At 38.1% G+C, this 144,179-nt stretch overlaps 7 protein-coding genes, 2 long non-coding RNA genes and 1 pseudogene across 13 annotated transcripts; 4 read left to right on the forward strand and 6 right to left on the reverse strand.

Annotated features, from left to right (window-relative positions):
• Window positions 1–1,016: 1,016 nt before the first annotated feature.
• On the reverse strand, window positions 1,017–2,773 carry LOC109168589 (mavicyanin-like). Its single transcript, XM_019317644.1, has 2 exons — window positions 2,520–2,773; window positions 1,017–1,547 (listed from the first exon to the last, which is right to left on the reverse strand). Exons 1-2 carry the CDS (start codon window positions 2,677–2,679, stop codon window positions 1,111–1,113), a joined length of 597 nt encoding a protein of 198 aa, XP_019173189.1. The 5' UTR covers window positions 2,680–2,773; the 3' UTR covers window positions 1,017–1,110.
• Window positions 2,774–12,281: 9,508 nt separating this feature from the next.
• On the forward strand, window positions 12,282–15,101 carry LOC109168606. 4 transcript variants are annotated; one of them, XR_002052109.1, is made up of 7 exons: window positions 12,282–12,418; window positions 12,558–12,638; window positions 12,757–12,975; window positions 13,221–13,306; window positions 13,378–13,480; window positions 13,677–13,834; window positions 14,619–15,101. It is a non-coding gene; the product is annotated as an uncharacterized LOC109168606 (long non-coding RNA). The 4 variants fall into 4 exon arrangements; XR_002052107.1 differs by having other exon boundaries at window positions 13,704–13,834; XR_002052108.1 differs by having other exon boundaries at window positions 13,221–13,293; window positions 13,704–13,834.
• Window positions 15,102–22,067: 6,966 nt separating this feature from the next.
• Window positions 22,068–25,140, reverse strand: LOC109168611 (plasminogen activator inhibitor 1 RNA-binding protein-like). The gene is made up of 7 exons (XM_019317661.1): window positions 24,691–25,140; window positions 23,732–24,047; window positions 23,534–23,599; window positions 23,305–23,431; window positions 22,882–23,046; window positions 22,681–22,737; window positions 22,068–22,509 (listed from the first exon to the last, which is right to left on the reverse strand). Exons 1-7 carry the CDS (start codon window positions 24,866–24,868, stop codon window positions 22,333–22,335), a joined length of 1,086 nt encoding a protein of 361 aa, XP_019173206.1. The 5' UTR covers window positions 24,869–25,140; the 3' UTR covers window positions 22,068–22,332.
• A 6,747-nt stretch (window positions 25,141–31,887) lies between these two features.
• LOC109168594 lies at window positions 31,888–34,880 on the forward strand (annotated as a pseudogene).
• A 318-nt stretch (window positions 34,881–35,198) lies between these two features.
• LOC109168595 lies at window positions 35,199–35,887 on the reverse strand. Its single transcript, XM_019317646.1, has 2 exons — window positions 35,755–35,887; window positions 35,199–35,662 (listed from the first exon to the last, which is right to left on the reverse strand). The coding sequence occupies exons 1-2, from the start codon at window positions 35,882–35,884 to the stop codon at window positions 35,199–35,201; spliced, it is 594 nt and encodes a 197-aa protein (XP_019173191.1). The 5' UTR covers window positions 35,885–35,887.
• Window positions 35,888–37,653: 1,766 nt separating this feature from the next.
• Window positions 37,654–37,971, reverse strand: LOC109168591. Its single transcript, XR_002052106.1, has 2 exons — window positions 37,917–37,971; window positions 37,654–37,742 (listed from the first exon to the last, which is right to left on the reverse strand). It is a non-coding gene; the product is annotated as an uncharacterized LOC109168591 (long non-coding RNA).
• A 7,472-nt stretch (window positions 37,972–45,443) lies between these two features.
• On the forward strand, window positions 45,444–65,343 carry LOC109168612 (glycine--tRNA ligase, chloroplastic/mitochondrial 2). 2 transcript variants are annotated; one of them, XM_019317662.1, is made up of 36 exons: window positions 45,444–45,800; window positions 46,533–46,583; window positions 47,106–47,173; window positions 47,576–47,657; window positions 47,788–47,851; window positions 48,049–48,104; window positions 48,379–48,456; window positions 48,665–48,739; window positions 48,821–48,891; window positions 49,650–49,766; window positions 50,114–50,215; window positions 50,471–50,597; window positions 53,489–53,572; window positions 53,823–53,909; window positions 54,353–54,454; window positions 54,909–54,972; window positions 55,602–55,657; window positions 56,282–56,353; window positions 56,705–56,787; window positions 57,085–57,133; window positions 57,506–57,568; window positions 57,672–57,761; window positions 57,845–57,931; window positions 58,279–58,350; window positions 58,447–58,505; window positions 58,691–58,784; window positions 59,718–59,936; window positions 60,649–60,743; window positions 61,216–61,306; window positions 61,376–61,480; window positions 62,076–62,114; window positions 62,273–62,362; window positions 62,796–62,897; window positions 63,874–63,955; window positions 64,134–64,219; window positions 64,957–65,343. In XM_019317662.1, exons 1-36 carry the CDS (start codon window positions 45,558–45,560, stop codon window positions 65,053–65,055), a joined length of 3,204 nt encoding a protein of 1,067 aa, XP_019173207.1. In that variant the 5' UTR covers window positions 45,444–45,557; the 3' UTR covers window positions 65,056–65,343. The 2 variants fall into 2 exon arrangements, with proteins under 2 accessions (XP_019173207.1, XP_019173208.1); XM_019317663.1 differs by lacking the exons at window positions 45,444–45,800; window positions 46,533–46,583; window positions 47,106–47,173; window positions 47,576–47,657; window positions 47,788–47,851 and having other exon boundaries at window positions 48,067–48,104; window positions 48,376–48,456.
• A 3,663-nt stretch (window positions 65,344–69,006) lies between these two features.
• Window positions 69,007–70,818, reverse strand: LOC109168596 (zinc finger BED domain-containing protein RICESLEEPER 2-like). Its single transcript, XM_019317647.1, has 2 exons — window positions 69,893–70,818; window positions 69,007–69,835 (listed from the first exon to the last, which is right to left on the reverse strand). Exons 1-2 carry the CDS (start codon window positions 70,816–70,818, stop codon window positions 69,007–69,009), a joined length of 1,755 nt encoding a protein of 584 aa, XP_019173192.1.
• Window positions 70,819–96,491: 25,673 nt separating this feature from the next.
• Window positions 96,492–97,084, reverse strand: LOC109168597. Its single transcript, XM_019317649.1, has 2 exons — window positions 97,028–97,084; window positions 96,492–96,881 (listed from the first exon to the last, which is right to left on the reverse strand). Exons 1-2 carry the CDS (start codon window positions 97,082–97,084, stop codon window positions 96,492–96,494), a joined length of 447 nt encoding a protein of 148 aa, XP_019173194.1.
• A 23,611-nt stretch (window positions 97,085–120,695) lies between these two features.
• LOC109168598 lies at window positions 120,696–124,687 on the forward strand. The gene is made up of 5 exons (XM_019317650.1): window positions 120,696–120,973; window positions 121,064–122,107; window positions 122,182–122,365; window positions 122,428–122,513; window positions 122,845–124,687. Exons 1-5 carry the CDS (start codon window positions 120,696–120,698, stop codon window positions 124,685–124,687), a joined length of 3,435 nt encoding a protein of 1,144 aa, XP_019173195.1.
• The last annotated feature ends 19,492 nt before the right edge of the window (window positions 124,688–144,179 follow it).

Below are 144,179 nucleotides of genomic sequence, written 5' to 3' on the forward strand. Positions count from 1 at the left end.
ACCACTGGCTGCTTCAGAGAAGTTGTTACAAGTACATTCGAGCAGCGCGTCAACTGATGCTACTAAGTTTCGTCGCCTCCTAGTTCTACTGCAATATTTGGTGATCACATGGCCTGATGTGGCGTTTGCAGTTAATCGGCTCTCGCAGTTCATGCATTCACCTACGGAGCATAACTGGCAGGCCACTAAACGGATTCTTCGCTATCTCAAAGGTACAGTTTGTCATGGCCTACTCCTTCGGGCTGGCCAACTGTTATCACTATGTGTGTATATTGATCCTGATTGGGGAGGTTGCACCACTGTCGGTTGTTCTACTACCGCGTACTTGGTATATCTGGGCAATAATCTTATTTCTTGGAAGTCCACACGTCAGAAGTCCGTCTCTCGTTCGTCTATAGAAGCTGAATACCGGGCTTTGGCGAATGCAGCAATGGAGGTTTTCTGGATTAAGAATCTGTTACAAGAACTCAAGTTGAGTCTGGTGAAGCCTCCGGTGATATTCTGTGACAACCTCAATGTCACGTATGTTTATAAAAATCCAGTGCTTCATTCACGCATGAAACATGTGGCGGGGGCGTGTTAAGCCTATATGTGGCTGATATTTTCTATATTTATTTATGTGTTCTAAATGTATTCATGTAGACTAGCTTTGTTGTAACTTCCTGCTACTTCTCCTCACTTGTACACTATTTATAGTCTATTGATCTTTCATTAATAAATACAACATACAGTTTCTCCATAACCTTACAAATGCTAATTATAATGATTTTGCTGCACATCTTGGAATAGTTGGTTTGTGAGTCGTAAAACTAGGCGTAATTAGCATTTTTCTTGTTCAAATTCATCTTACATATTTTGACCTATGAAACGGTATCACATAATACCTAGTAATTTCTCAAAATACAGCACCAATGTTTTTTTTCTTTTAATTTTTTAGAAATCAAAGCACGTCTTTAGTTAGTTTAGTAACATAAATTTACTGCTCATGAAAGTTTTTTTAAAAAAATGAGAGTAAATAAGATAATAAAAACATAACAAAAACAAACAAACACACAAAATATTTGAAGCAAACAAAAATCAGGAAATTACAAATATAGCACTGCCTCCAGCCTAGCCCAGGAAAGCAAACAATACCCCTACAACAATTGAAACCCCAACCACCACTTTGCTCATGCAACCAGAACCACCCGCCGCGGCATTAGGCGGCGACGACGTGGCCGTCGGCGTTGTTCTGTCAGAGGGCGTTGAAGTTGACGGCGGAGATTCGGAACCCGATGACGGAGGAGACGGGGTGGCGGGCGAGGTGCCGCCGGCCGGCGGGGAGCCGGCAGGGGCGGCGGAGCTTCCGGAATCAACATTGATTGCCAGCTTCATCCCTGTTTGGCAGTGGCCAAAGGTTGGGCAGATAAAGTACATTGGCCCAGATTTTGATAGCTTGATGGTGGTTGCGCCGCCGGTGTAGGACTGGATGGCGTTTCCGCCGTTGCAGTTGTCGTAATCGTCTTTGCTCACCACGTCCACGCCGTGGCTTCCTCCGTAGTTGAACACTGATCGCCGTCATCCATGATTAGTTTTCAAAATCAGTTTTTAAAAAAAAAAAAAAATATATATATATATATATATATATATATATATATATATATATATATATATGTGTGTGTGTGTGTGTGTGTGTGTGTGTGTGTGTGTAATTCGAGGAATTTAAATTTTGAATATGCCAATTTTATTTTTCAATTCATTTTATATAGTCTATTGGTTGTTCTAAAGTAGTCCTAAGAAAATAAGTAATGTCCGCTGCCACCACGGATATAATTCATTAGGTCAAGCCCGCATGAGCAGCTCAATTGGTATAAAAAGTATTCAGAGAGAAAAAATAAGAATATTTTTATGACTGGTAGCTAAATGTCCAAACTTACATTTATTATCTTATATTTATTGTATTTTTCGTTTTAAAAAACAACTCTATTGATTAAGTAACATATTTTCAATCAGGGGTTCAATTGGATTTTCGAAACCTGTAAAATGTTTTTCAGAAAATTAAATGATACGGAGTATTTAGAAAATAACACTTGTTTTAGAAATATATTTTAATTTTTTAGTGTTTTGCTACAGGTTAGAAAACTTTTTTTTTTTTTTGATTTGGCTGAAAGTTAAGATATTACATTTAATTTTTTCTATTTTGTTTATTTTTCTTGAAAATGACCATATTATTTGTTATATAATAATAATAATAATAATAATAATAATAATCCAGAAAAATAAATAATGGTTTGAAGAGATATGAGAGAGACTAGAAAATAAAGAATTCCTTTAAGAAGACATTTTCTAGGTCTTTTTTCCGTTAATCATAATGAATATTTTGCTTTTGATTTTATTTTGTTTGAATATTCAAACACCCAAAAAAAAAAATCCAAAAAATTAACTTACCAGAGTCATCTTCTAAATTTTCAATCGGGACTAAAATGTACTACCTCAATTCGTAAAAAGGTTATTATTTCAAATAACATCTAAAAACTCACCAAGATTGTCACCCATGGCGAATTTCTTGCTTGATGCCCAAGTGGTATAATCTCCAGACTGAGTCCACCCGCTGCTGTCTCCGACGAGATGATCGGCAGCGAAAGCTACCGGAGCTGCCAATAAAAGAAAGAGAAGAGCAAAATTAACTGCCACAGCCATCTCAGGCAGGGTTTGAACTAGCCGGCTATATGTTATTTTAGGAAGTGAAGGGGAGAATCAAGAACGTGTAGTTTGGCATTATGGTGCAGAGAAACTCTATATATATAGACATCACAATGTTGTTAATTACGTGTGTAAAGATTTGAGTGAGGGTAAACTATTGCAAACTTTGAATTGGACATTTGGACTTATTTTAGATTTAATCACCTACCATCATAACTAATATAATCACTAGCCAATATATTTGACATTACACAAGTTTAAATTATAAAATTATTTTATTTATTGGTTGACTAGCTATGCATAAATTGACTGAACTACCTAACACATGCAGATATAATAAACTAATAACAGAGGAAGTATAATATAAGATCTCATATCGACTCCATAATGAGTTATAACCCAAAATGGTCCTCAATTAGATTTTTCTCAATTTCGTTCTAAATGATTTTGGTGACCTAATGTAGTCCCAGATTTTTGTATTTTTGCTTAATTTAGTCTTTCGTTTGTTATTCCATCCATTTGATGTTAAATAGAGGGACAATTCAATAATTTTAATATTGGCAAATCTTTACTCCTAGACCTACGAAGTGTGAAATCCTTCTTTCTTTTACGAATTACTGCCATAATTACTCCCAAACCCGCGAATATAAAATTTGATTCGCAAGTCTGGGAGTAATTCGTAAAAGAAAGATGGGTTTCGCACTTCGCAGGGCGGAGAGTAAAGAGAAACCAATATTGAGATTACTGAATTGTCCATTTATTTAACACCAATTTGACAGAATAACAAACGGATGACTAAATTGAGCAAAAATACAAAAGTCTGAGACTACATTAGGTTACCAAAGTCGTTTAGGACGAAATTGAGAAAAATCACTATAGTCGAAGACCTTTTTTTGTATTAACTCACTCCATAATATATCCACAAAAGATTGTGGTGTGATACTTAAGCTGCTTGAGATCAAACATACACTTTTGAGCTCACTTCTGTGGTAGAATTAGGATTATTTGGTGCTCTCATTGAGAAGTTCGTGCATGGTAGAAAATGGTGTGCTTAAATGCTTAATAAGGTTCAATGTGAGTTGTCTAGAGTACGCTTCCATAAATATCTTCTCCCAAAAGGTTGAATCCCCAACCCCAAGGGTCCCCACACCCCGGCCCGACAGAACATTTAGGAGGATGTAAATCACGGTGACTCAATGACTCAACAGATCGGATCAAATGCCAACAAATATCAACTTCTCAATAGGTAGACAATAATGATATTATCCTACAATATAGAGTTAATGCCATATGAGGTCCTCTGAGTATAGCAGTTTTGCCACGTTTAGTCCTAAACTTTCAAATTGACCACCCGTGATCCTTCGACTTTCAAATTATTTCCATCTGTGGTCATAGTAACCACCCATTGTCCTTCAACTTTGAAATTTTAACCAACCCCGGTCCTCCTAGAAGGACCGCTGCTGGTTAAATTTGATAGTTGAAGGACCATAAATGGTTAACTTGGACCACAAATAGTAACAATTTGAAATTCGAAGGATCACGAGTAGTCAATTTGAAAGTTTAGGACTAAACATGACAAAATCATTATATTTGGAGGATCCTAGATGGTATTAACTTTACAATATAATATCAAAGTAACTTTAGAAAGGAAATGTATCAAGACTCTTTCCAAATGCGCGCCTAGCACCAAGAGGTCTATTCATAATCGCTATGTATGTCTTATTTTACTTGTTCTATTTATCATCTATTTGTAAAATTAATTATTCTTTCTTCGCTTATTATTTTCTTTAAATTACTTATATTTTATAATTCATTTTTGTTTTTAATAAGACTTTTGATATAATTTTTACATATATAAATTTGTAAACTGATGTCAAATTAAATATTACAAAAATTACTTTATAAATTATGAATTATTTGAATCAAGTCTTATTAATCGAATTATAGTGAAATTGAATTTAAATCATTTTAAGTAAAGTGAATCATGTACTAACTTAATCAATCTGTTCTTATATTATTAATTTATTATATAGTACTAACTAATACGCGCACCAATTACTTTAATTTACAAAAGAAAAGTCTGGTGTTAGCCCAATAATTTTCTTTCAAAGAGCAATTTTTTAAGGGGCAGTTTGTTTTCCATTTCCCTGGTACACCAAATACTATAAGACTTTTTTCGAACATTCTAACGCAAGTGCCACCTAATGGATGTTTGGGTGAAGATTAAGATAATTTGGGTAGGTTGACATGATGATGATGATGATATTTTGGCATTATATTATTTGATGGATGGTTTAATTTTATGATGTCAATCAATATCAATGCTGATAGTACACAATTATATGTGTGTGTGTATATATATATATATATATATATATATATATATATATATATATATATATATAGGGAAGGTTCAACTGGAGAACATGCTCTTATGTAAAAAGTGATGACTGATATGATTCATCTATACGTGTCGATCAACAGTTTAAAAATAAAAGAAAACAAGCAAGTGTGGGTGTACTCCTTATTATAAATATTGAAATTTTAAAAGTTTTCAATAATTATAAAATTGACTTCGTGTTTTTATTACTAAAACCTTCAACCATCGATGAATCCTGATGGACGACTGAGATTATCAGTCCTCACTTTTTATAGGAGGACCATTTTCTCATTTTGTATGTCCATCTTGGGAGATCTAATAGCAGAAAAATAAAGAAAAAATGTTTTGGTAATTTTGTAATTATTTCAAATTTTGGCCATGTACTTAAAAACTTGATAGTGTATCTATGGATAATTTACTGATTTTGAGTGCACTCCTAGTTGTCCGCAAATGCACTATTAAAATTTTTCGAGTATGTCGTTAAATTTTGTAATAATTACAAAATTGTTACCATGTTTATTCCTCTTCATGAAAAGTCATGTTCTCATGGCTAACATTTGTCCACACTATTCACGGGGAATCCTTCTCATAAGAGTTAGACCCTATACAGAATCAGGTTCAAATGAGAAGTGTAATCAAGTTGGTTAGGTTGTTAGTTTGGTAACCACAAACTAGGTTCCAATTTTCAAGTTTGACTTCTAATTGAAGAGGTTTATTAGTTTTTTTAGTTTGAGCCGATTAACTATGGACAAAGCTAGGTAGGTTTACCTAATACACATCCTCAAGTAGTGGCTGTGAATCTTGCGATATCCCTTGTCACCCATAATATATATATATATATATATATATATATATATATATATATATATATAGAAGAGCGCTCATATGCGGCGGGGTCTTACGGTGAGGCGGTGCGGTCAAATTCCAGAATACACCAACAGTGTTAACAATATGCACCAACAGTGTAATAAAAACACACCCCAATGAAATGTAATAAAACATCACAAAATACACCACAGACTCAAAAAAACACACCATATAACTCACCACCCCCAATGGTGTATTTCCGAACAGTGTATGGTGTTTTTACTCACACCTAATGGTGTGTGTTTGGTGATGCAGGGCTCTGTTTACTCTGTTTTGTGTGGTGTATTTCCTAACGTTGATGGTGCATATTTGGTGAACTATTGGTGTTGCCGCACCGTAAAAAATAACCGCACCGTAAGACACTGCCGCACCTGAACCCGCCTCTATATATATATATATATATATATATATATATATATATATATATATATATATATATATATCAATGGTAATGGTTGATAATTTCATTGAAAATGATTGTCACATTTTGACTTGGTATTGATTTCTGCTGGGGTTTGGTTGAGTTGTTAGAGCATGCATATCTTATTTCATAACAGGTACTACAATCAATTGACAAATTCTGAATTTTGAGTTAAAAAAATGATTCCATTATTGAATATATGACAACGAAACTTATGTATGTCTATATCTGCACGAATAATAAGTAGGCCTAGTCAAAGTTATTGAACCCGGTTACCCGGACGTACTGGAGCAGCTAGATAATTGATTCAACGCTTCTTTGTTTTTTTTTTTTATTTGTTTATTTGTTTTTTTTTTGTTTTTTTTTTTTTTGTTTTGTTTTTTGGACATACAGCATAGCATTTGGTATTTCCATCAAACTAATTCGGATTTTATTTGAATTGCATCCATAAAATTTAATTCTTATTGAGGGAAAGTTTACAGAAAAATTAAACTCTTTGACATGATGCATTTTTATTATATTATTTCAAAAACTTATTTTTAAAATAATTTGTACTTTACGCCTTGTCATAATGTCATCCATATAGTAACATGACTTTTGGTTCACCGTATGAAAATAGAGGTCAACGAAATATAATTCGAAAGAAATGGAATTGGGAAAAAAAATGATATATAAATGTTAATGTATTATTTGGTTAAATTATGAAATTACATTTAAAAAAAAAAAATTGTATTCAAATGTTTGATTGATTAACGAATAAGAAATGAGTAGTAGTCTATAAAAGGAATGAGAACTCACACTATACATTGTTGAGATCAGAGAGGTTACTGATTGTTGCAAAAATACACGTTAAATATGTCATTCCGCTGAGAACTGTAGACTTGTGCGTACTTGTTTAGTTATTTCAATTCTCTACTAGGCACTAAAATAATGAATTCTTAAAGAATCCAAACAACACCTCAATCAATATAGATAATCATCCAAAAGACACAATGTAAACTTACTTTAATTCAAAACAAAAGATTAGAAGGAATGATAAAGGCAAAGCGGTAAAATTAGGGCTATTGCCTTCTAAATGCTAGTTCAATTCTAAGAAATTGGGGAGGAATCTTCATCAAAGGGTTCACAACAATGCACACAAGAATCCTTAATCTTTTGATTAAGGATTAGAGCAAGAATTGTCCCACTTTCGTGACGTATCAACTCTCAACTCTTTAAGCACAAAAGCATTGAAAATCCTCAATCTTCGTTTGCAGAGAGAAATTGGGTCGCAAAGGGAGGAGGCTTGAGTTCATTTCCCAACTTTCGTTGCGAGATGAACTCTCCAATGCCATGTTAATCTCTATTGCGCACCAAAAATCAACAAGATAAATTCAAAGCTCCTTCACAAGGGTGAACCCTAGATTGGGATTCTTCCCTTTATGCAATAATTACACACATAGCGTTTAGAAAGGTAAATAGACCCTAACCTACACCCCAAGAAGGGATAATTACTCGCACTTAGAAACCATTTGCAGAAAATAATCACAAAGAAAACTCAAAATCATAGCTCAATAAATTAAAGAGAGAAAGGGAAAAGAAATCTTCTTTATTGAAGGTAATCAAAATGTAGATCAATCCTACTTCAATAGCGTTACAAGCTTGTCTAAGATGATTTCTAAGATCTAAGCTATCTAATCTACCCTAAAATTACCGAGAGAGAGAGAGAGAGAGAGAGAGAGAGAGAGGGAGAGGGAGAGGTATATTCTATGCTATATGGATATGTTTTTTTTTCAAAAATACATGAAACAAGACTTAATTTCTTCACTAGTATGCGGCACGGGCATGTGAGTACCCGTGCATGGAGACGGGTAAACTCACACCCATGAAGTAGGTCGTGAATGGACATGCATGCCTTCACGTGCGTGAAGTTGCCCGTGCATTACCTGTCTCCTTAGAGAATTCCTTGCTCTGGTTTCTTCCGAAGTACTTCTCCTTTCGGGTCATTCCGTGCTACTCTCGGTTCTCTCCTGAAAATCAACTAGAATTGCTTCTTTTTCTTCCATTCCCTTGTCAAAGACATTGAATGTGCCTAATGACACAAATAATACAAATAAACCTCATATATGTATTCTCTTTTTTTTTTGGGAGGGTGGGGGTGGGGGTGGGGGGGGGGAACTAAACATAAAGTGAGTTAAGATATGGGGTAAAACATATACAATTAGGCAAATGCTCAACAAGGAAGAGACAAAAATAATGGGAAGTCCATTCAATCATACTTTCTCAATTCCCAAAGTCCTTTCTATTGTGAACAAGATTGTGACACAAGCCTCTCATTTCACACTAATTGCAAGGCTTTTTGCACTCTTAACTTTTTTTGCAACTTCTCGAGTTTTGCCTAAAAGAAATAAATACCCCATCAAAGATTTAATTATAGTTTTGGAAGTAATTCATGACTCTGCTCATACGGAGTGGTCTCACCCACTCCACTTTTACCTAAAAAACAATTAAGGGATTGCAAAGACTCTTTTAGCTTTTTAGAATTGTCTCTTTCACATCCTTACAAACCCACAATTGCCTCTTTCATAACGGGGATGGATTAAAGTAAACCTCACAATCTCTCCTTTTTCCTTATGTCACACTTTTTCACTTTGGACTCTCAACCATACAAACCAACAATACCAAGGACTTGTGCATATTTGGGTCAGGACAAGTGAAAACTATTAAGGAAATAAAAGATCTAACCACTAGGATGAGGATTCAAAGAACAAGGCTAAGCTCCACATGGTTGCACCGAAATGAATAGGTGTAGGGTGAATTGTGGATATGGTGGAGGTGCAACTAATGCCTTTATCATCCCAAGCCTCATGTGTGGTGTGTAAATAAAAGTGTGGCACTATGCTCGCGAATTACCGAGTATTAATATCTAGGAGCTTTTAAAGGAAAAAAAGAGAGAGAGAGAGAGAGAGAGAGAGAGAGAGAGAGAGAGAGAAAGAGAAAAACTTAACATAAACTCAACAAAAATTATGTTGTTCACAAAACGCGGTTCTCTCTCTAGGTTTACGCTTAGAGAGTTTCTCCCTGGATTTCTAAGGTTTTGTCATTTTCCATTTTGTCCGATGCTTTTTGGTTAACTTTGCTTCCCTACTTTTGATTCTTCAGAGAGTTTTGTGATTTTTGTCTTCTCGGCGACGGATATTTAGGATCTGGAGAAATGTTGTGCGATACTAACGTTGGATGAAGAGGAGACGGGTGGTCTTGACGTGCCTGAAATGAGGAAGGAAGTAGCAGTGTCACGTGCTCGGAATTGGTTGGCTGCTTTCTAACAGATAAACCAGTCAAGTTCTAGCATATGTAACAGGCCTTGGCATCGGTTTGGTGTCCTATCATGTGTATGAGAGTGCTTCCCATTAATGATAATCTATTTATTTTTCAATTTCCCCCATCCTAAAGTTTTACTGTGCGTCCTTGATGATGGCCCGTGGTCGTTTGAAAATAAAGTGCTGGAGTGTAAGCAAATGCCACCAGGTTCTCGACTAGAAAACTATAAGATAAGCTAAGCATGAACTAAAAGAAAGATTTGAAAACTTAATTCTATTTTAAAACAACCAACGGGTGTTATCGCCTCAATCACCACTCGAGGTGACTGCACAGGCTAAAAAGGGAAAATAACTAAACAGTCAACTTCATTAATTTAACCTTAAACTGGAGGTGTGCAACCCCGGTGTTCAACACCAACAAAAGAGTAACTAAGCATCCAACAGTCAACCAAAGTCTAACATCAATAACGGTAATAGTCAATAACAACAAAACCAAAAACAACCGTGCACACCCCCAGTTTCTAAAAGCTCATCTACGCACTAACTAAACTCGTGCGCGCTCAACAACTGGGCCCACCTGAAAGGGGTTACAAAACAGTCTGAAAATAAACTCGTTAGCACAAATCTAAGTATAAAATCTCTCAACCCTGTAAAGTACTATAGAATATAGATTTTGAAAATCATTTGGCAAGTACACATAATCTCATCACTCTTAACACTTAAACAACAAACTCAACAAACCCATATTCGATTCTATATGCTTGCAACCTAATCAACAAATAGACAACACAAAGTCATGCTCTCTCAAGTACTCAACTTAACACAAATCTCATGCTTCAACAATAAATAAAGAGATATTAAATAACATAGCAACAACCTCATGCTTTCATGCTATACAACAATCAATAACAAACTGAACATCCCAACATACTCTAAATGCAACACATGCAATCAAGCATTCAAGTGTAAGGAAAACGATGATGCTATAAGTATAGGTATATACTCTCACACTCAAAAATGTATAATTTTCTTTGGAGGTTTCTGTTGAGTCTCAAAGACCCGTTTTTCTCTTCTTTCTCTCAGAGTCACACAGACTCACTTTCTCTTCTTTACTCATGGACGAGGCAGGAACTTTACCACGTGTGAATTAACCTGTCCGGGCTCGGCATCTAGCCGGCCTAATCTCAATCTCGTCCGCGGAACCTTTTCTATAGGTTCTAAACTTAATCTCTGTGGAATCAGGTATCGTACTTGTCAGTATGCACACCCCCTAACCGGAATTCCAAACCCGGCGGGTAGTATCCAACCTAGTAATGTGGGAATACGCCTCGCTACTTCATCTCGGACCGCAATGTCCATAACTTTCTCAAACTTTCTTTCTTTCTCTTCTCTTCCGAAAGGACATAGTCCTAACAGGCCTCCGAAAAATCTATTGATCTCACAACATATATATATATATATATATATATATATATATATATATATATATATATATATATATATATATATATATATATATATATATATATATATATATATATATATATATATATATGCCTCATGCAACATCTTTCTCATACCATAAACTCTTCTTATGCAAACTCATGCACAAATAATCTCAACCAACTTCTCTTTCTCACAACTTTGGAAATCAAATATCATGCAACTCTCAATGCAAAATGAAAATGATTTTCCAAAATAGATATAGGTTTTTGAAATAGAACTTAGGCTTACTTAGAGCCAATGATGCACTTAAACAATGAAATGCACAAACACAATCTCTCTACTGTAAAACCAACTCAATCTCATTCACTGAATTCTCATAAAGCATGTACTACTTGATCAACAATTCTCAAAACTTAGCAAAACTTCTCAATAAATACTAACAAGTATTTATGCATGCTTCTCAATCAAAAACAAGTATTGATCATGCTTCTCAACTCATAAAATATAATCATATGCTTTAACATACTCACTTGAATGATTCAAAGGCAATAGCCACAACAACACTACAAAAAAACGCGAAAATAACGACGGATTTAGCGACGGACGATTTCCGTTGCTAATTTAGCGACGGAAAAGCGACAAATTAGTGGCAGATTTTAATTTTTTTGTTAAATGAACATTTAGCGACGGATTTGCGATGGATATTGCGACGAACTATTTCCGTCGTTAAATACATAGCTAGTTTTAGCGGTAAATTTTAGCACAAAAATTAAAGACAAATTTGCGACGGATTTGCAACGAATTTTTCATGGGTTTATTCCAAAATTTTAATTGCTACAATTTAGCGACGGATATAAAAATCCGTCGCTATGTAGCAACGAATTTTCAAATCTATAGTTATTTAGCAACGGATTTTCAAATCCATATCTATTTCGCAAAATCCGTCGCTACATTTATAAAGGTGAATTTTTTAAAACATTTTAACGACAGAGTTTAAATTCCGTCACTAACCTTACAAAGTGGTTTTTAACAATTTAACGACGGATTTACATCTCCGTCGCTAAATATGCATGGTTAATTTTTTTTTTTTTTTTTTTTCATTTTAGCGATGGGTTCATTGATCCGTCGCTAGTTTTTTAACTTTAACCCTAAAGTTAGTTTCCAAATCCTTGCTCTCTCTCCCATTTCCGCCTCTCCCTACTCTGTCCATCGCTTCTCCCTGCTCTATACCACCGCCGCCGTCGCAACCCCGCCCCGCCGACCGATGACACTCCCCAAGGCGCCGACACAGTGACACAACGACCGCCACCACCGCCGAATCAGGTTCGTCTTCTCGCTCCTTTAATCACTTTTTAGTTTCCGAAGGTACAAATCTACCTCTTAGCTAAGTTATACACCTTCAGGTCTTGCACAGTATTAGTGTGTCTCTCTTTTAGGGCTTTTAATGTTGATACAATGACAGAACAAATAACTCATAAACCACGGTTTCCACTGTCTGCTCGAAGAGTCCCTCCCCCTGCGACACAGTTTCCTCTACTCCCAGGTACTGTGCACCATCATTATTCATATGCTCGATGAACAAGTTACGGATAAATTGCTATTAAATTTTTTGTTTTAAAATTGTTTGATTTTGTGTTGTGTTGTTCCGCTTGTATTTGTAGGGATAGTGGTGACAAGTGTAAATCCTTGATTAAGATGCTTTAGAGGAATCTCCCCTTCTCCACTCGTAGGATGCTATTAGAGAGTTTCTTTATGTACTCAATTTATCACCCTTCAAGGTATTTGTGAGGTTCGCACCTTTTGGCAAAGAGCATCCTGCATCTGACAATGTGATAGAAGTGTGCCATAATTTTTTAAAACCAAAGAAACAGATCAAAATGGTATGAGCCTCTAACTACTAGCAGTATTCTATCGACTAACTAGTTAATGAATGATTTCTTTAGGAACCTTTTTGATCTTCTATGTTCTTTGTCTATCTTTCAGCGTTAGTTTCGTACTCAAATTTCTTACATGAGTTATCAAAATTCTTAATTCTCATGAATCCTTCAACATTAGTTTATTCAATTTTCTTACATGATTTATCGAGTTCTTGATTCTCAAGATGTATGTCCTTTTGATTTTGCAGAGTCAAAGAAGTTAAAAAAAAAACAAGGGTGGATACTAAAGTGATTGATATCATATGAACTTGCCCTATGGCGGTAACAAAATGAGGTCCTGTTCTTTGCGGTTTTTAAAACTTCTATTTGTCTTCACTCCTTTATATGGCACACTTGTTTTTGCAGTCCTGATGAAGAAGATGAAGTAATATTGAACGTGGATTGACATTATGCTCAAGCTAATGTTCTTAGCTTTATTTTGAATATTGGAGATTGTGTGTATGTAAAGGTATCATTATTTTATTCTTATGTATTTTAATATTGTTATTCCCCACCCCCACCAAAAAAAAAAAAAAAAATCTTGGTTTTTTACAACACATTAGCCTTTTTTTGTTTTCTGGTTCTTTAATGAATGACAATTTACTTGACTGCAATAGTCACTTAAAGTTTTTCAAATTTTAAAAGTTTCTTTTTCATGGAAGAAGGTGAAGATGATTCTAATTCTCTGGCAGATTCTGATGATTCAGATGTAGAATATGAAATTCTACACCTGGTAGATATCTGTTTTGGAGATCTAAAATCCTTATGGAAAAGAAACACAGAGAGACCTTGAAGATACATGGGAGCCAATTGATGGGCTGAAGTATGTACTAGCTGTCCATTACTTTCTAAGTATTCCACTTTGTTATGTTCCTGATTTTTCCTAAAGTTTGAAATTTGAAACCACTCCATTTTCAAACTAAATTCCTTGCTCCTCTTGAATCTAATGTTAAAGAACAATTCTGACTATGCTAAATCTAATAGTTCAAACAACTTGCTAAGTAATTTTGAAAATGGTAAGCATGTGGTATTGATAAAAAAGTTAAGTCTCTAAAGAAACCCAGTAGCATATAAGTGGTATTGCTAATTGAAGATGAGTAATAATAAGCATTCTCTATCCTACTTGGCTAGTTTATCCTTCCATTTTAAAGGTGAACAATAAAGTTCACGCAGTAACCAATTAGGCTGACTATGCATTATGATAGAGAATGTTGAGCTGTGAACAAATAAATTGTCTATACAATATGATGCTTCATGGTTGTAATTGATGAGAATACTAAGATGGATGTTTAGTAATGAGTAAACATCATATGAAAAATGACTTGATTTGAAGTGAGGCACAAACTCCTTTAACGACTGCTTGAGAAAAAAAAAATTCAATTAAGGTTGTTTGGAAATGCTTTTGCAGTTCAATATGTGCACTGGTTAGAAAGAGTGGTAATATAAAAGAATGTAAGAATGCTTGCTACATATTGGTTTTATATTCATGAACTGGAAGGTAAGTCTAATATAATTTTGACACACACACACAACATAGGGTAAACGATCCAATTGCCAATTCCTATTTTGATTATCTGAAATTAAATTTCAAGCTTTTATTGATGCAGAAGTTGGAAGAATCGTCAAGGATGGTTTACCATCTTAGTGTTCACAGATATCATGCTTTGGTGATTGGAATCATTTGTGGCATACTGTGGTAATTGGTAATGCTGATCTGAGACATGGAAGGATGATGGAAAGAAGTTTGGAAGAAGAAGAGTTTCTCATATTTACTAAAGGCCTTGGAAGCGTGTGGTTTATTTAAGCAAAAATCAGCATTCAAAACGGTAGTGTACATTCTAGTAGTAAGTACAGGCTAATTGGGGGGGTCTATTCTATTATTATTGTGAAGAATATATTGTATAGTTTATTGTGTTATTGTGAAAAATATATTGTATAGTTTATTATGTTGGGTTTTGCAAAATTTTGTATAGGATTTTAAGTAAAAAAAAAAATTATGGGGTCTTTGGTCTCGTTTCTAACGATGTAATAACTTTACAATGCTATATTTTTATTATTGTTATTGAAATTGAATTTTTTAATATAATATATTTTGCAATTATATTATTGAAGTATTATATTATAGGTTTAATATATGGATGCGATATTAATTAATTGCTAGATTTTTAAAAAAAAATTATAAAAATTTAGCGACGGACAACAATCGTAGTAAATCTGTAGTAAATCTGTAGCTAAATATTTAAGAAATAACGACGTTAACTTTAGCGACGGATATGCTCTTCTCTAAGTTATAGTTAAATGGCACCGACAGAAACAAAATAGCGACGGAATGTCCGTAGCTATATATAGCGACGGAATTTTTCGTCGCTATTCCTTACAAATTTTGTCATTCAGGTCGTCGCTGGGAGGAAATTAGCGAAGGATATTTTTAAGTTTAGTGACGGAAAATCCGTCGCTAAAATTAGCGACGGAAAAAAATTGAGTCGCAAAATTCTAGCGACGCCACTTTTTGTGACGGACCCGTTCCGTCGCTAATCCGTCGCGAAATGCAATAGCGACGGAATTTTCCCTTTCTAGCGACGGAACTTTCCATCGCTATTTTCGCGTTTTTTTGTAGTGAACAGCATACTCAAATTAAACTTGGCGAATTCAACTATAAATCATATTTCACGACTCCAAATTCAACGAAACGAGCTTCTACTAGCGCGTTGTAACGAGCCCGAGTGTCCGAGCCTCAAGGGCCCACGAGTCCCGGTCCGAACAACACGTAGCTGAGCCACAAAGGGCCCGGCCAGAACTGAGAATGGTCTGGCGGAGTTTGGTGACGGGGCTTGAGAATTACTTTTTTTTAACGGTGCATTGTAACACCCCCGTTTTCTAACACCAGAGCCTATATAAATTATGAGCTTACACAGCGGAAATAACATTAAACGGGGAATGCTACCGCCGCAGCCATCCACTCTTGGATGACTACAAGGCTAAACTACTAGATCTCAACTTATACAATACATCAAACAACAAGGATTAGGTAGGCCCAAACATCTATTCATTTATATAATCCACATCTCAAAACAAAGACTAACTCGAAAATCCATATATGTTCTACGGAGTATTATACAAGCAAGCTAAGGGTTAACAAAAACGACATACTAGGAACTAGAGATAACATATACTATCTATCTAATTCCTCAAGGCGCTCTCTCTACAAATATTACTCCAAACCTGAAAGGGGTTATCAAGAAAAACATACGAAAGAACCCGTTAGCATAAATGCTAAGTATAAATAACTCAACCCTGTAAAATATATATAGATATAGGTTTGAAAAATAATTTGACATCAACATTCAGCATATATCACATAGGAGTACGGATATAGATAGGTCCATATATATATATATATATATATATATATATATATATATATATATATATAAATATATAATCACTGTATATATAGACATAACTCACACACATGCTCTATCATGCAAGTGTGTAAGGTAATATATGTAAATGTAAGGTAATGAGAATGAGTGAGTAGTGGTAGTTTATCCTTAAATGCAAGTAAGGGAATAAGTATAGAATACTAGCTTTATACCACCATTGTAAATAAACCAAAAAGGTTAAGTAATAACCGCATTTAAACCGTAGTCATGAGTAATCTAATGCTTGTGTACATTAAACTTTGTTTTTATGAATATATAGAATGGACATTATAAACCTATTATTATAGATGGAAATACATATGATGCACATTTAGGGTGTGTTTGGTTGGGGACTTTTGCACCCTACTATAGGTCTTGATACTCATTACCATGTTTGTTTGTCTACTTTTGTTATCCTACTATTGGAATCAAATCCTTTTGTAATTACAAAACTCATTACCATTTTACTCTTCTACTTTTAAACAATGGAATAAAAAATAAGGGATAAAAAATGAAAATAAAAATTAAAAAAAAAAAAAAAAAAAAAAAAAAAAAGATCATTATCCATGTATTAAATATGGAATTTTAACACACACACACACACACACACACACACACACACACACACACACACACACACACACACACACACACACACACATATATATATATATATATATATATATATATATATATATATATATATATATATATATATATATATATATAGTTGCGTTCTGTGCGAAAATGCGAATGAATCAGCGCGCGACACGTGTCCAGATCTAAGTGCACATATAGTTATAACTAGGTCCACCTAAGTGAAAGTAGGCACATTTGTAGGTGAAAGTAGGTGCACTTGTAGGTGAAAGTAGGTGCACCCGATCAATGAATGTTAACAAAGTAAAATTACATGCACTTGTAGGCGAAAGTAGGTTCCGATCAATGATTGTTATCAAGGCAAAATTACATGCACTTGTAGGTGAAAGTAGGTGCACTTGTAAGTAATTTTACATGTACTTTTTACTTGCATAGGTGCACCAACTACTTGCACATATAACACATTTACATGCACCGAGGACACGTGTCGCGCACTGATTCATTCGCAATTTCGCACCTGGGCACCTACTCGTACAAACTATATATATATATATATATATATATATATATATATATATATATATATATATATATATATATATATATATATATATATATATATATATATATATATATATATATAAGGCTCATATGCGGCTTTTAGGTGCGGCGGTGCGGCCATATCAGCGTCGTCCATTTTGCTTAATCTAACGGCAGCGGCTAATTTCTGAAGATTTAAAGATTTAAGCGCGTCCTGGTAAATGGGGGGTGTTATGGTAATTGTAGTGGTTATTTATATCGGTTGCTTGTCAATATACACCAACAGTGTTAACAAAAGACACCAATAGTGTTAGGAAAAAGCACCACAATGAAATGCACAAATACACCAAAAAACACACAACACACCCAAAAAATACACCATATAACTCACCACCCCAATGGCGTATTCTGAACAATGTGTGATGCTTTTAGTCATACCTAGTGGTGCGTTCTGGTGATGCGTTTCGAATTTGTGCATGTTTTTTTGTGTGCATTTTCTAACATGGATGGTGTATATTTGTATAACTATTAGTGCGGTCGCACTGACCGCTCGGGAAGGCACCAACACGAATTCTCAAATACACCACAGTAAGGTTAATAATGCACCAATAATGAACATAAAACACACAACACTATGATTTGATATATTCTGGTGCCCAATTACGACTTTAACCTTGCAGTTCGCGTACTGTGAGAACGCGCGCGAAAATATCGGAAAAGCCTTGATAAATGTGACTCGTTGGATTTATCTAATCTAATGGCCTACAATTAACCGCACCGCCGCACCTAAGTGCACTGCCGCACTTGAACCTTCCTCTATATATATATATATATATATATGGCCGATCAAGTGCAGCCATGTTGTTAGTGTGGTCATATGGTCAATTACAGGCCATTAGATTAGATAGATCCAATGAATCACATTAATCAAGATTCTTCCAGTATTTTCGCGCACATTCTCCTACCCAGCGAACAGCAAGGGTAAACTCGCCATAGGGCACCGGAATAAGGGAAATCACATTGTTGCTTGTTTTATTTGTGTAATTGGTGCATTATTAGCTTTACTCTGGTATATTTGTAGATTCTCATTGGTGCCAAGTTCAGGTGCGGCAACGCCTTCCCGTGTGGTCAGTGCGACCACACCAATTGTTATACAAATATACATCATCCATGTTATGAAATGCACAGCAAACAACATATACAAATTAGGTACCCATCACCAAAAACGCGTCATTAGATATGAATAAATACACCATACAGTTTTCAGGAATACATTATTGGTGTGTTTCACTATGGTGTGTTTTATTACACTATTAGTGCATGTTGTCAACACTGTTGGTGTACTCTGGAACTTGGCCGCTATAAATGACCACTGTAATTACCATAACACTCCCATTGACCAAAATGCGCGAAAATCATCAAATCCTCATAATTAGCCACTGCTGTTAGATTAAACCGATTCAATGACACAGATACGACCACGCCGCCACGCCTAATGACATGACCACATATGAGCGCTCTTCTATATATAGAGGGGCAATCAAGTGCAGCCATGTTGTTAGGTGTGGTCATATGGTCAATTACAGGCCATTAGATTAGATAAATCCAATGAATCACATTAATCAAGATTCTTCTAGTATTTTCGCGCACGTTCTCCTACCCAGCGAACTGCAATGGTAAACTCGTCATAGGGCCTCGGAATAAGGAAAATCACATTGTCGTGTGTTTTATTTGTGTAATTGATGCATTATTAGCCTTACTCTTGTGTATTTGTATATTCCCATTGGTGCCAAGTTCAGGTGCGGCAACGCCTTCCCGTGTGGTCAGTGCGGCCGCACCAATTGTTATACAAATATACACCATCTGTGTTATAAAATACACAGCAAAAAAATACACAAATTAGGTACGCATCACCAAAAACATTAGATATGAATAAATACACCATACGGTGTTCGGGAATACACTATTGGTGTGTGTTTCACTATGGTGTGTTTTATTACACTATTGGTGCATGTTGTCAACACTGTTGGTGTATTCTGGAACCTGGCCGCTATAAATAGCCACTGTAATTACCATAACACCCCCACTTACCAAAACGCGCGAAAATCCTCAAATTCTCATAATTAGCCGCTGCTGTTAGATTAAACTGATTCAACGACACAGATACGACCACACCGCCACACCTAATGACATGACCACATATGAGCGCTCTTATATATATATATATATATATATATATATATATATATATTCAAATACAAACCCCCCTTAAAATACAAACTGTGTGCATGTAAGTATGTTAATGTGTGCACGAGCTAATCCCAGATGTTGTTGGTAGTGTGCCCAGTGTGCATGTAAGTATGTTAATGTGTGCACGAGCTTTAATGGATGGTTGTGATTTTTTCCTCCTACGCGCTATGTGCATGTAAGTATGTTAATATGTGCACGAGTTTTGATGGATGGTTGTGATTTTTCTTCCTACATGTTGTGTGCATGTAAGTATGCTAATGTGTGCACGAGCTCATGTTTGTATTTTAAGGGGGTTTGTATTTGAATGCAAATATATATATATATATATATATATATATATATATATATATATATATATATATATATATATATATATATATATATATATATATATATATATATATATATAGGAAGGGATCAGGTGCATTTGTGGCTTCCCTGCGGTTGTGCGGTGGATTAAGGTGTGTGAGGTTTATACTTAATGTGCGTGAGTGTTGTGCTTAATGTACCTGAGATTTGTACTTAATGTGCATGAGATTTGTACTTAATGTGCGTAATGTTAATATGCGTGAGTTTTGTACTTAATGTGTCTGAGTATATTGTTTAATATGCGTGAGATTTGTGTTTAATGTACGTAAGTAGTTCAGAATTACGAGCTCAGAAGGAAGTAGAACAGAAAACTCACGCACATTAACGCCCAAGCTTCTTGTTACTTCTTCCTTCAATTTGGCCAAGGATTATGGATTATCAGCTACCTTCAGTGCAGTTGAATGTTTATATAGATGACGCACGCACAGCAAAATTTGCACACCAGCTAAGTGTGGATTTCTGTTGTATTATTCCCATAATTCTTAACCACCATAGCCCGCCTCCGCATCATCATCATCAGGGAGGGGGCAATGGCTACTGGGGATAGGGAAGAAGCTGACATCCATATTTTCTGCTGCATTTACACATTCACACACATTAAGTACAAATCTCAGGCACATTAAGCACAACACTCACGCCCATTGAGTACAAATCTCACGCACATTAATCAACCGTACAACCGCACGGGAAGCATTCAACCGCACATTTATTTATTTACTTATTTATTTTGATTCACACTCCTATTTACTACCAAACAAAGTAACTCCTTATACTTAAACACATTACTATTTCAAGTATTTGATTCCCATTATCATTTCGATTTCAATGTTTGAACCAAACAAACCCCTAGTTTAGTGTTTATAGATATTAAGGTTTAAGTTTATGGACATATAAAACAAATATTATAAACATAGTAAAGAATGATGTTATTAAATATGATACACTAGTTGACATTTGACACTTCATATAAAATGACGTCGCATTGAACCAGGATCCACCATGCAAGATGGACCCTAGTCAACAATATAAATTGCCATCAAACAGACCTGTTTTTTCCTCTCTTTGACAAAAACCCTATTTTAAAAGAAAAATTCCTTCATTCTCTCTCCCTGAACATGGGCATGTTATCTTTCTTTCATGTCAACCTAAAACCACCCAAAAAAAAAAAAAAAAAAAAAAAAAAAAAAAACAAACAAACAAACAAACAAACAAACAAAAACAAAAATTTGTGTAGACCGTCTCACAAATCATTATCTGTGAGACGGGTCAGGTCGGGTTAAGATAAAAATGTATATTACTTATATTGGAAAATGTAATACTAATTAGGAATAAAGTGTTTGTTACTTGTAAGGGAAAGTGTAGTACTATATTCCTAATTAGTACTCATATTACATTTTTCAATATAAGTAATACATTTCCATCTTGACCCGACTCGTCTTACGGACAATAATTTGTAAGACGGTCTCACAGGAGAGTCACTTAAAAAACAAAACCCTTCATTGGAGGTGCTCTTAGCCAACTCAATTCAGATCTATTGATTGTCTCAGTTCTATATAAAATGCAATCTGCATGACTTGTCCTTTTTGCCTGCTAATGCTTGGATGAGTTTTTCCATAAATTTTTGCTCAACATCTTTCTAATACAACAAGTTTAAAGCACTCCTACCAAATTGAAAGACTGAAATGAGAAATGCCAAAATTAGCAGCCTGCATGTTGGTCTTCCCCAACTTGATTCATTTTGTCTCAAATTTCTGTTCTGAAATGCAGGATGGCATGCCAACCAACTGAGAAGGAACATAGCAGTAACATTGACTAATGGCATAAATTGCAAGCATTAGAGCATGTCGAATTCTATATCTCAAAACAAAAGTGAAAAGGAACATGAGATCATCAAGCAGTTATAAGTTAAAACTGTTTCATATGCCCCGATTCTCATAGAATTGTAACAGAGGTAACATCACATTACACAAAAAGCTACATGGAGATCACATGAAATGGCACAAGAAATTTACATTTAAAACAAACTTCAGGGAGCTTTTGTTACTTCCACTCCATTATTCCAAGTGAACAAATATTCAGAGAAGAGCGGGAAGCCCAAACACCAACACACTATAGATCGGTCATCAACTGCGGGGGCCATATCTCACTTGCCACCTAACGTTGGGAATTGTCCGGGATCTTCTATGGAAGGGGCATCCATATCAATGTTGTTCATTGCATCACCTCCTCTATATCCTCTACCACGCCCACGACCCCTACCACGACCACCATAGTACCTCTCACCCTCAGCAGGCTTCAAAAACTCATTAATGCTGACAGACTAAAACCAAAAAGAAAATTGGTAGAAAATGATTAAATTGTTTTCTTAAAACAGATAATACGCATAACAATCAACTTCACTGCTAGATACTGAAATTAGAGAAGGATATTACAATATAGAACTGGATAATCATACACACTAATATAAGGGAGAAATATGCAAAATAATTACCTTTTTGGCCTTCTCTTCCTTCTCCAAAGACTCTTTTCTCTTATCCTTCTCAGAACCCTAAAGCAAAAAAGCATGTGATTAATGCAGTTCATGGCACCAAGGTATGCTTAACAGAATTGTAAAAACGGCCACACAATAGGGAAGAAGTGACAAGGCTAAGAACAGAGATGCAAAGAACAAACTGGGGTCCAACAATCTTACCAATTTTATGAAGATATCATCAGCGTTTTTCTTCTTGGAAATCTGTTGCATAGAATCAAACTCACTGGCATCGACCTTCCTTCCGGACCTTTCCTCAGTTTTAAGTGCCTGCAGTGCCTTCCTCTTTTCCTCCAACACCTTCTCATATTCTTCTAGAGTCATCTCCTGCAGATTCGAAGGATTATAAACTTTCCCATAATGATAATTATTTGGCCAAAGATCTCGTGGTAAAGTGGTATAACTCTGTGAACCAACAATTTCAATCCCCATCCCTTTAGATGCACCAAGAAACAACAAAGTAATTATTTGAGAAGTTACCTATAACAGGACAGCCAAATCTCGACACAAATCTCAATAAGAAAATAGCCTTACAAGAACCTGGGTGCACAAAGCACATGCATGCATCTATATAAGTATATTTACCTTATCTTCAGGTTCCTTCTCCTCAGCTTCAGTACTAGGAGGTTCCTTGTTTGCTTCCGTTTCTCCCTCTTCTCTTGTAGGCTTCTCCACATTTTGAGTTTTCTCAACTTCATTAACTTCTGTCATGCTGCATAAAAAATATGGGAGGGGGACAAATTAAGACGGGAATCACAGATACATTACTATTCTCAGAAACCAGAAACAAAAAGTAGCACAATGTATTACTCACACAGCAAGCTCATCTGTTTCAGTCCCCCAATTTCCTCGTCCAGATCCTTCCCGTTTTAAGTCAGAGCTGTGTAAAGAAAGATATTAAACAGCAGAAACATATTCTGAATTAATGCTTTATTGAATACTAAACAAGAAATACTAAACAGTAGAAACAAATACTGAATTAATGTATTATTGAGTACAAAACAAGAAATACCCGCGACCAGTTCCGCTTCTGCGATCAAAGACTCTACGAGGCCGGTCACCATCAGCTGTATCACCATCACCAAACCCACCTCGGCGACCACCACGGAAACCTCCACGAGGTCCACCATAGCCGCCACCACGTCTTTCTGAAGGTTTTCCAGAATCTGCCTCTTCAGGTGGAGCACTACCTCCAGAAAATTCCCTGCTACCAAATGTACTCCAATTGTTGGTATTTTCCTTGTCAAACCCTGCACCACCACCACGACCACGGCCACGACCTCGCCCACCACGGCCCCCACGTCCAGGTTCAGTTTTTGCCTCTCTTACTACTCAAGGAAAAAAAAAATGTAAACATAATTTAGACAGAGGTTTATAAAATGCCATATGAAATACGTTTCGCATTGAATGCAAGTGCACTGTTTACTGAGGAAAGCATAATTTTGTTACTTTTTATATCCCTATGTTTTGCATACTTGAGATTCCCTTATGGTAAGAATCAGAGAGACTTTGTTTATCTTATGTAAAAGCAGTGTTATCCATAAACACAGATTATACCTCATTTACAGCTACAAAGAAATAACATTTCCCTTCCTGGTTGAATAGCCAAATCAGCAAGTATGTAATGATGCTTTAGAAATCAAAAGTCATTCTGGTTATATTATGTGGCTGGCACAAGCAGTATTTCCTAAGAAAGAACATTTTCCTTCCTAATTCAATGGTCAAAATATCTAGTGTGTATTTTCTTTACTTCAAAGAAAAAATATATAGAGACCAGAACAAAGATTTGTCCTTTTTTTAATGTCTTCTTTTTCACTTGTTACCCCGGATTAATCTGAAAACGCAAACAAACGAACTTGCATTACTTCAGATAAAGATAAATTCACATGTAAAAATGAAGAAAGTGTAAAAAAACAAAATTAAAAATAAAAGTAAAAAGGGGGAAATTATGAGACATGAAAAAGAGCTAACCAGCTTCAGCCGGGGAAAGAGGCTTGGAGGGGAGCTTAGCCGGCGGCTTAGCCTGTTGCTGCGGCTTCTGAGCGGTGGAAGGTTGCGCTTTCTTTGCCGGCGCGACCTTAGCCACCAGCTGCGTCGGGTCCTCGGCATCATCATCGCCCAACAAATCAAAAGGGTTCAAATCCGCCATTTCTAAACGACAGACCGCTTTCAGGCTTTCAGATAATGAAATGAACCCCTAACACCCACCCCAGTAGAAAACCTTAGAACGACAGTATACCCATAATCGGATCTATGTACTCCACACTAGGATAAAAAGTGTAGAAAGGTTTGGCGAGAGAAAATAAAAGGGTCTGGTGAAACCCTAGCCGCAACGCAGGGAGGGGATATAGAACTAGATAAGTGTGTACTGTGTAGAGTGAACAGGGAAGGAACCTAATCTGAAAAATCTCGAATTTATAGTTGTTACTAGTTGAAGGTCGTGCCCAACAATCCTTATTATGTTTTATAATTTTTTATTTTTTATTTTTAAAAGGAGTATGTTCTAATTTTTAAATAATAATATATATAATTTTAATAATTGTTATATGATAAAATAAATAAGAATACATAAATAAATTATTTAGATACCAACATGATATATAAGAATTGAATTAGGATCATGGGGGAGGACATTAGATTTGGTTTTGAGAGAGAGAATGGAGATGTTAGCTAGAATAATGTAGTGATTTTTTTTTTAAAAAAAAAAAAAGATGGAGTGTTGGAATGATGAAAAAAAAAAGGAAGACAAAGATCACATTAAGGCAAAGAGAAAGAAGACAAAAAAGTAATGGTAAAGTTGTTATTTCTTTAAAAATTGAGAGCAATTAAAATGAAAAAATAAATCAAAAATTAGATCAAAAAATTCCATCCATTAGGTTTGAAATCAATGGTAAGCAAGGGGTGCCATTTTTGAGGGGTAAATGGCAACTCCCAAATATAAGTATAGGGGAGATATGGAATTCGTGAACAATGATCACCCCCACCCCACCTCACAAAAGAGAAAAAATTAAGCCCGAACTTCGATGGATTGCAAGGTGGTTTGTGTGGGGTGTGTGTGGGTATGTGTTTGGTGGATTATGGTGTGTGTGTGACTACAGTTGGGCGGTTGCATATCAGTGGAAATTAGGAGAATGTAACATTTCTTCGTGGTGTAGCTTATATTTATGATTTTATTTGTTTGGTACTGGTTGGTGAATACGCTTATGTGGTTTGTTGTGTGCAAAAGCTAAGAATGTTTTGACGGAAGGTGAGATGTTGTCGGTGGGGTGTGAATGGGTATGTATTGTTGTGTGTCGGTTTGTGCATTTCTTGGGTTGGGCGTGTGCATAACTCTGAGAATCATGTAACCACTGCAACACTTACATCACGTTTGGTTCACTAAATGAATTTTAGGGTAATAGGAATGCTATTCCATAAGGAATGGAATAGGCAAGGAATAGAATATGAATTGTATTCTATTGTTTAGTTCGCGGAAGGAATAGACTTTAGGAATTATATTACAGTGTTTGGTTAGTTTAAGGAATAGAAATGAAATATGTTTTAAAAGACATAAATACCCTTATAAAAATATGTGGTGGTGGTGGTGCTGGTAGCGGCAATGACAGTAGTGGTGGGGTCGTGGTGGCGATGGTGGCGGCGGCGGTGGCAGTGGTGGTGGCGGTGGTGGCAGTGGGGTGATGGTGGCGGTGAAATAGGAAATAAATTTAATTAAGGGTAAAATAAGAAATATATAAATGTGTGTATGTGTGTGTGTGTGTGTGTGTGTGTCCGGCGACCGTTGCTCAGAACGCTAAGCGCGCACGTCCGGCAACCTCGTCGGCTACTGTTCCACGTCAGTTTTCACCTTTTTTTTGAATTTCGGATTCGTATGGGTTTTGTGTGTGTGTTCTTTTTTATATATGATTTGTGTATTTGTTTGATTTTGTTGTATTTGTTTAGCTGTGTTTTTGGTGTAGCTTGGTGTTTGAGAATGGAATTCGGTGTTGGGTCTGTGATATTGCGTTAAATTTTTGTTATACTATCTATAGTTTACAAACAATCTGTTTGTATAAGATAGTGAAATTGAAGAGTAGCAGAAGATATAGAGAACATTGTGGGCTTGAGGAGAGAATATTGTGAATGCATAAAATGCTCTAACAATTTGTAGATGAAGTTATGAATAAATAGTTTCATGCTCGAGAAGTGTTCCACGTCACAAATAGCTACTCGTAAGTTTTTACCTAGGTCGTATTTCATATTTGGTCCATGTGTCTAATCAATTTATCTAATGATGGAGTATGTTTGAGAGTGTGTATCTTTCCTGTCTTTCTAAGAGTGAGAGATCTGATATTCTGGGAGCAGTTCTGCTAGTCTGTTAATTAGTGTGGGTATGAAGCTCTGGGAATGAACTCCCATGTGCACTGTACACTATCGGTGTGTGCACACAGTCACAGATGTTTGTGCCTGTCTGTGCACTACAACATCGTAGAGGGTGCTATTGTGGTTGAAATATTCTGGTTCTGCCCGATTTGGCACACTCTTTCCGTTGGAAGGGCACACTGCCTAGTACAAAATCCTTTTCGCAAAAGTAACTTGCGAAACATGTTTGTTTCCCAGGTCGGTCTGTGCACTTCAGCATTGTAAGGGGTGCCATTGTGGGCAAAATGGGATGGGAACGTCTAATGTGGCACATTCTGTGTGGTACAGGTGCACACTGGCCAGTACAAATTATTTGATTGGAAGACAATTTCTGAAACGGTTTTGTTTTAATGAATTCATGCCAACAGTTATATGACTACACTAAAACAAGTTGGTGGACAATGTTTCGTACACAAATTGACTAGTAAAGAATGAGAATGAAATTGTAGTGGAGATCTCAGAATGACACACACTATTGGACTCATGTGCTCTTTCGTTGTTTGGGTTCCGGTGGCTATGGTACTCCACTTTTTTTATTCTCAAACCTTATTATTGCATTCGTGAGTTGGCACTCTCTGATTTCACACCCTTTTGGTCTCAGGTGCAATTCTGTTTTTTTTGTTTTTTGTTGTTACTTTACTCAAGATCTTAGGGCTCACGTGGATTCGCATTGCGCTGTACTCTATCGGTCGATGCACACAGAAACTGATGGTTGTGCCTGTTTGTGCGCTACTACATCGTAGGGGGTGCCATTGTGGCCGAAATGTTATGGTTTTGCCCGATTTGGCACACTTTGTCGTTAGAAGTGCACACTGCCTAATAGAAGCTGTTTCGGAGTTTAGTCTGTGTACTTCAGCATTGTAAGGGGTGCCATTGTGGGTAAAATTGTGTGGGAACGTCCAATGTGGCACATTCTACGTAGTACAAGTGCACACTGCCCAGTACAGATTATTTGGTTGGAAAAAAACTTCCGAAATAGTTTTCTTTTAACGAATTCATGCCAACAGCTATATGACTACGGTAGCCAGTTCGAAGCCAGCATGTGAACACAGCACATATTTCCATGTGATTTGCCCTTGCCTATCCCTTTTCTCAGAAGCGCACCGCACATCAAACCCAGTAGCAGTGGCGTAAGTTTTGTAGAACTCAATTCCTCCTTCCAATGTAGTGATCACCTGTTCGGCGAAAGGCTTTTTGGCTTCTTTGCACTCTGGGTCCAGTACTTCGTTGATCCAGGTGAGATATTCATCAAACATCCGGTTGACCCCATTGTTAAGCCCGCTTCACCTATCGTGGATTGCAAAATTATTAGTACAATATGCATTAAACTTGTGTGGCACATAATGTATAACCAACGTGCACGCTCACTGTGTTTCATCAGCCTGTTTGGCACATTAATTGCACAGCAGGTGCACATGCACACTACCAAGCTATGGTTAATACGGTATTCTAAAGGTACCAGTAATGCTCCGTCCTTGTGAGTAGGTATGTGCACTTATGGTCAGTGGGCTGCGCACATAAGGGTACACGTGCTTAGTATGTGCACTGCGCCCTAACTCTGGGTGCACACAGCCACATATGCCCAGGTCTGTATGTGCACGGCAGCATATCAGGGTGTGCCATTTTGGCGTGGTGAACCTAGTTGGGGAGGCCATGGACATTACTGTGTCCGCTTGCGATTCCTCACCGTGCTGTTGGATGTAATGCAATCTCTGGGTGCATGCTTACACACTCCATTACTAGTCCCAAACAATTTCAATTACAAGCACAACCATTATAACATATTCGTATATAGAACTTACTGTCTTGGTATTGTGTTGCCATCATCCTCAACGGCGAAGAACTCTTGGTCCACGGCTTCGAATGCTTTGGGATGTATGAATCCGGTAGAACTGCAGACGTTGGTGGGAGATCTTTCAGCAGTGGTGTTGTCGTTCGCGGAATTGTAGATAGATTACAGAGTCCAAAATCATCTTCTTCCCCTATAATCTTGGAGTAATTTCAAATATAATATTAATTATTAATTCTTGGGTGGTGGAAATTACCCTAGTGTCCCTTGTAATTAATTATATTAATCGTCTTCTTATCACTATTAATTAATATAGACCATTGATCGGATGGGGTTCAAAGGCTTAGATTAGTTCTTACGTTCCTACCTAAATATGGGTTCTTACTTGAAGGCCACCCTATATATATATCTGTGTGTGTGTGTGTGTGTGTGTGTGTGTGTGTATATATATATATATATATATATATATATATATATATATATATATATATATATATATATATAACCATGTATGTAAGGGTATTTTTGGTATTTGTAATATAAAAGTTATTCCCATAAACATGGGAATAGCTAATACCAAGGTCCTCCTTAGGAATGGCTATTCCCCTTGCAAAGGGAATAGGTCATTCCTAAGAATAGTATTTCCATGACAAAGTGACGAACCAAACAATGGAATAGGTCTATTCTAAGGAATGTCATTCCATTTCTGACCTATTTCATGAACCAAACATGCCATTAATGTAAAAATTTTATTCTTTTGGCGGGTGATATTTTAATGCAATTATTTACCCAATAATATGAAAATGATTTTTGTGTAGGCGTTTGTAACTTCATACCAATTGAGGTGTTTGCGAACAAGCAGACGGGTGATTGCATAGTACTAACTATGCGAGTACAGGAAAGCGGTATGTATTTGGCGTATGTAGGGCGTGTGCATTCATGGTGGCGAGTATGTGCGTTGTACTGACAACACACTGGAGAAGAGATATACTTTTGCAACGGCAAAAGTTGGTTATGGACATTAATAGAAATGTGTGTGCATGTGACAAACCAAATAAAATATAAAATCTGGATAAATATTAAAAGAAAATGAGATAAAACCAGAAGCTAAAAAACACGCATCCACCATTACAAGCACGCATCCACCATATGGAAATTTGTTGCATAATGAAACTGTATAATTCAGCGTGTGTGCATATTAGTAAGCTTGGAGTTATTTGATAAGTTGGACATAAGTCAAATCTCAACGGATCGTGCGCCCCCGACAATATGTGTTGCATCTTGATAACAAGTGTGTGCACGAGTTGGTAACGATGTGTGCATGCACGGTTTGAGGTTAGTGCATAAAACTGAAATAGCGAAAGAGCAATTTAAAATAACTGAAGAGTACGGCTTGAAGTGAAAAACATGTACTATCTGGTATTTTTTTTAAAGGATTCAAAAATTACAAAAATGAATAGAATATGTCGTAAGCAACTGTTTAAAAGTGTAGACGCAAATTTCAAATATTTGCAACAACGTTCGGTCTTCCGGGAGCAGTAACTCCAAACCCCACCACACAGTTGACATTCGATAGCCGATGAAAGTTGTTATGAAACATTAGTACTTCACACCGATTGAGGTGTATGCGATCAAGCAGACGAGTGATTGCATATTACTAACTATGCGAGTACAGGAAAGCAGTATGTGTTTGGCGTATATAGGGCCTGTCATCGGTCGATGGGATAGCTACCTCAACATCTGGATTCTCTTCAGCATTGTTCCATGCTAATACCCAAGCTCAATGCACAATCACACAAAAAAGGTCCAAACACCTAAACATATCAAGAGAACAAAAAATGCAACTAAATGTTAAAGTAATATGCAACATATTCTAGTGCGCACTCACCCCATAACTATCATGCACACATCAAAACACGGTCATGACAATGACATGCACATAGAAAAATGTGGCAATGTACACCCACTACTACATAATTCACATGTAACGCCGGGCCTTTAACGTCAGCTATATACATAATCAATGTTAAAACATATAATGTCAGCTATTTACAAATAGCAGACGTTATAAATAAAAAGTAAAAAAAAAAAAAGTAAATACAATACGATGTCGACTATCTATATAGCCGACGTCGTAAGGTATTTTAGTTTTTTTTTTTAATATTTAATATACGACGTTATTATTTAAAAAAAAAAAAAAACTATTAACCTACGACGTCGGCTTTCTAAATAGCCGACGTCGTAGGGTTTTTAAATTACCCCAAAAGATATCTCCCACGGACGACGAGGTTTTTTAAATTACCCCAGAAGAGATCTCCCGCATACGACGACTCATTCGCAAGCTATTTCGCTCAGACGACTCACCACTCGCACAGCCATTTCGCACGTCGTTCAGCCACTGGTCCGCTCACCGCCACCGTTTTGCTCAGCCACCGCCCACTGGCACGCCGCCCTGCACAGCCACCGTTCCCCTTCGACGCCTTCTTCTTCCTCCGCTGCCCAGCTTCCGCCGCACCGCCGACTACATTGTGAGTTTGTTTTTTTTTTTAATTATTATTTCAATTTCTAGAATTATTATATATTCTGAATTATTTATTAATGTATTTCAAATTTTAGGAATTATTAGGTATATATTTTGAATTTTATAAGTTATTGGATATAAATTTGGAATTATTAAGTTGATATATTTGTATTTTAGGATTTATTGATATTATATTTCGAATTTTAGTAAATAATGTTGATATATTTGTATTTTAGGATTTATTGATATTATATTATGAATTATTATTAATTAATTTCAAATTTTAGTAAATAATATGTTTCCTTTTATTATTCAGTTGCATTAGAAACTATCGCACCCTGTTCTTGCAGATTATGGTTTTGACTATGTGAATGTTGGATGTAGGTAAGTAGGAAGATAGACTTGGTCTATGGTGGTGGAAGTATTGGTTTGATGGGTTTGATTTCCAAAAGTGTCTATGATGGAGGATGTCATGTTCTTGGGTAACTATCTATCTAACACCTTTTTGGAATTTTTACTCTTTGATTGTGCAGTGTTGGTAGAATTTCACTCAACTTTTACAGGGCATGAATTAAAATGTTACCACTTTCTATGGAAGAAAAAGAAAGGAATCAACTTGCATTTTTCGGTTGGTCTCCCTCACATCAATTTGGCCTTAGGAAATGATTTCATTGACAAAATATGCTCCAATTTCAGTTTCAGTACCTTGGTGAACATATCTAGTTACTTTTTATTACACCAGTTTTGTTGTCCTTTCTGCTCTTCCTTTATATTTATTTCTGGTCTTTGATATATTTAATTATGTATTTATTTATGGTATTGGCAGCTGAATCAGAAGTGATAGTAAGGCTGATATTTCCTTGCAGGTATAAATGGAACTCAACACAACAAAGATGTCTCAACCGGTGGTGTTCAAGCTGTGAAAGTTCAGCCTATTGCAGTCCTTGCATTACCAATTGATGACCTTAGGGAGATCTCAGATAATTTTGGGACTACTTCTTTAATAGGGGATGGTTCATATGGAAGAGTATATTATGGGGACCTCAAAAATGGGAGGGCTGCTGCAATTAAGAAGTTGGTGCATACAACCAGAAGATGAATTCTTGGCACAGGTGCTACTGAATAACTGGACCAATTTTTTACCTCATCGGATAATACAGCTAAGCACTTGATGTTTATAGGTGTTTATGGTTTCAAGGTTAAAACATGAAAATTTTATTGAACTACTTGGTTATTGTGTTGATGGAAATCGACGTGTATTTGCTTATGAATTTGCGTCAAATGGATCACTTCACGATATTCTTCATAGTATGACATAGCATTTCTGAATTGTTTTTCAGCATAGTTAATCTTGTCATTCTTCTCCTTGTGCTATTTTTTTGCCTTATGGACTTCCATGCAACACTATTGTTGAATTACTCTAGAGGAAATTCCCAACATTAAAGTTGTTCATATGATGCATGTCCAATTTAGTTTATTACATTTCCAACGTGTGGGTTTTTATTTTTTATTTTTAAAGCTTGAGCATACTTTTCTAGATTGGTTTTGTTGAATATCTACTAGAATGATATTCAACAGTGAAATTATGCCATTCATTTTGGGTTTTATTATTACGGAGTATTATTTTTTGGGTAGTTTAATTGTAAAAGAAACTATTAGCAAAATAGTACGTATAATTTACCCTTTATCATTTTCTATCATATTCACACTGTCTGAATATGTGAAGGAGTAGATTTTAATGTTTTTACTTGTATGTTTTAGGGAGGAAGGGAGTAAAAGGAGCTCAGCCTGGCCATCTGCTTTCCTAGGCCCAGCGAGTTAAAATTGCTGTAGGAGCAGCTAAGGGCCTTGAATATCTGCATGAAAAAAACTGAACTTGAACTTGTGCATCGAGATATCAAATCCAGCAATGTACTAATTTTTTATGAATATGTAGTTAAAATTGCTGACTTTGATTTATCCAATCAGTCTCCTAATATGGCAGCTCGTCTTCACTCAACTCGTGTCCTTGGGACATTTGGTTAACATGCTCCTGAGTAAGTTAATATGGTTCTCATACCTACTTTATGCATATTGCTTGTATTCTTCTCTCCCCTATGTACGCCAATGTTACAGTATGTAGGAAATATCAAACTATTAATCTTTGTGTCCTCTCCTGTTTTGAACTGATTACATCATTGGTATATGTTGAAGCATCATTAATTCTTATTTTTGTGAATTGGTAGATATGCAATGACTGGGCAGCTAAATTAAAAAAGTGACGTATATAATTTTGGTGTTGTCTTTCTTGAGCTGCTCACAGGACATAAACATGTTGATCATACCTTATCACGAGGCCAACAAAGTCTTGTTACATGCGTATTGTGCTCAACTCCAAAATATCTAAGTTTTTCTATTCATTTGGTTTTTCTAATTCTTTGCGACATTCTTTAGGCTACCCCAAAACTCAGTGAAGACAGGTTTACTAATGTGTTGATGCAAGATTGGGAGGAGAGTATCCCCCAAAGGCAGTTGTAAAGGTAAATGATGGAATTCATCATCCCATTTATGTATTTTTCATAAATATGAGTTGCAATGTGAAAAAAAAAAAAAAAAAAAAAAAAAAAAAAGGAAAGAAAGAGAGATCCTACTAGGCCATATTTAGATATCTGCTTATAGTTGCTTAGAATTGTGAATATTTTGGCAAAAATAAGTTGCATTTTGCTTGAAAATGTGTACAACAAGCGCTTTGTTTTCCTTAGATATCACTGCCCTATCCAGATTGAGAATGTATATTTAAAAAAATTCCATCTTAATCTTGAGCCAATGGGGAACTTGTTATTGGTTCACTCTCAGTGATTCTGGCACTAGGCAGGTGGATAGTTGGATTTTGATTGTATAAATTTTCAGTGGATTATAGTTTCAACACAAAAAGACAATGGGGAGAGGAGAAAACTAGGATGAAAATGTAACTGTTGAAGGTTTACCTTGCTTCTTCTATTGATTAGATTTTGATGTTCTTTCCTTGAAAGGTGGAGATAATTTCCATTTTTAGAATTTGAGTTCTATTGATCTATTGATCCGATTTATTTTACATTACTGTTTTTTGATATCCAAAATAATGAGTATGTAAAAGAGCTCCATGGCATGCATGTATTTTATTTTATGTTTGTGTTTAAGTTAGTGTCTAAAGTGGTACTAACTCTTGCTCACTTTAGTTCCTCAGTTTCTTTATATTCTAGTTGATTTTTATCTTTAAATATTCATTGCTATGCTCTGGAATCATTGGTGTACTTAGTGTATCTTTAAAAAGATTCTTTGTGCATGTAATTTCATGAGTATTTTAATTGCTACATTTTCTATTTGATTAAGTGAGATGAAGCTACTGAACTGGCTCATCTTTTTGACACTTTTGGCCAGATAATTCAAGGCCCCAAGGTAGCAAGGTGTAATGTGTATAGGAAAATCCTTTAGACAGAGATTATGGGCCCGTTTACTAACAGAAAATTATTCTCTGTTTTCAATTCTCTGTTTTCTATTCTCTGATTTCAATTCTCTGTTTTCAATTCTCTGTTTTCGAAAACTGAAATTGAAAACTTGTTTACCTGTACTTATTTTCGAAATGCATTCTCCATTTACTAAATTAAAAATGTACTACATACATATATTTATAAGTTATTTCGTGACAAATTAAAATGTCAATACAAAACATATTAATTGCAATAATTTAAAATAAGTTGTTTAGTGACGAAATGTGATTACAAAACATTGCAAATAAAATTGAGTACACCATCAATGATTATAATTTGCCCAGAGTGCATTTGCGATGTCCTCACGCAATTGTAGCATTTGGTCTTGTTGACTCATATCTAATTGTATGGTATCATTTCCACAACCACTACTACTTCTACCTTCATCGAAAACCATGTCTTGCGTTCCGTACATCATACTCAATTGATCATTCTTATCTTCCAACCGAATGAAATTATGTAATGCACAACATGCAAGAGGAATTTGTCTTTGCCTAATCAATGTGTAACCATTAATGGACTTTAGAATTGGGAATCTTGCCTTTAAAAGTCCAAAACACCGCTCAATCACATTCCGCAATGATGAGTGTCGATAATTAAATAGGGCTTGCTTATTTCGTATTCGTCCTTGCCCACGAAAGTCATTCAAGTGATAGCGCTCCCCGCGGTATGGTGCCAAAAAACAGGGTGCATTTGGGTAACCAGCATCAACAACGTAGTAATAACCTATACAATTGAGAAAAAAGAATATACTTAAAGAAGTACTAAATTACACTAAGTTAAATAATTGAAATTAATAGCTATTTGAATACTCTTACCTTCGGGTGGCATAGGAAAATCACTTCCAGGCTTTGAAATTGCATCTAAGAATATGCGAGAATCATTTGCACTTCCTTCCCAACCTGCATGTACGAATGTAAACATCATGTCATGCGAGCAAACTGCCATGACATTTTGGGTCAACATTCCTCCTTTTCTACCTCGGAATGTGCTTTGCTTTGATGCAGGTACCCAAGCTGCGACATGTGTTCCATCTATAGCACCTATACATTTCTATCACCAAGATTGTAAAATATTCGTATTAGATATTTTACATAAATAATTATATTAATTTTATTAAAGTTATGTACAACTACCAACCATACCTCAAAATAAGGATACCATTTGGGATTTGCTAAAATTTCTGGTTGCACCGGTCCTCTATTCACGTGCTTGATGATTTCATTTCCCAATCGTACAAGTGCACGTATGACACGCTTCACACATTTATGTACAGTTCTAGTGGAGTGTTGAAACCGCTCAGCAATTATACGTTGTGAACTTCTATGCGTTAGAGCTAGGAGACCCATTGCTAATTGCTCCTCCAGTGATATATGTCTTGTATCTTTTAACGCATCCAACCCCTTCAATCTATCACATAACTTTTCGTACACAAGGGGCACCATCCTAAAAAATTCATAACACCTAGTAGGATTTCCATGCAAGAGTTCATTTATGTAATCTTTACCTGAAAGGATTGAGGTCCTACATGGAGTCCTTTCTACATCGTCCATCAATAAGCATGCAGCAATAATGATAAGTACTAGTGCATAATCTTCTTCATCACTGTCACTAGAGCTATTAGAACTATAACCTTGTTCTGACAGTATCCCTGCAATATGAAGTGTAATACACGTGTGAAAACAAAAATAGTCTTGACATTTAAAACTTAAATAAGTGTTATTACAGACATAGTCATCAATTAGCAAATTAAGGAGGTCACAAAGTCCTAAGCAGTAACAAGAACAACAACAACATATAAGATCAACATATTCAAATGAAAGATAACACCCAGTCACGTTGCCATTCAGGTCGTCGCATTTCTAGGAACGCTTCACGAATGTCAGGATTTGCCCACTGCTGGATACATGCATTAACGGCTTTAGAGGGAATGTCACCCATGTTGTTCAATATCTCCATACACGCTTTCATACTGTATGGGTTACCCACTGCCGCCGTACTCATCATACTTGCATCTTCTCTAGCTTTTCGACGGATTTGTTTTGAAGAAATACTCATACTAATAGTATCCAATGCATTGCCAAACTGTTCCTGCAATTTCTTGGCACTGCTCTTCTTGGTGCTACCACCAATATTCAACAAATCATCCAGACTCCTTTTCCCTTTAGAACTGGTACCACCTTCAGTAAAAAATGATGATGGCTTAGCACTATGCAAGAACTCATCTTCATCATCGCGTTCCTCATCAGAGTTTGGTGGCCTTTGTGCGGAAGATTTGGCAAGACCTCCAGTAGCAACAGATCGGGCAAACACCTCAGCCATTAGCTCATAGTGTTTGCAACCATTTCGCTTAAAAGCCTTGAATTTAGAAGGATTCTTCTGTTTCAACCATAAATACATATATTATTAAAGTATACAATTGAATGAAATAATTCGGTATCATTATAAACTAATAGAACAAGAAGTTTCTTTTTCATACCGCGTAGAATTTATTCCATGTATCCTCACATGCGTGCACAGTGTTTGTAGATGGGTTGTATGTTACCCCGGTATGAGCAATCAACTCAGAAAACTGATTGTACAACATTTTCAGCCTATTCATCTTTCCTTTAAGTTTGAAGGGCCCGTAACATAACCCAGTGGCTTTTATCATCTCACGATCAATTTCTTGCCATTCTGAAGGCTTGAATGGAAGCTTTCCATCCACAGTTTTTTTGACTCTTTCATTTAAAATACTCAAAAATTGTACAACGGCCGTATCGGGCCATTTAGCCTCATCATCATTGGTTTCTGTGATGTTATTCATCTAAGCAAATGCAAATTCATTCAATTCATAACCAACAATTCTAGCTACCATATGTTATAATCATGAGATAAGCCAGTTGATCAAAAAAGGATAATAGCTCTATTTCTCAAATAAACAAACTCAAGTACAGTAAAAAAAGAAGAAAAAAAAAAACAGATTTAGAAAGGACATTACCCTGGAACGTGGTGATGGGCACGATCCAACCGATGATTTTGGTGACTCCGTCTTTTGGGGTGAATAAGCTATGTTATAATCATGAGATAAGCCACCTGATCAAATCCAAGTTAGCAAAATCATGTAAATTTAAACCTAAATTCATGTAGAAACATTACTACTGTGTATTTTTATTAGTGATCTTATGCATTTTTGTCAATTGTGGTGTTAGGGTCAAACATTACTAACATGTAATACTGAACATCACATATAAGTTCACAGACAACGCTTGGCTATAATCTAGAATATGTGCTATACCTTATGAATATCATGTACATATATCACAACACACTCATGTAAATGTAAAATCTTTAATCCTTCTGCTAAATACAATCAATATATATCATAATATATAACTGTGTAAACTCGCACTACACTCACTGCTCATTGTTTTTAATACTTAGAACTATAATACATTACTCATTATTTGCCAAACTGTAGTTCTATGTCATGCTATATGCTACTTAATTCTATATCCACCATATTATATATATGAGAAGCTTACTAATTGCATTTATGATACTAAATTGTCATGTATAACAATGCAATTACATTCAAACTGCAAGTATATATGAATCCTCTGCATAGTCATGATATGCTACTGTATGCAATATAGATGCTCTCTGTTGCTGTTCATTTTATGTCTTGCGTGCTTCATTGTCAAACAATAAAATATTTGTATCGTTAATTCATGCATTTGTATCGTTAATTCATGCAGAAGACACACATGAAATAAAGATGTAGACGCACGCAGTGAATCATATCATGGACAATAATGATGTTACGTTTACATTTCACTCTATTCACACATTTCTCTCTACCATCCACTAGATGAACTACTGCTGGTGTATGTTTGGCAAATAATGTTAATCCCAATCACAATCCCAATCACAACCACCATCACCAACCATGCTAACACCAAAATTAGAATCACAATCGTTGTTGCCAAAAACAAAGTCAGGATCCCAACAATCTTTGCCTATATCAAAGCTAGCATCACAACCAACAATAAATGAAAGAAAGTGATATGGAATTGTAATAATAATTATACTGATTATAGTCCAACTTTACTAGGTATACACATTCTTGATAACTGTTATAAGTTTTTCTTAATAGTAAAAAAAATCATAATAACTCAATATTATTATTTTTTTTTTTAAAAAAGAGTGGTCCATCCCTCTCTTCCATTTCTCTCTGCACCATCAGATTCCTCTCTGCAAACACTTAAACTAAGCTAAAGCTCAAGCTACCCCTCCCTCATCATGCATTCTTCTTCTTCCTCGTTTTGCTCATAACTATTTTGACATTACTTTCTCCAGAATCCATTTGTTCCAACTTTACAGCCATGGATAAACAAAACTCTACCTACCTATCAACTCCGATCCTCTGGTTTGCACATTATTATATTATGCTAAATCTGAACCATCATATCCCATTAACATCTATTTAGTACTGGAGTATCTATCTATCAACTGTTCGATCTCACACACACATATATACCCACAAAAACATTATGTTTAAAGTTTCAGATCGCTGGCAAGATTCGATGTACATTCAGGAGCAAAAATTTTCAAGATCTGAAAATCTAACAACTATGGTAACCAAGCTAAAATTATCAAAATAAACATCAATAAATAGATTTCGAAAAAGAAAAAAAAAAAAAAAAAAAACAACAACAACAAAATTTACCTGGTAGCTCGGTCAGCAACACTTCGCTAACGGTCAGATGCACGGTGACATGAGGATTGGTCGGTGGGTGTGAGTCGCCGGTGGGTGTGAGTCGCAATAGACAGAAGCGCAGCTTGGCCGGTGGGTGTGAGTCGCAATAGACAGAAGAGCTGGTGGGTGTGAATCGCAATAGACAGAAGCGCAGTTGGAGAAGAAAGTAAAGTAGAGAGAAAGAGGGTAGGTGTGAAGGAGAAGACAAAAGTAATGAAGGAAAATGGAAGGTGGTTGGCTGACAAAGTAGAGAAGAAAGGAGAAAAGAGAGAATAAAAAGATCGCTGGCAGGATTCGATGTCCAATCTACTGTTCACGCGCATGTTTCCTATTTTGAAAACAAGTTTTTTTTTTTTTTGTTTTCTGATTCCTAGCAAAACACGGAAGATTGTTTTCAAATTTGGAAATGAGAAAAAACTATAGTAAACACATTGGGCTGTTTTCAATTTTCAATTCTTGGAAATTCTAGAAAATTTCCTGTTAGTAAACGCCCCCTATATGTTTTGTAATAGATTAGTTTTTGTCAAAGAAGGATTCATCATCGCCTTTGATTTCTTCCACATCAAACACATCATATGCAAGAGGCAACATGATTTTGGCATCCCTATAGTTTCTTGGCTGTCGGCACAATTTTTTTTTTAATAACATAACACGTTAGTTTTTTTTAACAAAAAACCGACGTGTTATGTTAATTTTTTTTAAAAATTAAATACATAAAACGTCAGTTATTTCGTAATAATCGACGTTGTAAGTTGTATTAATTAAATAAAAAATATATACGATGTCCGTTTTTATTTAACCGACGTGGCATGTTTACTATACAACGTCGCTTTTTAGCCGACGTTAAAGGCCCTAAATAGCCGACGTTAAATGCCTTCTGTGTAGTAGTGACCAAAGGTATTCCTGACTGCTCATTATCAGCTAGGAGTGTTCTTAAAGAAAGACTCAGGTGAGCAGCATTTTTTTTTAAAAACAACCCCCAAATGCCAATAAAAACCACCAAACAATATGCTATGCACACACCACTGATTATGTTCGCACACATCACCAACCAATAAACAAAATCATACTGTAATAGTAATAAACAATCCAACAACAAGCTGAATTCATACAAACGAAACCAACAAGAGCAAAACATTAAAAAAAAAAAAAGACAAGCAGCATCAATCTCTAGCATTAAAAAACTCAACCGAATGGATCATTAACCCAACTAATAAGTACAACACAAGACAACAAAGCCAACACACATTCACACGCACGTGTATACATTATGTTAACCAAGAACCACAAAAACAACCATTGAAAATAAAACACACACGCACACTAAACAGAAGAAACAACAAAAGAAAAAAACCATAAAAACCCATTAAAGACTAAAACCCCAAACAACCCAGACAATCTGAGACACCCTTTAATTAACCCATCCTAAAAACCCAAAAACCACCAAGATCACCACAGGCCGCCGGAAAACGCCACCCCTTCCCAAAGTAACGAAACAAAAAACAAAAAATTCAAGCACAACACTCCACTACTGCCGCCACCCTCATAAACCCGAAAAACACTCCCTGTCGCAGCGACATGCACACAGCTGGACCGGATACTCCATGATACCACGCCCACCCAACCACTCGGGCACGCCACGAAAAACGCACCCCCCCCCCAAATAACGACACACAAACTAAATACAGAAAACGTAACCCCCCCCCCCAACCAGCCACCACCGTTGCACAAACTAAATACAAAAAAATACTGCCTACCGTAGCCACCACACCCAAACCCAAACAGCTACCCATTGTCGCCCAGCCTTGCACCCGTCCAAAACCCCCATCGAAACCCTCCCTCAACCCTAAATACAGAAAATGAATCCCCCCCCCCCTAAACGAACCCGACAGTCGCCCAATCTCGCACCCGTCCAAAACCCCACATGAACCTTCCCCAACCCTAAGTACATGAAACGCCCAACGAACTCGAAAACATAATTACAAACAACCAAAAACACGAGAAACAAAAATTACATTGCACATCAGCGGGAGTCGACCCCCTTAGCCTCTTTTAATACCTAAGAGAAGAGCCTTTCTTGAAGCTACAAGCGTCTGCACGGCCGTAGGGGAGAGATACGGACGACATGGTGGGGTTGCGTGAAGTGGAAGAGTAAAAGTTTAGATGGAAAGGCTATTATGATCCGGCTACAACACTATTAAACGTACAAGGAAAATCAGAGAGAATCACGCAATTCAAAAAAATAAAGAATAAGGGTCAAATAGGCCACTCAACTGCACACAAAATTGCAATTAGGCCATTGAACTAAAAAAAAATGCAATTGAGCCATTGAACAACACAAAAACATGCAATTTAGTCCAAAAAGACATGTTTACATGATGTAGGAAGTTACCGATTTTAAAAATAATTATTTAAAATAATTTTTAATAATTAATTAATTAAAAAAAAAAACAAGAACTGCCTTCATTTCCATGGCCGGAGACGAAGGTCTCTTCGTCTCCATAGTCGGAGACGAAGGTCTTTGTCTCCATGGCTGGAGACGGAGTTCGTCTCCAGCCATGGAGACGAAGCCGGTCAGAGATGATTTTTTTCCGGCCGGCAGTTTCTATTTTTATTTTTTTATTATTTATATTGTAATTATTTATTTATTAAAAATTATTTTAAAAAATTATTTTTAAAATCGGTAACTTGCTACATCAGGTAAACATATCATTTTGGGCTAAATTGCATGTTTTTGTGTTGTTCAATGACTCAATTGCATTTTTTTTTTTGAGTTCATTGGCCTAATTGTAATTTGGTGTGCAGTTGAGTGACCTATTTGACCCTTATTCCAAAAAGTAATGATGCAACATGTAACAAATTACTAAACAATCCCTCTAATATCAAATGCAACACCAAAAACCAAAACAAATCAAAATAAATCAGAGCCCTTAAATGAAAATAATGAATGATTCAGATTAAATCTGGTGCGGTTAGGGTGTCCAGGTGCGGTTTAATCTGGGTCATTCATCTCGCTTAAATCAACGTCCAGGATTATCAAAATTAAAAAAAAAAAAAAAACGCGGTGGCAATTTTGTAATTTTTGCATCTAGGTTAAAATTAAGGTGAGCGGATCTGTGATTAATGTGCGTGAGTTTTGTATAAGATGCATGAGTTTTGTGCGTAAGGTGCATGAGGTTTGTGCTTAATGTGCGTGGGGTTGTGCTTAACGTGAGTAGTTGTTAAAACTTAAAGTCTGTGAGTTAATACTTAAAGTGCGTGGATTTTGTGCTTAATGTGCGTGAGGTTATGCTTAATGTGCGTGAGTTTTGTACTTAATGTGCGTGAGGTTGTGCTTAATGTGCGTGAGTTTTGTACTTAATGTGCGTGAGTTTGTGCTTAATGTCAGTAGTTGTTGAAACTTAAAGTCTGTGAGTTAATATTTAAAGTGCGTGTGTTTTGTGCTTAATGTGCGTGAGGTTGTGCTTAATGTGTGCGGGTTTTGTTCTTAATATATGTGAGTTTGTGCTTAAGATCTAACACTTAAGGTGCGTGTTTCTATCACTTAAGGTGCGCCATTTTTAGCTTATGCTTCTTTCTTCCAGATTAGGGGTGTAAACGAGCCGAGCCGAGCCCGAGCCTGGATAGGCTCATGCTCGTGCTCGTTAATGATAGCACTGCTCGAGCTCGAGCTCGAGCTCGTTCGAGCTTGTGAACTGATGCTCGAGCTCGAGCTCGGCAATTGTCGAGGTGCTCGAGCTCGAGCTCGAGTTTAGGTTTCAATTTGAGCTCAATTTTAATCTCAAATTTGACCTGTTTGATTTAAAATTTAAACTACTTTGTTTTATTATTTTTATCCATACATAATTATTAAAGTATTTTAATTTCCCTCCCCTAATTATTATTTTTTATATACTAAATATAACATAATTATATTATATATTATATATTATATATTATATAATATATTATAAGGCTCGTGAACGGCTCGTCGAGCCGCGAGCCTACAATACCTAAGCTCGGCTCGTGCTCGTTTAATCCACGAGCTGCTCGAGCTCGAGCCAAGCTCGATTTTGACCGAGTTCGAGCCGAGCGTTGACCGAGCCGCTCACGAGCGACTCGCAAGCAGCTTGGCTCATTTACACCCCTATTCCAGATACGCGTTTTTTTTTTTTTTTAAATTTTTATTGATTTGAGCCGCTGATCTAAATTTGATCAACGGCTCAGATCTAACCGCACAACCGCACGGGAAGCTATACCCGCACCTGAACCTTTCCCTACATATATATATATATATATATATATATATATATATATATATATATATATATATATATATATATATATATATATATATATATACATATATACATATATATATATATGTATATATATATACATATATGTATGTATATATATATATATATATATATATATATACATATATACATATATATATATGTATATATATATATACATATATGTATGTATAGTATATATATACATATATGTATGTATAGTATATATATACATATATATATATATATACATATATGTATATATATATATATACATATACATATATGTATATATATATATACATATACATACATGTATACATATATATACATGTATGTATATATATACATGTATGTATATGTATATATATATATATACATGTATGTATATATATATATATATATACATGTATATATATGTATACATGTATGTATATGTTATACATACATATATATATATATATATATACATGTATATATATATATATATATATATATATATATATATATATATATATATATATATACATACATGTATGTACATATAATGCTGTGTTTTTGGTGATGCATACCTAATTTGTGTGTATTTTTGTAATGTATTTTCTTAACGTTGATGGTATATATTTGTTGAATTATTGGTAATGCCGCACCGCCGCACTTGAACTTTCCTCTCTCTCAAGTCTATTGCTTTCGTGAACCAAATAATGAAATTCATATCTTATTATAGAGTTAATACCAAAATGGTCCTTCGACTATGCCATAATTACCAATTTGGCCCTCAACTATCATTCTTACCCAATTAAGTCCTCAACTATGTAAAATTTACTCAATTAAGTCCTCAACTATACAATTCTTACCCAATTTAGTCCTCAACTATACAATTCTTACCCAATTTAGTCCTCTGTATTAATTTGACTGTTTGTTGACTGTCAAAAGTCGGGATAAAATTATAATTTTACAAGATTTCTCCTTCCTCTCCATTTAGCAACGCCAAACCATGCAGCAATACACTCCGATCAGATTTCGATCGTCAAAAAATCGTTGGAAATCAAATTTATGGGCTATCCGATGCATAACCACTACTTCGATACTGACAGGTTTAGAACCCAACCGGAGCTTATTGCTACATGGTTTGGCGCTGCTAAATGATGAGGAAGGAGAAAACTTGTAAAATTACAACTTTATTTCCACATTTGACAGTCAACAAACAGTCAAATTGACAAATGACTAAATTGGATAAAAATTGTATAGTTGAGGACTTAATTGGGTAAGAATGATAGTCGAGGACCAAATTGGTAATTACGACATAGTCGATGGACTATTTTGGGTATTAACTCCTTATTATATTCAATGTCTATTCCATTTATCATAAAAAAACATTTATATTCTTTTAAAATTTATTTCTATGAACTAAACGCGATGTAAATGTAATCCCTATTGTAAATTGTTATTTCCTCACAAAAAAAGGTTTACTGTATTCGGTGTAGTAGTTGCAATTGAGAATTAAAATTTGAGCCTTTTCTTTTCTATCGCCTGGAAAGAAAAAGATAAACCCCTAACACAGTTTAAGCTAAGGTTTTTCTTGGCTTTGCTTCATCTCATCTCCATGGCGGGTCTTGCATTTCCCTTGGTGACTTCAATTCTCAAGACTCATAATACTCGTTTCTCTTTCCTCCTCACCGCCGGGCCTCCCGCCCCTGTCCTCCTTCGCCGGCGTTTTTTCTCCCGGACTGCCATCTCCGCCGTGAACACTCATTCAGTCTCCCACAACTGCTCCGCGGGCCACAATTCTGAGAATCAAAAGAAGTCCTCAGCCCCCACTTTCCAACAAGCCATCCAGCGCCTCCAGGTTCAAAATGCCGCGCTTATTCTCTTCTATTTTGCTTTGTTGTTCCTTTTATTGGATTTTTAATGATGGTGTGGTTGGGGGAAGGGAGGGGGGGAGGTAATTATTTGCTTTTCTAGCAAATTTATATGTCCGTTTGGAATAATGGAAACGAATATCAAGAAAGCAAAGTCTGGGAAGATTATACTGTAATAATATAGGGAAAAACAATGTCTACCGAGATATTATGAGCTTCATTTGTTATAATTGAAAATTGTAGTTGTAAATTATAGTAACCGCATGCAAAGGTGAAAGCTTTTTTCTGGAAAGGGCTAATAAAGAAGTAATTCAAGTGGTGGTGATGTATATAATTACTGTTGGACCGGTATAATGTATTATTACAACATTAAAAGCTTCAAATGATATCTAAAATATGTAGTTCTTTAGTTGAATTGATATATTAAGGCTTCACTTTATGCAAGATTGAACCTTTTTTTTTTTTTTTTTTTTCTTCTTTTTTTTCATTAGGTTCATGACTGAAATAAGTTTAAGTAAAAAGGACAACTGGTACTGTCATTGTGTTCTACTCTTTGCAATCCTTTTTCATTTTTGTTTCATGATATCTTAGAGTTCAGGTATCTATTATCTTTCCTAACAGATATATATATATATATATATATATATATATATATATATATATATATATATATATATATATATATGTAAATAAATAAATAATTCTATTTATATTTCTAGGAGTATTGGGCTTCTGTAGGATGCGCTGTGATGCAATGCAGCAATACTGAGGTAATCACAGATTAACAATATTTGCTTCCTTTATTCCCTATGAGTTTATTCTTCTCTGTGCAACCATTGCTAAGGATAAAGCTAGAATCATTACATGCACAAGCATCATTTTCTGTCAGAAGCACTTGTTATGAGGATGGTATAATGGGATCCTTAACGTTCAGGCTTCATTTTCACTTAGATTCTCAAATAGCACTTTTATCTTCCTTTCTCTTCCACCTCTCTTGATTGAACATCATCACCCACAGAATCTTAAGTAGTACTTGTAGAGTCATTAAATCATCATTCACCCATTCATTCATTCTTTCGTTCAGGGTTATTTATTTATTTATTTTTATTTTTTATTTTTACATAAATCAGTAAATTAGTATCTGTAGTGCAAAGTTTACTATTATTCTGATATTTCCCCTTTCCCACTTATATCTAACTTAGAATTGTAAAAGATGTGATTTTCAAGATCAAAATGGCAAGCTTCTTATTGATAACTGTTCTGACTTGTGAGGATTCTAATTGGTTAAATAGGTTGGAGCAGGGACAATGAATCCTCTGACATTTTTAAGAGTACTAGGTCCAGAGCCATGGAATGTTGCGTAAGTTTACAGGAATATGTCTAAACTCATTCTTAAAGTTGCTGACGATATTATTGTGCTAGTTATGACTTGCAGAAAGATGGAAGATACAATTGTGTTGTTCATGTCAAAAGACTTGACAAGTGGAGTATTTGAACTGCCACAAATCTTAAAATCGTTGAAAATTTAAATAGTTTTTTTTTTTTTTTTTTTTTTTTTTTTTCTTCTTAGGAAAGAGTCATTTTTTTTATACATATTCAACTAAGTTTATATTTCCACTACTAGGCCAATCAGAAAAGATGAAATACAAAACCTTTTGGACTGTGTTATGAGCAGTTTGAATCTATAACAAATTAACAACCATGGTTGCTTCTAGTCCTTTGACACAATATGAGGTAGTAATCCAGTTGTTTCTGATGACAGCTATGTGGAACCTAGTATTCGACCAGATGATAGCCGTTATGGTGAAAATCCTAATAGGCTTCAACGGCATACTCAATTTCAGGTTATTACCAGAGTTTATTGAGTATATATGTTGTAACTGTCACCGGTTGGTGGCAGCATCTAAGCTCATTAAGGATTTCAGTGTATTATTTCTAACCCTTTGTTTTATACCTTATTTGAATTCCAACTAGGTTATATTGAAGCCTGACCCTGGGAATTCACAGGACCTTTTCATCCGGAGTTTGTCAGCCCTAGGTTATGATGCCACCTATTACCATATTGATGTTATTGGGTTTTAAAGTTTTAATCCTTTTTTTTTTTTTTTTTTTTTTTTTTTTTTGTGAGTTTTTGTTGGAAGTCATATGTTTAACATTTGAAATTTAACCTTTGTTTTTGACATTGTATTCTACTTACCGGCATAGCTTTAATTTCTTGCAATGTTCTATTAACAGGAATTGATGTTAATGAGCATGACATTCGCTTTGTTGAGGACAACTGGGAAAGCCCAGTAAGATAATATTTTCCTTCATCCATGTGTGGTGACATATGCGTGCATGAATGGGAATGTATAAGTAAATTTCATCATTTTTTTATGAAAGTAAAAGTGCATCCAGGTTTTGTTTTTGTATATGCTTTACAACCTGCAGCCTTGTTCTTACTTCAGATTCATCAATTTTTGTTGGTGATATATGAATTGTTAGAATGCTATTGGTTTGTCTGTATAGCACAGACTGTTAACTATAATGCATGGTTGTCTCCTATGTGACTTGGTCTACTAGTAGGTGCTTGGTGCTTGGGGTTTGGGTTGGGAAGTCTGGATGGATGGCATGGAAATTACTCAATTCACTTACTTCCAACAGGTACGTCTACTTGTTCTACTTTGAATAGATGGCTGGGTATTATATTCACTAGTTAGGAGTTTTTGATCAACGACTATAACACTTTGCTTTGCAAGATAGTTCCTTCATCTTTTCAGATAACTTGTTTCCTATGTTTTCGGAAGTCTCTTGCAGCATAAGGGTTAAATATAGCTAATTAATTTTCTGATTATTTACCTATAAATTCCAGGCTGGAAGTATCCAGTTGATGCCAATATCTGTTGAGATCACTTATGGCCTTGAGCGTATCCTTATGTCACTTCAGGTTTGCTAATTGTTTCTATTCTTTCTTCAGTTTGGGGTTCTCTTAATGGCATTTTACCTAAATTGTCCGGATCTATTGCAGGGAGTTGATCATTTCAAAAATATTCAATATGCCAATGGGATAACATATGGAGAACTTTTCCTGGAAAATGAGTAAATAGTCTGCTTGGCTGCTTGCTTTGCTTATTTTATGGTGTCTATTGTGCCCAGATTGAAAACTAATTTTTGTTGGTGATACAGATTGACACATAGTTGTTTCAAAAGTGAATTGCAGTTTATCACATCGTTGTCTAGACTCTGTGTTTCTTCAAGAGCACTATATGTGCTCATTCTGAAGCCAAATAATTACCATGGAGATAAAATCTACTATTGTTTTGCTTCTATGTGAAATAAAATGTTCTACTCTTGTGGCATAGTCTAGCTCATAAAGATGGTAGATAATATCTTTAATCCATCCATCTCCCACGGACCCTTCTTGGCTAATATTAACAACACCATTGGATTACATCAGACTAATTCATCTGTTCCATAATATGATTTTCATTTTTCTTTGATTTATAATAGATGTATGCAGTATTCCTATTTCCTAGCTTGTTTTTGAACAGCCCCCTAAAGTGTCAGAAACATTTTTTATAGCAAATTGAGGACAAATAAGTGATTGTAGTTTGCTATTTAACAGGACATTGAATCATTAAATATTTCCCATTTATTATATTATAATTATAATTGAAAATAAAATGGTGGTTAGTGGAAGCTTATACTCCTCTTTCCATGCACCATGCATAAGCTTGCAACTTCCAAAGAAAAATTTGATTACTTATTTGTTCTAATAACTTTATATCTTGAATAGCTTGTTTATGTGATACACTCCAAGATAACTGTTTCTTGCGCTTCTCTTTCTTTGAATTCAGGAAGGAAATGAGTGCATATTATCTGGAACATGCTACTGTCGATCATATTCAAAAGCATTTTGATTTGTTTGAAGCAGAAGCTCGGCGTTTGCTTGATTTAGGCCTTCCGATACCTGCGTATGTGTTTACACTGTTAATGTTTTTTTTTTTTTTTTTTTTTTGATGAGGGAAACCTCACAACCCTTTCGAGTGTGAGTAAACCCCGCCTTGTGACCCTATCCGGCAAAGGACCACAAGGAAGTAAACCAGCCTAGGTTACCCATAGCTGACTGGCTCAAACCAAGGGGGCAAAGGATTTGAACTCGTGACCTTGCAGTTACAAGCGTGGATCTCTTGCCATCTTGGTTGGGGTTACCCCTTAATGTTTTTCTTCTTTTAAGGGGTGAGGGCATACAGTACTGCGGACCACAAAATATTTATAAAATATCTATTTGGTTAACATTTATCTGTACTGTCTTTGCTAGGTATGATCAGGTTTTGAAGACATCCCATGCTTTTAATGTATTAGACTCTAGAGGGTTTGTTGGGGTAACAGAACGTGCTCGCTATTTTGGTCGGATGCGCAGGTAAGAATATTGGTGGAGCTTTTCTGATACTTAAAATGAATTTGCTTGTAGAAATTTTATATTCTACTATTCTCATATTGCCCTTGTATTTCTTGATGTAAATAATAAATATTCTCATAATCTTTATGGTGAGCTACTGAGCTGGAGGGCAAAAGGGGTGGGGGGGAGGATAAAAAGGATCATAAGTTGAAAAGCATCATAATAATTTATTTACAACTTTTTACCTTTATGTGCACATTGTCTTTTCCTCTCCAGTTTAGCTCGTAACTGTGCACAACTTTGGTTAAAGACAAGGGAGACTCTTAGCTACCCACTTGGGGTGATATCTCAGCCAGACCGTCTTGTTATTCCAAGGGAAGACCTGAAATCCACGGCAGGACAGGTTTGCTTTCGACTTCTTTGTGGTGTCTTTTCTTTTTTTTGCTATTTTCTTGGCTAACCTGGTGTTTCCCAATACGGATGATCTGTCATATTTCATAGATCTATATTTATTGCAATATTAACAAATTGAAGATACATAATCTTTTAAGTGATGGCAGCCCACCAAAAATAGTGACAGAAAATGAAAAATAAGAAAACCATTTGTCCATCCTTTATATAATAAAGCTATATGGTTTGGGAAATAATTAATGTTACAATTAATGCCACAACATCCTTTATTATATAAAAAAAAAAGCACAACATTTAAAAAATAAAATAGCTATTTATTATATAATCATATAAAAAATATACTTTTGAAAAATAAAATAGCTATATATTATATAATCATATAAAAAATGTGTTCAATTAGAGTTTAAATTTACACATACAAAATTTGAAATTTGCTTTCCAAATGTAATTATCTTAGTTATTATTCATATTGTGAAAATTATAATATAGATTAAATACAATTAAGAATAAATCAATGTAATTATGTAAATTCTCTCTATAAGTTTATTTGATATGCACATAATTAGAGATTATATTAACCATACAAAATTATAATTATAATTATAATTTTAATTGTAATTTTGTATTCTATAAAAATAATAAATACTTGACCAATGGAAGCTCAAAAATATTATTATATTAAATAATTTAAAATATTTTAGTTTTTCTATTTTTTATTTATATTTATAATAACATAATTTTTTCCCGTGCATCGCGCGGGTGAATTACTAGTTAGAGTAAAGGAGCAATTGCAATGAGACGAGAACAATCGTGTTTTCTTTAGGTCCATTTGGGAAGCAGGAAAATGACTTCTGGAAAATGTTTTTTGAAAAATGAGTCATTTTCCAGAAAACATTTTCTTTTCCCGTGTTTGGCTACACAGCAGAAAACTGTCTTTGTGTGTTTGGTTCATTTTCTAGAAAATGAATGGAATTGTATAATTAAACATTTTAAATATTTTATTTAGAATATAAAATATTTATAATAATATTAAAAATAAGATTATTTATCAAAAATTAAAAAAAAGAACTGGTTTTCGGCAGAAACTAGAGATGCTTTGGTTTCCGGCAGAAACCAGAGCTGTTCTGGTTTCTCATGGATACTAGAACAGCCGAAAACCACAGCTGTTCTGGTTTACGGCGGAAACCAGACTTACGGTTTCTGGTGGAAACCTTGTTCTGAGTGTGGCGGAATTTGGCGGAAGTCATTTTCAGCCAAAATGACTAGATTTTCCCTAGTCAACGGAAAATGTTTTCCGTTGACGGAATAAATGACTCCATTTTGTTAACACCCAAAGGATTAAAAGAAAAGAAAAACATGAAATTGATGTTTAACCTTTGTAAGATTTGAGCTAAGAAGTCTTATATATGCCAACACAATCCAAAACTATGCACTTAGAAATATAAATTATTAAAGAATTATTTTTATCAAAGAAGCACTACAACAAGGAAATGGGAATAATAAAATTAATAAAATGCGAATAAGCAAAGAATTTATATATGGAAAAAAGACATGAAAGGAAAGGTTTGTAACCAACCCTTAGGATTGAATTATGTGCCATATGTTTGGTTAGTTTAACAGCATGGAGGCAAAATCGAAAATAGGATAGTAAAATTGAAAAGTATTTGTAAGATTACAAGAAAGAAAACACAAGGTATAAGTCATCAATTCAACCTATTACACCAACACAAATTTTATTCCCTTTATGACAACAATTAGATTTAACGGGTTGAAGGAAAAACCATAAGGAGTAAGTGTAAAATTGTAAAGTATTTGTAAGACTATAATAAAGATGTTGAATTTGAAAGATCCAAAGGCCTGGCGGGTGGAGAATAACAACCACCCGCCAGTTAGGCAGAAGCAAAGATGAAGAATCAAGGAATGAGAAAATGTATATAATACTAAAGGTTACAATATAATTCTACAATTCTATGTTTCTAATGAAGAAACATAGTACATATATATACAAAGACATAACTGCTAATTTAAGCACCTATTCATAAACATACACAACCCCATAGACAGGCATAACCCTTTGTTTTTCAACAAAAGAAAGTACAAGGTTTAAGCCATGAATGAAACCTATTACATGAACACAATTTTTATTCTATTTATGACTTAACGATATTGACTCTTATTAGATTTGTTAGAAAAGAAATGAATTTCTTAAAAAAAGGAAAATAATACAAGAAGGATTTCTTCATTATTTGGCACCTTGATAAGATATGTAAGAATCATGAAGTCTTATCTAAAATATAATACAACAGATTATACACTGAGGAGATCTCATCAGGTACATGGAATAGAATACAGTTAGAGCCAAAGCTCATAATTTTTTAGGGATATTAGCATGAACTATTGCCTGTAAAAAGACGTATTCCTTTAAAACAAATTTGAAATTGAAATGCAAGTCTATCCTTTTAGTGATCTATGGCTGTATATTTTGTTGATATACCATACAATACTTTCAACTAAAAAATAACATAAGATTGCTAAAGGAGTACATCTTCAACCCTTTTATCTTCTTTAATATGACAATCTTTGATTTTTAGTGATTAAGAACTCATTTAAGTGGAGATATATACATGGTTCACCATGATAACAAAACTGGCTCCTGGGAAAAATATAATGCTCACAAAAACAGTGTAAAGAAATAGTGAGATGGTAGTTATTCCTTTTTATGCACATATTGGCTCACTTTATAAAATGTCATTGTTATCCAGTCTACTTGTAGGAACTAGGTAGTAGATGTAGATCAACTTATTTTACTTGTGTGGCTTATGGATTTCATCTAAACTGGACTTTCAACTTCTGTTATGTTTTTGTTCTTTTGGTGTCATGTAGGTGTCTGAAGAGAAACGTCTCTTTGTTCTTGAGATTGGGACAGAAGAGTTGCCTCCTATTGATGTAGTGAATGCATGCAAGCAAGTATATATCATTCCTTTTGTAGTGGATTCTTTCCATATGCAAGCATAAGTTCTCTAGCCTGTTCCCTTTCTATATCTTTTCTTGCTGTTTCTTCAACTTTCTTTTGTGCCAGAGGCATCAGACTATGGATTACTGTATTATATGAACTTTTGTTTTCTAACATTTCATTTCATTTCTTATTTCTCTCTTCTTTTGTCTGTATGGCTACTTTTTAAGATATTATACTTATGCTATGTGGTTGTCATTGCAGCTCAAAGATCTAATTTTTCAGTTACTAGACAAACATAGATTGGCTCATGGAGAAGTCCAAACATATGGCACACCACGTAGACTTGTGGTATATCCCCCTTGGTGGTTATAGAGTATTCTCACTTTCTTTATCTATATTGAGGAAAAAAAATTATTTTATTTAAAAAAAAACAAAAGGAATATTCTCACATTGTGTTCTCATGCCAAAAATTGGGACAATTGGCATTCACATAAAGTTGAAAAATGTGTTTTGTTGTTATCTATCCTAAATTTCAACTTAGAGACTTGTGGGACTAAAAAGTTGCATTTTGGTGTATATTTTGACTCAACAACTAATCAAGAGTACAAATGCTTCATGAACAAAACTTTTCAGACTTCTAAGTATAAAATGAAAGATATTAAAGAATGACATTATGTAGCACTCTTAGGATTCCACACCTGTTCATCCACTCTAAAATGAGTGTTTTTCTTTTTATGTACTATGCTCATGGAGACTGTTTTAGATTGAAATTGATGTGTTGCCTTTTATAGGTTCATGTTCAAAACTTAAGTTCTAAGCAGGAGGAGGTTGAGATTGAGGTCCGAGGGCCTCCAGTTTCCAAAGCATTTGATAACCAAGGAAATCCTACAAAGGTGAAGCCGCTCTAAAGTTTATTACCTAGTTTTTATGCTTGGTTTCTCTTGGTGAAACTGGGATGGTTTACTCGCTGTCCACTTTAATTTATTTGCCTTATTCATGTGGGAATTTGACATCCATAATATGAACGGTGAGATTATTTTACTGAGCATGATTGTAAAGGCTGCCTCTCCTAGACTATGATATCTCTGTGTTTTGCATTTACTCATTTAGTCAATTCCCATTATTACACGGCTAACTGGTTTCTGTTGATACATATACTTACAATGAAGCATATTTACCGATTTTAACACCAATATATATTTGTTACCTGCTTTTTACTGTCAATGTACTGTGCTTTTCAAGTTGCAAAGGATTTAATATGGTCTCTAAATTGATTTGTTAAATGAATGAATGTGGCTCAGTACTTATCTTAATTGTAATGTTTGTTAACGTTAAGGTTCTTGATAGGCTGCAGAAGGTTTTTGCCGCAAGAATAATGTCCCCATACACTCCATGTACAAACGAGCTGAAGGTATATTTAGCAGCTTCATACATTTTTTCCTTGTCTCCCTTCTTTTTAATTTAATTTTCTTTTCATCTTTTAGTGATAAAAAATTACCATGTAGATGTTACATGAATACGGCATTTATGATGTCTAGGATGTGTTTCTGTGGCTGTATGGGGGATATGCAAAGTAGGGACTGAAAAGTCTAAGAACATGATTTTCTCCCTGTCAACAAATTTCTCCCTTGTTGTTTTATTGGAGGAAAGAGAGTGGGGTAGACTTTATCTATAGGGATTTACAAGTTCTTTCCCTTTCTATTGAAGGTTGCAAATAATTTCACTCTTATTGAATTTTTGTTCAGTGTTTGTGCTCCTCTATTATCTAACTCCCAACCATACACATCCCTAGTTTGTACAAAGAAAGCAAGATGAACAGAATGTTTAATATTCATTTACATTTATCTGCTGTATCTGACCTATTTGCTAATATTGGCATATCTTTAAATTATCTTACTATTGGAGTTATAAATGTTACAATGGATTTTTCATTTCCATTTCTCTAAGTCGGTAGGTCTTCTGCAGTGTTTACTGTCCTCAGTACTCATCTTTACTCCACCTTGATGAGGTGGCTTAATTCATTTTTTCTCATCATTGCAGGTAAAACAGAGTATGTCTATGTTCGTATAGTGGAGCCTGCTCGGCTTGCTCTAGAGGTACATTCTACTATAGTTCCTTTTGTGAATGTTATGATGGAGAAAAGGATCCCTCTTAATGACAATCCTGGGCCCAAGGCCCCAAGCATGTGTTAAATTGTGCACATCAAAGTTTTTGCTAAAGTTCATTTCAAAATATGTTGTATGAATGTCTATTTTCCACTGTCCCCTAATACCTTAAATTGATCATAACACTGTAAATAGTTCTGTACAGACAGGTGGGATTATACAACTGATCTTCACTTGTAATCTTTGTAGCAAAACATGTTCTTTCTACTGATCCAGCTGTAGTATGCTTTTTATTTCAAGTTTCTCATTTTAATTTTGACACTACAACCGTAAGTATACTGGAAAATTATGCTTAAACACATCACTATTTTTGCAACTGAAACCAATATATATCCTCTATATAATATAATGCTAATTATTTAAGGTTGAGTGGGACAGATTACTATACTAGTATAATTTGTGGGGTACAAAAATTTTGCAACAACAAAATTTAATTTTTCAATGTTGAGTGGGGACACTAAGAACCAAATAGATCCCTTATATATGTGTAAATATTTATTTTTATTTCTTCTTGTGTCCAATTGACACTTTAATACTTTACGTTATTTTGAACAGGTTTTATCTGAAGAGCTACCTGGGGCAATAGCCAAGATATCATTTCCCAAATCGATGCGTTGGAACTCTGATGTACGAACCACCATGCTTGCATAGACTTCTTGTACTCAGTTTTCTGTTTCTCAGAATTGGGTCTTTGTACTGAAACTTTTCTTTTAAAATAGTGGCGGGATTGGGTGAACCTCTAAACAATATCAAGAGATTTTACTTTGGCTTTCTTTTTTCTTTTTAAATAAATATTCGTGCCTGACACTAACGATTATTATTATTATTATTATTATTATTATTATTTTATTACTTTTGTAAATCTATTAGTTGGTATTTTTCACAGCCACTTTTAAATTGTTGACTTGAATCAGTTTGGCCCATTTCTTCTTACACAAAACTTCACTTTCTGAATTTTTCCAAATTTCTGTTCTATAGGTTCTGTTCAGCCGACCTGTTCGTTGGATTTTGGCCCTTCATGGAGGTGTTCTAGTTCCCTTTACGTTTGCTGGCGTTGTGAGGCAAGTAAAACAAATACTCTTCTACATTTTTGGTGAAAACATAGGAAATTGATTCAGAAGAATTTTCAGTGAAAGAGACTGATGGGAATTTTGTTAATCTATCTATTTCATAAAAGCTAATTTGCTTCATATCTCTAGTTATCATACAATGCTACACTCCTAGTTTTCTAAAGTTGTTGGCAAAAGGTGTAGGTAACCTTGTTGGTGTTCTATTACATGCAAATTAAGACAGCACTGTGGTTCTGGTGCTTTTTTACTGTGTGTTAATTTCTTTACCTTTTCTTTTATTTGTCATAGTGGAAATGTGTCTCATGGTCTGCGTAATACTGCATCAGCTACTGTAGAGGTATGGTAAAAAATTACAGATATATCATTTATACCATTACAGTTTTTCATAGATATTATTTTTCACCATATTTTCATCTTCTAGTTAGACATAGATACAATACATGCATAAACTGCCTTAATATGAGGACTTCTTATTGTTGTTAGAACTATTTTCTTCTCTTCTCTCTCGCACATGCACAAGTACATTTTTGGCTTCCTGAATACACTAAATGTAGTTATCTCTTCTGTTATTAAAAAAAACATGTAATTTCTATGTTTATGGTGCTATCTAGAATTATTTGTTATACTAAGGTTGCAATTTGTTTTATTTTTTATTTTTAATTTCCCCAAAATAATACATAGGATTTATGTTTTTTAAAACATACTACAGGTAGTAGATGCAGAATCTTATGGTGGTGTGATGCAATCTGCTGGAATATTTGTTGATGATGAGGTAATAGAAATTTGTAATGGCCTTTTTACCAAGTAATTTTGCATCATGTGGACGAAAAACTGGAACAATGTGGAAATGTGGTACTCACTGTACCATTTTGCAGCACCGCAAAAAGACAATACTGGAGCAGTCTAATGCTCTTGCAAGGAGTGTAAATGGTTGTACTATTATGCAGAATGATTTGCTTGAAGAGGTAATTTATAGGTCCTTCAATCTTCATTTCATTTGTTTCAATCTTCAGTCGGGATTATAAAAAGCATCTTCCTCTCTGATTAGGTTGTAAATCTTGTTGAGGCACCTGTGCCAGTACTTGGCAAATTTAAGGACTCCTTCTTAGAGCTACCTAAAGAACTATTGATAATGGTAAAGTTTCATTCAATCCAAGAACTTATTTCTCCATTTTGTCTTGTAAGGTGATCAACTTTTACAAAAAATGAATTTGCTTTATGATGATTTGTTTGGTGTTGTAAAAGAAACCATTCATCTTTTCTCATCACAGTGTTTGCATTTATAACTTGAAACTTTTCTTTGCATTCCGAGTGGATTTTTTCAGTCTATCGGTTGCCATGGAATTGCATAGAACTTGCTAATTTCAAAGTGTACATCTCAGTTTATCTCTTTCCATGGAACTAAGCAATTATTGTCTGACTCTCTTTAGTGTATGACATCTTTGGTGTATAGTAATGACTGAACATCCATGACTAGTACAGGTCATGCAGAAGCACCAGAAATACTTTGCAGTGACTAATGAGAATGGGGATCTGTTGCCTTACTTCATTTCTGTAAGACATTATTTCTATCCACTCTTGATTCTGACCTATTAATCTTGAAGGATACTGGTTGTGATTTTAGGTAGCCATTATTGTTATTATTTTAAGGTTGCAAATGGAGGAATTAATGAAACGGTGGTGAGGAAAGGAAATGAAGCTGTACTAAGGTTATTGCTTTTCTTTTTTACTTTTTGCTTTGAGTTATCTTGCAAAGGCTTTGCATCTACATGCATATTTGCTATATTCGACTTGGAAAATATGAACTGTATTTTGCACTATGACTTTTTAGTTTGAAATTTCCTACTCTTTATAATTCCTTTTTTTTGGTCTAATTTTTTTTGCATATGTTTAGAGCTCGATTTGAAGATGCAAAGTTTTTCTATGAATTGGACAGAAGTAAAAGGTTTTCTGAATTTCGAACTCAACTGAAAGGGATTCTTTTCCATGTAAGTATTGTGTTTTTGACTTTTCATGCTTTTAAGAACTATATAAATAAAGTTTTATGGTAAAAGTATTTACCTATAGAGGTATGTAAATATGATGTTATTGCCTTTTAACTCCAGGAACTAAATTCCAGTCTCTAATTTCCATTTTCCACAAATTTTCTAGTTTTCATTTTTCAACAGAAAATCAAAGAACATGTTCAACTGCATCCATTTTCTACCTTTCCAGTTCAGAAAATAGAAAACATGTTTATTAACACTTTTTTCCAAAACGAACATTTTAGTAAAATATAAAATATTTGTATTTAATCTATTTGTATATCCATATTAAAAAGCATGTAACAGTAATTTTCATGAAATATTTTCAATATAGTGAAGTTGGTTTTCACTTATGGTGTAATATGTTGACATTATATACTAATAGCACTATAGCAGTTAATTAAAAGGGTACAGACTTAAATACAATAGTTCTTGTGGTTGATTTCAGATAAAATTACAATATGAATGAAAGCACTATTGAGCGGAAAAGCACCATAGGTGAAGTAGTAATTGGTAGTTTGGTGTTTGGAGTAATGAAAAGCATTGTTTTTTTTTTTTTTTTTTTTTTTTTTTTTTTTTTTTTAAGCAAAACAGTAAAAAGAACTGTAGAGGTATGTTTTTCCATCTTGGAGTGTAAAGGTGTTTTCCTGTTCTAATTTTAAAAATAATCACATTCGAGCACAATGTTCTGTTTTCCATTTTCCCAGGAAATTGGAAAATTCTGCAACTACTAAACATAATCATCTTTCTGGGAACTTGTCACATAACATGTGCATTTCCAATTGAAATGTATTTAACTTGTTTTTGTCATATTGACATTGAAGTATTAATATATGTTCAATTTTTCCACCCTCTAATATCATGAGCTTGGATAACATTTTGATTTTGGGAAAACAGGAGAAGCTGGGAACAATGTTGGATAAGATGACTCGGGTCCAACACATGGTTAGTAAAGTTAGCTTGTCTCTGGGTATAATTGAAGAAACACTGAAAATTATCCAAGAGGCAGCATCACTGGCCATGTCAGATCTTGCTACAGCAGTTGTTACTGAGTTTACTTCCCTCTCTGGGATAATGGCACGCCACTATGCTCTGAAAGATGGTTATTCAGAGCCGGTAAGTGGATTTTTTTTTTTATTTTCTTTTTAGAAGTTTCTAATTAGTGTTGTGATTATTATTATTATTATTATTATTATTATTATTATTATTATTATTATTATTATTATTATTATTATTATTATTATATTTTTTTTTTTCTCTCTGTTTTGGATCCAACTTCTGTTGCTACTGTCATGTTTATTCTCAGAGTTTTTATATTTCCTTACCTGATGAAGGGTTTACCCATTGGACACTGTTTCATAGTTGCAAATCTGCCTTGTAGGCAATTTATGGACCTCAGTGCACAATGCTTTGTGACATCCAACAAAACTGGTCATCACAATTGTGAATGTTGAATAATGGAAACTCTAGACCTATTCAGATTTCAGAGTAGGAATGAGTTTATCTTAATATTTGTATAAATATAGGATCTCTTTATAGTACAATACACACAAATACAATAAACCTTTATTCTTTCAGTGAATAATGTTTATCACTTTAATGTTTATTGCTTTTGAAACTAATGTTTATCAAGTTTGTAAAAATCTTCATAAATGCAATTGCCTCATAGTATGCACATCTTGCACGGAAGGTGATGCAATTGAAAATTCTGAGCTGGAAAGTTTGCTTTTTGATAGGAACCATGGTTCTAGACTCAGAAACCTAATTCCCATGTGCTTTTCATTTTCATTTAACCAGGGCTTCCAATATTATTTTCATGTCTTTACAGGTTGCAGAGGCATTATATGAGATCTCACTTCCACGATTTTCAGGGGATGTATCCCCAAAAAGTGACGCTGGGACAGTATTAGCAATTGCTGACAGGTGAGGCCACATACAGCAAGCATTTCAGTAATGATTTTGACATCCATTTCCTTTTACTTCTTTCATTCAATACATAGAATTTGGCTTGTTTACTCGAGCGAAAAGATTTGTCTGCTTGTGCCTTCTTCACCTTCTTTAACTGTCCTCTTTTTTTTTTTTTTTTCTTTTTTCTTTTTTCTAATGCATATAGAAGTAGCTGCTTGTTAACCCATATTACATGCCATGCAACCAAGATCTTTTTACAATGACCCAATTCATATGTTAATGATTGTTGTTGTAAGTATCTATCAATGCGATGATTGTAACACTTGGTGAAACTAGTTATATTATCTTGCATGAATAAGCTAGGAAGTTGTTAAAAGTCATCCTCATGAAAGTGCATGTCAATGTATGGTAAATTATTACTTTTCTGCTCTTCTGTTGTTCATTATGTACGAGTTCAATGTTTTTCTCATATAAAGCCTAACTGCAGATTGGATAGCCTTGTTGGCTTGTTTGCTGCTGGTTGTCAACCAAGCTCCACTAACGATCCATTTGGACTGCGGAGGATTGCTTATGGTCTTGTATGTCTTGTAATTTGAAACGCATTGGTCACTTTTGGAAATTCGTCAATAATATTTTGTCTGCTGTAGGTGCAACTTCTGGTTGAGACCAACAAAAATGTGGATTTAAGACGAGCTTTGCTACTTGCTGCTGCTGTTCAGCCCATAAAAGTAGATACCAAGACAATTGATGATGTAAGAATTTTGCTTTATATTTGTCTATGGAGTTTTCAGATTCAGAAAGAGAATACTTGAGAACTAGCTTGGTTGGCGTGAGTGGCCGTGCACTCTCATCTCTTAAGAGAGTTCGGGAGTTCGAATCCCCTCTCGTATGGAAAAACCAATCTGGCCAGAACTTTGCCCCTTAATTGGGCCGGCCTGGTGCGAATGGGGATTAGTCTGAGTATGGTACGAGCTTAACGGTGCCTCCTACAGTTAGGGCTTGCTCAAGACACCTCATGGCCTGACCCAAAAAAGAAAAGAGAATACTTGAGCTCTAAGTCAACTTATTGTGGCCATATGTTGAGTAAGCATGACATTTTATATACTCCAATTCCAAAATCTCGACTACATTTTTTAAACTTAAGAAAAATACAAGTTTATTCCCTCGTGCCTCATTCTACAGCAGAACATGTTTTGTCGGGATCTTTTAAATGGTTTGAATAATCTATTTTCACCTATTTCCCAGTCTGTTGTGCCCTGTTTTGTGCTAATATATGTATTGTCCTTTAACTATGCACATCTTAGTTCTCACCCCTTCTAATGTTTATGATTTTGCTCCTTGTTGTAGGTACATCAATTTGTGACCCGAAGGCTAGAACAATTCCTGGTATGTGGGTCATTCACCGGATACTACTATTAATTGATTGTGCTGAATGTATTTGATTAATAGTGGGCATTGCTGCAATTGTTGCGATTTATATAATCATAGTGCAAGCATCTCGGGATGCCCTAGGTTTCAGACATATAATCTATATTTAATTGCAGATGGATAAAGGTATAGGTCCTGAAGTTGTTCGATCTGTTCTTGTGGAGCGTGCAAATTGGCCTCGTTTGGCAACCAAGTCGGCTCTTAAAGTAAGTATCATTTGTATACATAATAGTACAAATATCATTCTGCCTTCCATGGAAATTGATTTAGGCCCTGTTTGGTAGCATAGTTAGCTTATAAGCTAATTTTGGCTTATTTGACTACTATTAGCTGTTTGACTTGGTTAAACAATCAATATAAGTGTTAGATTAATTAGTTTTTTTGTAACAGCTTATTGTTTCAAAACACTAAAATTCAAAAAGCTGCTCAAAGCAGTTTTTTGAGAAAGTCATTTTGCATGTAATCAGCTATCAGTTAACAGCTAATTTAACCAAACATCTTTCTACAATCAAATAATGTTATCAACTAGTCAAACCCACTAATCCAATCAACTAACAACTATTTACCAAACACCCCCTTAGTGAATTCCATATCTGTTTGTTTTTGTACTTATTTACTCTTGTTTGAAATGAACCGCAGATGGAATCCTTGTCGAAAGGTGACCTTCTGCCTAAGGTTGTGGAAGCATATTCTCGTCCAACAAGAATCGTACGTGGAAAGGATATGAATGCTGATGTGGAGGTGCTTTTCATACCTATACCTTGTTTATTTGCTCAACGAATATGATTTTTATTGCATTTCCACTTTCCAAAGGTGACTTCTGTAGTGTATTTCTCTCGAGATATTGGATTCTCCTGAAGAGCTCTTCAATGCTAAATAATTCCTTGGCATGTAAAAATTTCATCAACGTTATTTCATGTGTCTTCCTTTTTCCAGCATGTGAACTTTTCTTCTCTTTCTTTCCACTTAGACCTGTGTTAAGATTCCCACATTGAAAAAATAAGAGAGAACATATAGGGTGTGTTTGGTTCGCACATAGGAATCGGAATCGGAATGGGTATCAAATACTTGGTAATGATAATGGGTTTTGGTGAAAGTATTTAACATGTTTGGTAGTAGGGTGGAATAAGAATGGTTACTAATAGTAGTGCTTGAGAATGAATAAGGGAATGAAACCCTTATTTTATTTGGGTATGAGTTTTCCAATTGATGGGGTATTCGAAACCCATAGTAGTGTTCTAAAAACCTATCAACCAAACAACAACAATCACTTTCATACCCATTCCTATGAGCAAAACCCACCAACCAAACACACCCATAGTTTATAATGGGTTAGACTAGATAATCGCCTAATTAATTGATTGGATTAAGTCCTTTTAGTGTGGTTTGGCCCATGTGCATTATAGCCCAATTGAGTGACATCGTTAGTTAAAGATGGTGAGTGTCCATAGAATCTTTAAGTGATTCTCCCCGCCCTCCCCATCCCCTCCTCCCTTTTAGGCTTTTAGCTCTTTGCCACCCCTCCCCCCCCCCCCCCCCCAACCCCCCCCCCCTCACCCCCTCACACACACACAGAGGGATGCGTACATTCTCTTTAAGTACGGACTTGACAAAATCTGCACTAGTAACTTTGTTTCGCTGTGCATACTTGGATATTATATGATTTTCGCTGCTATGTTCCATTCTCATTGTGTTTTGGTGCTCAATCTATTCCTAGGTGGACGAATCAGCTTTTGAAGCAAATGAGGAGCGTGCTCTTTGGAGCACTTTTGTATCATTAAGAAGCAAAATTCATCCCGGTATCCTACAAGATACTAGTTAATGTTTTAGTTTAATGCATCTGCTTTTCACTATTGCTGCACGAGCTTGCACCATAATGATCTTTTCACGTTATCACCGCATTAGTTAGTAGCATTTTCAGTTTTGCAACATGTGCTAGTGGTTGAGTTTACATGTTTATATTTGTTCTTTGTGCAGAAATGGAAGTGGATGATTTTGTCAAAGCATCTCTTGAACTCGTAGATCCATTGGAGAATTTCTTCAATCACGTGTTTGTAATGGTGGTAAGTATTTATTTATTCAATGTTGCAAAGGCGCTAGGCGCTAGTCGCTAGTCGGGCGCCTAGCGACTGGGCAGTGCCTAGGCGCCGCCTAGGCGGTCGAGTAATACGAGTATATCGTCTCTACTTTTCCCACTTAGGGCTGGGAGTTGTTAGATTGTTATAATCTCCCAAACTAGTTAACTGCAAAACAAACCACTCGACCGAGTTGAGCGCCAACTTGGTCGAGTTAGGCGCCCAACTCGGTACCTAGGGCGCCTAGTTGGTCGGTTAGTCGATTGGCCGATTAAAAGCCGCCTAGGGCTGGAATCGCCTCGGCGTAGGGGCGCTTTGGCCGATTTTTACAACACTGATTTTATTTACTTTTTTGCTTTAGTTTATTTTATACACATTATTTTATATTCTTATTTATCCTCATCTTGTTCCTTACATGTTAACGGAAGATGTTTTGATGGGTTAAACACATGAAAATATTTTAATGATGGGTAGTAAACTTAAGAATTTTTGTATGGTGTGATACCATTTTGAAGTTTGTGATTAGACTTTAGCTAAAATGTCTCTAGTTCAATCCTTAATGCCTCTAAATGGTATACCATAAAAATATAAATAAAATGATCGATGTTTTTACCTCGAAGTCTCCAATATATGTGGGTCTTTTTTCCCTAGATCATGCCTTGATGAATCTTAAAAACCGATTCTATTGGTGTTAGATGTACTAGTGTTGAATATGCATATTGCAGGACGATGAAAGAATCCGAAACAACAGGCTTGCCCTGCTCAAGAAAATTGCGGACCTCCCGGTTGGAATTGCAGACCTCTCGGTCTTGCCAGGATTCTGAATTAAGTTAGTATGTTTGTTTTCCCTTTCTCTTTGTCGATAAGCATTGTTTTTACATGATTTCGTTCAAAACGATTTTTATGAACATTTTGTCAGTCCCTAAGAAGAGAAAATGAGCAGTTGTATCATCAATTTTGTTTGCAAAGACTTCAAAATTTGTTAAGAGGTAGAGGGGGACTGAAATTTAAATACTCATCATATCATATACAAGTTTGCAAAACCTTCAACTTTTGTTTAGCTTGATTTCAAGATTTTGTTAATAATAGTTATTTTATGGGGTTTGAATACAGTTAGTTGTGTGTCATGCATAACAAGTTAAATTGATGGCAATGTTATATAACCTTATTTAGTTCAAGTTACATGATTATCTCGGTTATCTTATATTACGGTCACGTAGAATTTAGAGATAATGTAATTACCTATTTACCTCCATCTTAGGTATTCTTACATTATTTTTCAATATTTGAATTTTGTCAATATCAACTAACCTTTATATATACTATAATAAGTAAATAAAATAATAATAATAACAATAATATATTTATACATATATAAAATAATAATATACGTTAATGTATATATGTAATATTTATTTATGTATATATTTGTATCGAAGACAAGTAAATTATATAACATGACTTGAAATCTAACTCCAACTAAACATATTAAATTTTACATTCCTATCATTTTAACTAAACACACAATGTAATCTCACATTCTCGTTATTTCACATTATAATCATATTACCTTACATTAAAGTCTAGAGGGGGGTGATGATGGATAGACTTGTTGTCTTGGTTAAAAGTGGAAAATCCTCCTTGATTAATGTACCTAGGTATACTAGAACCTTGCCATATTCTCTTGATAACCATGTACTTGGAATACTTCACTCACTTTACTGACATTGTGATTGTGCGGATTGTAGTTTGACTTTGATTAGGTCACTTTCTCGGATCTTTGAACTCTATTGGGTTTTCTAAATTGAATACAATCCACATTTTGGAAAACCTTACTAATTGGGTGTTTGACAAAAAAAAAAAAAAAAAAAAAAAAAAAAAAAAAAAAAAAAGAACTCAACCAGATGACCATTTGCCTTATATCAACTACTCAATTGATATTACCTTCCATGAACCTTTATTCTACAGAACCTTTGAACCATTCGCTTCTTAAGCAATTTGACCCTTCCATTATTTAGCCTTTGCATCTTTTAGATCTTCAACTCTTCAGTCTTAGACTATTTTGCTTTGCACTCTTAGATTACTAACCATTTGGCTTTGTGACTTCTTTGATCTTTGACCACTCGGAGTACTTGATTTTATGAATTATCTGGTTAGTCTACTTTGCGAATTGAATTACTATCTAGTTATTTTACTTTCTAAGTGGTATAATTTGCTCTTAAGTAATTAAGATTTTGTTGATGATACAACGAATAAAATCTTATACGACTTGTACTTGTACTAGCTTCATATGGGTTGAAATTAGAAAAACTATTGTAACACCCTCCAAACACGACCTATATAAAAGGCTTTAACACCTGCAGATCATACAACAAAACTAGCACAGCGGAAGAAGATAAAGCGAAAACTGGATAAAAGAAATCCAAACGGGGTGTTATGCCACGTCTACCAAACACGGTAAACGCTACGGCGATCAATCTGCAAGTGTTCTATCCCAAAGACATCAGTCTAAAACTACATTGGCGCACAGGCCACAAAACAAGGATAAAGGTACTAAGCTACCAGGCACTAGACATTGCGCTCGTCTAAACATCACCTGAAAGATACAAAGATAAACATTGAACATCACCTGAAAGATACAAAGATAAACATTGGGACGACGCCCGGTCAGCGATAATGCTGGTAACCCACCAATATATGTGAAATATCATACATAGATAGATGTAAGTTGTAAAACCATTTTCGAAACGGAATACATAAGTATATAAGTCAAAAGCCAAGATCAACAGTCAACACAAGACTCATCACTCTCAAAGATAACACGGGAACACATCCCAAACCACAAAGGTTAACCACAACGCAAAGGATAAAGACAAGACCGACGGCAACACATGCCAAAGCAACACATGCCTCCGTGACTACACACGTCACGAGAGAAGAACACACAACACCGGCTACACAAGCCCTCGTAACATCACCCATCACGAGTTGATATGCCTTTCTTATGCCCTGTTCCAACCTTATGACTACTAGGGCTGTGCAGTCGGACGGATCGGATTGCGGACTGAGCCCCCCCTTCGGATTTCGGATTTCAATTTTGACCACCCTAACCGTTTTTTTTTTTTTGTTGACTAATCCGATCGGTTATTTTTATTTTCGGATTGGATCGGATCGGTCGGATATCCGTGTGGTAATTCGGTTTGATCAGAATGTAAAAATCAAATATTCAATTCATGGATGAAGGAACACCTAACTAATGAACTACTTAAGTAAAAATAACATAAGTAAACTTATAAAAGTGTAAACATATAATCAGCAAAATACAAATTAGCTTACATATACAAAATACAAATTAGCTTACAAATTAACTTGTAATGAGAATTTTAATTGTTCATAGCGAATTAGCAAAAATATAACAATCTTCTCCAAACTTCCAAGGAAAGCAGGCAACTAGGCAAGCATGCAACAACATCAGTCTCCAATCAGCACATCAGCATTCAGCTTTCATGTTTCAGCCATTGAGTAAAAGAAAGCCAGATATCCAAAACTCCAAAAGTAATATATGAATATATGATTAATATAATATAGAGTACTCTATGTCTCTATTAGTCTATTCTTCTTCCTGATAAGTGAACACATAAAAACACAATAAGTTCAAAACATTTGAAGTTAGGATTGACACAATCACACAAACTGAAACTGTAAAAGACTAAAAGAGTGCTCAGATAGCTTTTTTTTTTCTATATCAAGTTAGGATTGGGGGCACACTATTCAATGAGTATGGCATAAACACCACACTTCATAGGCAACATACCAAACCTAATTCTATATATTCAGAGAACATGGTGGAAGCATCATCATAGCAGAATAATACTTATACTGGAACAACTAATGAATTATATTTAAATAGCAAAGACTCAAAGAGTGCTCAGATAGTTTTTTTTTTTCCATATCAATTTAGGATTGGGGGAACACTACTCAATGAGTATGACATACACCACACTTCATAGGCAACATACCAAACCCAATTCTATATATTCAGAGAACATGGTGGAAGCATCATCATAGCACAATAATGAACAGTTATACAGTTATAAGTATAGTGAGTCAGAAGTCAGAAGTCACATTTACACATCTAGTCAGTACTTATACTGATACCTGAGCTCAATGGCAGCAACATTTAAAATGTTACCTAGCCATGAGCATTTTCCAGTTCCAGTTCCAACTTCCCAGCCTCATGAGGGACATTGATTTGAATCATTGATACACATACATGATACACTGATACAGAGGCATAAATTTATCATGAAATCAAATAAGTAATCACAAATTCAGATTTCAAAATAAATTAATGGAAACTGTAAACATACAACAATTGTAGGCATTCCAGTTCCAGTGCTGGATGTGCTACACAACTCTGCAGTACAAAAACAAAATGGAAATTAAAACTTAAACAATTAAACATTTAAACAGATCATTGCTGGAAGTTAGAAGTATATACCTTTCTCAATCCTTTCAACATCTTCAATATTTTCTTCAATTGAGATTGGTTGATTGCTTAACCTTAGCCAATCCTGTGCACACACCAATGCCTCAACAATTCTAGGAGTTAGGGAACTCCTAAAGGCATCAAGTACCCTTCCACTTGTACTGAATGCTGATTCTGAAGCAACAGTTGATATTGGGACAGCTAGAATATCCCTTGCCATTTTAGATAAGATAGGGAACCTTTCAAATTGTTGCTTCCACCATCTTAGAAGGTCAAATGAATCATCCTAATCCACAATAACCTTAGAGAGATACACTTCCAACTCAGTTTTTTTCCTAGACAAATCCCCACTCACCAATTTTTGCTTCTTAATCTGAGATTTCAGTAATGATTGAGGTCTCCCAACAGAAACAGAATCAGATATTGTTATTGAGGGAGAAAATTTTTCAGATTGTTCAACAGACTGGACAGGGAAGCATGCAACATAATCTTCAAACAACTCCTTAAGGCCAACAATCACCTTATCAAACATTGTTTTACCCTTCTCCTCACCATATAACTGGTTAAACTGAATGTGCATATACTCAATTTTGTCCCTGGGGTCTAAGATATTTGCATAGAATATCAAAAAATTCATTTTTTCAGGCTCACCCCAATACTTATCAAATTTTGCCCTCATGTTTTTACCCATCAGTTTAACACTATCTTCTGTAGCTTCCTCCATATTTTTCAACAAGCAAGACAAATCAGAAATCTCAGAGAAGAAGGTATTAGAAGTCAGATACAATGATCCAGAAATCCTAACAGTCATTTCATAAAAAGATTTCAGAATCATAACCAAAGATTGAATGGATTCCCAATCTAAGAAATCAGGTACACTTCCACCCAAATCAGATTTAAATGAACTGTCATGATCATCATAGGCTTCAAATACCTTCTGAAACAGTAATGCAGTATTAAGCATCATATATGTGGAATTCCACCTTGTAGGGACATCTAGACACAGAGAATTCTTAGCTTCCACCCCAATTAGACCAGCTAGTGATTTAAACTTCTGCAACCTAGCAGGTGAGCTCCTCACATACCTAACAGCATCCCTGACTTTCTTAACAGAACTGTCACATTCTTTCAACCCATCCTATACCACCAAGTTAAGAATGTGAGCAATGCACCTCATGTGCAAATACTTACACCTAATAGCAGTACAACCCCAAGAGCCCAACTTCTTCTTCAAGAATCCTAGGGCAGTATCATTGCTGGAAGCATTATCTACTGTCACACTAAACACTGATTTTAGACCCCAGTCCAAAAGGCAACTCTCTAAAGCCTTTGCAATACTTTCCCCCTTGTGGGAATATATAGGAACAAATGAAATAATCTTCTTTTGCAGCTTCCACTCACTATCAATGAAATGTGCAGTTATGCACATGTAGTTTATCCTCTGGACTGAGGTCCAAGTATCAGTTGTGATACTTACCCTCTGACTGCTAGTCCTAAAAAACTTCTTCAAGTTGACCCTCTCATCAGAAAATATCTTGAAAATGTCCCTACTGATAGTCCATCTTGAAGGGATTTTAAATCTAGGACAGCAAACTAAAACAAACTTTCTAAAACCCTGTCCCTCAACAATCCTAAAAGGAAGTTCATCTAAAATAATCATCTCAGCTAAGGCTCTCCTTATCAAGTCTTGATCAAACACCCAAGTACCCAACACCCCTTCAGTTCCTTCACTACTTTGAGTTCCAGCAGAAGAAGGTGCAGGTTGGAATGTGAGTAGGGACTGCCTTGTCTCCTTAGAGTGAGGATTTTTAAGGCAGTTTACCACATGAAGTCTGAGAGAAGAAGTCCCATGTTTCTTGGTCTCACAGCAATACACTTTTGCACAGTATATACATTTTCCTTTGATGACAATGCCCTCACTGTCTTTGATCTTTTCAAAGTGATCCCAACATGGAGCCTTGGATTCAACCTCTTTCCTTTTCTTTGGAACAGGTGGAGGCAAAGGCTGCTGAGACTGAGGAGTAACAGTCTCTACAGCAGGTGCTTCCAACTCAGGTTGGGTTCCAGATACACCAGTAACACCACTAACACTTTCCATCTAAAAAGGGGAAAGTATCAGTGACACAGAATGGGAAATCACTCATTGAAAATCATCAACAGAGAATGGGCTTTGTATCAATTAATTAAAGTGTTAAACAGACAGAATTCAGTGAATTGAACATTTCATCATGTATGCAGAATTGCACATAAATGATTTAAGGGTCACATATCCATAAACTTACAATTTCACATTTTCACAGTTACAACTTACAACTAAGTAACTAACAACTTACAAATTACAATTTACAATGAAATCCATAATCAGGCATTCAAGCTAAGTAGATGTATGCTACTTTATATGCTCATCATTTATATGGATTTCAGTCACACATGAGTACAAGACACACTCCCACATTTATATGGCTTCCACAAGAATACCATCAAGCTTAACATTTATATGGATTTCAGTATTTAACACACAGTGGCAACTGGCAAGGGGCTAGGGCAGTATGGCTTCCACCACAGATTAGGTTACAAATTAGAAACCCTAATCAAACAATTCACAAATTCACACTCAAAGAACTACTGACATGCAATCCCGAACTTCTCAACGGATTTACAAGTATCATAGTCCAGTGAGTCCACAGATTAGGTTACAAATTAGAAACCCTAATCAAACAATTCACAAATTCACACTCAAAGAACTACTGACATGCAATCTGGAACTTATCAACGGATTTACAAGTATCATAGTCCAGAGTCCACATATTAGGTTACAAATTAGAAACCCTAATCACACAATTCACAAATTCAAACTCAAAGGACTAGTGACATGCAATCCGGAACTTCTCAACGGATTTACAAGTATCACAGTCCACATAATCATAAAAATTAGAAACCCTAATCAAGAAGACAAATACACAATAATCTATAACGAAAATGTAAATAGGGTTTAGTAATTACTTCGTTTCTCAAATTTAATCCCTCGAAAACAAAGGGCTTCGAATCCACTATTCCACCGTTCCACAGTTCCACCGGACTCCGGTGACCGGACTAGGGTCTAGGGCTTCCACCGTTCCACCACTCCGCCAGTCGCTACTCCGAGTCTCCGAATAGGGCTTCCACCAGACTACAACTGCGACTCTGCGAGTGTCTAACACTCTAACAAACAGAGACTCAGACTCTCAGAGTCTTAGAGAGTAAGACTCAAAGTCTCAAAGACCAGAGCGAAAGAGAGAATGAGAGATGAAAGATTGAGAGAAGTCTAGAAGAGTGAAATGGGAGCTCGGCTGCGCTCAATGGAATGAGTAATATATATATATATATATATATATATATATATATATATATATATATATATATATATATATATATATATATATATATATATATATAAACCAAACGACATCGTATTACATAGGGTAAAAAAACCCTAGGATTTTATCGGATGTTCGGACGGGTTCGGGTGGCGTTTACTACCTCCCACCCGAACCCCTTGCATCCGTCTTGTAGCGTAGCGTCGGATCGGGTAGGGGTTTCGGATACGGTTCGCTCCACGGACTAGCCGGTCGGGTTTCGGGTCGGGCGGGTGGGTCAGTTTCCTCGGGTTTTGCACACCCCTAATGGCTACCCCCAACCTTATATCTTCTTCCAACCATTACCTCCAGGACCCCTGTACAGCCAAGTCCAACCTTATTCCCCCAGGACCGTTGTCCCCCACCAATGACCACCAACGAGACCACCAATTTATTGTACACAAGGTACCGTACACGGCAACACATGCCCGGATAACACATGTTATCCCCCAAAAACGTGAACCTTACACAAAGGCCACAACTCCATAATCACGTCACGGTCACCACGAGGACCGCTGCAATACCTTGGTGACTAGTGTCCCATACCACTAATCGTGCAATCCAGGTAAAGCCATACACGTACCACAACTCAACAAGAGTCAAACAACGGATCACAACGAATGTATGAAAAATACTCAATCAAGGAACGGGTCACAGCCCAACAACATCAACGATGAATAACACAAGTTATCATCAACCAAACGGAAGGTACAAACCACACACACGCTAGCATTAAGACAATAAACTAGCATGCTTATCAACGGGGAAACTCAAGATAGTTCCGAGGAACACACAAGACACCTCTTGGTCCAACGAAACACAATGTTGAACACTTAGCACGATTCAAGACACCAAAGTCCTACATGGATACCTACCATATAGTTCTAGACATACGAAACATCAAGAAGACACTCAAATAGTTCCACAAAAGAACATCGGGAAGTCAAAAGACCAAATACCGAGTCAAAAGAATCACGGGGAACAAATCCCATCTCAACACCACTGTGTTTCCCGCGGGTGGACCCACGGGTAGGCCCCTACCCGTGGTTCCGCCCGCGGGTACACCACCCACAAACCTATGTACCTGCGGGTGGCCCGCCGTTCCGCCTGCGGGTACATACTCCTGTGCAAAAAGATCCCTTCGGGGATTTTCTTCTCCAAACACAAATTCAAGTCCAAAACATACCAAATCTCACCCAACACAACAAAATGACTTGAATCATGGAAAATGCCAAGCAATGGCACAAAGGAACCCTAAACACAAGCTCTAGATATGCAATATCACAAGACAAATGCATAAACCCTCACATTTCATAGCAAAACACATGTAGACTCCAAGAAATCACATATAGTTAAGCAAAATAGATTTTGTAGAGCAAGGGTTACCTCTTGTAGACCAAAATACTTCACTTTACACCACAACAAGCTCCCCACAAGGCTTACTTTCCAAACCCACTTCAAGATTAAATCAAAAGATCATAAAGATCCTACCTTTAAGAAAAAGACATCTAAGATGGAACCAAAAACACAAGATGGACTTAGATCTTACCCTCCTAGATGCCCAAATAGGTGAAAGGTTGAATCTTGGAAGCAAATCTTGGAATCTTGACAAGGGTTTCAACTTAGCTTGGAGAATAAGCTACTCACCTTTCTAGAGAGAAGGTAGAGCTAATTTTTAGGAAATGTAAGGAATGAAATGAAGAAGTCTTCTAGGTTAGGTTACAATACTAATTCTTGGTGAAAAGTCAATACTAACCTTTAGAAAGTGTAAGGAACAAGGGAACTCCCCTCAAAGCTTAAGGTACAACACAACTTTAAGGTTGACTAGTCAAATACTAGTCCTTGAGTATTAAAAAATCAGAATTTTAGGAATTAATTCCTCGAAATAGGATTAATTACTCAATTAGTCCATTAATTGAATTTGGATTTTTGGGGTGTCACAACTATGGAGTGGGACAAATTATTGGTCCACACATTGTTATGTGAACCATAACAAAATGTACATTTTTAATATACTAAATGTACATTATTTTTGTACTAAATGTACATTATTTTTGTACTGAATGTACATTATACAATATAATGTACATTCAGTACAAAAATAATATACATTCCCTGAATACAATGTACATTATTTTTGTATTGAATGTACATTATTTTACAATATACAAAATATGGTCTACACAACTTGTGTGGACCAGATTAAGTGGTGCAACGAGTTTCACATACACCAAAATGGGTCTAAAACTTGACATTGTTCAAACAAAGTACTACCACGATTAGTTGTCGTGTTATAGGAAATGATTATTTATTCTTTCAAAAAACTCCAATCCTAAAGGCCTCCCACACCCCGACTCGACAGAACATTTGGGAGGATATAAAAATCATGGTAACTCAATTGAACATGAATTATTTATGTCCTTGCATTAGGTTGCTTTCTTGCAATTTTTCTCATAAAATCAATTGACAATTTTGAGATTAATTATACAAATGCACTATGAATTTCATTAAGAACTACTTGGTAATAATACTATCGCAAAACAAACATATCCCATTGTGGTAGTGGGTACTAGATTAAAATTTATACCCATGTCGATAGAGTATTACGTGTGACAACACAAAAGGCCACATTACAACTTGATCATCTTTGTGCTTATGATTAATGAATTAGCCTTTTATTTTCAAAAAAAAAAAAAAAAACAACTTGATCATCTTTACAAACGAAAAAAAAAAAACAATTAATATATATACAATGGATGGATTATGAAACAAGAAGTTTGAATTTGTTTGTAAATACCCAAGCACCTACTTGTCGTGATATTCTAGCAATGAAGAGATAAGTAGTTGGGTTGACTCAAATGTGTTCAATGTGAGGTGTTTTGTGTTGTTAATGCTAGGTGTTCAGTGGACCAAATTAATGTTTAATTTTTGTGGTCCTTATTTTCTTTGATTTTTTCATGGCCTGGGTCCTTATTATAATGTTGCTGACATGATCGAGTGATTCAACTCTTGTGGTTTTTATTCACCCTATATGACTATACAATATTTATGCTGTGCATGGTGCACACGGTTGCAAAACGACGTCATTTTGATTCAAAATGCGCGTTCCATTTTTTTTTTTTTTTAAATTCAGTTTCGATTCTCTTCAACAACATTATTGTTGATATATAGCTATGAATTTGTGGATATATAGTTATGAATTTGTGGATAGTTAGTTCATTCATTGTGGATATTTGGTTCATTCATTGTGGATATTTGGTTCATTCATTGTGAATATTTATTCATTGTGAATATTTAGTTCATTCATTCTGGATTTTGTGTTATTCATTCACTGTGGATATATAGTTATGAATTTGTGGATATATAGTTATGAACTTGTGGATATATAATTCAAATTATGCACAAAAAAATGCTATTGCCGAGAATCGAACCTGAATTTTTTTTTTTTTTTTTTTTAATAGGATCCCTACTTGCCATTTCTAGATCATAAACAAAAAGGCTTTCGTTCTTCTCTTCGTTTCCTCTTCTATATATTTTATATCTAAGCAATGTTTAGTGCATTCTAACTATAGTTAATGAGTGTACATTACTACAGAATAATTGTGTAACCTTGGAAAACAACGCCGTTCTTTATGCCTTGCACCTAGATATCGGCGAAATTGTTCTAAAAGGTAATTATAGATAGTTCTTTTGGGATCGGAATGAATATGAACTTGTATTGATTTGCATTATATCAATGTTATATATAAACTATGAATTTCCTCAAGTGTGCCCGTATGGGCAGTTCAGTTGGTCATATGGGTGAAGTTTGGGAAGTATGAATTTCTTCAAGTGAAAGAAAAATGGTAAAGTTGAAAAAACTTTAAATGTTAAAGTTATTACATGTTGAACTCACATTGTCGAAACTTATGTAAATAAATTATTCTCTAATAAATGTCACTTTGAATATATTCTTTGGATATGAGATTTATTTCTCACAAGAATATTATGTGAAATTTGTAATTATGGTGTTCAACTTGAAGTAGCATGCAAACAACAATATTTCTTTGGCTTACTGTCAATGAGCATTTATATTATTCAAAATATTGATTGAGTCATCTCGGAAGACCTATAATTCCTGTTTAAAGGGTAGTTATATATGGTGCAAAGGTAACAAACATATATCAAATGCTTTAATCCTTTTTTTTTTTTTTTTTTTTTTTTTTTTTTTTTTTTTTGAAAATAATAAGTGGTATATTCATTAGAAATAAGCCACAATAATGTCAGGTGGGAATAGATCCCAATACATAACAGTAGACTGCTGAGAAGCAGTAGATGCTAAAGCATGCGCTAAATAATTGTTTGATCTAGGAATAAATTTAAATGAACATAAATCAAACAAAGACGTAATATCTCTGCACCTATCAATAACATAGCCAATGTAGGAACGAACTGTAGATGATGGTGAAGTAAGATAACGCTGTAATGAGAGGCAATCTGTGTATAGCTCTACTGACCACTCACCTCGATCTTTTAACCATGATAAGGCTTCCTTGCATGCGAATGCTTCGACCATAAGTGGTGAAAAAACAATTCGGGAGAGGGGCACTGAATGCTGCAATATATCCCCCATTCACATCGAGGAGCACAACCCCTACCGTTGCCTTGCCCGTGTCGTGGAAGAACCCGACATCGACTAGGCAAACTCTCGACAGTGGGATGACATTTGTAGCAGCAGTGACAGCCGGCAATCCGTGTGGCGGTGGTGGTTCTCCTGTTGCACTCGGGTGATCGGCCACCATTCTGGTGTAACACCCCGTGTTACGATCCCTAAAACCAATTAATCATTTAACCAATTACCCAAAAGAAAGAATTAAATCACAATAATTAAATTAAGAAAGGCCCACCATAGTCCATGGGCCCTTATCCCTAAACCCAATCCTTAGTCCCAAAAGGAATAGAATTAGCAAGCCTATAATATTAGTTCCTAATTAGGACTCCTGAATATATAAATAGGGGACTTAAGAGGCACCTAGAACCCCCCCCCACCACAATAATCCCTCACCACACAAGAAGTTCCAAGAATTCCCCTAGGAGAAATCAAGAAAGAAGAAAGCTTCAAGAAAGACCCTTCATAGCCAAGGAATTAATTAAGGCTAAAAGGTAACCCATGTCTCAACAAAACCTATTTTCATAGCTATGATTCCCCTCTTAGGATTTCCCCATATTATTGTGTATTGATGATTTGTGATATTATTATTGATGATTGATGGGATGATTCCATGGGTGATCTTGATGATGAAAGGTTCTTGATAATTATGGTGTTCTTGATGATTATATGGCATTCTTGATGATTATATGATGTTCTTGATGATTGTAGGATGTTCTTGATGTTTATGTGATATTCTTACCGAATCTTGATATTAGAAGATGAATTGTGTCCTTGTTGATTAAAAAAACGATTAGAACCCTAGGTTGTATCGTATGGAATTATTCTTGGTATATTGGGTGGGAATTCGCATGATTGGGTGTTGATTATGTTTAGAAAAGCATGATAGGTTATGTGCCATATGTTTCTCGATCTTTGGCCCGTTAATTGTCTACGTGTGTTATCAATTGCGTTTGAAAGTGTCTAAGCATGGTTTCGGGTTCCACAAAGGTTCCCGGGGCGTTTTTGGTGAAAAAGAGTCAGTGGGGGGTAGGGGACCCGCCACCTACCCGCGGCCTTCTTGGGTAACGCCGGCAGCAGGCAGCCGGCGGGCGGGCAGCTGCCCGCCGGGCACCCGCTGCCCGGAATAGCTGCCGCCGGCGGGTGAACCCTCACCCACCGGCTACCCGCTGGTTTGCACCCCAATTTGGGATTTTGGCTTCCCCGTTTGATGTTCCCCCGACCCCCGTGGTGTCCCAACGGACTCCGTCTATCGTGCCTATGTCTAGTTTGATATTTCGGGTACCGTTCGTAGGTTGTATGAGTCTTATATATTGCATGCTAGTTGAATTGGTATCCCGTTGACCTAGGTGAAAGAAGTATTAACCCCTTAGGATTATTCTTAGTATGTGAAGGATCACGCATAGGTTTTGTTATACACTTTCTCCCCCTTCCCAATGTGTTAATGTGGGTTGCATGTGCTTGCTATGTGTTATGTGTGCATGATACCCTAATTCGGTTGCGATCGGATTGGTTATTCCTGAGCTGCGGTTCAAAAGCTGGCTGCGGTCAGATTTACACTCCCGGGCTGCGGTCCACCGTTTGGTTGCGATCAAACTTTTCTACATGAGCTGCGGTTCATATTTCCTGGCTGCGGTCAGATGACATACTCTTGGGCTGCGGTCCACTGTTTGGTTGCGATCAAAATATAATGAGCTGCGGTTCATCGGTCGGTTGCGATCGACCCCTCCGTGTTGCGATACGGGGCAGGGTGCTGCGGGGCCGTGTCAGAGCTATATGCGCTGACCCTCATGTATGGGCATGCGATTGGTCCTGTGGCGCCAACAAAGTGTGCTATGTGATGAGATAAGGATGAGTTGTTGTTATGAGTATCTTGGGGATGTGACTATGGGGTTTATACTGGGAATCATATATGTTGGGTTATGATTATTAATTATGCTTATCTTTACCTGTCTTGCCTATTTGTAACTATATATGTTTGGTATAACTGTTGTTTGTGCTTAGCTCTATCTGTCGAGTCTACCCCTGATTTAAAAGCTAGAGTTCGTAAGATATAATCTTCATGTTCAAAATGGTTTTTGTATATCTATATATATCTCTATATGTATTGTATTTCAACGCGTTGGAGTGGGTTACCAGCATCTCTCGCTGAACAGATATATTTGGCTTTCAGGCACAGACGAGTAGATCACTGGAGCGCGCTAGAAGCTTGGGGCGTAGCTTAGATAGTTTTCCCTTTCGGCCTGCGTGCCATGATTTAGTATTGATACTGATTGAGGTTTTAGAATTTAGCCTGTGCACCCGAGTTCTCTAGCTCGGGTGTGGCATAGCACCCCGTACTCTTTGTATCGTATTTTGGGATTTAATAAGATTCTATCTTTATTATATAAGTTTTAAAAGTCTTGAAAATCTGGGGTGTTACATCTGGCGTCGGCGGTGGGTTGTGTTTGGTGCCATGCATTCATGGTTGTGGTGGCCACCACAAGCAATTTCCTCGGTCGCGGAAGGAACGCATCCCAAACTGCTCCGTTCCGTGCTCTCCAAAGATGCTATAGAATTGCTGCTGCATATGTTATCCCATTAGAGTCTAGAACTTTTAGAAGTTCACTAAACCAAATATGAAAAATATTTGTCACAATATTAGAGATTGGAAGGTTGGATTGCTCCCATATGGCCTTTGCAAAATCACACTGTGACACCCCGTAAATCCAAAATCTATTTAAGGATTAATTGGATAATTAATCCTAGCTTAATTGGTAATTTATTCCTAAAATCCTGAAAATTTAATAGTCGGAGGACTAGAAATTGATTAGTCAATCCAAGTCAAAGATTTGTACTCTATGCCTTATGAATTGTTCCCTTGTCTCCTTACACTTCCCACTTTAGTAAGGGCAAAGAAATCTTTTCACCTTATGTTTGTGTCCCAAGCTAACCTAGAGTTATCCGTCATTTCATTTCCCTAACACCCTAAACACAAAAACTCCACCTTCTCTCTAGAAAATTGTTAGCTTCTTCTTCAAGCCAAGTTTTGGGCAATCCTAGATTCTTCAAGTTGGTCTCCAAGATTCAAACTTTCTTAACCTTGAGCATAAGGGAGGGTAAGATCCTTGGTCCCTTAGTGTTTTTAGTATCTTTTTAGCTGTCTTTTCTAAAAGATAGAGTCTTTGTTGTCTTTTGGTGTGTTCTTGAAGTTGAAGTTGAAGGAGAGCTTTAGGAGAAGCTTTTAAGGGTGTGAAAAGTGAAGGTTTAGGCTACAAGAGGTAACCCATGCTTTACAAAATCTATTTTCTTACCTATATGATGATTTCTTGACTTCTATTTGTGATTTTTGCTATGAAATGTGAGTTTTGATGCATTATCTTGTGAGAATGCATATCTAGAGCTTGTTATTAGGATTCTTGTATGCCATTGCTTGGCTATTTCTTGGGTTCAAGTCACATTGTTGTATTTTGTGAGATTTTGGGTGTTTTGGACTTGAATTTGGACTTGGTGTTGAAAATCCCCGAAGGGATTATTTTTGGTACAGGTTGGTACCCGCGGGCGGAATGGCGGGCAGGGAACCACCCGTCGCCCCACCCGCGGGGTACACCACTCGTGGGTATGGTACCCGCAGGTGGAACCACAGGTGGAGGTCCACCCGTGGCCCCACCCGCGGGGTACATATTTGGTGATGTTCGGGGATTTGTTCCCCGTGATTCTTTTGACTCGGTAATTGATGTTTTGACTTCCCGATGTTGTTTTGTTGGGCGATTTGAGTGTCTTCTTGATGTTTCGTATGTCTAGAACGGTATGTTAGGAATCCATGTAGGATTTGGTGTCTTGAATTGTGCTAAGTGTTCAACTTTGTGATTCGTTGAACCATGATGAGTCTTGTATGTTCTTCGGAACTATGTTTGGTTTACCCGTTTGATAAGCATGTTAGTTTGATGTTGAAATGCTAGTGTGTGCGGTTTGTTCTTTCCTTTTGAGAATGACAACTTGTGTTGATCATCGTTTGGAGTCGGATTGTAATCCTTCCTTGTTGAGTATGGTTTCATATCTTTGTTGTGATCCATTGATTGATTCCTGTGATGAAAACGTGTGTATTGGCTGTACCTTGATTGCACGGTTAATGGTATGGGACATTAATCACCAAGGTATAGATGTGGTCCTTGTGGTGGCCATGAAATGATATTGGAGTTGTGAACTGGGCTTCAGGCTCATAATCTGGGCTTCAGGCTCATGAGTTGGCGGTTGTGTGATTGAAATGATCGGTACCCTCGAGTACTGCGAGATCGGTGGAAATGATGTTGGTGGTTGTTGGAGGGGGAACGACGGTTCCCGGAGGCATAAGGTTGGACTTGGAAGTACAGGGTGGCACTCGGAGGTAAAGGTTGGAACCGTAATAAGGCCGGGGGTAGCCATAAGGTTGGAACAGGGCATAAGGTTGGAACATGTGACATGTAGTGTCACGGTGGCTTGTAGTGCCAATGTGTGAATGTCTATCCTTTTCTGATGAGCATGTCGAGTGGTATTCTACTTTGTGTTCAGTAGAATACACCTTGATTTGTACTTGTTTATTGTTGTTGTCTTTGCCTTGATGTTCTCCTACTTTGTGATCAGTAGATTACATCTTGAGCTGTGTTGAGTTGTACTGTTGTTGTTCTTGTTTTGATGTCGTCTTGGGATGTTGATTTCCCTTGTTCTTTGAGAGTGAAATAGAGTCTTTGCAGTTGACTTCTCTCCCTGACTTTGAACTGATATATACTGTATTCCATTTCGAAAATGATTTTGTATTATACTGTCTATATATGCTATTTAACGCGTATTGATGGGTTACCAGCAATATTCGCTGACCGGGCGTCGTCCCCTTTCTTTATGTACTTTACAGGTCCTGAGTAGATATGGCGAGTGCGCTAGCTGTTGGTAGTAGTGTAGCTCCCTTGAACATCGTAGATAGTGTTTTGGGCCTGTGTGCCATGGTTATGTTAAACAAGATAGATTGTTGGTTTTAGACTCGCCTGTGCATCCACATTGAGGTGGATGTGGCATAGCACTCCCTGGTTTTCCCCATTTTAATCTAAGACTTCCGTTGTTGCTTACGTTTTATGATATTTGTTAGTTGCTTTGCCTTACGTATTTAAGTTTTTAAAATGTCATGAAAATCGGGCGTGTTACAGTTGGTATCAGAGCCTAGGTTTGAGCCTAGGATGTTAGAGTCTGGACTTTTAATAAGTTAAGTGTGGTTTGAGACCCTAAGGTGATCTTAAGTATCTAAGTGCTTAGGACTTAGGACTTTTAGGACGCGTGGTGAGCTGTTTGTTGCTTATAGTTTGTTCTGCTTGCTTGTTGTTTCTGTTTAGTTTTGTGTTCCTTTAGTTAGCGCCGGGTAAGGGTGCGATGTTGTTTGTGCCTATCGTAACCGTGTTGTTGTTGTAGAAATATCGCAATGGCTCCGCTTCGCCAACGTGCGGTAACGCTTGGCGATGCTAGCAATGTGGCTAAGAAACCCAGGATGGCGGGAGTTCACAACACTCCCAGTGTCGTCGAGCAATGGATCAGGAGTGGTACGTCCACGTGAGTAAGCCCCAGTGATGCTACGGTACCGCCGCCTCGCGAACGAAGATCGATTGGAAGCTTGGGAGTTTAGGACTCATCTAAAGAGTCGTTATGAGAGAAGACTCTTGTCTTAAGCGAAGCTCAGGCTGGAGACGGCGACATGGTGACAGGGACCTTTATGGTGCAATCGCTTCCAACCGTGATCCTGTTCGACTCTGGAGCATCTAACTCATTCGTATCACCAGGGCTCGTGAAGAAGCTGGGTTTGACCAATGGCGTTGAAGTGAAGCCGAATGTGAAGGTAGCTTCCAGAGAAATCAAGTCGTGCGACCGTCTCTTCAAAGATGTTAAGATAGTCATCAGCGGAGAGGAGTTTCCCAGTAATCTGATCCAGTTCGGCTTGGACGGTGTAGATGTAGTTTTAGGCATGGATTGGCTGGGACAGTTCAAAGCTTAGATTCTTTGTGGTGAGCAGAAGGTAGTATTTAGAGGACCAAGCGGGAAGAGGGTGTCTTATCGAGGGACAATAGGGGAGTCCGGAGTCAAGTTGGTATCGATGTTAAGGATGAAGAAGTACATTGAGAAAGGTCACGAAGTCTTTCTGTGTTCCGTCGAGAATTTGAAGGCAAAAGGAGACGCGGCTCAATCCATACCTGTGGTGTGCGAGTTCCTTGACGTTTTTCCCGAGGAAATCCCGGGCATGCCTCCTCCTAGGGAAGTTGAGTTCTCGGTAGACCTTATACCTGGAATGGCACCTATATCGAAGGCTCCTTACCGTTTAGCGCCCAAGGAGATGCAAGAGTTGACGGTTCAGTTGCAAGAGTTGTTGGACAAGGGGTATATTCGACCTAGTACATCGTCGTGGGGAGCGCCTGTGCTCATCGTAAAGAAGAAGGATGGAAGCATGAGATTGTGCATTGATTACCGCGAGTTAAACCAAGTAACTATCAAGAACAAATATCCACTACCGAGGATCGATGACTTGTTTGACCAACTCAGAGGCGCAGGGGTATTTTCTAAGATTGACCTAAGATCGGGCTACCATCAACTGAAGGTGGCAGATAAAGACGTATCTAAGACTGCGTTCAGGACTCGCTAAGGACACTATGAGTTCACGGTGATGCTGTTTGGATTGACTAATGCACCAGCAGTGTTCATGGATATGATGAATCGGGAATTCAAGCCTCACCTTGACAACTTTGTGATTGTGTTTATTGATGACATACTCGTCTACTCTCGGAATAGAGAAGAACACGAAGGACATCTTCGGACAGTACCTCAGACCTTAAGGGAAAAACAACTGTACGCCAAGCTCTCGAAATGCAAATTTTAGAAGGATAGTGTGGCGTTCTTGGGTCATGTAATCGACAACAACGGTATCTCGGTAGATCCGGATAAAATTCGGGCGGTGAAAGAGTGGATCGTGCCGACAACAATGGCAGAAGTAAGGAGTTTTCTGGGGTTAGCCGGTTACTACCGAAGATTTGTGTTGGATTTTGCCAAAGTGGCCCAACCTTTAACTATGTTGTTAAAGAAGGATGTGCCTTTTCAATGGAACCAAGCTTGTGAGTCAGCTTTCTGAGAATTAAAGGAAAGGCTCAATACCGGGCTTGTGTTAATCTTGCCATCTAGGACAGAGGGATTCGAGGTGTACAGTGATGCGTCCAAGAAAGGTCTGGGTTGCGTGTTGATGCAGAATGGGAGAGTTATTGCCTATGCTTCTAGACAACTCAAGGTGCACGAAGAGAATTACCCGCCTCACGATCTGGAGTTAGCGGTAGTAGTCTTCGCTTTAAAGATCTGGAGGCACTACTTATATGGAGTACGCTGCAAGATCTTCACAGACCACAAAAGTCTCAAGTATATTTTCACGCAGAAGGACCTTAACATGCGCCAAAGACGGTGGTTGGAACTTATTAAAGATTATGAGCTGGACATTCAGTATCATGAAGGGAAAGCAAATGTGGTGGCTAACGCTTTAAGCAGGAAGTCCAAGCATGCTGTCAGTTCTATTTGGGTGGTGGCTGATGAGCTTTGTAAAGAATTTTAAAGAATGAACTTGGAAGTAGTGGAGCAAGGCGAAGTAGAGACGGAGATTTGTCTTTTCAACCTGAGAATTGTGCCTACTATGTTGTGTTATGAATAAAGTGTAATGGTTTTGATATGCCAAATATGTATTTGTAGATCCCCCAATTTTATTTCTTAGGTCTAATAGAGTCTTAGACCATGATCGGGAAATTATTTAAATTGGAAAAGAGAAAAATAGAGAAAGATGCATGAAAATAGAAGAAGATATAAAGCCTAAAATCAAGAATTTGTCTGGAGAAAATGACAAATTGAAGAAGAAGATGAATGATACAACATTCACTTCGCTACTACTCAAAGAAATATCCCAGAAGAAATTTCGTGAAGAAAATTAAGATTGGAAGAATGCATGAAATTGACTTGGAGATCAAGCATCTATGGAAAGAAAGGAGTACATCAAAGAAGATTGGAAATTTAATTAATAGTTGTATGGATAAAGTGGAAGATGCTTGATATGTTATATGAAATGGCTCAAGTTAGAACTTCACCATCAACAATTTTACAAGGTAAAATTTGAGAAGCCAAATTTAATTAAATCTGATGGAGTTGGGCGCTAGTTTAATTTTACAAGGTAAAATTTGAGAAGCCAAATTTAATTAAATCTGATGGAGTTGGGCGCTAGTTTGGCTTTGGGCGTCAATTACAAGTGGAAATTTGGGCGTTAATTGCACTTGGGATTGGGAGCCAATTCAAAGGAATTGGGAGCCGATTTCATTAGAATTGAAATTGGGAGCTAGTTCGAAGCAATTGAAATTGGGAGCAAGTTTCACATGGGAATCAATTCAAGATGGGAGCCGTAGAATTGAAATTGGGAGTCAATTGAAGTTGTAGTATGGGATGCAAATTCAAATTGGGCTCAATTGGGAGCAAGTTTCACATGGGAATCAATTCAAGATGGGAGCCGTAGAATTGAAATTGGGAGCCAATTGAAGTTGTAGTATGGGATGCAAATTCAAATTGGGGACCAATTCAAAGAAGACATGGAGATCAAATTGAATTGAGATGAAATTCAATACCAGGAGAAGTCTGGGAGCTAATTCAAATTGGGCACCAGGAGAAGTTTGGGAGCCAATTGCAAGTCAAAGTCAATTGGGAGCCAATTACAATGGAGAAATTCAAATTGGGTGCCAATTACAAGCCAATTGAAAGAGAGAAAACACTCAGAGCTATCAAGAGAAATCATTCCAGAGTGTTTATCTTCATCAAAGAGACATGCGCATCATTTAAGATCATCTACAGAGTCTCAGAAGTTGGAAGCAAGACAACACTTGTTTTGGAGCAAAACAAGAGAAGGGAGGAAAGTAGCACGGAGCTGTTAAATCCTGGATTGTCACACGGAGCTGTGAGATCCAAAGCAGCAGTGTCGGAGGCACTGGGCGTGATTAGTGCGGGCTTTGTGATCAAAGCACTAGATCACGGGATACGTTTCTACCGGAGTGTGGAAGACGGGGGGAAAGTAACGCGGAGTTGTGAAATCCTGGGATAGTAGCGCGGTGACGTGAAACCCGAAGCAGCAGTGTGGTGTCACTTGGCGTGATTAGTGCGGGCTTTGTGATCAAAGCACTAGTGGAACCAAGGAGTGGTAGATATAGTGAATTGCTCTTGGAGATAAGAGCAAGTGGAGTAGGAGGATTACACCACCTCGCGAACCACTATAATTGTCTTGTGTTCTTTACTGCTTTCTTTACTTACTTCTCTTTACATATTCGCTCTACACGAGATATACTGCTCACACAATCTCACACACACTTTATGTTTATTTATTTCCGCTGTGCACCATACTCTAACAATCTAGTTAAGAGTTTTGGTTTATCTCTGGCTTAGCAATTGTTGTGCTGTGCGAAAAAGTTTGAAAGTCTATTCACCCCCCCCCCCCCTCTAGACTTTCACCTTACCTCTTTTGGGACCAACATGTTGGAAGAAATTAAGGAAGAACAACTGAAAGACACCAGTTTGATGAAGACAAGGAATGATCTAGCTAAAGGAACAGTAGGATCTTTTGAGTTATCTCCTGACGGAGGATTGAGATACAAGGGTCGTTTGTGTATACCCGCGTCGTGTGATCGGTTGAAGCGTCAGATTCTAGAAGAAGGGCATAACACACCCTATTCGGTACACCCCGGGGGTGATAAGTTATACAAGGATGTGAAGAATCTCTTTTGGTGGCCCAATATGAAGAAAAATGTAGCGGAATTCGTGGGTCGATGTCTAAACTGTCAAAAGGTCAAGGCGGAACGTTGTAGAGTTAAGGGTTTGGTACAACCATTGGAAGTACCGCAAGGAAAGTGGGATTCTATCTCCATGGATTTTGTGGGAGGTTTACCGGTGACCCGCACCGGCAAAGACAAGATTTGGGTAGTGGTGGATCGGTTAACCAAAACTGCTCGACTTATTGTAATGAAGGAAACGTGGACAATGACTCAGTTAGCTCGAGCCTATGTTAACCAAGTGGTGGAGTACCATGGCGTACCACGGGATATCGTCTCCGACCGGGATCCGAGGTTCCTATCTCAGTTTTGGAAGTCTTTACAAGCGGCTATGGGGACAAAATTGAACCTTAGTACCGCTTTCCATCCTGCCACGGACGGGAAAACAGAGAGGACCATTCAGACAATTGAAGACATGCTAAGGGCATGTATGCTGGATTTTCAAGGGTCGTGGGAAGATCACCTGGATCTAATAGAATTCTCTTATAACAACAGTTACCACTCAAGTATACGTATGGCACCGTACGAGGCACTGTATGGTCAAAAGTGTTGCAGCTCGTTGTGTTGGGAAAATTTAGTCAATCCAGTGGTGTTAGGTCCACAGTACTTGCACGACACAGTGGAGAAAGTTAAACTCATCCAAAGAAGGATGAAAGTAGCACAGGATCGCCAGAAATCGTATGTCGATTTAGGAAGGAAATAGGTGGAGTTTGCGATTGGGGACAAGGTATGGTTAAAGGTCTCTCCCACCCGGGGAGTTATGCGATTCAGCGAGAAGGGTAAGCTCAGTCATTGGTTCATTGGACCTTATGAGATTCTTGAAAGAGTAGGAAGTTTGGCTTATCGGCTAGCATTACCTATGGAGTTGGAGCGGGTGCACAATGTTTTCCATGTGTCTCAGCTTAAGAAGTATGTGCATGACCCGACACATGTAATACCACCGGAGGTGATCCCTCTAGATGATGACATGTCTTACGAAGAAAGACCGCTTCAGATTCTTGATTTCAAGACCCGGGAGACCCGCAGGAAATTGGTGTAGATGGTAAAAGTATGGTGGTCACATCATGGTGTAGAAGAAGCTACGTGGGAGTTGGAGTCGGCTATGAGAGAGCGTTACCCGAAGTTGTTCACCTCAGGTACCTCGTGTTACCTCTCTTGTTGTTCAGTTTTGGGGTAGGGATAGGCTTGTGTTTGTGTCTTGGTTATAGTGTTTGTTTTGTTGAAGGAATTTTGTTGGTAACTTCTTGCAATGCTATGGCTTCTTGATAATTTTATACCTTTTGGAATTCTTGAAGTTTGGTCAAAAGATGTTCTTGCTCCTCTTGTCACATTGTTGTTTCATGTTGCCGTTTTGTTCGGATTTGTCGTACCCAAGCTTCGGGGACAAAGCTTCTTTTTAAGGGGGAGAGGATGTGACACCCCGTAAATCCAAAATCTATTTAAGGATTAATTGGATAATTAATCCTAGCTTAATTGGTAATTTATTCCTAAAATCCTGAAAATTTAATAGTCGGAGGACTAGAAATTGATTAGTCAATCCAAGTCAAAGATTTGTACTCTATGCCTTATGAATTGTTCCCTTGTCTCCTTACACTTCCCACTTTAGTAAGGGCAAAGAAATCTTTTCACCTTATGTTTGTGTCCCAAGCTAACCTAGAGTTATCCGTCATTTCATTTCCCTAACACCCTAAACACAAAAACTCCACCTTCTCTCTAGAAAATTGTTAGCTTCTTCTTCAAGCCAAGTTTTGGGCAATCCTAGATTCTTCAAGTTGGTCTCCAAGATTCAAACTTTCTTAACCTTGAGCATAAGGGAGGGTAAGATCCTTGGTCCCTTAGTGTTTTTAGTATCTTTTTAGCTGTCTTTTCTAAAAGATAGAGTCTTTGTTGTCTTTTGGTGTGTTCTTGAAGTTGAAGTTGAAGGAGAGCTTTAGGAGAAGCTTTTAAGGGTGTGAAAAGTGAAGGTTTAGGCTACCCTGAGATAACCCTAAGTCTATATTTCCTCCTCGCATAATCCCCATGTTACCACTCCTATCTTCCCTAAATAATTAGAAACTTTAGCCTCATCATCAGGTCATCAATTGATTAAGGAATTAGCAATCAAGGGTCTTCAAATCTAAGTTGCTTAGGAATTCTGGCCTTCTAGAGGTAAGATTTATGCCTACCTAAAATTTATTTACCCCAAAATAAAACCGATCTTCCTAAATGCTTGTGTGATCAAATTCTGTCAAGATTTCTCAAAAATAAATCTTTTGGTATTTATGAACCTAGGTTATTTTACTCATAATTATTAAAGAACATCTGTATGCGAATTGCATGCTCAAATTGTAGGTTGAGATTTATATTTTCATGGTGTGTACATTGTGTGTCAAATCAGATAGTTAGTATGTTTGTGTTGAAATACATACTCACACACATTCATGTATATATAAAGTATGCATATTATAAGGCACCCCACTATGCATATATACAATATTATTAATTGAAAGCAATCTGCATATACATACTAATACTTGTATACTTAGTGTGCTATGAACAATCCCGTATAACAACTCGTAAGGACCGCCAAGCCATTTCGCAACAAGAATCAATAACCGACTGCATTCCAAGGAGGAAGGAAGCATGCTAAGAACTTTCGCTACTAGAAGCATCACCAAAAGTGCGCAAAAAGCTAAATTTCGGGAAGGACGTGAAGTCGTGCTAAGGATCTCACCTACCAAGGAAGTGATGAAATTCAATAAAACGAGGAAACCAACCCAAAGTCCCTTGATCCTTAAGAAACCCCAACAACAATCGGGAGTTGAGACCTAAGGATTGGCTTTGCTAACAGACTAGGTCAAGACTTTTGGGCATTTTAGGAGAGTATGCACGGGGTTCATCACGAGAATCCCTTCAAAATTGGTAAGGATGGATAAGACTTTAGCTTGGGAAGAAAAGATCAACGGAAATCTTAGAGTCGAGCAGAGCCAAAGCTAAAGAAAGAGGAACATCAATTCGTCATTGCGTCGGAATCGGGGCTTCAATTAAGAATGACCACTCAAAGTTGAGAATCCTTAACCCTATTCTAGCCAAATTCTTCCCCTCCCTTGTCAAACAAATGCCACTTTGTCAAAGAAAACCCTTTCTACCCTTCCAAACTCATACTTGATTCCTTATTTCAAATGATTCCATACAAGGTAGCAACCTTATTACCTAAATTGAAACTTTGAAAACTTTGGTCCTATTCTTAATTAACCTTGCCGTCGAGTTTGAAACCTAAATTCTTCGCTCTCTTTATCCTTTTAAACCCAATCCTTCCCAAGACCTAGTATACGTAGATGTATATTTACGTACTTTTCCCGAAAAATGTGTCCTCATGAACTACCATACTAATTTTGACTCGTTATTCCCAAAATGATTTCTGAAGCTTCGGGGACAAAGCTTCCTGTAAGGGGGGGGGGGGGGGTGGAGGGTGTAACACCCCGTATTACGGCGTTCAATCCCGAATTAATTATTTAATTAATTCCGTTAATAATAATTAAAAAGGATTTAATTTGGTTAGGATTCCCTTTAATTAATTAATATGGTCCACCATGGATCGTGGACCCTTTCCTAAACTAGAGTCTTAAGCCTACTAGGAATAAAGAAAGTGGACCTTCCACTATTCAGATTCTAATTAGGAATCCCAGACCTATTAGGAATAAAGATAGTAGGCCTTTACTACTCAGATTTTAATTAGGGATCCTAGGGCTATAGACCTGTTAGAGTATGATTCTGTGCTTGAGTCTTAATAGAGCTTTGCCTAGGGTTTATTTTGTGTTTATGTGTTAATCTTGATGCTTATGTGATAATCTTGATGTTCTTGATACTATGATAAATTATATGGATGATCTGGTATTTTGATTGTGTCTAGAGCCCTAGGGTAATAACATGGATTTCGTATTATGTTATTCTTGGTATGTTCGGGTAGGATTTTGCATGATCGGGTGTTGAGTCTTGGCATGTTTAGGAATCGTGTTAGGGTGTATTTGGTGTGATTCTTGGTTTAATTTCGTTACTTGAATACGTGGTATTGTCATTTGTGTTTGAATGTGTCTGGACAAGGTTTCGGGTTCCACGAAGGATCCCGGGACCAAAATATTACATGTGAGTCAGTGGGGGGTAGGTGGGGGCAGGGGTGCCCGCCACCTACCCGCTGCCCTTGCCCAACTCCCAGCGGGCAGCTGGCGGGCAAGCGACTGCCCGGTGGGCACCCGCTGGTTTGTAGTCCGTCGTCGGCGGGTGGTCCTGCACTGCCGCCCACCCGCTGGAAAGATGGTGTTGGACGTGATGTTTTCCCCCGTTTGATGTTTCCCCGTGTCCCGTTATGCTCCGTTGTACCCCGTTTGTCGTGTGTGAGTCTAGTTTGATGTATCGGATACCGTTCTTAGGACAAAAGAGTCTTGTGTATTGCATTCTAGATGAATTGGTATCCCGTTGGCCTAGGAGGAAGATGTATGATCTCGTAGGAGTGTCATGGTGGGTTAATGTAGTTTATTACATATGAGTTAAGATGGGTTACGTGTTCCCCGAGGGTTCCCCCTCGTTATGTGTCAATGTGGGTTGCATGTTGTTTGGCTTCTACGTTTTTGTGCATGATAACCGAATTGGTTGCAATCAATTGGCTATAATGACTATCTGGTGGGTTGAGAACCACCAGGTATTAACCCGACCGGTTGCGATCGGTCGGCTATACAGGCAGTTGGATTGGTTGAGAACAATTGGCTGTTACACACATATATATATATATATATATATATATATATATATATATATATATATATATATATATATATATATATATATATATATATATATAGAATCGCACTCAGGTGCGAATGCTTCGCCCAGGCGCGAAATAGGAATGAATTCTGTTCGTCCACGTGTCCAGATCTAATGGATGAGAAACACTGATTTTTAAAAAAACGCGGTGGCATTTTCGTAAATAATTGAACATCGAAGTGCAAGTAAAATGTATTACAAGTGCATGTAAAATGTATTACAAGTGCATGTAAAATGTATTACAAGTGCATGTAAAATGTATTATAGGTGCAAGTAAAAATTTACACTGAGCATCAATACTTAGTTGCACCTATAGTTCTAAGTAGTTGCACCTATATTTCTAAGTAGTTGCACAAATAGTTATAAGTAGTTGCACCTAGGTGTATGAATGTTTACGAGTGGTTTTCAGGGGTATTACTACCCGCTGAACTCAGATCAATGAATGTTAACAAGGCAAAATTACATGCACTTATAGGTGAAAGTAGGTGCACCTATAGTTATAAGTAGTTGCACCTATAGTTATAAATAGTTGCACAGATAGTTATACGCACACCGAGGTGCATGGATGTTTGCGGAAAGTGAATGCTAACAAGGAAAAATTACATGCACTTATAGGTGAAAGTAGGTGCACCTATAGTTATAAGTAGTTGTACCTATAGTTATAAATAGTTGCACATATCGTTATAAGCACACCCAAGTGCATGAATGTTTGCGGAAAGTGAATGCTAACAAGGCAAAATTACATGCACTTATAGGTGAAAGTAGGTGCACTTGTAAGTGATTTTACTTGCACTTTGATGTTCAATTATTTACGAAAATGCCACCACGTTTTTTTTAAGTTATTAGATCTGGACACGTGTCGCGCGCTGATTCGTTCGCATTTCCCTCCTGAGCACTTATTCGCACCTGAGTGCATCCCTATATATATATATATATATATATATATATATATATATATATATATATATATATATATATATATACATACATATATATATATACATACATACATATATATATATATACATACATATATATACATACATACATACATACATACATACATACATACATACATACATACATATATATATATATATATATATATATATATATATATATATATATATATATATATATATATATATATATATATATATAGGGCTGTGGTCCACCGTTTGGTTGCGATCAAACGTTTATGATACAAATGAGCTGCGGTTCATTGATTGGTTGCAATCAATCTCCTTGTGCTGCAGGGCCGTGTCAGAGCTATATGCGCTGACCCTCATGTATGGGCATGTGATTGGTCCTGCGGCACCACCATATGTGTGCACACCATTACGTGTCTTGTTGTTGATTGTGTGATGATGACTGAATATTGATATGGTTGGTATTGTGTATTCTTGTGACCTTAGGATGCATCCTAGAATCTTTTCATTTAACTGTATTGAATATATTTGCTATTGCTTGATTGAGTCTGTCCTTGGATTTAAATTAGAGTTTCGTAAGTATATATGTATTCCAGTTTCAAAGTGAGTTTCTTATATCTACCTATATTGTACTTAACGCGTTGGAGTGGGTTACCAACATTATTCGCTGAACAGATATTATTTGGCTTTCAGGTATAGACAAATAGCTTCGAAGCGCGCTAGTCGGATTCATGGACTTAGTTTAGGTAGTTCTAGCATGGACGAGATGGCCTGCGTGCCTTGATTTGTATTTCGGTATTAGTTATGGCTTATGCTTTGTTAGTTCGTTTAGCCTGTGCATCTGAGTTCTCCAGCTCAGATGTAGCACCCCGACTACTATGTCTAGTTTATGCTCTATTTGGGAATTAATAAAAGAATTTCCTTTATTCCATAAGCTTTGATAGTTTTAAAAATTAGGGGTGTTACAACAGGTAACAAAAAAAAAAAAAAACACTCATTAAAAAGGTAGGCATAGATTGTGCTACACTTTTCAACAAGACTTTCTTACCCGCCTGCGATAATAACTTCTTATTCCAGGATCCGATTCTTTGTCTGATTTTATCTTCAATAAATGAGAAATATGCCTTCTTATTTCTTCCAACAAAAGATGGAAGTCCCAAATATTTTCCAAAATTAGGAGCCTGAACTACTCCCAAGATCTATGCCACCTCTTCCCTGTCAGTCTCACATGTATTCTTGCTGTAGCATATGCTAGACTTGTGATAATTAACCACCTGCCCAGACAGATTCTCATACACAGACAATCAATCTTTTATTTCACTGGCCTCTTGAATATTGGCTTTGAAAAATAGTAGACTATCATCAGCAAAAAATAAATGAGAGATGGGGGGGGGGGACTCCTCTAGCAACCATGCTGTAACACCCCGTGTTACGACCCCCAAAACCAATTAATTAATCAATCAACGGCCCAAGAGAAAAGATAAATTATAATGATTAATCAGGGAAAAGGCCCACCATAGTCCGTGGGCCCTCATCTCTAAACCCAACCCCTAATCCCAAAGGGATTAGACCCCAAAATAAGACCCCTAGGTATATAAATAGGGAACTTAGGAGAGACCTAGAATTCCCACCACAAGAGTAACGCCCCACCACCCCAAAAGAGCTCCAAGAATCCCCTTAGAAGGAATCAAGAAAGCAAGACAGGTGGCCCCCCACCCACCGGCTACCCGCTGGAAATTCCCATTCGGGACCCCGGCTTCCCCGTTTGATGTTTCCCCGACCCCCGTGGTGTCCCAACGGACTCCGTCTATCGTGCCTATGTCTAGTTGGATATTTCGGGTACCGTTCGTAGGTTGTATGAGTCATATATATTGCATGCTAGTTGAATTGGTATCCCGTCGACCTAGGTGGAAGAAGCATGAACCCCTTAGGATTATTCTTAGTATGTGAAGGATCACGCATAGGTTTTGTTATACGTTTTCTCCCCCTTCCCAATGTGTTAATGTGGGTTGCATGTGCTTGCTATGTGTTATGTGTGCATGATACCCCAATTCGGTTGCGATCGGATTGGTTATTCCTGAGCTGCGGTTCAGAAGCTGGCTGCGGTCAGATTTACACTCTTGGGCTGCGGTCCACCGTTTGGTTGCGATCAAACATTTCCACATGAGCTGCGGTTCATACTTCCTGGCTGAGGTGAGATGACATTCTCTTGGGCTGCGGTTTCACTGTTTGGTTGCGATCAAACATTATGATGAGCTGCGGTTCATCGGTCGGTTGCGATCGACCCCTCCGTGTTGCGATACGGGGCAGGGTGCTGCGGGGCCGTGTCAGAGCTATATGCGCTGACCCTCATGTATGGGCATGCGATTGGTCCTGTGACGCCAACAAAGTGTGCTATGTGTTGAGATATGGATGAGTTGTGACTATGAGTATCTTGGGGGATGTGACTATGGGATTTATGCTGGGGATTGTTTATATTGGGTTATGATTATTAATTGTGCTCAGCTTTACCTGTCTTGCCTGTTGCGGATTGTATACGCTTGTTATAACTGTTGCTTGTGTCTAGCCTTATCTGTCGAGTCATTCCCGGTTTTAAAAGCTAAAGTTCGTAGGATATATCTTCATGCTCAAAATGGTTTTCGTATATCTATATATATCTATATGTATTGTATTTCAACGCGTTGGAGTGGGTTACCAGCATCTCTCGCTGAACAGATATATTTGGCTTTCAGGCACAGAGGAATAAGTCACTGGAGCGCGCTAGAAATTGGAGCGTAGAAGTAGATAGTTTCCCTTTCGGCCTGCGTGCCATGCTTATGCATTTACATTATCAAGGATATTAGTTAGTTAGCCTGTGCACCTGAGTTCTCTAGCTCAGGTGTGGCATAGCACCCCGTACTCTTGTATTACGTTTTGGGATTTAACGAGATTTCACCTTTATTTTATAAGTTTTAAATGTCTTGAAATTTCGGGGTGTTACACCTACAACCATGAATGCAACCCTTATTTTGTGCTTGATGTAGCAACAAAGAGAGTCCTTCTGCACAAATAATGAAAAGATAAAGGGGACAGAGGATCCCCTTGTCTTAACCCACGAGTGGGTGTGACCAGGTTACTGCGTGAGCCATTCACTAAAAAATTGTAAAATACTGTGGTTACACATAACATAATTAGTTCCACCCATCTAGTATCAAAACCCAAAGCCAGAAGCATGTTACGTAGGAAAGACCACTCCATTTGGTCATAGGCCTTAGCCATATCCAACTTGAGAGCACTCCAACCTACAGTCCTACACTGTTTTCTGTTCAAATAGTAACCCACTTCTGCAGCTATTAAGATATTATCCGTAATAAGCTTATCTGGTATAAAGACACTCTGTGAAGCTGATATGGTTTCCTCCATTAATGGCTTCATTCTATTGGTTATCACCTTAGCCATGATCCTATAAACCACATTACTGAGGGCTATAGGTCTAAGATCAGACACCAACTCTGGAGTAACTTTCTTTGGGATCAAAACAACATCTGTATTATTTAGAGCAGCAGGGAAACTGCGAGATTCTAGACACCCAATCACAAAGCTCGAGACATCCCCCCCACCGTATCTTAAAAGTGTTGATAGAAACTCGGATTCATTCCATTAGGACCAGGTGCCTTATCAGGGAACATTGCAAATAGCGCAGTTTTAATTTCCTCATATTCAAATGGGCGTAGTAAAGACTGATTTTGTGCCTGTGTAACCCGTGGGGCAATCCCTTCAAAAAAAATTTCGCCATTCCCTGGGTGCCCAGAGCAGAAAATATGATCAAAATAATCCATAATAACACTTTTCATAGCTTCCCCTTCCACCCAATCCCCATTATCATTCACAAGCCTAGATATAGCATTCTTCTTTTTACGGTGAGAAACATACATGTGGAAGAACTTTGTATTGGCATCAACATCCTTTAACCAGTGTTGTTTGGCTCTCTGCCTCTAGTATGCATCCTCTTGGGATTCAACACGGGCTAGGAGCCCCTCCAGTTGCTGGAATTCGGCTAGCGAGGTTGGGTCAGTGCATCCCCTCAAACGTTGCTGCTCCTTTCGTAGGGTCATAATCTGCTCTACATATTTATGATACCGATCACCACCACATGGTGACAAACGGGCAACACAGTATTCAATACAATCCTACAACCCCCTACTCCTTCCTTCTTCCCATGACTGTTCCACCACACCTCTACACCCTTCATCATGTAACCATGCCATCTCAAAACGAAATCCCCTCTTACTAGTTCCAGCCCTCCCTAAGGAGTCATGGATTCCTAGAAAGAGGGCAGAGTGATCCGACACCCGGGTTGTCAAATTCGTCACCCTAGCTCCCAACACAATATTACGCCAACTTTCTGTTGTGAACACTTTATCTAGTCTCTCCTCAATCCAGTTCATAGTCCCCTGTCCCCTTTCCCAATTAAACTGATATCCGTCCAAAGGCATTTGTGACAGCCCACAATCCTCAATAGCCTCCCCAAAACCGCGAAGAAGACCATTCGGATGCGGGTTTCCTCCTCTTTTCTCATGCTGAAAAAGTAGGTCATTAAAGTCCCCCACAACAATCCACGGGAGATCAGACTTGTCTGCTAGGGATCTCAGTAGTTCCTATGACTCATTATGCCTGTTGCGTTCCGGAAAGCCATAAAAACATGTCATTCACCAGTTAGGGAAACCAGATATAGTAACTTCCACATCAACGTGATTCTTCGAAAATTCAAAAGCCTCGCCATATTATTTCTTCTCCACAGCAAAGCTAGTCCACCACTCAATCAACTATTATCAACATAGAATAAACCATCAAAGCCAAGTTTGACACGAATACGTTCAGCATGTATCCATCCCACCTTGGTTTCTAGTAGAAAAATAAAATCGGCCTTCTTACGAGACACAAAGTCCACAATTTCACGAATTGTCCGTGGATTACCCAAGCCACGACAAATCCAACTCAGCGTACTCATTGGGTCGGGCGGGTTTGAGAACCAAAACCCGCCATCTGCAAGTTTTTTGAATCACCATTTACCGGGTGTCCACCTGCCGGCGAGCCACCCCTGCCGGTACTGACCGTCGCCGCCCGACGTCGTTTGGATGAAGCCAGCACCCCCTCATCAGAATCATGTTGCGGGTGTACCATGCGGACGTCGTCCTTGTAACACCCCCGATTTAACCATATTTTTAAAACTTAATTGCAAGAGAAAAACAATTTAATAAACCATTAAACAAAAGCGGAAGCATGTCTATACGGGGGCATTATACCACATCTTAAATACTAAAAGATGCACAGGCTGGAAACTAAAGCATTCAACAAAGTCTACAGAGTCAAGGCATACAGGCCGCTCAAAACACAACGTCTAGATAAAAGGTAAAACTATCTAACTCCATTCTAGCGTTCTCGGTCTCTACTCAAAACCCGTAGAACAAGGAAAACATAACATGGGGATAACACCCGGTCAGCGAACATTGCTGGTAACTCATCAATACGCGTTAAATAGCATATATAGATAAGTATAAGTCAAAAACCATTTTCGAAACGGAATACAGTATATATCATTTCAAAAGCCAAAGAGAGAGAAGTCAACTTCAAGGACTCAATCACACTCTCAAAAGGAAAAAGGAAGTTAACATCCTTACAACAACAACAAGACAAGAATCATGAAAGACAATACAACTCGAGATGCATTCTACTGATCACAAAGTATAATACATCAAGACATGCTCATTAGCAAAGAATACACATTCACACATTGGCAACTACATGCCACAGTGACAACTACATGTCACATGTATCATGGTTTCAAGTTCCAAGTTCCAAAACACCCAAAATCTCACACAAAAAAACAATATGACTTGAACACAAGAAATAGCCAAGCAATGACATACAGGAACCCTAAGAGCAAGCTCTAAACATGCATCACCACAAGACAATGCATCAAATCTCACATTTCAACACAAGAATCACAAGTAGAAGCCAAGAATTCATCATATAAGTAAGAAAATAGGTTTTGTAAAGCATGAGTTACCTTTGTAGCCTAAAACTTCTCTTTCTCACCCTTAGAAAGCTTCTCCTAAAGCTCTTCTTCCACACCTACTTCATAAACAAACCAAAAGACAACAAAGATTCTATTTTTAGAAAAAGACATCTAAAAGGATGCTAAAAACACCAAAGGATCAAAGATCTTACCCTCCCTTATGCTCAAGATATGGAAAGTAGGAATCTTGGAAGACACCTTTTAAGATTTAGGATGCCCAAATTTTTGCTTGGAGAAAAAGCTACCACTTCTTAGAGAGAAGTTAGAGATTTTGTATTTAGATTGTTGGTGGATGAAATGAAGAGATGTTGTGTAACACCCCGAAATTTTAAAACTTTTAAAGACTTATATAATAAAGGTATTCTCTTATTAAATCCCAAACAGAGCATTGTTAAACATAAAGGTACGGGGTGCTATGCCACACCTGAGCTGGAGAACTCAGATGCATAGGCTAACTAACTAAATTCCGTAATAATGTAAATGGCACGCAGGCTGAAAGGGAAACTATCTACACTACGCCTCGAATCTCTAGCGCGCTCCGGTGTCTACTCATCAGTGCCTGAAAGCCAAATATATCTGTTCAGCGAGAGATGCTGGTAACCCACTCCAACGCGTTGAAATACATTACATATATATATATATATATATATATATATATATATATATATAGATAGATATACGAAAACCATTTTGAAGCATGAAGATATATCCTACGAGACTCTAGCTTTTAAAACGGGGATAGACTCGACAGATAGAGCTAAGCACAGACAACAGTTATACCAAGCATATACAGTTTGCAACAGGCAAGACAGGTAGAGATAAGCACAATTAATAATCATAACCCAACATATACGATTCCCAGTAAAAATCCCATAGTCACATCCCCAAGATACTCATAACAGCAACTCATCCATATATCATCACATAGCACACTTTGTTGGCGCCACAGGACCAATCGCATGCCCATACATGAGGGTCAGCGCATATAGCTCTGACACGGCCCCGCAGCACCCTGCCCCGTCTCACACTACGGAGGGGTCGATCGCAACCGACCGATGAGCCGCAGCTCTATATAATATTTATATACCTGACCGGTCTTTACCAGCCTGCTAAACAGTTGGGATGGTTCTCAACCCATTCAACTGCCCGTATAGTGGACCTTTGTCCTATATAATATTTATATACCTGACCGGTCTCTAACAGCCTGGTTAACAGTTGGGATGGTTCTCAACCCATTCAACTGCCCGTATAGTGGACCTTAGTCCTATATAATATTTATATACCTGGCCGGTCTCTACCAGCCTGGTTAACAGCCGGTATGGTTCTCAGACCACCCGACTGCCCGTATAGTGGACCTTAGTCCTATATAATATTTATATACCTGACCGGTCTCTACCAGCCTGGTTAACAGCCGGTATGGTTCTCAGCCCACCCGACTGCCCGTATAGCCCGATTGATCTCAACCAAATCGGGGTAACATGCACACATAACACATAGCAATCACATACAACCCACATTAACACATTGGGAAGGGGGAGGAAACGTATAACAAAACCTATGTGTGATCCTTCACATTCTAAGAATAGTCCTAAGGGGTTCATACTTCTTTCACCTAGGTCAGCGGGATACCAATTAAACTAGCATGCAATATATAAGACTCATACGACCTACGAACGGTACCCGAAAAACCAAACTAGACATAGGCACGATAGACGGAGTCCGTTGGGACACCACGGGGATCGGGGAAACATCAAACGGGGAAGCCAAAATCCCCAATTGGGGTGCAAACCAGCGGGTAGCTGGTGGGTGAGGGTTCACCCGCCAGCGGCAGCTATTCCGGGCAGCTGCCCGCTGCCGGCGTTGCCCAAGAAGGCCGCGGGTAGGTGGCGGGTCCCCTACCCCCACCTACCCCCCACTGACTCTTTATCATCAAAAATGCCCCGGGAACCTTTGTGGAACCCAAAACCATGCTTAGACACTTCCAAACGCAATCGATAACACACGTACACAATTAACGGATCAAAATCAGGAAACAAACGACACATAACCTATCATGTTTTTCTAAACATAATAAACACCCAATCATGCGAATTCCCACCCAATATACCAAGAATAATTCCATACGATACAACCTAGGGTTCTAATCATTTTTAAATCAACAAGGACACAATTCATCTTCTAATATCAAGATTCGGTAAGAATATCACATAAACATCAAGAATATCCTACAATCATCAAGAACATCATATAATCATCAAGAACGTCATATAATCATCAAGAACACCATGATTATCAAGAACCTTTCATCATCAAGATCACCCATGGAATCATCCCATCAATCATTAATAATAATATCACAAATCATCAATACACAATAATATGGGGAAATCCTAAGAGGGGAATCATAGCTATGAAAATAGGTTTTGTTGAGACATGGGTTACCTCTTAGCCTTAATTAATTCCTTGGCTATGAAGGGTCTTTCTTTAAGCCTTCTTCTTTCTTGATTTCTCCTAAGGGGATTCTTGGAACTTCTTGTGTGGTGAGAGATTATGGTGGTGAAAGATCTAGGTGCCTCATATATCCCTATTTATATATTTAAGACTCCTAATTAGGGTCTAAATGGTATGGGTTTACTAATTCTATTCCTTATAGGACTAAGGGCTTATTTTAGGGATAAGGGTCCATGGTCCATAGTGGACCATATTAATTAATTAAAGGGAATCCTAATCGTAGTCTGAATAGTGAAAGGCCTACTTCCTTTATTCCTAATAGATAACTAGGTCTAGGATTGCTAATTAGAATCTGAATAGTAAAGGGTTTACTTTCTTTATTCCTAATAGGCTTAGGACTCTAATTTAGGCAAGGGTCCACGGTTCAGGGTGGACCTTATTAATTAATTAAAGGAAACCTAACCGAATTAAATCGTATTTAATTATTATTAACGGGATTAATTAAATAATTAATCCGGGATTGAAGGCCGTAACACGGGGTGTTACATGTTGCTAGGTTAGCTTGAAGCACAAACCTTAGGTAGAAAGACACCTTTGCCTTTACTAAAGTTGGAAGAATAAGGAAACAAGGGAACAACCCAATAAGCATAAGGTACAACCCTTTGACCTTGAATGACTAGTCAAATTCTAGTCCTTCGACTATTGAATTTTCAGGATTTTTAGGAATAAATTAACAAGGAGACTAGGATTAATTCTCTAATTAATCCTTGATTAGAGTTTGGATTTACGGGGTGTCACAGTCCTAGGCATCATTTGAGGAAGCCGAGCCCTCCTCCATCATACTCGGCTGCACCGGCTACTGCCGTGCAGACTCCTCCGGCGGTAATAGCCACGACGCACTGACTGGCCTCGGTCCCCTTGATTGCCCCGCTCTCATCCACGGCCTGTACGAGTAACAGCTTTTGTTCGGCGGTTAACAGCTTCTTAATTGGCCTTGTGGCCGAAGTGAAACCGCCTTCCCTTCCCAACAGATAACCGAGATAGTCCTTGTACCCTGTGTCTCGGGTGCTAACCCAAGCCTTTCGGTCATAGTCTGACACACCCGTGGTGGTCAATTTCAGGAGTTTAGTCAGGCGGCCCTAGGTGAGCATTATATCCTTGCCCCGGACTTTGGAGGTGATCTCCAACTTGTCCCCTCGTTTGGTAGCTACGAAATGGCAATAGAAATCCTTGACCAATTCGGGGTACGTGTCCCCTTTTAGCCCGACGTACGTATCTAGCAAGCCTTGGAAATTAAGCATGTCAACCAACTCCGGAGAGAATTGGTCGGGTTCGAGTGCTTTACCTCCAATCACTGTGTAGTCAGCGTTGTTCCACTCCGAGACTCGAGCGTTGGAGGACTTTTTCGACATTGTAAGATCATTAAGAGGTGGTTACGATGCGGGGTCGATTTTCGGCGAGCTTTCTGGCGAGGTCTCCGGTGGGATTTCTCGGTGGGTGCGGCGGATTGCGGTCGGCGGTCGTTGCGGTGGGGGTTCTCGAGTAGGGTACTGCCGAGGTGGTGGTGCGGTGGTCACGTCGGCTAGGGTGTCATGGTCGGGTGGGTGCGAGATGGATGGTCGCGGCGGTGGTGCAGCAGCTGCGGCGGTGTCGCGTCAGCTGCGGTCGTTCGGCGGGTGGTGGGCGGGCGACGGACGGGCGTTGGGTGGTTTATGGACGAGAGGTCGATGTTGATTCGCGGGTGACGTCCGGTATTTGGGCGGGGTTTGGGTGGTCGGCCGGCGTGGAGAGAGAGAGAGGAAGAGAGAGAGGGAAAGAGTGGGAGGAAGAAGAAGAAGAAGAAGAAGGGTTTTTGATTTGGAGATTTTGTGGGTTTTAGGGATTTGGAGGGGGTTAAGAAGATTGTGTTCCCTTAGGGTTTTAAGAAATAATTGTAGTTTAATGGTTAAGGCATTGGTTTAGGAATGAGTGGTCCAAGGGTTAATTCTTATTAACTACATTAGGTTTCTTAGTGCACTTTTTTATGCTGAGCTGTTTGGGTTCATAGTTTGTCTATCCTAGACAGAATTCTTCATCTAGATTCTCTTCCAGTTGGTTTGTGGGGTCCTCACCTCCTAGAGCTACGTTTTCTGCATCGATCCCGGCTTCAGCTTCGAGGTCGGCTTGGGTGCGGCTAATGACGAATTCTTTTCCGGGTGCCCCGTAATTCCCCCGATTGTTTGCATTCCCTTGTTGGGCCATAACCGTAGGCTTCGTACTTGGGGGTTGAGTGCATTGGAAGGCCTTATGTCCTTCTCCCTCGCAGTTGAAGCATCGTAAAGCGTTTCCGAGGCAGTCTTTGCCCCTATAGTCCTTATTACATTTTCTGCAAAGGAATTGCCTCGCGTTGGTTTCGTGGTACCTCATGGATGATACTTGATTAGGTGGGTTAACCATCCTTTTGTTAGAGTCGTTCCTTGCTCTTTTCACAATCGGTCCCCCACTTCTGGTATTCCTCTTGCGGATTTGTTCTTGAACTCCTCGTTGTAGAAGTTGGATTTGGTAAATGTCGGCGGCGCTGGTGTAAGCTTCGTTAAGGGTCTTGGGCTTACTTACAATTAGAGCCTTTCGAGCTTCGAAGTTGAGGCCCGTCACAAACTTCTCTATTTTGGTCGTCTCTGTAGGCACCAATTTAGGTGCGAAACGAGCTAGCTCAAGAAATCGTTTGTGGTTGTAACACCCCGTGTTACGACCCTTAAAACCATTTAACTAATTAATCAATAGCCCAAGAGAAAGAATAAATTATAATGATTAATTAGGGAAAAAGGCCCACCATAGTCCATGGGCCCTCATACATAAACCCAACCCCTAAGCCCAATCCTTAGTTCCAAAAGGAATAGAATTAGCAAACCTATAATATTAGTTCCTAATTAGGACTCCTAAATATATAAATAGGGGACTTAAGAGGCACCTAGAACTCCCCACAAGATTAACGCCCCACCACCCCAAAAGAGCTCCAAGAATCCCCTTAGGAGAAATCAAGAAAGCAAGGAAGCTTAAAGAAAGATCCTTCATAGCCAAGGAATTAATTAAGGCTAAGAGGTAACCCATGTCTCAACAAAACCTATTTTCATAGCTATGATTCCCCCTTAGGGTTTCCCCCATATTATTGTGATTGGCGAGATATGATGATGATTATTGATGTTTGATGTGATGATCCCATGAGGGATCTTGATAATCTTGATATTGGGATATTCTTGATGATTATATGGAGTTCTTGATGATTATGTGCTGTTCTTGATAATTTTGTGATGCTCTTGATGTTTATGTGTTATTCTTACCGAATCCTGCAATTAGAAGACGAACCGTATTCTTGTTGATATAAAAGTGATTAGAACCCTAGGTTGTATCGTATGATCTTATTCTTGGATTATCGGGTGGGGAAATCGCATGTTTGGGTGTTGATTATATTTAGAAAAGCATGATAGGTTATGTGCCGTTCGTTTCTTGTATTCGATTCGTTAATTGTCTACGTGTTGTCGTTAATTGCGTTGTAAAGTGTCTAAGCATGGTTTCGGGTTCCACAACGGTTCCCGGGGTGTAAAGTGTGTGAAAAGAGTCAGTGGGGGATAGGGGACCCGCCACCTACCCACGGCCGTGAAACACCGCCCGGCAGCGGGTGGCCGGCGGGCGGGCAGCTGCCCGCCGGCGACCCGCTGCCCGGAACAGTAAAGTCCGGCAGGCAGCCGGCGGGTGGCCCCCCACCCACCGGCTACCCGCTGGAAATTCCCCCATCTCGGGATCCCGGCTTCCCCGTTCCCCGTGGTGTCCCAACGGACTTCGTTTGTCGTGCCTATGTCTAGTTTGATGTTTCGGGTACCGTTCGTAGGTTTATGAGTCTATTATATTGCATGCTAGTTGAATTGGTATCCCGTTGACCTAGGTGGAAGGAGTATGAACCCCTTAGGACTATTCTTAGTATGTGATGGATCACGCATAGGTTTTGTTATACGTTTTCTCCCCCTTCCTAATGTGTAATGTGGGTTGCATGTGCTTGCTATGTGTTATGTGTGTGTGTTACCCCAATTCGGTTGCGATCGGATTGGTTATCCTGAGCTGCGGTTCAGAAGCTGGCTGCGGTCAGATTGATACTCTTGGGCTACGGTCCACCGTTTGGTTGCGATCAAACGTTTCTATACGAGCTGCGGTTCGTCCTTTTTCCTGGCTGCGGTCAGATGACATTCTCTTGGGCTGCGGTCCACTGTTTGGTTGCGATCAAACACTATGATGAGCTGCGGTTCATCGGTCGGTTGCGATCGACCCCTCCGTGTTGCGATACGGGGCAGGGTGCTGCGGGGCCGTGTCAGAGCTATATGCGCTGACCCTCATGTATGGGCATGCGATTGGTCCTGTGGCGCCAACAAAGTGTGTTATGTGTTGTGACATGGATGAGTTGTGATTACGAGTGTCTTGGGGGATGTGACTATGGGATTTATATTGGGGATTGTTCATGTTGGGTTATGATCATTGTTTATGCTTTGCCTTATCTGCCTTATCTGTTGTGAACTGCATATGCTCGTTATAACTATTGCTTGTGTCTGGCCTTATCTGTCGAGTCATTGCCAGTTTTAAAGCTAGAGTTCGTAGGATATATCTTCATGCTCAAAATGGTTTTCGTATATCTATATATATCTCTATATGTATTGTATTTCAACGCGTTGGAGTGGGTTACCAGCATCTCTCGCTGAACAGATATATTTGGCTTTCAGGCACAGAGGACCAGAGCACTGGAGCGCGTTAGAACTGGAACGTAGAAGTAGATTAGTTTCCCTTTTCGGCCTGCGCGCCATATTATGCATTGTGTTTCAATGGATACTAGTTAGACAGCCTGTGCACCTGGGTTCTCTAGCCCAGGTGTGGCATAGCACCCCGTACACTTATGATATACTTTGGGATGTAATGAGATATTACCTCTATTATATAAGCTTAAAATGTCTTAAAAATCTGGGGTGTTACAGTGGTATTCCATGACCGTGGCCATCCCCTATTTCAGGTGGAGGAATTCTTCGTACATGGCTGCCCTTATGTGTGCGGGGTAGAACCGTCCCCGTAGTCGTGCCTTTAGGGATTCCCAATTGAATCCCGGTTCTTGCCTACAAGCAGGTCCTTCGTGAACCCACCAAAGATCGGCTTCATGTCTGAAGTAGAATGAGGCTAATTCTACACGGCGTTCAGCTGTTCCTCCAAGCATTCTACTACCTTGAAGATCTTGTCGAATCTCTGGATCTATTCTTTGAGGGTTGTAGGGTCTTCTTCCCCTGAGAAGATAGGTGGGCGATGGCTCGAGACTTGGCGGGCTATATTTGAGTTTCCGTTTGGCGGTGGTGGTCGGTTGTTGTTATGGAGGATGGCGTTGCTCAGCGTCTGGGCGACCTGAGTCAGTTGTTGTAGGTTCTGAGTTAACGAATCATGGACAGAAGGCTCGGGGGTTCTCGACTGACTCCTTGTCGGTGCCATTTCGGTGTCTACAGGGTTAACACTGATTACAACGGTAAGTTAGGGACTTGTATCCTTACCTTGACGTCATAGGTTTATGGGGGCCTTTAAGCTAAGTACAGAATAGATTAAGGGAGAGGTTAAGCAGATAATGTTAGATAAACTCACAACCTTACCATGTGTCCTAGACTTCCTAGATCCTAAGTATTTAAGCACCTAGAATTCAAGTCTAATATCCTAAAGTTCTTTCCTAAGTATCTCATACACTTAGAATTCAAGCCTAACGTCTTAAAGTCTTATCCTAAGGGCATTGTCCTAGGGTCGAACTTAGGCTCTGATACCAACTGTAACACCCCTTAATTTTAAGATATTTAAAACTTATAAAATAAAGGCCAATCTAATATTTAAATCTCAAACAGAGCATAAGCTATCCATAAGAGTCGGGGTGCTATGCCACACCTAGGTTTGAGATCCTAGATGCACAGGCTAAACTAACCAAGCATAGTTAATCCATAAATCGATATTCAATTACAATCCAAGGCACGCAGGCCATCTACTATACTAGAACTAATTAAGCTAAGTCCAAGGTTCTGACTAGCGCGCTCCATAGCTAATGCTCATCACCTGAAAAACATTCGGTGTAACAACCGTCAGCGAATAATGCTGGTAACCCATTCCAACGCATTAAGTACAGTATAGGTATATATAAGAAACTCATTTTGAAACTGGAATACATATATACTTACGAGACTCTAGTTTAAATCCAAGATCAAGACTCAAGATACATTAACAGACTCAACAGTATAGAATAATCATAAAGACTAACATGCGTCCTAAGAACACGTTGCGAGACATAACAGACAAATAGGCATATAAATAGAAAATAGAGACAACAAAGGCATTCAAGACAGTCAGCAAGTAATCAACAAAGCACACAATCCATCTTCCAACCTTATACCAAGTTCCAACCTTGTAGCTCCCCTCCGTCCTTATATCAGTTTCCAACCTATACCTCCAGGCCACCCTTATATCACCTCCCCTTATTCCTCTGGGCAACTACATGCCCCACTGACAAACCACCTATCAACCACCGACATATCAAGATGGTGCCGCAGTGCCATTCGCATGATCCGCACCTCTAGTGCCAATATCAAGGGGTCAGCGCATATAGCCCTAACATGACACCGCATGATTTATAACCTGACCCATGCTCAATGGCAAGCTAGTCGAAGGTGGGTTTGTGCCTTTAGCACAGTAACCGCTTTGACTATGTGTCCTTTTTGTACTCTCGGATCCTGTTGCTAATGTCTTGAGATCGTCCATTGTGGTATTCTTTCCTTGTTATTAAGCTATTGAGCTAACGCTTCAAGATTTTCTCTCTTTTACATCTTCCTTTGGATTTCACTAGTGTTGATCTATTGCTTGAAATTAACTCCTTATTGCATCTTTATTTGGAATCCGTTAGTATTGAGTTATTTCATTGAGATTATTCTTTGTTGTATCCTTTTCTTGGAATTCGGTCCACAGCTTTTGTTTCACCAGACTTTGTTTAATCTTGGAACAATCGTGACTTTGATAATCATGACTTTGGTTGTAACCAATAGTACGTACTCTCGAGTTTCAAGATTTGAAACCCCTTACTTTCTTCTTCTGTGGAGTTAATTTCCTTCAAATCAAGTGTACACTTATCTGGTGAATTCAAGTTTGTTAGTTCAGCAGTTGCATCATTTAGCCTTGTTATAATCCTTGAAAAGTGAAAGTTAAAAAGTTGAAAGTTGAGAGTCAAGTGAAAGTTGTTAATGTGATAAGTATAAGAGTTATACCTGTATCTTGTTTGTGTGCCTTTGTTGTGAGTGAAGAGATAGTTCATGTCAAGCGTTAGTGATTAAGTGTAGTTCCTGTAACATCGCAATGGCACCAAGAAGCAACGTTTGGATCCGGAACATTCATGGAGTGGATCTTCCCGTCGTCGAGGCACATCAGATCCAAAGAAGCACGCAAAGCCAAAGTAAGAGAAAAGCTAGCGAAGGCGTGACGCAAGTAGAGAAGAAGTCAAGACTTAGACTTTATGATCAAGTCAAGAGCTTTCAAAGGAACCATGGCACGGGGGATAGCAAGGATTGAAGGGAGGCCCAAGTGTAACAAGGAAGAACAAGACTGAAGGGAGGCCCTATCATTGCAAGAAGTGCGAGAAGGATCACCCAAGAACCAACTGTAGTGGGAACTCGATAAGGTGCTTCAAATGTGGAAAGGTTAGACATCGAGCCTATGAGTGCTACGCCTATCAGAAAGGGAATGCCTTGGGTCAAGGACCTGATGAGAGTGGACGTCAGCTGAAAAGAAAAGATCTTATAGTAACCAGTCTGTGACAAGAATGACAAGGGTGGACAAAGGGGCAACCACGACAGTATCAAGAACAAGAGAAGTAGGAAGGAAAATCAAGGCCAAGATGGTGGTCGCAGTAATCAGCCGATGAAGAGGGCTCAAGTGAAGATTGCTGGCGTGGAGTCAGGTACACTCCTAATGAACGCCATACCTATTTAAGTAACATAGTTGATTTTGGAATTCCAACCTTTTGTGACTGTTATGCTTTTGGATTGATAGTGAAGAGACATTTAAAGGTTAGACTCAAAGCTAAAAGTTGAATTAGAAACATAGAGAATTGAATCTTAAGATTGGGTTATTCATAAGTAAGATAGTTCCTTCTATCTTTAAGAAGTTAAGGAAGTGATGAACTAGGGGTTGTGAATTCCGAAAGAAATGAAGTTTAAGATGATAGAAAATGACTTTGGACTTGTAAGGTGTATGAAGGTGAAGAGAAAAGTTGTAAGTAAGTAGTGTGTTTTATGAAGTGTGAGGAATATAAGAATTGAATAAGATAGGAAGGGACAAGTAAAAGAATGTTGATGTATGGAAGATAAGATGTGTGAGAACTCAAAGAAGACCTTAGTGTTGAGATTGAAGAAGTGGTAAGAGCGATAATAATAAGAGAAGTAACAAAGAAACTTTGGGTTAGTGAGTTCTAGTAGTTAGATTGAGCTTAGCGCCTTAGTTATTTGGGTGCTTGTTTGGAAATCAGAGATCTCATTTCTTTCTAGCATTCCAAGAAAACTTCTAAGCCAATTCTTGAAATTCTTGCCATATTTTTGAAAGCTTCCATTCTAAGAAAACCGATCCGTTCCTTCTAAGTTTCGGGATGAAACTTCCTATAAGGGGGATAGAGTGTAACAACCCAAAACTTTATTTCAAAAATCCAATTGTAAGAAATTCCAAAATCAATTATTTTCATTCCATTAAAAATTTTTGCGATTGATTGGTGTTTGAATAAATTATTTTGAACACATTTTAAATTAATTCAACACCAAAACTTATTTTTAATCCAAAATCATTAAATTTTTAGGTACTTCGCGTACCAATTTTTAAATTGAGAAACCAATCTGAGTGAGACCGGGAGAAATCTGAACCAAGTGTTTGTTTAGAAATCATCTTTGGAAAAATCCATTTTGACCCCTAAACTATTTAAAACCACCTTTCTAGACATTGGTCCATGAAGCTTGGTAGACCACAACCCTCCAACCCCTTTGTCTGATCTTTGCTAGAAACAAGCAAATTTACCCTTTTTCCCTCCTCCAATCATGAGCACTTCTCCTAGGGTTTTGGACCCAATAAAATGCCTCTTTAGCTTCATTGTGTTCTCCTAATCTCTTCCTTGTTTCCCCTCAAGCTCTTGGCTGCCAAAATAGTAAGTATTAGCATTCATCTCCTCCATTCATTTTCCATACTAAGGTTCCATTATCTCTTAGCTTTCAATCTCTGAGGTTTGTTTAGGCTTGGCTTGTGATGTTGTTTGAGGTGTCTAGGTGATGATGGAGTGGTGTATGAGAAGAGTGGATGCTGAGATTCACACAAGGAAGAAGAACAAGAAGAAGAGGCAACAAAGGTATAACCCCATGGACTCTCTCTTCATTTTTGGCTATGTGAAGCCTAGATTTTGAATAGAAAAGAGTAGAAATGTTTTTTGTTGTGTTTGATCTAAGAAATGACCTATTTCTTGTTTATGATGTGTTGTTAATGTTTGGAATGTTTTGGACTTGCTTGAAAGTGTTTTTGCAGATGAAGTGAATCATCTGGTGCACACAGATGAAAGTAGCGGCCCTAGCTGCGACCCATCCAGGGGGCTGCCGGCTAGAGCAAGGGCTAACCGGGCCTAGGGCACGGCCCTAGGAGAGGGCCGTTTCCTAGGCCCGGCTATGTTACGGCCTTCAAGGGGCGGCTCATGAAGAGCCCCGCCCCTGGTCCATGAGTATGTTCTCTGCAGTGGCCGGGCCCTTGTGGCTCAGCTACGTGTCGTTTCGGGCCAGGTGTCCTTGGCCCTTGTGGCTCGGTACCTCGGGGTTGACTCGACACACGTTTTGGCTTTGATTTCATTGAATTTGGACTAGAAATGAGCATGTTATGAAGGATTTATTGATGTTTTTGCTCCACAGTATGTATGTTGAAGTTCACTGTAATGAGAAAATGCCTTGCTTTGTTGCCCTGATGATTATTTATGTGTAGTAGAGAAGCATGATCACTTAGAGAGTAATATTTATTAGAAGAGCATGATTAGAATGTGTTGCTTGATCAATGGGATTTGGAGTATAATGTGATGTTAGAAATATATAGAATTTGACATGTTGCAAACCGAGCATGATATTGTATTCTTGAGACCTTTATGACCTATTTATATGAATTGGAAGCATGTGGTTTAGTATTTGGCATTCCATGTATATCATGTTTCAAAAATGCATAAGTGACCAACGTGAGCCTAAGTATTATTTTCCAAAGAAAATCTCATTCCACGTAGAGCATCTTTATCTTATCTTTGAGAATAAATTGAGAAGTATGTGTATGTCTTTTGCATAAGTTAAGTATTACATTTATGAAATGCATGAGCAATATATCTATATATATCTATGGTGAGGAAACCTTGTTTTGGAGGACCCGTTTGGACTATGTCCTCTCGGATGAATTATTATGGACATTGCGGTCCCAGTACTTGTAATGCGGTGTATTCCCACGTTGCGAGGTTGGAAACTGCCCGTCAGGCTTGAAATCCTGGTCAGGGGGTGTGCACGCTAAAAGTTCGATACCTGATTCCACAGAGTTTGAGCATAGAACCAAGCAAGTGGTTTTGTGGGCAAGTTGAGTATGTGGCCGGCTAGATTGCCGAGCCGGTTAGGTCCATTCACGATTCGTGAAGACCTACCTCCCCACGAGTTAGAGGTTCCGTTGTTACGGATGTGGCGGATGCATGAGATTGCACCGTACGCTAGGGCTTCGCTGCGGCGGAGTACCTGCCTTGCACAAGAAGAGAAATGAGAAGTATGAGAAAGTTTGAGCAAGAAAGAAATCGAATCAAGAGACTCAAGAGAAAGAAAGCGAGTCATTGCGACTCTAAGAAACCTCCACAGAAATGTATTCTCTTTTATAAACGATTGTATGATTATAAGTATAGTATTACACGAGATTGCATTCGAATACAGTATTGCACGTTATTGCCATTGAGTATAGTACTTCCACGAGTTCGCATATGAGCACAGTATTGCATGAGTTTGCATAATGAGAATGGTTAGCCGGGTTTGTTTATGAGTATGATTGCTTAGTGCATTTTGAAGCCTTATATATATCCAGTTTGCATGATGAGAATTTGAAAGCATGAAGTTAGTTTTCGTATTGATTAATAGTATGAAATTGCTTGTAAGCATGAGTTCGTTATGATGAGTTCGTTGTGATATTTATGTGTTGGAATTTTCATGATGTTAAGTCATTTGTATTGAAGCATGCCTGTCGACATTATAGGTTGTAAGCATATAGAAAGTTTGTAATGTATATAAATTGCTTGTGTGATGACATTTTTGATTATGTATGTGGTCAAATGTTTTTCCAAAGTATATTCTATAGTACTTTACAGGGTTGAGTGTGGTTATACTTAGCTCTGTGCTAACGGGTGTTTTCCTATTTGTCTATGTGTTGTTTGTAAAACCCCTTTCAGGTGGGCCCAGCGTTGAGAGGTGATCGAGTTAGACTAGTTTAGTATCTCTAGTAGTCTGAAATCATTGTCTTTTATCATAATGTTACATGTTGGATTTATAGACTTATGTTGTATTGATGATGATTGATGATGTAGACATCGGGGTGTCTTTTTCCCCCTTATGACTTTTAAATCAAGTTTAATGGATGTTAGTTAGTTATCTTTATTTCTAGTTCCATCCTTAGCCTGTGCAATCACCACGGAGTGGTGGTTGTGGTGGTGACATTCCCACTAGTTTACTTATTAAGTTGTTTATCCGCTACTTAGTTTATGTTAATTGTGGTTTAGAATTGTAATTAAGATTTAGAAAAGTGGGGTGTTACAAATTGGTATCAGAGCGGTACGAACCGCGGGAGACTTAGGAAGTTTGACTCTTAGGGTTGAGTATAGAAATTCTAAGTGAAAGCCTAGGAAGGACCGAATACGAAATGGCCTCTAAGTTGAAATCCTAAGTAGGATAAGTTAAGAAGATGAACTTAAAGGAAATCCTAGGAAGGATAAGATTAAGGGAAAAAGCCCTAAGATATGAAAGTTGAGATAAGAAAGCCTCGAGTTCAGTGGTTAAGTGTGAGATACGGTGTTAAGAGAAACTCTAAGTATCAGTTAGGAACGCGGTGAGGTTGTGAGTTCCCTTGCGTTTGTGTTACGTACTGAAATTTAGTACGCAACGGAAGAAACCTTTCGAGCAGGCTTCCTGGCTCCAATCCGTATTCAAGTTACGGTAACTCCAAAAGAAAAACAATATAACAAAAGAAAATGATGAAGAACTCTTCAATATAATTGACTAGAATAACAATATATTTCTCTCCTCTTTCATCTTCATATACAATAACCTATTTATACTAATTTACTAATACCTATAATAATTAACCTACCAAAGTTATACTAACTATACAAGGTAATGAATTATATACACAATTTCCCAATGCTAATTTAGGCACAATATTAACTCTCCCACTAATTAAGTTGTACCATCCTAATTAGCCTACAAATTCTAGAAACTTATATAATTACATTTAAGGGCGTATCACTCTCCAACCCTTCAAAAAACACCTTGTCCTCAAGGTGTATGTATGGAAATGGGCATATCCATGCCTTGATACTGGTTGATTGATTTGACAAACGTGGACATCATAGAAAACATGTTGACTGGATCGCATTGTAACAAAATTCCTTGTTCGAGTTATGATTTGGACCAATTTTGGAATCATTTCTACAGCAAAGTGATGAAAATTTCCTCCAAAGGCATTGATGTGAAAATTGATTCTTGAAACAATTGGGGAGACTTAATATGCACAATTGTAGTTGTTGTTTTATCTTTAATTGGTGCTTCAATTTGGGCTGAATCCATGCAGAACGTGATGTGTTCTCCCATAGCATTTGGTGCAAGATCTACTTCCTCCTTAGTAAAAATTTTAATTTCTTCTTGATTGGCTTGATTAGTATAGTCCTCACCAACAATTGCACCACAACTCATGTCAACCACATTATCACCAATCTCTTTTTCGATTATCAATTTCGCATCATTTTCCACTTGAAGAGTAGGAGTTTGATGATCTATTTCCCCACATGTAGCCATTATTAATTCTGCATCAGGAAATTCTATGTCTAAAACACAACACCCATCGTAAATATTTTGGCCATGAAGAGCTTGTTTGGCCATGAATGCATCCAAAATATAATCAAACCATACCAAAGCTTGGAAGGTATAACTCTCATCCTTCAAAATATGAATATATTGTACGGGTCCTTTCGTAGAAAAGATCTCATATAATACAAAATCATCAATGGAATACCATACTTGGTGTACAGAAACCAATAAACATCTAGTAGTATATTCCATAATAATAATTTTTTTAAAAAAACTCTTTTTTTTTTTGATTTTTTTCCTTTCTGTTGCCTTTTTTTTCAAATTTTTTTTCTCCTTTTTTTTTTTTTTTGTTGACTTCGTTTTCTCCCTTCTTTTTTGTTTTTTTTTTTTCTTTTGGTCAATTTTTTTCACTATTTTTTTTCACAAAAAAAACAATATAAATAAAAATAAAAAGATAGGGAATACTCTTACCGATGGACTCAATGAAAGCACCAATTGTTACGTGATGCATCCATAAATACTCTCAATGAAAGCACCAATGTTACGTACTGAAATTTAATACGCAACGGAAGAAACCTTTCGAGCAGGCTTCTGGCTCCAATCCGTATTCGAGTTACGGTAACTCTAAAAGAAAAATAATATAACAAAAGAAAATGATGAAGAACTCTTCAATATAATTGACTAGAATAACAATATATTTCTCTCCTCTTTCATCTTCATATACAATAACCTATTTATACTAATTTACTAATACCTATAATAATTAACCTACCAAAGTTATACTAACTATACAAGGTAATGAATAATATACACAATTTCCCTATGCTAATTTAGGCACAATATTAACTCTCCCACTAATTAAGTTGTACCATCCTAATTAGCCTACAAATTCTAGAAACTTATATAATTACATTTAAGGGCGTATCAGTTTGCTTATCTGTTATGTGCTTTACCAATGTGTTTAAAGTGCTTTTATCTTTCTTTTGAAAGTAAAGTAGAGAAGTTATCAGTTAAAGTTAGAAGTTGAGGCTTTGAAAGTTAAAGTTTGAAAGTGGAAGTTTTGTAAAAGTTGCTAATATGAAAAGTATAAGAGCTTATACTTGTTTCTTGCTTATGTGCCTTATATGTTGTACGCCTTGCTTTAAGAAAAGGAAAGTTAAAAGCAGTTAAATTCTTGAGTATCTCGTTGTGTTCATTGTGCCAATCTTCTATTCTAAATCCCTTGTTGTTGATGGCATGATAATCCTTGATTTTGAGCTTTTGGCTATTTTCTTGTACTGTGATCTCCTGATTGCTCCTATTTGGTTTGGAATGTCTATTGGAACTCTTTGGAGTCTAGAGCTGGGTATTTTAGGCTTTCTTTGATTGAGTTTGGATCTTGAATTATTTGAAATAATCTATTCTTGATATTCCTATGAGCTATTTTGAACCTGTTGATCCGAATGCCTATTAATTCGTTATAAGTATTCTTGTGAGCCTTTCATTGGATTGCATGCTAGTATAATTAGTTCTTGATGCTAGTATGACCTTGTTGTAAGCTTTATTCTAGGAATCTCGTTGGATTTGACTTGAGCTTATTATCCTTGAATCCACAATATAAATCCTAAGCAAGGGCTCTATCAAGACTCAATCACAGAATTACACATACGATTATCAAAGGAGCCAATTAATAAGATATTGCAAGGAAAATAGGTTTTGTGCGAGACATGGGTTACCTCGTAGCCTCAATTAATCCTCCCTTGGCTATTAAGGTTCTTTTCTACGATTTCCCTCCGATTGATCTCCCTAGGCTTGGTGGTGGAAATTTTCCCGGGAAATAATTTCGTGTAATACAACTATGGGTGGTAAGGGTTCTAATTGCTTTCTAATCCCCCATTTATAGAGTTGGCAATCCTGATTAGACTCTGAATAACAAAGACCTATGTCCTACTCCTAATAGGTTATAGGTCTAGGATCCTTAATTAGAATCTAACTGGTGAAAGGTCTACTCTCTTTATTCCTGATAGGCTTAAGACTCCAGTTTAGGCAAATGTCCACGATTCATGGTGGACCATGTTAATTAGTTAAAGGGACTCCTAATTAAATTAAATCCTTTCTACTTATTATTAACGGAGTTAATTAAATAATTAATGCAGGATTAAATGCCGTAACCATGTCGACAGACTAATGTATGGTTATCAAAGGACCAAGACCCCTCTTCTAACACCCACACCATGTCCGTCTCATGGTAAAAGGCGAAGAGGAATAAGTTAGAGTGCAACTCCGTTACCCGCATCCCCATCACCGGCTACCAAACCGATGCTAAAACCTGCCGCATAAATTCCACCTTGATTAGTTTTGCCGTCAAGAAACGGCTGACCACAGAATAAACCAGCGCCCCATCACCCGGTGCCGGCTGGAAGTTATCGTCGGCCTCAACACCCTCTTCTTCGTCTTCGAGAACCATGTCAGCCCAGCGTCCTGACAAGGCCTCTACCCTCCATCAGGCTGCTGCTGAGACACGCCCGCCATGTCGCCAGAAGCCCATCGTCGTTCGGTTCGATCATAGAAGCCAGAAGTCGAAAACCCTAGAAGGAAGAAAGCTAGAGAGAAACCCTAATTAAGGAGAGAATTAATTTTTATGTTATCAAATTCTTTAATCTAAATAGTGTAATAATAGCTTGGAAAAATCATATTCTCAATGGAAAGCTTAAATCATTCTTGAATACGTTGTCTAGGAAGGTGGTTTTCAAGTAAACTTCGGTTTCACCATTTGACAATCGATCTGCGTAGGTGTGTGCACGAATTAGTGGTGGTGTATGCGTTAGCCTGGCAATGGAACTTTGCATCATATTATTTTTTTTTGGTACGTTGGTGTGTGCATTTGTGTGATATGGCGTGCGCAAATTTCTGGCAATGGAACTTTGCATCATGTTGTGGTTTTTATTATTTATTTATTTATTTATTTGTGATGAGATGGTGGTTGCGTTAATGTAGGTGGGCGTGTGCAAATTCTAAGAGTGCTTTGATGGGTTGTGGGGTGTTTTGTGGGGGGCGTGTATGGGCATATGTTTTTGATTTTTTGGTGTGTGCGTTACTTCATTCGGGCGTGTGCATAACACTGTGTTTTAGGTAAGCATTGCAGTAGTGGGCGTGCATTTTCTGCTTTTAGGCTTGTGCGAGTTTATTGGAATTACATAACCAACAAAACCCAACTATATGAATCTAATTTTTGTATAGGCGTTTGCAATTTTGTTTTTTGTTTTTTTGTTGTTTTTTTTTTTGAATTTGCTGCATAGGTGTGTGCACGAATTAGTGGTGTCATGTGCGTTAGCCTGATCAGTGTGTGCTATATATATGTTTCAAAATGGTTATTGATGAGATAGGGAAGTTTATGCGTTTATCTCTCAATGATGCAGAACCCAGTAAAGGAAATGATAATGGTCAAAATTGTGTTATGGATATATCCCCTGGTAGTACAAAGTATTGGTTAACAGAATGTGGCCCATGCTTCAAACCAGTTGTTGGACAGTGACCGAGACACTTTTCGCTTACGGTTCTCTTTTAGGAAGCGTGGTCAAAAGATTAGATAAACATGGTCGTGTCGAGAAATGATGGAAAGAATTAAAATGCGGGAGTGAGAACCACCTCGAGTGTCGTACTCAAGGAGTGATAAATTGGAAGCATCAAGTCAGTTCTATAATCAGGTCGTTTGGATTTGAGGTTCTTGGTTGAGGAAGGGTATTAACAAGTTGAGTTGGAATAAGAGAGCAAAGCGAAAGAGAGATAGGAAAGCTAAGAACAAAGGAAAGGAAAACGGGCTCAGATTGTGTTTCGATTGCATTGCACGGGTGGTCATACCGAAGGTTGAATGATTAGAGAGTATTTTGACACTAGACAAGAGGAATGGCGTCACTAGTGTGTAGCCGATCCGCTCTATACGCCTCTTGTAGGAATTCTTATTCTCTACGAGACATTCTATCGAACACCTTGCCTACATTCCTTTCTGAACCTTGCCCTCTCGGATCGAAGGACATCAACTGCAAGAGACGGGGGCTAGGATTGTGTCTCAATCTCTTGACGACACAATCCCTCATAGATCTACAAGCATGTGGTGCACTCACATACAAGAGTTTTAATAAAATTACTCTCCCAACGAGTCATACATGCCAACAACATCAAAAATAAAAAAATCACAATACGAATCAATCAAATGCAATCTAAACAACAATCCTTACCCCTAGAATTTTAGCCAAGCATAATAATGACCAAGATCAAGCAATAAGAACTAGATGAAATACAAGAAATATGTAAAATGAGAATAAGGTTTAGATTTCACCAAATCCAAGCTAGATTCCTACAAATGGTGGTGAGTAATTAGAGACCCAAGCCACAAAAGCTCTAGATCTTCAATCTCTCTTCCGAAGTATCTAAATTTGAGGCTAAAACCGTATAAAAGAAAAGAAGAAAACTAACTCTACCCTAAAGGTTCTCTCTCGAAAAAATGTAAAATGTTAAACTCCAAACCCCCCTTTACAGATCAGATTTTCGCATTAAATTAGCCACATTCGGCCTCCCATTCACGCACGGCGTCACGCCATGACGCCGACGTGAATGGGGAATTAATCTCCTTTCGTGTGAGCTTTGCGCGACTCTTTAAAATCTTATTCACACTGCTCTTCACGCCGTGAGGAGGGGCGTGATTCGGAAATAATTCCCATTCCGTCTCTCTTCTCGCGCGTAGTCTTGGTGTGTTCGGTCCTCGTTCGTTCGCTTGTCTCAGCCTTGCCCATTTTGACCTTTTTACCACGTTTCCTGTCCAAAAAATACCTGAAAAAGTACAAAGTACAATTGGGAAGGTATTTGTGAGCTAAACTGTATCTCTAAGATATTTTACTCTAAAGCGTAAGACTTTTATATGAAAATACGCACAAAACTCCTATAAAAGGCTCCTAGAAACTAGCATATTTTGAGGCTTATCAGACAGGTATTTGATACATTAGAAGATGGGATTGAGTTCTATATAAAATACGCTTCAATCATTGGATTTGATGTGTGGCGAAGTAGATATAAAAAAAATAGACACGGTACAATCTTGAAAATGTATTTGGTTTGCTCTTGGCAAGTCGTCGGTAGATGGGATAGCTACCACAAATCTGGATTGTCATCACCGTTATTAGAGCTTATCTAGTCTAGAGTTATATTCTATCAGTATGTCTTTGTTGTATAGGACTCTGAAGTTATATATCTTGTAAATACTTTATAGTTTGACACATAAACTGAATACAATTATTACGCTTCTACATTCATCTGGTATCAGCTTCCAGGTATGGCCGATAATTCTTCTGTCTCCGATAGCCGTACCGTCACTTTTGCGACTTCTTCTGCATCGCCAGCGACACCTGGTGAGCTGTCGTAGGCTCCCAAATTAAAACCTTACAAACGTAGTAGCGGGAGTAAGGATCGATCCCACGAGGAGTAACTAGTTTAACTTTTGTGCTCAAATTAAAGATAGGGGGGTTTGGAATATATCGAGAATAAAGATAAAATAAAAGAGAATTTAAATAAACAAGAAATTTAATTGAACGAATAGAGCAATGAAAATAATATATCGAAAACACTTATAATAGGAGACCTTGGTTAGTAAAGATCCACCACCGGAATTCAACACTGATCATTGATTAATAAAGTAATTAATATGCAATTGAATATTTGTCGTGAAATTATTTCATTTCTGTTTTCCCTTAGTTGTAGGTAACTAAAGCACAAGCGGTTTAATTACCCCTAACTACTAAATAACCTAAGACAAGCGCTATAGATTTAATTTAATAGCAGCAATAGGAACTAGGAAAACCGACAAACTAAATAACACAAGCACAAGCGGTTGCATTTAATTTAGGAAAATATTCTTCCCGAGTCCAATTATCACTAAGCCGTCAATAATTAACCCAGTTGCTACTGAATATTAGAATAATTTGTAGCACAACATTATCTAATATAGCAAATAACTATATCAAATAAATAACTAGTAGGCCTCCCTAGCAATTAAATGACACAATTATTTCAAATAACTTAGAAGAATATTTAATACTCAAATGCATAAAAAATATATAATAAAAATAAATAAATAACCTTACAGCGTTGTGAACTCCGGGGCTTCAATTCACTAAACCAAACAAGAAATTAGCCGCGAATGGGCATTGATAACAACCTTAAAGAATATTCGAGAGGGGAAGAATGAACATTTTACAATAGGAAACTCCTGCTATTTATAGCATTCTAAAAATAGGTCAAATGGATTTCCACCACCCAATTCCTAATTTCTTGCCTCACGTCCTGAAGACATCTTCCACTTCCGCTATAATTTTGCTCAACCTTTACAAAACAAATTGAGGGGAGGATATATTAGTACATAATGTTATATATATATATTATATTATATATATAAAGTGGACCTTTTATATCTTTATAATATATATATATATATATATATATATATATATATATGTACTAGCACGTACTATATATTAATAGTATATTCTATATATTATATATTATATTATATATATATGTTTAGTTTGTGCGTAATATATATATATATATATATATATATATATATATATATATATTAGTATGTATTATATATACTATATATTATATTATATATAAAAAGAACTAATTATTAGATAATATTAAATAACCAATGCAAAATTATTATAAAGATGTACCTAAAATATGAGTGTAAAATGTGTCTATCAACACCCATCTCTCTTCAGGGTGCGCATCACTTTGTTTCATTGAAGCTTACGTCCAAGAACTACCTGTTTTGGCGTACGCAGTTGGTGCCGTTCCTCCACGGGCAGAACCTCATCGGCTACGTTGATGGTTCTCTTCCTTGTCCAGTGCAGTTCCTTTCCTCCGTTGGTGGTTCAACTGTTGTCCTCAATCCAGCGTTTGGTGTCTGGACGCAGCAAGACCAGACAATCCTATCTATGCTCATATCTTCTCTTTCCGATGAGTGCATGTATTTTGCCGTCGGCAAAGATACCTCCCGAGCAGTCTAGTCCGCTGTTGAAGCAGCACTTGGGTCCTCCACATGGGCACGCTCGCTCAGTCTTCTCAGCCAACTTCAAGGCTTGCGGCAAGGAGACTCCACCACCGCTGAGTACCTTGGTCGTGCTCAGGTCATTCTTGAGGAACTGTCTCTCGCCGGCCGGCCATTGTCACTAGATGAGCAGAACCTTTATGTCTTCAGAGGTCTGTGGCCGGAGTACCGAGCACTTGCATCTTCTCTTACAGTGAAGGGTACGGCGGTGACGATCGGACAGCTAGGCGACTACTTGACGGCGCACCAGTTTATCTGCACTGATGATGTTGACGGCGCGGCTCGTGGTCTGCTTCCTGCGCCGGCTGCTATGGTGGTTTCCCGTTCTGGGCGTGGCAGCGGCAATTGCGGCGGTGGTGGTCGCTGGAATAATCGGAGTGGTGGCAGGCGTGGAGCTCCGTCCGGGCGTGGTGGTGGTCGGACTAATCTGCCCAAATGTCAGATTTGCAGTGGGATTGGCCATACTGCTATATCCTGCTTTAAGCGCTATTCTGATGCGCCAATTCCCCAGGCACACTTGGCGCAGTCTACTGTATTAGAGGAATCTCCTTTTTCGCACACCTGGCTACCGGATACAGGTGCTACGGACCACGTTACCCCGGATGTGGGCGCGATGACTGGTGTGGATTCGTACAACGGCGGTGATACTCCCCGTGTCGGAGATGGCTCAGGTTTGGTAATCTCGAGTGTTGGCCGTTCTTCTGTGCCAACTCCCTCTCGTTCTTTATCTTTGTCTCGTGTGTTTCTTGTTCCCGGCTTGTCGCATTCGTTATTGTCAGTTCAGCGATTTGGTACTGACAACAATGTTTTTTTTGAATTTCACCCGTCATGTTTCTCTGTGAAAGATCGCGTAACCAGGGCCGTCTTGCTTAAAGGTGGGAGTTCCGGTGGTCTCTATACACTTCCTGTCTCGCGTCCCGTGGCTCTTTTGTCAGCGAAATCGTCGCCGAGTGTGTGGCATTGTCTGGTTGCTCATGAGTCTGGTTTAGTTCATTCGAATACTTTATGTTCTGCTGTCAAATGGGGAAGTCTTCCCGGTTTTCGCTTTCTCGTGTTAGTAATCATAGTACTAAAATGCTTGAACTTGTGTACACGGACATTTGGGTTCCTGCCCCTGTTTTATCCAGTGATGGTTTTAAGTATTTTGTTTTATACATTGACGATTATTCTCGTTATATTTGGATTTATCCGATGCGTTTAAAAACTGATATTCATGACATATTTGCTAAATTCCGAGCTCTTGTTGAGCGCCAGTTTTCCTGCCCTATTATTTCTGTTCAGTCTGATCTTGGGGGTAATACAAAAAGCTTGGTAAGCTTTTCTCTACTTTGGGCATTTATCATCGTCAGTCTTGTGCGTATACGCATGAGCAGAATGGGCGTGTTGAGCGTCGGCATCGGCATGTTGTCGAGACTGGTCTATCTTTACTCGCTCAGTCGTCCGTTCCCATGCGTTTCTGGTATTTTGCGTTTGAGGCTGCTACTTTTTTGATTAATCAGCTACCTACCTCTGTCTTACAAAATGTTAGTCCTTACTGTGTTGTGTTTGGTCGGCCTCCGGATTACTCGTTTTTACGTGTTTTCGGTTGCTTATGTTTTCCTCAACCCCGTCTTTATAATCGTCACAAGGTCGAGTTTCGGTCTTCCCCATGTGTGTTTCTGGGCTATCCGGATTCGTTCCGTGGGTATCGATGTCTTGATACTCGCACTAATCGTGTTTCTGGGCTATCCGGAGTCGTTCCGTGGGTATCGATGTCTTGATACTCGCACTAATCGTATGTTCATCTGCAGGCATGTACGGTTCGATGAGAGTTCTTTTCCCCTTGCCATTCTTGTGCACCCCCCTCCTACGGTTGCAGCTCCGTCATTACCGAGGGGTGTCTCGGCTGTTGCCCAGCCTATGCCGCAATCTATTGTCAGTGATGTGCCTATGCCTCCTGTGCCTACTCCGATTTTTGGTACGGTGGCGGCACCGGTTCTCGTGCCACAGCGAAAATGGGCTCGGGTGCAGCCTAGGCCTCGATCTCATACTATGGAGCTTCGTAACACGACTCGGTCCGCCCGTGCTGGCCAGGCTTTAGCTGCTATTGTGACTGCTGATGAGCCTACATGTTATTCGCAAGCAGTTGCTTTTCCCGAGTGGCGGGCTGCCATGGACCTTGAGTTTAACGCTCTCTTGCAGAATGACACTTGGCGTTTGGTACCATGTCGTCCCGGTCAAAACATTGTGGGTTGCAAGTGGGTTTTTCGAGTTAAACGGATGGCTGATGGCTCGGTTGAGCGTCATAAGGCCCGTTTAGTGGTGAAGGGGTTTAATCAAGTAGTTGGAGAGGACTTCTTTGACACTTTTAGTCCGGTTGTGAAGCCCACTACGGTTTATCTTTTGCTTGCTTTAGCCGTCTCTCGGGGTTGGACTATCCGCCAGTTGGATGTCCATAATGCCTTTCTCAATGGGCATTTAGCTAAGACTGTATACATGCGTCAGCCGCCCGGATATGTTGATGAGCAATTCCCTACTCATGTGTGTATTCTGCAGAGGTCTCTTTATGGCTTGAAGCAGGCTCCTCGGGCCTGGTTTCGACGGTTACATGATTATCTGCTCAAGATTGGTTTTCGGTCTTCCAAAACCGATGTTTCTCTTTTCATTTATTCGAAGTCTGACTGCCGTGTGTACTTGCTCGTTTATGTGGATGACATCCTTATCATGGGTAGTGATTCTGCACTTGTGTCAGCTTTGTTCAATCATCTTGCTGGTGCTTTCAAGATTCGGGACTTGGGTGCTCCACGGTTTTTCTTGGGTATTAAGACTGTGGCCGTTGATGGCGCGTTAGTGTTGTCTCAACGTCGCTATATGTCTGACATTTTGCGGCGTGCGGGAATGGAAGACTGTAAGCCCATTCTTACTCCTGTTTCTACTACGAAGTCGGGGTTTCCTGCCGAGTCTGACCCGTTGCCGGATCCTACTTTGTTTCGCCGGCTTGCGGGTGCTCTTCAGTACTTAACTATTATTCGTCCTGACTTGTCTTATGCGGTTAACAGGTTGTGCCGGTCGATGCATGCTCCCACGGTTGCTCATTGGATTGATTTGAAACGTGTGTTGCGCTATGTGAAGGGTACCTTGCAGTTTGGTCTTCGTATATCTAAGTCTGATTCCCTTGTTGTCCATGCTTTTTCGGACTCGGATTGGGCCGATTGCCTGGTGGATAAGAAATCTACAAGCGGCTTTGTTGTTTACCTTGGCAACAATCTGGTTTCTTGGGTGTGTCGTAAGCAGAAGACTGTTGCTCGGTCGTCTACTGAGGCTGAGTACAAGGGGCTTGCAGATGCGTCAGCTGAGGTGTCTTGGCTGGTTTCTTTGTTAGTTGAGATGGGTCTTCGGCTATCTTCACCTCCTCGGTTGTGGTGTGATAATTTGGGGGCTACCTATCTATGTGCGAACCCCGTTTTTCATGCTCGGACGAAGCACGTGGAGATTGACTACCATTTCGTAAGGGATAAGGTCGCTTCAGGGAACTTGGCGGTTCAATTCATCTCTACGAAGGACCAGTTGGCTGATATCTTCACGAAGGCCCTCGGCTCCTCCCGGTTTTCCTTTTTACGTGACAAACTCAATGTTGTGTCCTTACCTCCTTGAGTTTGAGGGGGCGTAATAGAGCTTATCTAGTCTAGAGTTATATTATATCAGTATGTCTTTGTTGTATAGGACTCTGAAGTTGTATATCTTGTAAATACTTTATTGTTAGACACATAAACTGAATACAATTATCACGCTTCTACATTCATCACCGTTATTTCCTGCAAATAACCTAGCTTAATGCACAAGCAACAAAAAAGGTCCAAACCCACAAAAATATCAAGCGCACAAACCATAATAAATTTTTACTTAGTGTGCAACATATTCCACTACGCACTCACGCTATGACTATCATGCACATAGCAAAAAAGTGGTAATGCACATGACATGCACACAACAAAATATGGTAGTAAAGACCGCACACGCTACAGGCCAACAGAGCTCATTCGCACATGCCACATCATTGGGGCACACACCTAAAGAACTAAGAAAAGATATATGGGCAATAACCTGAATTTGGTGCCCACTAACCTAAATTTGGTGCAAACACACCTAAAAAAAAAAAAAGTAGTCCTCACAAAACATAAATTGAAATAACGACCTACGTTAATGCACATTAAAAAAAACGCAATTAGAAATTATTTTTTGTGGAAATAAATAGACAATATTGCTTTGTTATATGGGAAAATTGAAAATGTAAACAAGTGGGATAAATAGACTTTGGTTTACTTAAATTTTTAAAATTTAACTACGACATGTTTTTGTTATTTTCAATGTTAGTGTTTTGGTTAGATAGATAAACCCCAACTTTGTTATTGGCTTTATTATTATGGCAAAGTAGTTAGGCCGTGTTAGAGTCTGTCTAAAGTTTAGAAGATGAAGACCTGATTGATCAGGGAATGCATCAGAAGCTTATGTGAAGACTAGAAGCTGACAAGAAAACTGATTGTCTAAGGAGCGTATGCGCTGGCAGAAGGCAGTTATGCCATGAGGTGTTTTTACAAGAAAGACCTTGGTCCTCTTCTCACCTCAAAGGGGTATCTATGTAATCTTGCTAACAAGTAGTTTGACGTTACAGATTACGGATACCTCCCTGAAGTAGAGACTATATATTCTAAAGTGCTGATTCATTGAATGGTTAATGAATCAAGAAGAAAGTACTTGAACATTACGTTCTCTCTCTGGTTTGAAAAAGCTCTTCTCAAGACTGGTTATTCATGGTGATTTGAGTTGATGAATTTGAGAAGAACATTCTGAGCTTAAACTAGTGGACACCAAGATCACGCAGCTCTTGGATGCAGTGGAGGATCCCGTCATGAAGCGGACTGCACTAGAGACTGGTCTCCATGGAAGGGACTTTCATGGACCTCTGAGTGCGTAGATCTCCGACTTCACAATCCACTAAGTTCAAGGTAGATTGGGTACTTACCTTGTATTGTATCTTGGGTGAGATTGTACTTTTCCACCTTTGTACATTGAAGTTGAGTTAGTGGATTGGACGGATCAGTGATGGCCCCCAGATGTAGATACGCATTGTATTGAACTGGGTAACCAAATCTTGCATTGCCAGTTTACCTTTTCCACACTTTACTTTGACTGGTGTTTTCTCTGTTTGACTATCTGGTTGATGATCTGCGATTGTTACTACACACCAACTACTTGTCAAGAAAAGTAGGTAATAAGAGTTAGTTAACCAATTCACACAAAATTACATGTGGTATCAGAGCTTTTAAGTCTAAACAATGACTTGATCCAAACGGGAAAGCTTTTTGTTGTGTTTTGGTACTTCATCTCTGCATTTTTTTATCTATCTGTTTGTGTTTCTCTCTGCTTGTGTTTTGGCTGGTTGTCTGAGTGTATCAGAATGTTGGAAAACACGAAACCCCCAGAATTGGATGGTCACAACTACTCATTCTGGAAAGCTCGAATGGAGATTTATCTCCAAGCACAAGGAACAAGGGTATATCGAACCATTTTCACTGGATGGAAACCCCCTACTGTTCAGAATGCAGATGGAACCACATCTGCAAAACCCATGGAGGAATGGACTGAGGCTGAAATAACTACATTAGACCTCAACAACAAAGCCCTGAATTCAATTGTCGGATCTCTGCATGAATCTGTCTTCACTCAAGTTACTGGTGTGAAAGAGGCAAAGAAAGCTTGGGAAATTCTTGAAACCCGTTATGAGGGTACCAACGATGTAAAGCAGTCTAAACTTCAGATGGTTCTGTCAGAATATGAGGCACTGGGTATGGATGAAGATGATAATATCTCTAAATTCCACAATAGAATTCAGAGTCTGATGAATAGAGCTGCTATTCATGGTGAACCGTTTCAAGAATATCGTGTTGTCAATAAGATTCTAAGATCTCTACCCAAAAGATTCCGGATGAAAGTGACTGCGATCCAAGAGAATGTCGGATGGGAAAGGTGAAGCATAGGAGAATTGATGGGTATTCTTCATACGTATGAACTTGAGGTTCTGACAAATGACAATCTGAGTTATAAGAAGCGTGGAAAGTCACTGGCATTCATCACCGAAACTGAGCAAGAATCTGACTCTGAAGAAGTCGAAGATGAATCCCTAGCCCTTCTGACAAAGAACTTCAAGAAAATCTTAAAGGGATTCAAGCGCAGAAATCAAGGGCAGTTTTACCGAAATCAATCCAAGGGTGAAAACTCAGCAAATCAGAAACCTGGATCAACTTCCTCCTCATCAAAGACTGGTCAAAGCTCTTGTCCTAGTCAGACTAAGAACACGTCAAAATCTACAGGCAAAAATCTAAATAGGTCTGTTAAGTGCCGGGAATGTGAAGGTTTTGGTCACATACAATCAGAATGTGCAACGTACTTAAAGCGTAAAAAATCTATGACTGTTGCAACACTGATTGATGATGAAGAAGAAGATACAGATCAAGTGTCTGATGAAAATACTGGAAATTTTGTTGCTTTCTTCACTACGACGGAGATTCAGTCAGAACCTAATGAAGACGATGATGAGGCTTACATGTCTTCGGATGATTTTGAAGAGAAACATATTCAGTTGGAGATGGAATTTGCTAAACTTGTGGCTAGTTGGGAACAATTGGTGAAAGTCAACAAGAAACTAAATGAAGATCTGAAACAACGTGATGAACTGGCAAAGAAATTGAACACTGATTTAGTTTCTAAAGACGATATTATTTATCAGATCAGATTACGGGAAGACAAGTTGATCAAAGAATTGGAAGATCTAAAGAAGAAAATCAAAATGATGGATACTACTTCTACTCTAGACAAAATTCTGGATTCTGGCAGAATGTCAAACAGTAGGACTGGCCTTGGTTTTGAAAGAGGACAGTCTTCAAGGTCCGTTCCTGTGTTTGTGAAAGTAAATACATCTGTAACAACATCAACCAGTAGGATTGGGCTTGGATATCCAGAGAGTCAAACTCCCAAGTTTGTGCCCACTTTTGACAAAGGTAAAATGATTGTTTAGACCACAGAAGCCAATCTTGTTAAAATCAAATTTTAGTCTTATTATTCGAAGTTTAAAGAGAAGTTCGTGAAATTTAGACAGTATGTTCCTACTTGCCATTACTGTCAGATTTGAGGTCATACGAGACCAGAATGTTATTTCTTCTATAGAGATCAAAGAATAGAAAAGTATCAAGATAAGTTCATTGCTCCTTTCAAGAGACAAATCTGGGTCAGAAAGTCAGATGTCTTGTTTTATCCTATAATTGTTCTATTAGCTGCAATGACGGAAACCAGATGGTATTTTGAGAGTGGCTGTTCGAGGCACATGACTGGAAATTCAAAGTATCTAATAGCCATTCAATCAAATAATGGATCAGTGACCTTTAGCGATAGTCAAAGAGACAAGATAATTGGAAAAGGCACTCTGAATGTTCCAGGACTGCCACATCTGGAGGATGTTCTACTCATAAATGGATTACGAGCTAATCTCATCAGTATAAGTCAGCTGTATGATCAGAACTGGAATGTCTGCTTTAATCGAGACTGTTGCAGTGTTCGCGACAAGTCAGATCAAGTCGTCATGGAAGGTACTCGTCTTCTGATAATTGTTATATCTTAACAAATGATACTACCTGTTTTAGGTCAAAGTTAGAAAATTCCAAATTATGGCATCGACGATTGGGTCACATGAACTATCGTGATATGGATAAGCTTATTAAAATTGATGCGGTACGAGGAGTACCAAAGCTGAGTATAAATCACGAAGGCGTATGCAGTGCCTATGCTATGGAAAGCAAACCAAAGCTCCTCACAAAGCAGTAAACACCATTACAACTAACAAATGTTTGGAACTAGTTCATATTGACCTAATGGGTGCAACACAAACAGAAAGTATTGGTGGTAAGAAGTATATATTCGTTTGTGTTGATGATTTTTCGCGATTTTGTTGGATATCCTTTCTAAGGGAAAAATCAGAGGCATTTGGAGTATTCAAAACTCTATGAGTAAGACTGCAAAAAGAGAAAGATAAGCCAATAGTCAAAATCCTATGCCTAAGAAGTGATCATGGGAAGGAATTTGAAAACTCATCTTACTCAGACTTATGCTCAGAAAATGGCACAGCACATGAGTTCTCTGCCCCAAGAACGGCTCAATAGAACGGAATTGTCGAAAGGAAGAATCGAACTTTACAGGAAATGGCTAGGGTCATGTTGAACACATCACGTGTGATACCCCGAAATCCAAATTCGATTAAGGGATTAATTAAATAATTAATCCTATTTTTTTTAATAAACTGTGCATTTATTTCATCAATACCAAAAAAAACGTCTACAACCATACGCCATAGTCCCAAAAGTGGACTATGGCTCAACAAAGTCTTGGCCATTTCGGCCGAACAATATCTGTACAAGGGGTGACCCAAAAGTGGTCACCCCCAAACAAAGGACAAGAGCTCCCAGCTCATCTAGCTATAACCATCTCAAGCTCAAAAAGGCCAAAAAGGCTCACAAAAGAGATCATTAGGTAGATTCTAGCCTTAGCAACCCAAACCTCTCCAAACCATCCACAATCATAGTCTAAAGTAGGCTCCCCGTCCCACACAAGTGATGGGAACGATGCCTAAGCTCAAAGATCCAAACTACCCCTACTACCCTCAAACCTAAGTCCCATCACCACCGGCACGGCGTACCGTGTTTTAACCCGGGGAGACTTTTATGGGTCCCAGCTTGAGCGACAGTACTCACCTCATCCACCCTCGTGCCCAAGACCAACCCCCCTCGTCATAGCGTACTATGTTTTGCCCGGGGGAGCTTTTGAGGTCCCGACAGGAGCAATGGCTCCCTCCCCCAACCACCCTTAGGCCAAAGGTCAACTCCCACGGCACGGCGTACCGTGTTTTACGCCCGGGGAGCCTTTATGACCCCGACCTAAGCGATAGTTCATCTCCAACTCTCCCAACCCGATTCCCCTTTCATCATCTCCTTTGCTTTTTCCATTCTTTTCAAAATCTTCCCTTATTTCCCCCTCTTGCAACCTCTCCTATTCTTTTGCTCTCATCATCTTCATCTTTTCTTTTCCAATATTTTGTCCTAAGGATCCATTTGAGCTCAAGACACTCCCAACTCCAGGTGTGTGCTATACTTGGAGCCAACCAAGACCCCCCCCCCCCCCCCCTTCTTGGCACAATCCAGAATGGGTCCCTAAGGCTAAAAGCTACCTAAGAATCCCTTCTAGGGCGAATTTTTACCCATCAAGCAAGATAAAGAACTATACTTGGGCCGGGAGCTCTTAAACTAAAACATAAGAGTCTTCATCTTCCTCTTTAGCTCTCCACCTACCTGCAAAACATATAAGTGGCTTCATCTCTACACTAAAATTGTAGATCCACCAAACAAAATCTGCACAGTGTTTCCACTGTCAGTTCCCGCAACAAGTTGTAACCCTCAGAGACTGCCCAGCTAGCAGTCCATCATTGGGCCAAAGGGAGCATAGATTTCAGCTACCTAGCCTCATAGATCCATACTCCCAAAATCCCCCAAAGGGAGCATGGCAGAATTGCCTTCAGCAGCAAAATTGCTTCATTAGGCAATTCCCCAAGCCTAATCCCTCAGAACTGCCAGGCCAGGCAGCCCATCATTGGGGTAATAAAGATGGGATGCCATCTCCTCAGGGGGATTAGCCATGTGGCCTCATTTTCCCCAACAGGTTGGCCCCTATCTCATATAGGCTGGAAAGGCCTCAGCTAAATAGCCTCATAAACCATTTCCCCAACCTTGCAAACTCAAGGCTGCTTTCTTAGCTTGGCAGAACCAATCTCAGCCAATATAGCATCACAGATCAGTTCCCAATGCTAGTTGCATAACCTAAAACCCAGGTAGTTGTAGATCACCCAAGAGCTTCATCCCTGCAATCCTCCTCTGCAGATTACCTGCAGAGGGCCAGTCCCCAGGCCATTGACTTAGAAGATCCTTCATCTCTTAATAGAATCATTAGGATGTTCCTTATGCTGACATCTCCATGTAGGCTCAGTGGGTAGAACATTCCTCAAGCAAAGAAGCCTATCACTGAGATGTCCCCCCCCCCCCATTCCAAAGTTAACACCCTGATCTTACCCTTCCTTGTACCCCCCTCATGTTACTTTTTTGCAATTCTGGATTTTACTACCATTGTCCTTCCTTTTTCTCTCAAGCCCCCCTTGTATCATTCAGCCTTCCAACTCTCTAATTTTTCAAGGGCCAAGACAAGTTTGGTCTTCCTCCTTGACTCAAGAGCCCCCCTCAGATCACATCACTGGGAATGCTCTCAGGTCCTCACAGCAAGCCTCATTGCATGGCATGCCAGGCCATGAATCATCAGCTCATGAGTCCACCAATATATCCCTGGATCCCAAGTTCTAAGTCCCAACCAACTCCACATGCTTCTGATCATTTTATAACATCAATCCCAGGAGAGAAAACAAAATGTGGGACCCCCTCCAAGCTCAGGATTAGTCCCATTCCTCTGGGGAGCCCCTCAACTTTTCTAAAACTGATATTTAGCCCAGCACACCTGTTGGCTAAGCAACTAGCCACACAGTTCACTCTTTCAAGGCAAGTCTCCCTTCTAATCCAAGAGTTCTGAGGCAACCACTCCATATTCACCCCCCTCCAATTATTAGTCTCAAAGGACACCCTAGCTAGCCTTTTAAGAGCACACCAGGACCAAACATCCCTGAGCATATCCTCAATGAAACTTCTCAGATTCTGCCCTTGTGCCAAGGTATAGACTCCTGCCAGACAGAACCTGCCACTAGAGTTTCTTACAAAAAAAAAAGAGCCTGATTTTTCCTCCTCATCAACTGCCCAGTTCAACTTCACCCCACCTTGTCCAGGCCTACACCAGCTTGCCCTCTGTACTATTCTACCACAGCCAAAAGTCTCTGCTTTCTTCATTATCACCATCCAGTTGGGTGGGAGGGGATCCCAATATGGCCACTTTCGTTGAATACACTCCACCATGCCCTTTGTTACCATATATATGATTCTTGCTACAGATGGCCTTCCACCACCATACCTACACTGTGTGTAATTAACCCATAACTCCCATAAAACCAGAATTGGGATTCTTTGGGATATGAAAGCCATAAATCTATTTTTGTGCTTGTAACCCCACCAATCATAGCAAATGTGCCTTTCTGACCTTACCACCATTCTCATTCCCATGGATCCTGCAAAATAATCCCATACCTTTCTGGCTGTTTCACCTACTCCAAACACATGTCTCAAGTTGTCACTGCCTGAGTGGATACAACATGGGCATTTTGTTACCATATGGTAGCCAAATCTCCTCAAGTTATCCTCCAAAGGCAACTTATTCTTAAAGACCCTCCATGCAAGAAATGACATCTTCCAAGATACTCCTTTTGCCCATATCTTTCTGCACCATAACCATTCCTCCTGAGTGCCTTCCTGCTTCTGCACCAGCCTCTTAGCAGCCTTAAAGGAGAACTCTTTCCCTAATGCTCCCCAACAGATTCTGTCCTGTGAGCCAGCAGCTAACAACACTGGATCATCCCATCCTAGTCCATGCCCCACACCTAGCCTTTGCAGATCAAGCCTTGTGCCAGTCACCCCATCCTTGAGCCTGTCCCTGGATTTCCTCTTGCCTCTGATGTTCAACAACAAAGCTAGTGCCCCTCTGCCAGACCAATTGTCCCACCACAAATTCACATCACCATTCCCCACCTTCCATAAAATTTGAGGTTCAGCTATTTCTCTTATTCGCACCATCCTTCTCCACACATGGGAGTCCCTATATTGCCACCCTCTGACAACTGGATGTGTGTCCTTGCAATATTTTTGCAACATGAATTCACTCCACATTGTGCCCCCTTTTCTCAAATTCTACCAAAACTTCACACTTGCAGCATCAACAAGATTTTGCATTCTTAGAAAGCCAACACCTCCATCCCTAGTTGTTTTAGCAAGAGTTTTCCAGGATCCCCAGTGGTATCTCTTTTTTCCTTCCACTTCTCCCGAAAAGAAATCAGCTAGAATTCTCTGCAATTGCTTAATCACAGCCTTAGGTGGGTTAATTGCATAGAACATGTGTGTAGGAAGAGCTTGTAGCACTGTTTTTATGAGTATAGCTTTCCCTCCCTGGGACAGAATTCTTGCATGCCACCCCTTGCATCTTTTAGTCACTTTTTCTATTAAGCCATTGAACAAAGCAACTCTTTTCCTCCCCTGATAAATGGGACAACCTAGGTTTGTAAAAGGGAACTCTCTATGCTGACATCCTGTGATGCCCCTTATCCTCTCTATATCCTCCACAGTTGCCTTCCTATTATTAATTAACCCTATTTCAATTGGTAATTTAATTCCTAAAATCCTGAAAATCCAATAGTCGGGGACTAGTAATTGACTAGTCAACTCAAAAGTCAAAGTTGTACCTTAAGCCTTGTAAGGAGTTCCTTTGTTCCTTACACCTCTTCATGTTAGTAAGGGTATTCTTGACCTTTCACCTTGTGTTAGTATTGTATGCTAACCTAGTAGAACACCCTCATTTCTCCCCTTACACTTTCCAAAATTCTAGCTCTACATTCTCTCTAAAAACGTAGATAGCTTTCTTCCAAGCCAAGTTGAAGCTTTGTCAAAACTTCAAGAGTTGTCTCCAAGATTCTACCTTTCATACATTTGGGCATCTAGGACGGTAAGATCCATGTTCATCTTGTGTTTTTAGTATTTTCTTAGGTGTCTTTTCTTAAAGATAGAATCTTTATGATCTTTTGGTGTGTTCTTGAAGTGGGTTTGGAAGGTGAGCTTTGTTAGGAGCTTGGTGAAGTGTTAAGTGAAGGTTTTTGTCTACAAGAGGTAACCCATGCTCTACAAAATCTATTTTGCTTACCTATATGATGATTTCTTGGATTCAACATGTGTTTTGCTATGAAATGTGAGTGTTTATGCATTGTCTTGTGAAAATGCATATCTAGAGCTTGTGTTTAGGGTTCTTGTATTCCATTGCTTGGCTATTCCTTTGGTTCAAGTCATTTTGTTGTATTTGCTGAGATTTGGCATGTTTTGGACTTGAATTTGAGCTTGGAGTTGAAAATCCCCGAAGGGATTATTTTGGTACAGGTTGGTGTACCCGCGGGCGGAACGGCGGGCAGTGGCCTACCCGCCGCCCCACCCGTGAGAACGTGGCTTGTGGGTGTTGGTACCAGCGGGCGGAACCACGGGTAGGGGCCTACCTGTGGGTCCACCCGCGGGGTACACTGTGTGGTTGATTGGGGATTTGTTCCCCGAGATTCTTTTGACTCGGTATTTGGTCTTTTGACTTTCCGATGTTCTTTTGTGGAACTATTTGAGTGTCTTTTTGATGTTTTGTATGTCTAGAACTATATGGTAGGAATCCATATAGGTTTTGGTGTCTTGAATCGTGCTAAGTGTTCAACATTGTGTTTCGTTGAACCGTGATGAGTCTTGTGTGTTCTTCGGAACTATGTTTGGTTTACCCGTTTGATAAGCATGCTAGTTCGGTGTTTAAATGCTAGAATGTGTGATGTTTGTACCTTCTTATTGGTTGATGATAACTTGGGTTATTCATCGTTGTTGTTGTTGGACTGTGTTCCATTCCTTGATTGAGTATGGTTTCATATCTTCGTTGTGATCCGTTGATTGATTCCTGTTGAGGTGTGATGTGTGTGTGGCTTTACCTGGATTGCACGATTAGTGGTATGGGACACTAGTCACCAAGGTATTGCAGTGGTCCTCGTGGTGGCCATGATGTGATTATGGAGTTGTGACCTGTGTGTCAGGTTCACGTGTTTTGGAGAGGCGTGTGTCGCCGTGTGTGTGATCGGTACCTTGTGTACTATGAAATTGGTGGTTTTGTTGGTGGTTTGTTGGTGGGGGACGACGGTCCTAGGAGGGAAAAGGTTGGACTAAGAAGTACAGGGGTCTTGGAGGTAATGGTTGGAACTAGATATAAGGTTCGGGGTAGCCATAAGGTTGGAACCGGGCATAAGGAAGGCATATCAACTCGTGATGGGTGATGTCACGAGGGTTTGTGTAGCCGTTGTTGTGAGTTCTCTTCTTGTGACGTGTGTAGTCACAAAGGCATGTGTTGCCGTTTGGTGTGTCCTTATTCCTTTGAGTTATGCATGTCGGGTATTAATCTATTGTGTGATGATAGATTATACCTTGAGACTTCTTGTGAGTCGTTGTTGTTCTTTGTAGTCTTGGGATGTGTTCCTGTGTTCTTGTTGAGAGTGTTTGAGTCTTGTGTTGACTATTACTCTTGGTTTTGGACTTATATATATGTATTCCGTTTCGGAAATGGCTTTACAAACTTATATCTTACCTATATATGGTATTTCACATGTATTGGTGGGTTACCAGCATTATTTGCTGACCGGGCGTTGTCCCATGTTTTATATGCTTCTTTCAGGTGATGCTTAGACGAGTGCATGGTTTAGTGCCAGCTAGAGTATCTCCTCCCTTATGTTTTGTGGCCTGTGAGCCAATTTAGACTTAGTACTTGACGATGTTTGGTTTTAGATTTTTAACTATGCAGATATTAGCCTGTGCGTTCACTCTTGAGTAAGCGTGGCATAGCACCCACTGTACTTCCAGTTTATATTTCCTCTTTCAGACTTCCGCTGTGTTTGATGTTTTGGTTTTGATATCTGCATGTTTAAGGCTTTAAATAGCATGAAAATTAGGGGGTGTTACATCACGTCTGCCATAGCATTTCTGGCTAAAGCAGTGCACACTGCATGTCACACAATTAATCGAATTTATCTAAGGCCTGGTATAACTATGACTCCATATGAAATATGGAAAGGTAAAAAACCTAATTTGAAATATTTCCATATTTTTGGTACTAAATGTTTCATTCGGATTGATCGAGAACAAAGAGGAAAGTTCGAACCTAAGAGCAACGAGGGAGTATTCCCCGGATACTCACCAAACAGTCGAGCTTATAAGGTGTATAACAGGAGAACTCAAACAATCATGGAGTCAGTAAACGTTGTTGTAGATGATGAACCAGATGAACCTGATGCCATAACAACATCTGAGTCGATGACTAAGTTACCATCAGTCATACAGCAGAAGCCAGCAGATGAATCAGAGGAAGTAGATGAGTCACCTGCCCTTGATGATCCACCAAATGAAGATGATGATTCTGAGGCATACCAGCCTCTATCTGATCGTGACAAGAGGAATAAGTCGACCAGAAATCAAAAGAGTCATCCATCAGTCAACATTATTGGAGATCCAATGGCCGGAATTCGTACAAGGAGCAAAGTAAGGAATAATCTGATCGAGTTGGCTAGATATTCATGCTACACCTCGAAGATTGAACCCAAGAATGTCAAAGAAGCCCTTCAAGATTAAAATTGGGTTAAGGCTATGCAAGAGGAGCTTCATCATTTTGAAAGGAATCACGTTTGGGATCTAGTCCCTAAGTTAGTTGATGTGAATATAATAGGAACAAAGTGGATTTTCAAGAATAAGACAGATGAAGCAGGAAATGTTACAAGGAATAATGCAAGACTTGTAGCCCAAGGTTATACTCAGATAGAGGGAATTGATTATGATGAGACATTTGCACCAGTGGCAAGACTGGAATCAATTAGGATTCTCTTAGCAATTGCATGCATACTGGGGTTCACACTGTTTCAGATGGATGTTAAGACAACCTTCCTTAATGGCTACTTAAATGAATTGATTACTCAGATAGAGGGAATTGATTATGATGAGACATTTGCACCAGTGGCTAGACTGGAATCAATTAGGATTCTCTTAGCAATTGCATGCATACTGGGGTTCACACTGTTTCAGATGGATGTTAAGACAACCTTCCTTAATGGCTACTTAAATGAAGATATCTACGTAGCTCAACCTAAAGGGTTCGTAGATTTGAAGTATCCAGATCATGTATACAAATTGAGGAAAGCTCTATATGGGCTGAAATAAGCTCTAAGAGCATGGTATGAATGTCTGACACAGTATCTATTACAATAGGGTTATGATCGAGAAAATGTAGATAAGATTTTATTTGTCAAATCTACTGGAAATCATGTTACAATAGCTCAAATTCATGTGGATGATATTGTTTTTGGGTCAACTCTTCAGAAGAATACAGATGAGTTGGTAGAAGTCATGAAGAAGGAATTTGAAATGTCAATGGTTAGTCAACTGACGTATTTTCTGGGATTTCAAGTAAAACAAGGTACTGAGGGATATTTTGTCTCACAAGAAAAGTATGCTATGAACCTTGTCAAGAAATTTGAACTGGAATCTTTTAAGTCTCCCAGAACACCTATCTCGACGTCAACGAAGCTATCCAAAGATGATGTAGGTCAACCAGTAGACTCCACACTATATCGAAGTCTGATTGGCAGCCTTCTGTATTTAACAGCCAGTCGACCAGATATTATGTACAGTGTCAAAGCTTGTGCCAGATATCAGTCAGCTCCAAAAGAATCTCATTTGATTGCTCCCAAAAGGATCTTGAAGTATGTCAAATGAACTGAAAAATATGGGTTATGGTATTCTAAGGATAATGAGGTAAGTCTAGTTGCTTATTGTGATGCTGACTAGGCTGGAAATGTTGATGATAGAAAGAGCACCTCGGGGGGATGCTTCTTCATTGGGAAGAATTTGGTATCTTGGTTAAGTAAGAAGCAAAACTCTATTTCCTTAAGTACAGCAGAAATTGAGTATATAGCAGCTGGTGGACGTTGTACTCAACTCATATGGATGAAGCAGATGCTATTGGACTATGGATTAACACAAGGATCGATGACACTCTATTGTGATAATATGAGTGCCATAAATATCTCAAAGAATCCAGTTCAACACTTGAGAACTAAGCATATTGACATAAGGCACCACTTTATTAGGGATCTCGTGGAATCCAAGGAAATAGAATTGCAATATGTGCAAACTGACAAACAACTGGTTGATATTCTGACAAAGGCATTGGATGCAAATAGGTTTGAGACTCTCAGGTCTGCTCTGGGAGTCTGTCATATTGATATATAAGTCAGTGTGCTCGGGCAGAAGAAGGGTCTTTGCTCTAAGAGTTTAACAGTCGCCAAATTATCTTCACAGATATTGGGTCTATTTTAGTTTCTGCACCCTCCTTCAAGTTTTAATCCTGTCCGTTCATTCGAATTTCAAAAGTAGATGAAGGATGTGTCAGTTTCGCTCTGCTCTGTAAAAGTAGCCATACGGTTTCTGAACAGAAACATCCCTTCTGCATGTCAATCACATTAAATGCTTCTTTCTCTCACCTTACACTATCAGAGTTTCCTTAGCCAAATAACCATCTCTAATCTAATCATCTTCCTCATTTCCTCAGCCAAAAATCACAAAATCTCTCTCCTAGGGTTCTAAATCAAAAGTTATCCTCTCCGAAAAACCTTACTGAAACAATGACAGATGCGGTTAGAAACTTGATGATCAAGGAGTATATGAAGGATCATTCACCAGAAAATGCCTTGAAGCATGTCAGATCACTTCTGTTGTTGTGCATAAAGAAGAAGCTGAAACTTGACCCAGTTCTCATAGATGAAATCATCTTGATGGTAATAACGAACTATCCAGAGTTCCTGGAAGGCCTTTCAGTCGATGATACATCCTCTTTAATGGTGCTGGCCTCGGATATTGAAGATGACGTTGCTCTGGTGACTTTTCCTAACCCTGAGGATGGAAACAGGGCTAGTGCCTTCTTGAAATACTTTGGGCACAAAGCACTCGAGTGGGGATCTATTGTTTGTAATCGTATTGCAACACAAGAACGTGCATTGGAACAAGCTTAGGATCTTGCTCGACAACAGATTGAAATCCTTCAAAAAAGGTCTAAATCCTCTGCTCCCTCTATTTCAAATATATTTATTGATAAGCCTTGTCTTGAACCTGAGTCATGCAAGCCTATGTCTGATCCTATTGCTATTGATAAATCTGCCTCTGTGTCTGTGAATGTTGGTATTCCTGTGTCTACAAAAATCTTGTCCGAATCTGTTGAAACTGTTGCTCACAAGATAAATATTGAGTCTGATATTGTCATGACTGATGTGGATTTACCTGCACCTATTACTGTCACAACCACAAATGTTCAACCTGTCTCACAATCTACCCAAATTGAACCTGAGTCTGGTATACCTGTTTTCACCCCAAAAACATCTCTAGAACTCCTTGAAACTGTTGAGCACTTTGCAAAATTGTCCACTGAGTTTGTACCTGAACCCTCTCACATCCTCCAACCCAAGTCTGTTGATTCCCCGGTTGATAAGGATGATGATCTCCTTCTGTCTCAGCTCACTAAGTAAGTAGGTGACTCTGTTAGGGCCATTGTTCATGAGTAACATCTGTCTATCATGGGAACTACCCATCCTAAGTCCACTAGTTTCAAAATCCGAGATGTTCAGAAAATATTGTCTTCCACTCAGCCAGCAACCTCTGAAACTAGTCACTCCGTATCCACAACTTCGGTTAATCTGTCACCAAAGAGAGAGTCAAAGAAATCTAAGAGAAAAAGCGTTCCTGAGCAATTTCTTATTGACCTTACAACTAGGCCTACTATTGTTCCTTGCTCTGAGAAAGAGAGAAAGACCACTATGTCTGAGTCAAGTGATCCCCCAATACATCAAGTGTTTAAGAATTTGAGAAGTTCTGTCACCAAAGGAAAGATCCCATCTACTCCTCCCACAGTTGGAAAAGGAAAAGCTGTGAAAGGTTCCACCAAGACCAGAGGAAGAAGTGTTACAACGTCAGTTCCAGAAACACAGGAGGAGTTCTGGAATATCAGCCTTCATTTGTTGACAAAGAGGCAGAGAGCAAATGGGAGACCATGATAAAAAGGGATCTGATTGTTTAGAGAAATATTGATGTCAAACAGCTCAATTTCGTGTGTGACATTGTTCCCCTATTGGATGAAGCCGGACTGATCTTTACAGTTCGCAAGATTGGACCCTATTCGAAGTCGCTGACATATGAGTTTTACTGCAACCTGAATGAGACCATTGATGATCTAACACATGAGAACTGTCTCCAGATTTTCAATAGGAATGAGTGGTATGTCTTTGGGCCCGAAGAAATTAATGGTTACTACAAGCTACCTGTGGTTGATGAAGATGAAATCGAAGATTGGGATGAGGTGGCCAGAACTTTAACAGGTGGTCTAGTTACTGAATGGCCATCATATGATTCTAAGGCTCAGTCAAGTTCAGAATTTACATCCAAGTTTGTAATTCTGCATCGAATTGCAATTCAAACTAGCTACCTTCAGCTCATCTCTACACTGTGAACAAAACTCTTGCAGGATTGATCTTTCGGATTGGTACCAAAAAGCTAGTGGATCTTGGCAAATGGATCTTTGTCATGTGTTGACCTTGGTGCACCCGAGAGAGCAAAAAGTTAGATTGCCCTATCCTAATTTGATCTATGGTATGTTGTTATCCCAGGGGTTGGTTCCTCTGCCAAATGAGACGGTTCACACATCTCTGACCTACACTGTTGATCCATGCTTCCTTATCGGCAAACATGTTCGTGATGTCAGGCATGTTGAACCTCCAGTCTTTGTATCAGATGATCCAGCAGACAATACTCCATATGTAAATGATCTTAGGCTCTCCAAACTCCTCAAGATCCGTGTTGATGAGCTGAACACTGCAAGAAACATCATCAATACTCAACTGCATGCTGCCAGGACTAAGCTTGCTACTGTGCTCCTTCCCTTAAGTCTTACAGAACCTGCTCCAGATGCTGAACCAGCTCAAGATACTACTGCTCGTGGAAGTGAAAAAGAAGTCCCCTCTGCAAGTTAATCTTGCCTTTGTCTATTTTGTGGCAAAAAGGGGGAGTGGTTGCTGATAGGGGGAGTGTTTCACTCTCTGTTTGAAGTGTCTAAGTCCCTTCTGGCTTGTGTGCTGAGTTTTATTCAAGTTTGTAACCTGACGTTTGTGTCTAGAATAATATGCTCGTTTTTGCCAGCTTATGTTTTGGCATTTGTTCGTTTAATTCATATTAAAATGTGTATTTCATTTTTATTGAGTTGTTTTGCCAAATAATAGCTAAAGGGGGAGTTTGTTAGTGTTTTGGTTAGATAGATAAACCCCAACTTTGTTATTGGCTTTATTATTATGGCAAAGTAGTTAGGCCGTGTCAGAGTCTGTCTAAAGTTTAGAAGATGAAGACCTGATTGATCAGGGAATGCATCAGAAGCTTATGTGAAGACTAGAAGCTGACAAGAAAACTGATTGTCTAAGGAGCGTATGTGCTGGCAGAAGGCAGTTATGCCATGAGGTGTTTTTACAAGAAAGACCTTGGTCCTCTTCTCACCTCAAAGGGGTATCTACGTAATATTGCTAAGAAGTAGTTGGATGTTACAGATTACGGATACCTCCCTAAAGCAGAGACTATATATTCTAAAGTGCTGATTCATTGAATAGTTAATGAAAATCCATCTGATACACTCCAGAATCAAGAAGAAAGTACTTGAACATTACGTTCTCTCTCTGGTTCGAAAAAGCTCTTCTCAATACTGGTTATTCATGGTGATTTGAATTGATGAATTTAAGAAAAACATTCTGAGCTTAAACCAGTGGACACCAAGATCACGCAGCTGTTGGATGCAGTGAAGGATCCCGTCATGAAGCGGACTACACCAGAGACTGATCTCCATGGAAGGGACTTTCGTGGACCTCTGAGTGCGTAGATCTCCGACTTCACAATCCACTAAGTTCAAGGTAGATTGCGTACTTACCTTGTAGTGTATCTTGGGTGAGATTGTACTTCTCCACCTTTATACATTGAAGTTGAGTTAGTGGATTGGACGGATCAGTGATCGTCTCCCAAATGTAGATAATCATTGTATCGAACTGGGTAACCAAATCTTGCATTGCTTGTTTACCTTTTCCGCACTTTACTTTGACTAGTGTTTTCTCTGTTTGACTATCATGCACGCACCACGACTATCATGCACGCGGCAAGAAAGCAATAGTGCACACCCATCTAATCACTTAAAATTATCATACGGTCCAAAATAACAGCTTCAAAAATTCCTTCTAAATATAAAACCATATAATAATTTTTAATCAAATCAAAACTACAGTAATATATTCTATTAGATACTTCAATTAATAAGAAAACGTGCGCATAAAAACATTTAACATTGCAAATAAAGCATATATATGTCCGACACATAACTGTCAAATTGAAACTTGAAAATTATGAATTTCAAATGCACATGATCCCTGTCTTGCATCCACCTTAATTCACACAAACCTGAAACAAAAAAAAAAAAAAAAAAAAAAAAAAAAAAAAAAAAAACGCTTAAGGTCAAAGCATTCAACATATTATAGTCATGCACACACACCTCCACCCTGTCATACACACCCAATAACTATTTATTTACATCACAAATGAGAATTTCCACTTCCTACATACTTTTGCATATACTATTGTGTTCCAACAACTATTTATTTACATCACAAATGAGAATTTCCACTTCCTACATTCTTTTGCCTATACTATTGTGTTGTAAGAATTGCATATTATTGGTAGTTGTTCTATTCAAGGTATCCAACCATCACAACACTTTATACAAATATATATTCTCTACAGTCATCATCCGACAAAATTAGCAGCTAAAGAAATTCATGGATTCCCCATTCCCATTTTCTGACTCTATGCATTTGTACTTCTTAACAGATTTCTCAAAGCACACATTAACCAGTCATTCAATGAAATAACAGGCTTTGTTCATAAAGAAATCATCATTTACAACAAAATAAACCTACAAACCCGAAACAAAAAACGCACATACTTCATTCCTGACTTGCATCCACTTTTAATTCACACAAACCTGAAACAAAAAACGTTTCAGGTCAAAGCATTCAACATACTATATTCACGCACACACAACTCCGTTCTGTCCCACACACCCAACAAATATTTATATACATTTCAAAAAAAAAATAAACAAAAAAAAAAAGAATTCTGGACAGACCGCCGGCGCACTCAGCCCCCCCCCCCCCCCCCGAACATACACCCATGGTCTCCGATCTTCAAAACCAAAATTTGTTTACATAAAAAAAAAATAGCCAACCCCCTCGCCGGACTTCCTAAATCCCTGACTACCGCCGACGCACTCATGCCCCAACCCCCCAAACATACACCCATCATCTCGCCACTTCAAAACCAAAAAACTGCTTACTAGAAACAAAAACAAACAAACAGCTATCTCCAGCCAAAAACAAACAAACAAACTACTGCCTCGCTGGAATCCGAAAACCCTAGTTGCCACCGACCACCGTCGCGCACCCACCTATCGAATAGATACCCATCCTCCCCGACACCCCAAGACCAATAATACTATCTGTAACATCCCCAATTTTCAAACACTTGAGCCTAGTATTAATCTTAATTTAAGAGGTAGAAATACAGAATAAAAGAAAGGGGTAAAAGAAATACTAATTACCCAATCCAACAACCAACTGTAGTCACCCTCAACAGAGTAACTACAAGGAAAAGCTAACTAACATAACAACATCATCATACATTCATAAGGGGCCCATAAAAACTAAACATCCTGAGTCTATGCTCAATAGAACATAAGGCTCTCAGGCCTATGTGTCAATGCACTACAAAACATAAAAGGATAATCTGAACTGCACAAGCCTAGCATCAAGGCAAAGTTAAAGAGGATTGACAAAATATCTAGGAACTAGAATCAAAACCCTATACTATAACTAGTTCCATATAAGCGCGCTCGGCAATCATCGGTCAATCCTGAAACGTATTAAGTAAAACATACAAAAACAACCCGTTAGCATAAATGCTAAGTATAAACAACTCTACCCTTTAAAATACATATAGATATAGATTTGGAAAATAGATAGTTTTACACTTATAACACGTTAAGCCAATCAAGATCGTAGATATAAGACAAATAGGTTCACAAGTATATATATATCCATATACAATAATAATACGTATCCATAAATACAGAAATCACAAGCAAGTGCAGTCCACATACGAACACTTATACCCTTCATACTCAAGTATATATGCATACTAAACATTAACAAGATATGAAA

The sequence above is a fragment of the Ipomoea nil genome, unplaced genomic scaffold (genome assembly GCF_001879475.1).
Source record: "Ipomoea nil cultivar Tokyo-kokei standard unplaced genomic scaffold, Asagao_1.1 scaffold3210, whole genome shotgun sequence".
NCBI classification, from domain to species: domain Eukaryota; kingdom Viridiplantae; phylum Streptophyta; class Magnoliopsida; order Solanales; family Convolvulaceae; genus Ipomoea; species Ipomoea nil.

Bases quoted from the DNA above. Each gene is read 5' to 3' on its own strand.
- LOC109168611 (XM_019317661.1), bottom strand. From the start codon at position 24,868: ATGGCGGATTTGAACCCTTTTGATTTGTTGGGCGATGATGATGCCGAG. The intron at 23,047-23,304 runs GTAAATATACTT...TCGAATCTGCAG, and splicing joins AGAAGGAACCTGAAGATAAG to GAGATGACTCTAGAAGAATA. The intron at 22,510-22,680 runs GTAATTATTTTG...TTTTGGTTTTAG, and splicing joins AGGAAGAGAAGGCCAAAAAG to TCTGTCAGCATTAATGAGTT.
- LOC109168612 (XM_019317662.1), top strand. From the start codon at position 45,558: ATGGCGGGTCTTGCATTTCCCTTGGTGACTTCAATTCTCAAGACTCAT. The intron at 53,910-54,352 runs GTATATCCCCCT...TGCCTTTTATAG, and splicing joins GCACACCACGTAGACTTGTG to GTTCATGTTCAAAACTTAAG. The intron at 56,354-56,704 runs GTACGAACCACC...TCTGTTCTATAG, and splicing joins CGATGCGTTGGAACTCTGAT to GTTCTGTTCAGCCGACCTGT.
- LOC109168596 (XM_019317647.1), bottom strand. From the start codon at position 70,818: ATGGAAAGTGTTAGTGGTGTTACTGGTGTATCTGGAACCCAACCTGAG. The intron at 69,836-69,892 runs GTGCATTGCTCA...AGAATGTGACAG, and splicing joins TGTAAGTATTTGCACATGAG to TTCTGTTAAGAAAGTCAGGG.
- LOC109168589 (XM_019317644.1), bottom strand. From the start codon at position 2,679: ATGGCTGTGGCAGTTAATTTTGCTCTTCTCTTTCTTTTATTGGCAGCT. The intron at 1,548-2,519 runs GTGAGTTTTTAG...GACGGCGATCAG, and splicing joins CGCCATGGGTGACAATCTTG to TGTTCAACTACGGAGGAAGC.
- LOC109168597 (XM_019317649.1), bottom strand. From the start codon at position 97,084: ATGGCGAGGCTTTTGAATTTTCGAAGAATCACGTTGATGTGGAAGTTA. The intron at 96,882-97,027 runs GTTTCCCTAACT...CTACTTTTTCAG, and splicing joins TGTGGAAGTTACTATATCTG to CATGAGAAAAGAGGAGGAAA.
- LOC109168598 (XM_019317650.1), top strand. From the start codon at position 120,696: ATGTGTCTATCAACACCCATCTCTCTTCAGGGTGCGCATCACTTTGTT. The intron at 120,974-121,063 runs GTATTTTGCCGT...ACGCTCGCTCAG, and splicing joins TCTCTTTCCGATGAGTGCAT to TCTTCTCAGCCAACTTCAAG. The intron at 122,108-122,181 runs GTTAGTAATCAT...TGTTTTATCCAG, and splicing joins CCCGGTTTTCGCTTTCTCGT to TGATGGTTTTAAGTATTTTG.
- LOC109168595 (XM_019317646.1), bottom strand. From the start codon at position 35,884: ATGGCAGTTTGCTCGCATGACATGATGTTTACATTCGTACATGCAGGT. The intron at 35,663-35,754 runs GTAAGAGTATTC...TCAATTGTATAG, and splicing joins TTTTCCTATGCCACCCGAAG to GTTATTACTACGTTGTTGAT.